This window comes from Phyllostomus discolor, chromosome 3 (assembly GCF_004126475.2).
Source record: "Phyllostomus discolor isolate MPI-MPIP mPhyDis1 chromosome 3, mPhyDis1.pri.v3, whole genome shotgun sequence".
Taxonomy (NCBI): domain Eukaryota; kingdom Metazoa; phylum Chordata; class Mammalia; order Chiroptera; family Phyllostomidae; genus Phyllostomus; species Phyllostomus discolor.
Genome location: NC_040905.2, coordinates 99,514,059 through 99,658,237, shown reverse-complemented (window position 1 = coordinate 99,658,237; position 144,179 = coordinate 99,514,059). Strand labels below are relative to the sequence as shown.

At 46.7% G+C, this 144,179-nt stretch overlaps 2 protein-coding genes across 5 annotated transcripts; both read right to left on the bottom strand.

Moving 5' to 3' along the window:
• Positions 1–36,762: 36,762 nt before the first annotated feature.
• CLEC19A (C-type lectin domain containing 19A) lies at positions 36,763–54,486 on the bottom strand. Its single transcript, XM_028508146.2, has 5 exons — positions 54,035–54,486; positions 44,371–44,536; positions 41,514–41,607; positions 38,523–38,655; positions 36,763–37,252 (listed from the first exon to the last, which is right to left on the bottom strand). The coding sequence occupies exons 1-5, from the start codon at positions 54,120–54,122 to the stop codon at positions 37,173–37,175; spliced, it is 561 nt and encodes a 186-aa protein (XP_028363947.1). The 5' UTR covers positions 54,123–54,486; the 3' UTR covers positions 36,763–37,172.
• Positions 54,487–61,566: 7,080 nt separating this feature from the next.
• On the bottom strand, positions 61,567–131,825 carry SYT17 (synaptotagmin 17). Of its 4 annotated transcripts, none has more exons than XM_028530526.1 (8): positions 131,391–131,825; positions 127,645–127,662; positions 126,839–126,987; positions 120,621–120,769; positions 118,593–119,212; positions 94,033–94,153; positions 90,969–91,124; positions 61,567–62,958 (listed from the first exon to the last, which is right to left on the bottom strand). In XM_028530526.1, exons 1-8 carry the CDS (start codon positions 131,403–131,405, stop codon positions 62,762–62,764), a joined length of 1,425 nt encoding a protein of 474 aa, XP_028386327.1. In that variant the 5' UTR covers positions 131,406–131,825; the 3' UTR covers positions 61,567–62,761. The 4 variants fall into 4 exon arrangements, with proteins under 4 accessions (XP_028386327.1, XP_035876776.1, XP_035876774.1 ...); XM_036020883.1 differs by having other exon boundaries at positions 127,645–127,667; positions 131,391–131,813; XM_036020881.1 differs by having other exon boundaries at positions 126,839–126,973; positions 131,391–131,465.
• Between the last annotated feature and the right edge of the window lie 12,354 nt (positions 131,826–144,179).

The window sequence follows — 144,179 nt, the reverse complement described above, 5'->3', positions numbered from 1 at the left end:
TGGTTGGACTAGGAGGAGGCCAGAGAGGGAGAGTCAGAAATCTTGCCGAGCTGGTTTTTGAGGACTGAAGAGTACTGGATGTTAATGGATGTTAGGGAGTGTTATGGGCTGATTTGTGTCTCCTCAGAACTCAGACATTGACATCCGTACCCCTAGCACCAGTATTTGGAGTCGGGCATTTAAAGAGGTAACTAGGGTAAATTGAGATCATTAGGGTGGGCCCTAATTCAATTTGTATATAGTATATATATCTCTACAATACTTAATATTTATATCATCTATAAATTACATGTTTACATAACATATAAATTATATACTTCTTATATTTATATAAATATAAACTACTCCTGAGCCTACGATAGCCACAAAGTTTCCACAGGAGCAGCCAGTGTTGGCTGTGTCACCAGAATCCCTGGAATAAACTGGGGATGAACAGCACAGGCAGGGTCAGGCTTGCTCATCTTCAGTGTCGCTGAGGGGTGGGAAATTATTCTCCAGGGGGTCCTGCCCACTGGTCTTCATTGGCTTCTGAGCGTCTTGTGCCTGGAGATTCATGCAAGTCGCTCAAGCCAACCCCCTCAAGTCCCCTAAAGAAGCAGCAGCCGGGAGGGTGGGAATTCTCAGGGGAAATCCCGGGAGCTCCCTCTCTGTTTTCTCTCTCTGCATCCTCATGTAAAAAGGTCCTCCCGCTTCTTGGAAACCCCAGTGTACTCTGAGTCTCTAAGTAGTATCACTCAACATAACTGTCAAACTGGGACTGGTTAAAACAGGATTTAAGACTCTGAAAAGACAGAGAAGATGGATGCATCCAGAACGAACAGAATAACCTAGGAGCTCCCATCATCTCTGTGGATTCAATGTATCTCATGTGAAAAAATGAATAAAGACACATGAGTTGTCCAGGGTCACTGAGCCACTCAGCCAAGGCTGGAGCTCAACCCCAGGGCAGCAGCTGAGGCTGCCGGAAACTTCTGCAGTACAATTTAGTCATCTGGAAATTCTCTTCCCTTAGCATGTATCTGCCAGGGCATTGACCACACTAGAAGGCAATGATTTGTTGACTTGTCTGTCTCTCCCATTAGACCTCGGGCTCATGTGACATATTTATTATCTATTTACTTATTGGTTTATTTCAGTCTATGCCCACTAGGATGTAAACTCTATAAGGGCAGGGATTTTTTTCTTTTCCTTTTAATTGATGTGAAATTCATATAACATAAAGTTAACTATTGCAAAGTGTTTATTAATTCAGTGGCATTAAGGGCATTTACAATGTTGTGCAGCCATCATCTCTATCTACTTCCAAAACATTCTCATGCCCTAAAGGAGACCCAGGATGATTCAGCACTCCCCACCTGCTCTGTGCCCCCTCCCTCCAGCCCCTGGCAACCACTCATCTACTTTCTCACTGGGCATTCTGTAAGTGAAGTCATACAATATGTGCCTGGCCTCTTTCACATAGCATGATGTTTCTGAGATTTACCATGATATAGTACGTATCAGTGTTTCATTTCCTTCTATGGCTGAATGATATTCCATTGTATGGACAGACCACATTTTGTTTATTTGTTACAGGCATTTCGGTGTTTCTATCTTTTAGTGACTGTGAACAAGGCAGGATTTTTGGGGGTCCACTCCCTTTCCCCAGTGCCTAGAACTGAGGAATGGAGAGTGTGTCAGGTGTTATTAATTTCTGTCCTTCCTGGTGCATAACAAGTATTACTAAAAGGCTTGTGGATCTGAGATAAAAAGAATAAATGATCACGCAGGCAATAACAGTAGAAACCACTTGGAGGGAGGAAGGGAGGGGCTTAACCAGGGAAAAAGCTTTCTATTTTCTCTCTTTTGAACTTGAAAAAGTAAATCATAATGGGAACAGACAGACGTATTTAAATGCCCAGTTCTGAGGAAGGAGGTTATCTATCATCAGACAGCAAAGGCAAAATGAATGATGCGTTAAGGTTTTGGGAGATTCACAGTAAATCAAAAGTAGGCGGAGGAGGCAGATCCTACCTGTGGGCGAGCTCAGAGGAGCAAAGTCATTGCAATCCAATTTGCTTCCCCACAAAAGCCTCCCCGCCCCCCCCCCCCGCCCCCTTTCCTACATTGCTGAAATCACCAAGGCGCCTAGTGAAAAAAAAAAAAAGACGAGGGAAGTAATTTCTTTTTAATTGTTGATGCAATTTGGAAGAAATTAAATTGCAGTTATGTTCGTTTACTTATGAGGGGAAAGAGTGTGAACACCCTGTGGGGACCCCTATCAGCCTTTTGAAAGTAAGACAGCTTTTTGTTGGGAATGGTTCCCTGTGGACCTCCAGGTCCTTAGCGGGTTTGGCTGCTTCGGCACGCCCTCTCGTGGCCATAGGTGGTATGTTCGGCAATTGCCCTTCATTCCCATCGCGGACAAAAACGGCAGTCAATTCCAGCCACACTGGGGTGGACCTACAAGTTCACACTAAAACTGGAAAGTACGTCTTAGTATTTGCCACTTGGGGGAACATGTAGGGCTATCTAGGTCAACAGACTTTAAAAAATGCAATTATAAAGTTAATTATGATTATAGGTATAATTTCAAGTACCTTTGAAGGTCAGAACATGAAAAGTCAGGTTCGTGGACCAGCTTTCCACATCTCAGATGGGATGGATCACTCGTGTATCTCAGAAAATCCAGGGTTTTCCTATGCATTTTCTCCTTTCTCTTCCTCTTCCTGCTCCCCTCCCTCCTTCTCCTTCTCAGTCACAGCAGTGCAGCAGTTAACTTCGTATCAGCACATATTCCTGGCAGCGGAAGGGGCACGTTCCTGCTGAGATGATCAATGATGACCCCCAAATGCTTCTCTCCCTCCCTCCCTTCTACTCACAAGCATTCACTGAGCACCTCCTAGTTGGTTGTTGGGCTGGGAACTGAGGCTACAGGAATCCATAAGTCTTGGCCCCCACCCTAAGGTGCGCACAGTGTATTTGGGCAGATGGACCCTTCAGCAAGTCAGCACCTGTAGTGTATGTAACATGGTCTATGTAAGAGGTAGAATAGAATGCACTGTGCGGACACAAAAGACATCTGTGCTCAAATCTGGGGGAAGTCAGGAAGGCTCCTCAGAGGGGGTGCGACCAGTCTTAGGTATCAGATATTTCTAAGATGGGAGGAGCTGGCCAAGAAGGTGTGGGGCCATACAAACCAGGGAGCTTGGCTCTCATCTTGTAGGACTCTGGAGACCAGCTATTTCAGAATCCCCTAGTGGAGAAAGACCTCTTTATTTAAAAATGGGGATTCCCAGGACTCGCTCAGATCTCCTGAAGCATATAGTCTCTGGAGACAGAGCCTTGGAATCTGCGGGTTTGTTTTTTTTTTTAAAGTGTATTCATTTATTTTTAGAGAGAGGGGAAGGGAGAGAGAAAAAGAGGGAGGTGCAACAGATACATCGATCAGTTGCCTCTCATGCACCCCCAACTGGGCACCTGGTCTGCAACCCAGGCATGTGCCCTGACTGAGAATCGAACCAGCGACCTTTCAGTTCACAAGCTGGCTCTAATTCACTGAGCTGCACCAGCCAGGGTGGCATCTGCATTTTGATTTTTAAATTTATTTTGTTTTTTATTTTAAATAGTTTTTTTATTGTTGTTCAAGTACAGTTGTCTTTATTTTCCTCCCACTACTGTCCCCCACCCCAGACATCCCCACATCCCACCCTTGACCCTAAACCCCCTTTGGTTTTGTCCTTGAATCCTTTATACAAGTTCCTTGACAACCCTTCCCCCCTTCCTCCCATTGCCCCCCCCCCCACCCCGGTTACTGTCAGTTTGTTCTTAATGTCAATGACTCTGGAATCTGCATTTCTAAATCAAGTTCCTTGGGCCATTTTTAGATACTCTAAACAGCCGGAAGACTCTGCTATTGGCAATTGTAAATGTATAATTGCCCATTCCCAGGTACCTTCGTTTATTTAGGTTCTGTGGACAAAGAAGGGGCCACATACTGACCCTGACAAGCTCAGGGGAGGTCTGCGTGGTGGGCCTTGCAAACTCAGAGATGAAAGTAACCCTACAGGACAGTCTGAACAGGAAACTTCCTAACTAAAATGCAGTCATGGTGGGCAGTCATGTCCTAGGCTGGTATCTTCCTTGACAACGGTCAGTCTTTACCTTCACTGAGCCTGTCTATTGTCTTTTTGCATCTATGACAACATGCCTTTGGGATGTCACAGTGACCTCAGGGCACATCTCCCACCAGAGCACGAGACCACGGACACCAGCCTTCATTGTTACCTTGTTGCCCACGTACCATCTCTAAGTGCCATAAACGCTCACTGTGAACTCTCCTGTACACACCAACGTACAGGAAGTATTGGTCTCTCCATTTTTCTAGTCTCAGAAATTTCCCTGCTTTGCTTTCTCCCACCTCCTTAATCTATCACCATTGAATTTCACGTAATCCTTCTTACATCTCCTCCTTTGACTCAAAGGTTTAAAATAAGTTACAAAACCGCATTCTCTGGAGCATTTTCTCAATCCATTGAGAGATCATTTCCTGACAATTATTGTCAGTTTGGGTCAAATAAACTCACAAAAATTCTCACAGGTTTGGATATTTATTGCATGGACGATTATCAGAGAGAAACAACCAGAAGCAAAAGCAAAACAAAACAAAAACTGGTTTGAAGAATATTGGAGGGACAAACTTTCTATGTCAGTCAGAAAAAGAATGAAATACATTAGATTGCTAAATTAGATAAAGGCTGGTTAATTTTCTGCAGCTGAAACTCAAAAACCATGTTTGGGGGTAAGTTTGCTCCTGGGTTCTGAGTTCACAACCTTATAGGACAGTGAAAGGACCGTGTTGGACCAATTGTGCATTGTTCATCAAAACCCTGTGACAAAAAGCTGTATTTTCCCCGAGTGTCAGCTGAGAGTCAAGCAGGCTAATGAGTAAATGCTCTCTCTCAGGGATCAGCAAGCGTTTTCCAAAAAGGGCCAGACAGTAAGTGATTTATACTTCACCAAAGCAGACATAGGTACCATGTAAGTAAGTGGACGTGGCTGTGTCCCAATAAAGCTTTATCTACAAAAACAGGTAAGAGGCCAGCTATGGCCCATGGCCCTAATGTGTTAACCCCTGCTAGGACTGAAGCTCCAGAGGCTGTGCCATTACCTGCTAGGTGCATTGCCCCTCTCCCTGGCCAGCCAGTCCTCTACTAAATCATGGACATTGGCCAGTGGTAGGTCCGGGACCTCCAGGGAGTGGTCAGGCCGAGAGGTTGTGCTGGGCTCAAATGCTCGGGATTGTTTTTTTCCCTCAGAGGAGCCCAAGTCGTCTTTAAACCCACCAGTGCCAGGGGCAGTCTTTCCACAGAGCAGCAGAGCCCAGGGCTTGAGTGCTTAGGCCTGTTAACTTGGCTACTGACCCTGGAGCAGCTGTGGAAATTCTGGGGAAGGGCTCCATTTTTAAGGGCTAACACCAAGCATCCATTGCCACTCGGGAGTGTCCTTTTCTCATTAGAAGATGCCAAACTTTGGGACCATGGAATAGTTTTGTTCTCTGTGTGTACCCCACGTAAGGGACTCAAATTACATGGGAATAAGTCTTGATTGATCAGGTTGCATTTCACAGAGCTACAGAAGTGGCAGAATCACCAGGTCACCTTGGGCCTCAGGTATTTTCATTTAAAACACCTGTGTGGATGACCGTTGTACCCACTGCAGTCCCAAACCCACCATGACTGGAGATTTTTTTCCTCCCACCATTTCAGGGACTAGGATGCAGGTGAATGAGTGTGACAAGCAAGGATGCTGGCTAACAGCCTAGTGCTTCAGGAGACTTGTCAGAGGTTGTCACATGCCAAGGGGAGTCAGGTGTCCAAGGAAGCTCACAGCAGGGCTGCGGACTGGAGGCCTCTCAGCTTCTTGCTGCAGGAGCATGTCCTTAGGGTTGTTTCAGGGTCCTCACCACGTGGGGCCGACGTTCGCCCAGTGAGGGGCTCAAGGCAGAGCAAGGAGAGAGCCACAGTGTCTTCACTGACCAAGACTTGGAAGCCACACACTGTTGCTCTCCCAATATCCTACAGGTCCCACCCCTGCTCAGTGTGGGGAAGGACTACAGGGGCATGAGCACCAGGAGGCGATGATCACCAGTAGCCGTCTTGGAGGCCGGCCACCACAGGAACCTCCTGGAGAAGCTGAGTCTGGTAGAAGCATAGCACAGCCAGGGACAGATGTGGCAGGAATCAGGGGAATGGGGGGCAGTTTGGGGCTGTGGTTGTGAGACCCACATATGCCAAGTGTAAGAATTTTAACTGGAACCCAACAAACATTATTAATACAGGGGTGAGACATGACCAGTTTTAGGGTATTCATTCTCCAGAGGACGGAGAGAGATGTGAGGGACTAGAGGTAGCAGGTCTGCCTGGGGATTGTTGTAGTCCAGTAAGTGGAGAGAGTGAGGTGGCTAGGAGACAGGTGGGGGGCTGCAGCAAAGAGGCCTGAGAAGAGGTGCTCGTTTCTCTCCTACCTAACAGTCCACGTTGGAAGCCTAGGGCTCGGATGGTGGGATCAAAGGGTTGGGGACACAGGCTCCTTCCAACTTCCTGTTTTGCACTCTTGGCACCCGGCCTTCACCGTATGATCCAAGAAAGCTGTCCCAGCGTCTGCCAGCATGTCTACCTTCCAGCCAGACAGCAGAGGGAAAGGGGACATGGGAGGTCATGCTCCCAGCCTGGAGGGGCACAACTTGGAAACTGCACACAGCCCTTCTTTCTCACATTTCATGGGTCGGGACTAAGTCACATGACCACATTAGCTGCAAAGGAGACTGGGGGATGTGATCTTTAATCTGAACGGACATGTGCCCAACTAAATTCAGGAAGGAAGGAGGTGAAGTCGGTTACCAAGGACGACCAGCCCTCCCTGTCTGGTGGTGACAACCGACCGGGAGTGAGATGAGACTTCGGAATCCAATGCGCTTTCTGAGGGAGATGTAACAGGATTTGGTGACTGAATGAACGAGGGTGGTGAGGGGGAAATCGTCTCGTTGACAGTGAGTTTCTGACTTACTGTTGAGAAGACACCTCTCCCAAGGTCTTGGACACGGACTCGCTGACACATGCTTCTCCCTCCCCAGAAAATACAGACCCCCTGACAAGCCTCGTCTTGTACCCAGCTCATTTGGGCTGCGCTCCACCCCCAAATGTACTGCCAGCTGCTGTTTACTTAGGAAGTCAAAGCTAATTTTAGTGTTAGCTTTAGCAAAACCCAATCTTGAGGCAAGTCGGCTGCTGCTGCCATACACGAGTACCAGGAGCTTCAGAGCCAAGTAGAAACTACCTCCGCCGTACTGGCGCTCTGGACTTAGCAAAGTCGCATCACAACCCCACCGTGCAGTTAAAAGTACTGCAACTAATACTCGAAAAAATACTGGCACTATTTCACCCCCGAATCTGAAAATACCATGTTCATTGTATTTGCTTGTTCCTCCATCTGGGATGCTCTTTCTTCAGGTCTCCACTCAAATGTCACCTTCCCAGGGACAGGTGGTGAGCACCCTGCCTCACCTAGCACCCCACTCACCCCAGCTTGACCCCGCTGGTGGTCCTCGTTCCCTTTACCATTTTAGGTGACTTCATAGTGCCAGTCACCACCTGACAAGTGACACATTTACTCGTCAAGTAGGTTGTTCTATCTCCTCACCCCTCCAGTAGATTAGGAGCCCCAGGAGGGCAGGGACTTGTATATTCTGATCACTGCTGTGTCCCCAGTGCCTTGAGCAGTGGGATTCCTTGACATCTGTTTACACAGTGGCCAGTGCTGGCAAAGCTGGAAGGTGCAGGAGATGGACTTCAAGCAGACTGCTGGTGGCCATGTTGTTCAGAATTAAGTTTCTGGAAAACAGCCTGACCTGACTGTCCATGCTTGTCCTAAGGAATAATCAGCATGCAGAACAGGCATCAGCAAACCTTTCTATAAAGAGCCAGATCATAAATACTTGAGGCTTTTCGGGACATATGGTCTCTCTTGCGATGACTAAGCTTGGCAGTGAGAGCAGTCACAGACAATATGTAAAAGAATGTGTGTGGCTGTGTTCCAATAAAACTTTATTTACAAACATAGGCCAAGGGGGTTTGGCCCACAAAACCATAGTTTGCTGATACATATTTAGGACAAGATGCCATTTATAATGCCAGAAATTGAGGTTATTCCAGCCCTGACTGGTGGCTCAGTGGGCTGGGTGTCCTCTCACAAACTGAAAGACCTCCGGTTTGGTTCCCAGGCAGGGCACCTGCCTGGGTTGTGGGTTTGGTCCACAGTTGAGGAACCTAAGAGAAGGCAACTGATTGATGTTTCTCTTTCTCACTTTCTCCCTCCCTTCCCCTTCTTTAAAAATAAATAAATACAATCTTTTAAAAAATGGTATTTTCAAGGAAATTGTAATGCACTAGGGATGTGTTTAGTGCATAATCGTGTGGATGAAAATCAGTTTAGCCATTAATTAAGAGCTTGAGCTCTGAAGTCAAACAAATCTAAGCTTGATCCCAAACTTGCTGGCTGTTTGACCTTGGGCAAATTGCTTAATTTTTGCTAAATTTTGGTTTCTTCATTTGAAAAAATGGAGACAAAATATTATCATGTAAGGTTGTTAACAGATAATGCATATAACATATTGCTCAGCATATAATGAGTACTTAACAAATAATTGTTCTAAAGTGAAGAAATGAAAAATGGATTTATTTTATAGTTTTGTGGATTGCCAAAGTCCCTAATCCTGGAGTTCACTTTGTTACCATGGCTCTGTGTTCAGGGGTGCTGAAGTCTGGCTGCTGTTCCAGTCCTTTGGGCCCTTCCATGCAAAGCGATGCTTCACAGTGGCTGGGGCTGAGCACCCTGGTGTGGTTTTCTAGTAGTACGGGGCTGTGATTTTGTTTGAAGACCTGATTTCTCCCCCCTTGTCTTTTCTCCCCTTCCTCTTTGTTCACATAAAACTCCATTCTCTGCCTTGTACTTTCTCTCTCTCTCTTTCTCTATTTACTTGTCTGTCTCTCTGAAAATGCTCTACAACTTTCTCCAGTTACAACTGCCCTCATACCATGATGATTTCCAACGGACATTTTCGCTTTGCTCAGATTTCTACTCTTAGTGCGTTTAAAATCAAATTCAACTTTCCAAGTTCCCTTTACACCTAACCCTTCCAAAACTAATTTACTGTGTCCACACCCATCTGTGTGTCAAAGGTTTTATTGGGTGTTGGCAGAAACACCCAATAAGACTCTGGGGCCCACCCTAGGCTTACGGACTCAAACCTCTGGGAGGGGAGTTTTTGGTAAAGGTTATTCTAACAATATTCTTACAAGGGACCTGATGAACAGCCAGGTTGGGGGATTACTTGTCACTGTTTAATTTATTACACTTGCAATTTTACATTGATTATATGTGGATGGATTTCTGCCTCCTGTGCAAGATCATGAACCTTATAGACATAAGACTGTGTCTAGCATACATGATGCGTTCAGTATGTTGAAAAAGTAAACGAATGTGTACAAGATGTGGTGGTGAGGTTCCCACAACTCACCAGCAGGTGGCGCAAAAGGCCAAGCTACAATTGAGAACGAAAATAATCTGATACCATTTTTCCTAAGATTTAGAATTTAGATCATGGGTGGGTTTATAGTTTTAAAAATGGTTCTTATGAACAAGTCCACAACTTTGTGAAATGATTTCTATTTATGGCACATTTAAAACTCTTGGGGACCCTCTTAAACTAATTAACATGGAAATGTCAAATGAATTTCCCTAGAAAAGGGATGATTTTTCTTTCCTCCAACACTCTCATTTATTAAGTATTTTCAGAGTGCTTGGTATGTGAAATGTGCATATTTTTAAATATGATTGGAAATAAATGTGGTACTACTTGCACTTTCTTGGGCCTCAGTTTATCTTTTTGCAAAATGGAGGTCAAAACGATGGTTTCCAAAGTCCCTCCCATGCATGAAGGGGTGGGCTGGTCCTGGATGGGGTGTGGTGGGGGGGGTTGAAAAATGCTCTTTCTTAATCTGGGTACTAGTTATACAGGTGTGCTCAGATTGTGAAAATTTATAAAGCTGTATGACTTTTCTTTGTGTACGTTGTACTTCGAAAAGGGTAAAAAAAAGTCAATAAAGGCCCAATATTAGTTTCCTATTACCACCGCCATAACGAATTATCACAAACTGAGTGGCTTGAACAGCACAAATGCATGGCCCAGCTGCTCTGTAAGACAGCACGTATGTTCCTCAAAAAAAGTAAATAGAAGTGCCATATGATCCTGCAATCCCACTTCTGGGTACGTATTCAAAATAATTGCAAACAAAATCTCAAAGACATATCTGCACACTTAGGTTCACTGCAGCATTATTCACAAAAGCCAAGAGGTGGAAGCAAACCTAAATGCCTATCAACCGATGAATGGATAACCAAATGTAGTACAGACGTGCAAAAGGTTTTTTGGCCTTAAAAGAAAAAAAAGTTATGTCACGTGCTACAACAGGGATGAACCTTGGGAACCTAATGATAAGTGAAGTGAACCAACCGTGGAAAGACAAATCCTGCTGCTCCCACTTGCACGAATAATCTAAAGGAGTCAAGTTCTTAGCAAAAGAAACTAGCATGGTGGGTGCCTGGGGCTGGGGGAGGGAAAAATGGAGAGGTGGTGTTCAGTGGGTATGAAGCTTTAGTTTTGCAAAATAAGAAAGTTTTAGGGATCTGTTGCACAACAATGTACATATAGTTATACTGCACAATTAAAGATGGATAAGATGGCACGTTTCGTGCTATGTGTTTTTGACACAATAATAAGAAAAAAAACACCCACAGATTTATTATCTTACAGATCTGCAGGCCAGACATCCAAAATGGGTCTAATGGGCTAAAACCAAAATGTTGGCAGGCTGCATTCCTTTCCGGAAGGTCTAGGGGAGATTTGGTCACCTGCTCATTTGAGTGGTTGGCAGGATTTGGTTCTTGTGACTATAGGGCCGCAGCCCAGTTTTCTTGCTGGTTGGTCGAGGGCTGTTCATTTCTCAAGACTGGTGCATCCTCAAAGCCAGCAGTGGTGAGTGGTGACATTCTCACGTTGAATCTCTCTGACCCCTTCATTTACCTCCCTCTTCCACCTTTGAGGACCCACGGGATTAGATCAGACCCTCCTGGATAATCCAGGATTGTCTCCCCATTTCAAGATCCATAACTGAAATATACAAAGTTCATCTTGCCATGTGAGGTAACCCATTTCCAAGTCCTGCAGAATGAGGAGGAGAGGGCCTCCTCTCTCATCTTCGGGGAGGCCATTGTCCCTCCCACTGCAGGCCCCTTCCAGTGCTCACCCGATCATCTTAATGTTCCCCACATGATGTCGGGAGAGAAGATAACACTATGAGAACAATATTGACTCTAATGTGAATATAAAAGCTCAGATTTATTGAGTGTTTGCGTGCCAAACACATTTGAAGCACATCACAAGCCTCATCTCATAAAATTCTTCTAGGGGGTAAATGTTATTTTACAGCCAAGAAAACTGAAGCTCATAGTGGTTAATTAATCTGTGTAATGTCACACTGACATTAATAATGGATTAGTAAACTTAGGGTTTTTATTCATAAAGTTTGCATGCTTAATCAGTTGGCTGCACTGCCTCTTTAATAATGTAATAATATTGATGACAAAATATTATTTAGATCACATTTGTACGTTTAGAAGAAATGTCAATAAGCAGTGAGCTCAAGAGAGTGGGAAGTTAGACGCAGCACCACACTTACTTTATGGTCAAAGACATTGGAGCTCAGAGGGAAGGCAGTTGCTTGTCCAAGGTCATGCAACCAGCTGAGGTCTTAGAATCTTAGTCTCTTCAGATTAGAAGGGTCTTGAAATGGCAATCTTTTTCATTTCTCTGCATTTGGGTAGGACATTATATATTCCAGTTTACAGAGAAAAATTTAATTTGGGGGTGTAAGTGGTAGTGATGAGATAATGATTATTAACTTGCTTTTCTAATTACATGTGAAAGAAAGTGTTCTTTCAAGTCTTGCTCGCATTCAAAAGGCCACACTGGGGAAGACCACATTTGCCTTCCTGCAGCCTGAGTCCCGATTTTTACCCTGTGTCCAGCCTCCCTAGATGACTCCAGAATAACTCCTGATTGGCTTAAGCCTCTCATGGTGGTGCCAGGCTTAGCAATGGGCACTTGGTCCTGATATGGCCAATGGGACATGAGGGGAGTCTGGTAGGAATTTATCCTACTGAAAAACTCCCCTAAGAATATAAAGATACATGTGCCAAAGATACATCTACTGATGTGTCTGTCATCAGTAGACTGACTGCTAATATTTGGTTCCCTTTCTTGTGGAAGGAGTGTGCTTTTTTGGCATTTTGACTTAGACAAGGCCATGTGACTTGTTTCAGTGAAAGAAAGAAAGGAAAGAAGGAGGGAGGGAAGAAGGAAGGAAGGAAGGAAGAAGGAAGGAAGGAAGGAAGGAGAAAGGAAGGAAAGAAGAAAGAAGGGAGGATGGAAGGAGGGAAAGAAACAGAGAGAGAAAGAAAAGAAAAAGAAAATGTGAGCAGGTCTCATGGGTCACTTCCTGGCAGAAACTTTAAGCCAGTGTGTCTGTCTGGTCACCTCTCTTTTCTGTACGTCACACTGTCCTACAGATGTCAGATAACAGCTGCTCCATCAGCCTGGGTCCTGGAGTGAGGATGACACAGGGCAGAGCCCCAGATGACCAACAGAGAAAAGGTATCAAAAGCAAAACATAAACCTCTCTTGTTTTCAGCTACTAAGACTTGAAAGACTCCTTACAGCAGCCTGACCTAACACATGCAGACTGATGGAGTTTGTAGCAGTGAAAACTGAAGGAATGCTAATATCTATCATAGGGGACTAAGTGAATACATTACAGAACATTTCAATAATAGTCTATTAGCGTAGCATTAACAACAACAAAAAAGTCCATCTCTATCACTGAGATGGAAAACTGTTCATATTGTTAAATAAAAAAAGGAAGAGTTTATTCAGTATGATCACAGTGTTGTAAAACAAAGGATTTATGAACATGTCGACTGTGCATGGGGAAAAAAACCACAGGAGTACTGTATAGAAAACTGCCAGTAGTGGCTCTCTCTGCATTTCAGATTTCTGTATTGTTTTCTGTTGTTACAAAATCTGAGTCAAGATTCTCTTCGCTCTGTGTGATCTGTTTCGTCTGTCAGTTGGCTGCTAGACTGGATGATGCAAACTGGCTTCCCCTTGGACAGATCTGATGGTGGACAAGGTTAAGTGTAGAGGCAAACTCCTGGATTTGTTAAGTGGGGACAGGCTAATAAATAAGGCAACCTGAGCAGCATTTCTGGAATTTTTTCTAAGCTATCAAAAGCACAGAATGTAATTAGTAGTCATCTCAACTCTCAGTGTAAACAATGATGATTACAAACTGATGGAGATTAGTTGGTTTCTGTGCCTCCATTTGTCACTGAAGACTCGGCGATAATTGTTTCCATAGAGGAGCTTTGCCCACAGTGAGGAAGAAGGCTGGAGGGGGGTGGTTTGTCTTATTCTTCTTTGAATCCTCAATACCTGGTTCTGGCCGGGCCTGGGGTAGGTATTCAATTAACGAGATTCAGAAAATGTCTGTTTTCAATAATAATTCTTATTTTAAAGAATATTTATTTCACTTTAAAGATGATCAGGCAGTAAAACCGACCTTCTCTGGGGGTGCAAATCTATGAATTTTAGCGCACGGGCAGATTCTATAACCACCACACAATCAGAGTAGAGCCCTTGCACCGGCCCAAGAAACCGCGCTGAGCTTTCCCTTTGTAATTCCGCACCCCGCTTCCGCCCCGACTCCTGGCAAACACTGATAGGCTCTGTGTCGCTGCAGCTCTATCTCCTCCAGAATGTCGTACAGATGCGATCACACATTAGATAATCTTTTGAGACTGGCTTCTGTCACCCGGTTTTTTATTGCTGAGTACTGGCAGACACTGTGCAGGGTATTGAAGGCAGAACAAAAGACGGGAAACTTCCGTCTCTGTTGGTTTGGAGCTCACAGACAGCTGCCCTGGATTCACAGAACACCAGTCCTAAGGGGCTCAGAGGTGATCTCACCCACAGCTACCTGAAGTGTGGTCTGCGGACCACCGGGTCATCAGCATCCCCTGAAAAGGTGTCAGAAATGCAGAATCTCAAGGCCCACGCCAGACCTACCGGTCGCTCTGCCCAGTCACAGGAATCCTAGGGCATTCCGATGCCCAGTCAACTTTGAGGAGTCTTCCCTTGTGCTCCACAGAGTGCAGGAATCCCTGCATCCCGGCCCAGTACCCGGCTGTCTTTGCCAGAAAGCCTCCAGTCATGGGGATCTTCTCTGTGCTTCAGCAGCCAGCCCCTTCTGTGATGAGCAGTTCGTTATTTGGCTTTTCTTGGTCTCAGTGAAAATCTGCTTTTGTATAAATTCCACACTGTGGGTCTAGTTCTGACTTTGGGTCAATCCAAAACACACAGATTCTTCTTTCACCTAATACCTCTTTGGTTATTTACAGACTTAGTGGCCTTTCCTACAGGCTGAACACCTCCAGATGCTTTAATCACTCTTTATATTCATTTATTCATCCACTTAGTATTTATTTATTGGTACTGACTACACCCAGTTGCTGAACTTGACCTATCTCAAAAATTTCAACAAAGTTGAAGTGGGTTAGCTAGATATTATAGTTCTGAGTATTTATTTTTTTACAACATAATGGGTTAATGTTTAATGTAATATTTCTCACCATGGGGGTGTTATTCAGTTAATTTAAAGGCTTTTTTAAACATTAAATCTCTTCTTTATTTCAATGCCAATACAAAGTATTTTTTTAACATTAAGTCTTTTCTCCATTTCAATGTAAAATACATTGAATGTATTTTAAACCTCCCCCCCCCAAAGGAATAAAAGCTTTAAGTTTTGACTGACTGTATTTGGTATCTAAGTACAATATTACCTCGGGAGATAAGACAAAAGCCTAATAAAAATGTGGAGGAAAGTCTCCTGAACGATGTGGGATGCAGCGATCACAGCTGAACAGTGTGGCTTCCTAGGGTTCTGGGCGGGAGCTCCCTTCTTCCAATGCCCTGGGCTTGGAGAATCCTGAGACTGTTGGATATTACTGATGCAAGTTTCCGACATCTGACTTCTTTGATCCTTTCTAACTAGCAAATACAAATTACAGACTGCAGTTTTCAGTGCATTATTTGCTGTGGAAAAAAAAATTCCCCGATTCAATATATATCAATTTATTCCCATTTATAGGGAAACTAAGAATGTAAAATTACCTTCTTTACTGTTTCTTGGAAACTTTCTGACACCAAGGCTCAGTATTTAACCTCCATAGCACAATGTTCTCAGGGCAAAGGGCAAAGTCTGTTGCAGGGGGGCCCTTCAGAGTCACCCCTGTCCGTTTCTCTCCCTGCACGCACTCCCAAACAGGCACTGGTGCCTGTCTGCTGAGAACCACACCGAACAGGACCGCGCCGGCTCTCCGGTGTCCACAGCTTCAGCAACAGGCCACACCACAAGCAGTGAAGCGAGGGCCAAGAGCAATCATGCTGAAACTGAGGTCATGATGTTGGGGCCTCGAGGTGGCTGGGTCTTGGGCGCTGGAAGTTTCAAAGGAGCGATGTGTGTATAATTCTACCTGACTCCCTGGATCTCGGAATGTGGAGGCTAAGAGGTTCCACATGACAGCACCTGCCAGGAAGCAGCCATTACAGGAATTTGGTTCTGAGTACTTTTAAAAAAGACTTTATTCATTTCTTTAGAGGGAGGGGAAAGGAGGGAGAAAGGGAGAGAAGCATCGATGTGAGAGAGAAGCACCAATCAGATTGCCTCTCTCACAACCAGACAATCAGACTGGGGGAGACTGCTTCTCACCCCAGCTGGGGATCAGGCCCACAACCCAGGCATGTGTCCTGACTGGGAATCAAACTGGTGACTTTCATTTTGTGGGACGATGCCCAACTGATTGAGCCACGCCTGCCAGGGCAGTTCTGAATATTTTTGATAAGACGTAAACGAAGGGCAGACAGCATTTAATGTGGATAGCTAGGACTGGAAGACATGAGCCCAAGTGTCAGCTCGGTAACCAAACTATATTACTTAGGGGGGGGTTAGAGGGGCGTGGCAGCTGCTGTTCAGCACCAGCCTCTCGTGGCCCTATGGGAAATGAGCTCCACTGCAGCATGGCCTTCTCATTTTTCAAGATAAGCCAGGAATGCAGACTTTGATGGGACTTTTCTGATTCTCAGATGTGTGCAGTTATCCCAGTCAGTGGTATCAACTGCTAACGGGACCGTCTGTGCTTGCCATAAGCAGGAAAAGGGTTTGTGGGAAAGGTATGTCAGGTAGCACAGACAGCAGAGAACTGATTCAGGAAATGGGCAAGAGCCACAAGAGGCCCAACAGCTGGGGACACAGCTGGGTCATGGCAAGGGAGCAGGCTGGTAAAAAGCCAACACTGGCTGGCTGTGCTGCCCTAGCCCATCAAGCCCGCCACCCTTGACAGCTTCCAGTTGCCCATGATGTTCACAATGCTGGATGTGCATTTCAACTGGTAGCATTTTGGTCACATGTCCCAGCACCTGGTTTTCAGGAAACTGAGAAAGGAAATATCTTCCCCTTTTGACTTTGAAGTGGGCAAGAAAACCTATTTTGGAATTCCTATTTTGTGTGTTTACCTATGGCAGGTTTAAAAAACAGTTGAACACAGCAACTGTATTAGGAATGCTTTCAGCTGCAAGTTGCTATGAACAGCTTAAAACACAAGGGCATGAGAAACCAGAGACTGGCAGTCAGAGAGCTGACACAGCAATTCCAGTGTCATCCAGGACCAGGCTCTTTCTCTTTGCACTGCCATCTTTCATATATTGGCATTTTTTGTCCTTAGCCTTATTGTCTCATGATCATAAGATGGCTACCACAGCTCCAGCATCACATCTGCATTCCAGTTTTAAAGAAGAGGGTGGATGGCAATCCTGAGTGCTCCTCAGGAGGCTCTCCCTTTTGTCTGAGTAAACAAAAGCCTGGCCAGGTCTTGTCTTATAGTTCATGGGCTAAACTTTGGTCACATGAACATTGTTAGCTTCAAGATAGGCTAGGACAGTGAGTATCTGACCTTTTTTTTCTTTCTCTTAAAAATTTTTTTCCTTTCTTTTATTATTTCTTGGTAACTTGATTTTGAAATAATTTCAGACTCATAGCAAAGTTGCAGGAATAATATAAAGTGCTTCCACATATCCTTCACCCACATTCCCCAATTAACTTTTTGCTGTATTTGCTTCGTAATTCCCTATTTTTAATATTTTTCCAAATTATTTAACAATGCTTTTTAGCTATATACATTTCAGAGGGCATTGCCCAAGGACTGGTTCATTCTTATATATAACCAAGGCAAAATAATCCAAATCAGGAAATGACACACTAATCCAAGTATCTGGCTTTTGTCGATCTCTGTAGTGGGCAGTCTCTATATGTGGGCAAGACAGAAGGGAGCTGGGAACAGCCATCAGGGTCACCAGCCACAGCAGCTAGTTTTTAAAAACTCCACCATTTAGAGCAAACAGGCCACGTCTATGGACCACATCCAGCCCGAAAGCCATCAATTTTCCTGAATGGCTTTAAACTTCTTGCTGAACTTTCTTTTGATTGAAATAGTGAGGATATTTGTACGGGATGCGTTTCCCCGTTTTGCATTGAAGTCATTCACTCTCTAAATGGTGTTAACAAGAATCTGTGGGAGAGAACAGGCAAGTCTGGGCACGGAATATTATTCCCCCCAAACTTCACTAAAGAGATAAAAGGGGACAGGATTTCTTTTTCTTCAGTTTCCTTTTAATGTCAATTTCCTAAAAACTTCCCTAAATAATATAATTATATTGCTTTAATTCTCACAATTTATAATGAAATCAGAGACTAGAAGAGGAATATTGAGAGTTCTTCCTCATCTCCTAGTGAAATTGAATTCAAATTGTGCCAGAGAGATAGGAGACAGTACAGGTGGAGCAATATTTTTATATTACCCTTTTAAATGAAATTGAGGATAGGAAGTGTTCTTTAAAAAGCAGGTGTATGGGGGCCTGGCTTCTGGCCTGTTTGGGGGTGGTTAGTATGACTGGCTAATGAGAGAGCCAGGGGTGGCTGTGGTCAAGGAGGGAGGGGAGGGTGTCAGTGAATTTCCCATTAGGAGAGAGAGAGAGAGAGAGAGAGAGAGATTTTTACCATATCCAACCCTTTGCTTACCTCAAATGGCACCCCTCCCCCACACCTTTCATAGATTCGCCGGAGGTACTGAGTTCCCAGCTTAAAGGTTTAAGCCCGTGCGAAAGATGGGATAGAATACAAATGACTTCTCCACCCTGACAGGGAGGGAGGTCTCATTAGGTGTGGCGTGGGTTTCAGGCACTGGACAGACTTGAGCAGGATCTTTGTCCACAGAGGGGTGGGCAACACAACCAGGTTCCCAGAGCACTGGACCAGAAAAACAGCATTAAGAACTGGGTTCAAGAAGTTATACGTGTCTGGAAAAAAATTCTTCTCCAAGTTGGAAGTCAGGAAGGTCCAGAATTTATCTGTTCTTAGTGACAGGCAAGCTGGGGCCAACAGTATGGGACCAAGACTGTGCAGGATGTGTGGAGGTCTAGGGTGAGTTGCAGGGTGTGGAGCTGGGGGTGGGGTGGGGAGGGCTGGAAGGTATAAAGGGCTTGTGAGAGGAGGGCTGGGCCCTTTAAAGAAACTGCCTCCCCGCAGCCCCCATTCCATTGCTTCTGCCTTCTGAGACTGTTCTTGTTTGCAGTGATATGAATAGAAATTTCAAGAGGAATATGGGATGAGTTCATCTCTAAATAAGTCAAGATGAGCATAGGTATTTGGGGCCAGATAATTAAAAAGGGGGGAAAATCTAAATTAGAGGTTAAAGGGCATGGGATGGAGGGCTCAGGAGGAACTGAGGTCTGTCCTGGCTCTGCCACTCACTAGCTGTGTGACCATAAATGAGGTCCTTAGCCTTTCTGTGCATCAGTCCTGCCTCATGGAATGGGGATAGTAGTAAAATTCACCTCACTGGGTTGCAGTGAGTAAAGGGCCTAGCACAGATCCTGGGGCATACAAGTCATCGATACACGGTGGCTTCTCTGTTTCTTTAGGGTGACTTTAGGGACATCATTTGATCTCTTGGGGCTTCTCGGGGTTGGTTGTGTAGAGAGACTGAAACAAAGGATGCAGAATTGCCTTGACAAGTTAAAAATGTACCTATAATTTTTAACATTCAAGAATACATAAATAAGTAAATGAAGGCTTTTGCTGGTTGAGTTGGAAGCCAGAGAGGATCTGGAGACCGCCAGAGGCAGTGGGCACCAGAGTGGACAGAAGCTAAGTTCTCATCCATGACCAGGCTGGAGCCCTCCCAGTAGTCGATTCCGGAAATTGTGTGTAGAATATCTGGCAGACACTCTTACTTGCTTACCTTGTAGTCGCTTTCCTTTTTTCCTTATCAGCCAAATTCTTCTTTTGTTCAGATATCTTGTGGTCGTGAGCTTTAAGGAATGCTGGCCTTCACCCCAGTCCCCACTGAATGGGGGGCGGGCAGTGAATCCTGAATATTTCAAGCCATACATGACAATTCTGGTTCCTTGGCCAGTGACTAGTTTGTAAATGGGCATGTGACACCCCCTGTGGCCAGTGAAGGACAGCCTGGCAGCGGGGGGGGGGGGGGGGGGGGGGGGGGGGGGGGGGGGGGAGCTCTGAAAGTCTCCTCATCTTAGAAGTGGACCCGAGACAGAAGCATGTCCTCTTCTCGCCTTGGCCTTCGGACATTGCTTTGCGGAGATGTGATGTTTGGGGCTGTCAGTCACCGTGCACCCATGAGGAGCAACACTGTTTCGGCACTGTGGAAAGCTTGGAAGAACCTAGGATTTCCGTGATATTGCCGAACCACTGAGACCGCTTTCCCTGTGGGCATCCTGTTATGTAATTATTTTCTATGTTGACCCTGTACCCTACAATCTTGTTAAACTCACTTATCAGTTCTGAATAGTTGTTCTTATATTCTTTAGGCTTTTCTAGTAAATAATCATGTCATCTGCAAAGAGTTTTACTTCCTCTTTTCTGATCTTTATGTTTTTATTGCTTTTTCTTGCCTCACTGCCATGACCAGAGCTGCCAGTACAATGCTGTATAAAAGTGGTGAGAATAACCATTTTTGTTTTGTTTATGATTTCATCTTGTTATATGAGATTACACATTTATCATTGCCTAAGCCAGCTGAATTGGGTTTTCTGCCAGCTCTAATGCTTCCAGCTAAAAGCACTATTATTAAAGGGAAGATTGGCCCCAGAAGACTTGGCTGTATACAGTTGGAGTTATCAGTGGTAACTGATGAAATAATATCTCCAGTTACTTCCAACTGCAGATCTGTTGGGTTCCATTTGAGAAAACAGCTTCTCGGCTCCTGAGGAGCACCACTATTCTCAGTGATGCTGAGAACTAGAGTCTGAAGGCCTGACCCGTGTCTCACGGAGAGACTGGAGCCTGGCTGTAATGCCCACAGAATCATGAAAGTACTTTTACTGCCACATATTTCTGAGACAGGCTCCTGTCTCCCAGGAGGCAGGCTGGAGTATATTGAGCTCACTGATGCCAATTATCCAAAGAGGATGTGATCTAGAAGCTAGAGAAGGATCAGCAGGACTCAGCTGGGATTTGGCCTTCTCCAAGTGGAAGGAAGAAAATCTTTGACTGGCTTTGAAAATAAAAACTAAACAATTCCAGACAATCACAGATACAGTTCTTTGCTATCTATAAGCACTTTTTTTAACTTAAACAAATGTTAAGATTTTCCTGTGTGGATCTCAGACTCCAGCTTTTACACTGAAATTTTTGGATTTACAACATCACATTCTAAACACCTGCCAACCATATATGCTCCACCGAGGGCTTTGGGGATGTCAGGTGGTGCCGGCGGGCGTGTTCCCTCCCACCTGCTACCACCCGAATGCCCGGACACACGGACCACCAGTACCTCTCTGAGCAGTCTCCCTGAGGCCTTGCCAAAACATACCGATGCCAATGAGATGAACAGAGGACACTGGCTTTTACCCTCTGTGGCCACCTTTCAAACATCTGAGGCTCTGGAGTTTTCAGTGCTAAAAGCCACACCGCAGCTCTGGACAGAAGTGGCAGTCTTCCAAAGCCTTCATTTCAGTCGTTTTGGATAACTGGGTTTTAAAATGCTGGAGCTTGTCATATCCTTTCCAGCCTGACATTTGGAGGAGTCAAACTTGATAAATTTATGGTGCATTGTGAGCCACGGAGAAATCATTTAAAAAATGGATGCGGGAGGCTTCTAAAGGGTCACTCCCATGGCTGCTGACACAGGGCATTGATGGCTCTTGGATGGGGGTTGTGACAGTCACACTCTTTTCGTTTGGCCATGGCTGAGCTCGGCCTGGCTGCATTTACTCACAGGTCCACCGTCAGTCAGTGACGCACAGTGATGCACAGGAATGCAGCCTAGGAAACCCTCCCTCCCAGCTGACAGCACAGTCCTGCTCGTTCAAGTAGCACTGTATGGCCAGCAGCATCCTTTGAATAAAATAATAATATGAAACCCACAGATCACTCAATGTCTGTCCAAAATAGTCCAGACTTTGTGACACTTCTAGGGTGGCCAAATGAATGGGTAGAATACTGTTTTTTTAATTGTGGTAAAATACACACAAGGTAAAACTTACCATTTCATACTAAGTGCTACTGAATCATCCCCAGTAGCCACTCTTATTACTAATCACTTTGTTGTAATAAGATTTGGTTTAAAAAAGTCCAGCCCTGACTGGTGCAGTGTCATTCCACAAAGTGAAGGTCGCTGGTTCAATTCCCAGTCAGGGCACATGCCTGGGTTTCAGGGTTGGTTCCACATCAGGGCACATGCAAGAGGCAACAGATTGATGTTTCTCTCTCATGTCAATGTTTCTCTCCCTCACTTTCCCCTTTCCTCCCCTCTCTCCAAAAATAAATAAATAAAACATCTTTTCAATAAAGTCCATCTGGCAGAATCTTAATATCCGTCTGCCAAAGCCAAGGTTTAGGTGGAAATGGGGCCTGCTACCTCTCTGCTATCACGATGTTAAAAATCATTATAGTATTAAATGTGTGCTGAAGTCCTAAAACTGTATCTGTTTTAACTAATTAAAATGTGGGTGTTATTAGCATCCCCACTATAAAGATGAGAACCCTGAGGTTCACTAACAAATCTGAAGGACTACACAGCTGTAAATCCAAGTGGGCTCTAGAATCTGTGTGCTTTACCACTGTCACTGCCTGAGGGCTGACTGTGTGCCCTTATCAGAGACATATGTATACGCTGATGCTGACAGCTCTGCAAGGTAGGCATTATCACTGCCCTTTCTTCAGGCAAGGAAACCAAGTTCAGAGAGGTAAGTGCCCAAGGCCATCATCAGTGGCAGAAGCAGGACTTGAATTTGACTCCTTTGCCCCGGCTCCTTCCATTAGCTCAGGCTGTCTCTGTTGAAGGAATTAGCGAGTGGAAAGTAGCATTGGCCTCGTAAAGGAAGCAGGAACATGGGCACCAGGAAGATGGCTCGGCTTGGTTTGAAACACACATCACTACCCACTGGGGGACCAATTCCAAACCAATTCCAGAGAGGGAAAGACGACAACAGACTTACTGGTCTTCCTCCTGTGGGTGCTATCATCAGGACTGGACCAAGATGCGTGGGCACCGGGACAGGCAAATGACACAGTGTCCTGCTGAATCAGTGGTGAGAGTTAAAAATCTGGCCCCATCACCTACCAGGTTTGTGACTCTGAGCAAGTTACTGGAGCTCTGTGCTTCCGTTTCTTCCTCTGTAATAGCAATAATAAATAGTCCCTACCTTGTAGGGTTGTGATGAGGATCAAATAGTCTGCATGCATAGTATACAAGAGCCCTGTAAGTCATTGTCAAAAATAATGACAGCTCTCTATCTGTTACATTTCCAGGGAAGTTTTTAGCACCAGCCCTGTGGGTTGGCACTTATTGTCCCATCCCTTAATCCAGTTCCGGGCTGCAGCCTGGACCCTCTCCAAGCCGCAGCCACTTTGCTAATCAGGACCTTGTCATATCTCAGTCTGGGTTCTCCCAGACCAGTCCGGGAGCCCCTGGGTCCTGGCGGCCTCCTGCCACCATCTGCGTGGCTCAGAGCCAGGGACACAGTAACCAAATCCTTCCCAAAGATGCAGGGAAATTAGTTTAGCGCCGTCTGCCAGTGTGCAGTGACTCAGAGGCTGCCAGACCGGCAGGACTCATGGGCTCTGGGGTTTGAACAAGATTGATGTTGTCGTGAATGCAAAACAGAGCGAGACAGCTGTGGAGCTGGGAGGCAGGGAGCAGCAGGGCCTTCTGCTGATTTCCTGCTCCCGTTCTAGGTGAGCTGAGGTTTTGAGCATTAGGGCTGCCCCAGCTTCTCACCATGATGGCAGAGAAGTCAGGGCTCTGAGGAGAGGCTGTGAGGTTCAGGAGAAAGCTAGAAGTTGGTTGGGCTAATGTGAGTGGGCATCCTGTATCAGTCAGTTTCTGTGTGACCTTGGATAAGTAGCTTAACCTCTCTGAGCCCCCAACTCCTTGTTAATCAAATGGGTATAATAATTGCAACTAGGGTTGCTGTGAGGATGGGTTGAGGGATGCAAAGTGCTTAGCCCAGCACAGCACACAGTAAGTACTCAGTAGTCAAGTGCAATTGATAACATTGGGATTTACAAGCTCCCTTCCCCCAAACATTCCCATTCCCTTAGACCTTTAAAACTATATTCTGAAAGCAAACACTCACCAAAAGGTTGCAGAGGAAAAGAATCAGAGGAAGTGTTTTGTGTGTGTGAGACAGAAAGAGGAAGACACACGCACGCATGCACACACACACAAGGAAAGATAGAGAGGAGAGGGAGAAAAGGAGAAGAGGACAGGAGAGGGGAAACAGGGTGAGGCAGAGAGTGGAGTCCTAACCCTGGCTCTGCCACTCACTAGCCTTAACTTGCTCATCTGTGTACTAGGGCAGCAATAGCTTCTCCTTCGCTGAGTTGATGTGAGGATTAAATGGGTACATTAAAATAGTTAGTGTAGTGTGTGATACATAGTAAGTGCCCAAGAAGTGGTGGCAGGCAGAATTCTAAGGTGGGCCCCCAAACTGGCAACCCCTGGTAGACACTCCTTGTACAATTCCCTTCCCTCAAGTGTGTGTGGGACCTGTGAATGTGATGGGACATCACTGCACTGACCAGGTTACATTATATGGTAAAGGTGAAAGAATTTTGTAGATGTAATTAAGGGCGCTAATTGGTCAACTTTCAGTTAATCAAAAGGTAAATTATCCTGAGTGAGCCTGACTTAATCACATGAACCCTTAGAATCTGGGTCTCAGGGTTAGACACAGAGGAAATCAAGAAATTAAAAGACTCAGTGATGTTCTCCAGTTGGCCCTGCAGAAGCAAACAGCCGTGTGTGGGCAGGGTCATGTGGCAAGGAGCAGTGGGTGGCTGCAGGAGCTGAGGGCCTCAGGCCCACGGCTAAAGTAACCTGAGCCCTGTCAACAACCAATAGATCTTGGAAGAGGCCCCAGCCTTAGGTGAGACCTCAGCCCCAGCTGACATCTTGATTTCAGACAGGTGAGACCCAGAGCCGTGCCTGGACTTCTGACCCACAGAAACTTTAAGATAATACATTTTTGTTGGTTTAAGCCACTTATATTTGTGGTAACTTGTCATGCAGCATAGAAAACAGTTACTCTGGTTTTTCAAATTGTGCTTATAAACACTAATAATAATGTGAAATTTAAAATGATATCAAAGATAGCATAGCTCTGGCTGATATGGCTCAGTGGATTGAGCATGGGCTTCAAACCAAAAGGTCGTGGTTCGATTCCCAGTCAGGACACATGCCTGGGTTGTGGGCCAGGTCCCCAGTAGGGGACGTTCCAGAGGCAGCCACACGTTGATGTCTCTCTCCCTCTCTTTCTCCTTCCCTTCCTCCTCTCTAAAAATAAATCAATGAAATCTTTAAAAAAAAGATAGCATAAAAGTCATTATCTATGGGCAAAACCAAAAATAAAACAAAACGCTCATTTATTATCTCACAATTCTGAAGGTCAGAGAAGTGTGGGCAGGCTTAGCTGGGTTCATTGCTTGGGGTCTCGCAAAAATGAAATCAGGATGTCAAGGCTGGTCTGGGTTTTTTTCTGATGGCCCTGGAGAAGAATCTGTTTCCAAGCTCACTCAAATTGTTGGCACAACTCAGTTCCTTGTGGTTGTAGGGCTGACATCTCAGTCTCCTATTGTCCTTCAGCTAGGGGATACTCTCACCTCCTAGCATCTCCTTCTTCTTTGAAGATATCAGATAGTTCTCACACTTAGAGTCTCTTTGATTTCCTCTTCTGCTACCAGCCAGAGAAGACGTTCTACTGTTAAAGGGTTCTGTGATTAGATTAGGCCCAACTGGATGATCTCCGTTTTTATGTCAACTGATTAGTAAACTTAATTACATCTGTAAAATCTATTTTGCTACATAACATAATATAAAAATGGGTGTGATACCTTATCATAATCACAGATTCCACCAAAAATTCAAGGGGAAGAGTTATATAAGGCCAAGGATCACTGGAGGCCATTCTGCAAGCTCTGCCTAGCACACTGAGCCTGCCCCTGTCCCTTTCAAGTCCTGGCTCTTCCATTTCCCTTCCTTGTTGTGAGGTATTCTCTATGTTTTACATATATTTTTGCTTCTTTGTTTAAACAATGTAGACATTGTTTGTTTCTGTTGCTTAAAGCCCTAAACCCTAACTAATTCACCTTCATTTTCCAAGATTTCCATCTACATTATTTCACTTTAATTTACTCCACTCTCCCAGTGGGGTATGTGTCATTATGCTTATGTTAGAAATAAAAAGGTTGAGATGAAATAATGTTACTCAAAGATCACACCTGGAGTTGTGGGGCTGCTCCCCTGTCAGCCTCTGTCGTGACAGCTGATGATAAGATCACACCTGGTATGGCTGCGGTGTGGCAAGGCCCTGAGTCTTATGATGTCATAAACTTTTTGGTTGGTTCAATGAACATGGCTGTGGTTGCTGAGATCAACGAGGAAAGTCAAGGTGTGGACTGGGCTAAGGGCTGTTCTCACACCCAGGTGGAGTTGGGGGTAGCCTCTGGCCCCCCATCTAGAAGACCAAACATGGTGCCACCTCCTTAGACTAGATTCAGGGCAATTGAGGAACTGCTGGAATGAGGAGCAGGAATTTATTTTCCCAGGGTGAGGTCCCAAGGAGGTTTCTGCACAAACTGAGTTTTCCTTATCCTCAGCTATTAACATAGCCTCCACAGGGAGAGGGAGCTGTAGTAACACCTTGCAGGAAGAATTAATGAGGTGATGACTGTAGGTGCTCTGCACAGTGCCTGGCCCTTAGCAGTTGCCAAAGGAAAGGGTCTGACCTCGCCCCACCAAGTCTGGTTTTCTGTCCCATCCCATGATGTCTCTGCAGCAATGTGGAAGGGACTCTGCTGTCTTGAAACCTTTCCGCAGAATGTCAGGAGACCAGGCTCCTCTCAGCCGCTTCCCAGAGAGAACTATATGAAAAGATCTATCTTGACTTGTCACAGCGATTTTCACCTGTTGTGCTGCAAGACCTTTGAAAACACACAACACCTGACTATCAGTCAGGGGCACGGACCCCTTTTCCCACAGACTCTCAAGGAAACAAATGACAGCAGCAAACACAATAGTCATCTGGTGTGAATAAATAAAAATTATAGATATTTTTTGTCAGATCAGCAAAGAATATATTTTTTGGTTGCCACAGAATTTTAGTAATTACGTTATGAGTGCCATGAGATGAAAAAGGTTAAAAATCGCTGACTTAATGAAGAGCATATCACATTCCTTTAAAATTTGCTCTTGGTGCAGAGTAGGCATGAAATGGTTTTGGGCAGGAGTTAAAAGGAGTGTCCCAGATACAGAAAAATCAGACCTCCCCCCAGCCCTGGTGTCTCTCTCTGGCCCACTCCCCTTTCTCTCTCCCCACCCCTGCGGGCCCTTGAAGCAATAGTCACGGAAACTTCTTAGGCTAAACAATAACAATACTCTTCAGCATCTGAGAGCATGCTCGAAATTTCAAATCCCTCCCACACATCTTATCACACTTTAACTTCATGCAGTTCAGCATTCAGCACAGGGCTGTCACATGGTAATACATGACAGAATAACATTTATGATCACTGACATAATTATATGATGATAATAATAGCTAATGATTGTTGCTCATTTACAAAATGCTTATTTTAAGTGCTTTCTTGTGTCTTAATCTGTACAAACACCATAAGAGGAACACTGTTGCCAATTTATAAATGAGGAAACTGAGGGGCAGACAGGTTAAGCAGCTTGCCCAAAGTTGCACAGCTAGTAAGCAGAGGAACCAGGAGTCTTAACCCAGGTGGGTAGGTTTTTCTCTATTTGTCTGCCAATATCCAATTGCTATCCTCCTCTGCTCTGCTTTGCCCTCCAGGAGGCTGACAGCCGCCAGATGATTTCCTTGGACTCTGGTTTTGTGTTGGGTTCGGCCAGTGGGAATATCTGGAGGGCAGGAGGAAAGAGTTCTAGCAGCTGCGCTGTGCGGTGGTCCCTCTCCTACCTGCCTCGTTCCCCTGGCTCTGGTGATACATCTCCTCCCCTTGTCCCATTCGGGGTGGGGCTGCTTCCTGCTTCTGCTAGTTCTGCATGCTGCCCCACCCCATCAGCAATTTCTTTTAATTTTTAAATTAAAAAAAGTATTTTATTTCGTCCTCATCCAAGAACATTTTTTATTGCTTTTAGAGACAGAAGGGGGAAAGAGGGAGGGAGGGAAGGAGGGAGGAAGGGAGGGGGAGGGAACACGAGAGAAACATCAACTGGTTGCCTTCTCTCGCACACTCTGACGGGGTATTGAGCCCGAAACCTAAGTGTGTGCCTTTTGGTCTGTGAGATGACACTCCAACCGAATGAGCCACATCAGCCAGGGCAGCAAATTCTTCTTAAATAAACAGTTTAGCCTGTGCCATATCTTTTCTGTTGAGACCCTGACTAAGACACCAACCACCTCCTTACATTGTCTGAACCCAGAGGAAGTGTGTGGATGTCCCTTGGAGAGGGCAGTGAGCCTGTATTCTAACCATCTGACTTCACAAATGAGAACACTTTAAGAGGTGCAGAGTTGGGGAAGGTCTTGTCTCTGATTGTAATAGACGCTGATGCTGCCCTGGCCATTTCCCTTGGGCCACATCCCCTGGGGCCCTGCGATTTTCTGCCTGAGGAGCTCTCTGGCCCCAGAAGCTGCTCAGTGGGCACTCAGGCCAGGCTGGAAATGGTTGAAAATATACACCCTTAAAGCAGCCTCAACCAGCGACAGACGCCCCAAGTCCCCTACCTCTTAGACAAGTTCTGTACAGCCTCCCAGAAGTGCCCATCTGGACTGGGTCCCAACTGGCCAAGCAGTAACTCTGTCATGAATGCACCTGGTCGTGGCTCCAGTCCCTTCCCTGCCTCACTTCTCCATCTCCTGCTAGTGCTCCTGGGATCACCTCCCAAATAACCTACTTGCACCAAATCCTCACTTTCAGGGTCTGCTTCTAGGGATGACAAACTCTCAGTCCATATGGCCTGGGGTGGAACAGCTCCCACTCTAGGCCTCCAGGGGTCAGAGGTCCCCTATATCATCCAGTCAGAGTACCCTGCCTTTCCGATCACAGTGACTGGTTTGGGGATGGGCATGTCGCTCAAGCCAGGCCAACAGAAATCAAGTGTCCTACTGTTGTTGGGAAGAGAGTTCCTCCTTCCATGGAGGCTACTAAACCCTGTGTGCAGTGGGATGTCAGCAGACCTCTGCCACCCCAGAGGGCAGCCTTGTCGGGGCGTGAAGCCAGCACCGCAGAAAGCAGGGCTTAGAGAGACTGCTTCCTGGTGGCACTGAGTCCCTTTTTAAACAGGCTTTATTATTAGTTAGGTGTGGCAGGGCCAACAGATAGGAGTTGACTGTCATTAAACAGATGGTACATTATACTCACAGATCCTAAGAGCTGGAAGTACATGTCACACGACAGGTGGGACACATGGGGAAGTGCCAGTGACAGTCACAGGTCAGAGGAAGGGGGATCTGTGGGTAAGAGGCTTCACTGTGGCTTCTGCAAGAAGGAAGGGTGAGGCGGGGCAAACAGGCCTGCCATTGGCTAGTTTGAATAATTCCAGTGAACTCTCGGGAACAGGGGCTGGCCCTGGGGTGATCAGGACAGGTGTGAACTGGCCCCTGTGTGAAAGCTCAGTAAGGGAGGTGGTCAGGGGTGTGGGCTCTGGACTGGTTGGTTTGTATTTGATGAAGTCCCTCCTGGGAGGAGGACTCCTCCCAAGGAGGGAGGGTGACAGGGGCCAATGAAGGTGATCAGGACTCAGGCAGATTTTCAGGTTATATAGATCAAAGTGTGTCCAAAACAGTCAGGGCAGATGGTAAAGCTTCAAGCTGACAGGAGCTGGAAGCATGGTGAGCATGGTCCCTGGATACAGCCTTACCTTGGTTTTGGACTCTGTCACTCACATGGGACGATTAAGTTCCTTGCTTTTTGCTGAAGTTAGTTTGTGTTGTCAGTTCCAAACAGAAAAGAACCACGCAGCAAGTTCAAGGCAGGTTCAGGACTTAGACACCAGATATCTTAATATCCAGGCTTGTGTTTCTTCCATGGCACTGCTGAAAGGGCTCTGCTATCTCCCAAACACATGCCACTTGTCCTCTGGCCAGCCAGAAACAGTGCGGATGGCACAATGCAGTGGAAATCACAGCGACATCTGGGTGATCAACCACAGCGTCCCATCACTGCTCGACAGGAGGACAAAAGACTGCTTGGCCAGGGCAACGAGCCCATCAACTGAGCATGGGCACCTGCTCCTTCCTTCTGTCCTCCCCAGGATGACAGATTAACATTCTAAAATCATGCACCTGCTCTGTATTCAGGGGATTGTTTTTGTGCATGAAGAGACCACTTGAGACTCTGTAACAAAGATAATGGAGCTGAGTCAAAGTCTGGGAATTTGATGAACGAAGGTCCTCAGATGGAGATGACTCGTGGGCATATACTAACATAGCAAATGCCGCACCACTGTAATGACATTGCAGTTAAAAAGCACTTCCCTGTTGTTCAGGGGTCTGCTAACAAAACAAAGCAGATACTCAGCACAAAGAATATACTCAACTTCTCCTGAGGGTATTCTCCAGAGACCAGCAGTTCTCTGAACACAGGAAAAAGAGGAAGAAATGGCATTGTGTTGGTTAGCACAAAGATGAGAGCCCCAGCCCTGACGATGGTCATTTCTGCCCCTACATCCTGAGCACGACTGTTTCTATTTCCTTCGCTCTGAGTGTGGAGTTCAAAGTCACAGAGCTCTGTATTCAAGCACTGGCTTCACTGTCACACTTGGATTACTGAGCACGGTGCATGACATGTGGGAAGAATTCCATAAATAGTTTAAACATCCATGACTACCTGCTGCTCAAAGTATGGTCCCTGGACCAGCAGCATCTGCATCTCCTGGGGGTTCATAAGACCCTCAGGCCCTGCTCTAGACCTGCTGAGCAGGATGTGCATTGTAACAAGACCTCCTGCTGCCCTGGCTGGGTGGCTCAGTTGTTTGGAGCATCATCCCATAAACCAAAAGGTTGTGGGTTCAATCCCCAGTCAGGGCATGTATAGAGGCAAGCAATCCATGTTTCTCTCTCACATGGATGTTTCTCTCTCTCTCCCTCTCTCTCTAAAAGCAATGAAAAAAAATGCCCATGGGTGAGGATAAAAGAAAAAAAAATCTCCTGCTGATTAATATGCACCTTACAATTTGAGAAACACTGGCCCAATTCATAGACTATTGGGAATTGTCCTGCCTGGTTTCAGAAGCTGTAAGCCCCCCGCCACCCCACCACCACCCCCAATGGCTGAGGCTGACTGAGCGAACTTCGGACCATAAGCCACTAAGGAGACAAAGCTTATCTCCCTGGCAGGGGTGCTGCCCCTGCTCCTTTTACTTCACCCTGCCTGGCCCCCAGTGTTTGATCGGTTAGCCAATGACGGAAAAGATTACTCAAGGGAGGGACGATCTAAGACAGGCATGATCACGGGGCCCCCAGGGAAGGACTTGGGGGCTACAGAAAAAGGGGGTGATGGACTCTCACCCCTCGGCTTTGATGTAGCCTGAGTCCTCATTCTGCCTGCAAGAAGTCTCCTAATCTCTTGGCTGCCTTACTTCCCCTGCCTGACTTAAGCCTGAAACAATGCCTGTGGTGGGTGCAGCCCTGTGGTGGAAAGGCGGGTTCCCTAGGGCAATCAGGCCTGAGAAAGAATGCATAAAATCCTATGAAACCTACTCTGCTAATACCCTCAATTTAAATAATAAGGGACCAAGCAGGAATTGAATTTGTTCCTCAAAATTTTATGGCCCTTTAGCTATCTGACCCTGACTCAAAACAGGCCCTCAGAGTTCTTTGAATGTTATCTATTGTTTAATCATTTCTGCCTGACAATGATTGATTAACTTTATTCCTGTGAAAATTGAACCCAATAAAAGCTTGTCGAGGCAAGGATCGATTGGGGCGCTCTCCCCTTGAGAGAGTGGCCCTGCCGTCCCTTTTCCTCCACAGGACTTGGTAGTCTATGTGAATGTCTTGTCTCATCCATAAAGCCACAGACACTGCAGGCTGGTGTCTGCGTCAATAGACCTGTTCTGACTTTTTACCTATTCCTGTGGTGATAACAAGTGGCCTTCTGAACCTTGAACTGTAGATCATAATAGATCCCCAAGTCTGCATTAGTTAATAATTTCTTTGTTCTAAGTGTTAAGAACAATCATCTGAAAGTTTGAAATAAAGAAAAAAGATAGCTGTACAACCTTTCAAAATGAAATCGGAACACTGCTTAAAGGTTATCTGTTTTTCTAGGGGATGTAAGTTTGACTTTGTTATTGATTAGACCCAGATTCTATAAAGTTAGATGTTAACTTGTAGAAAATTAAGTTTAATTGAGTTTTGTCCAGTAGAGGATACAATCTCCCAGATTGTGGGCATGTTAGTACCTACAGCAGGGGCCAGCACACTGTTTCTGAGAAGGGCCAGATGACAACTATTTCAGGCTCCACGGGCCATGCAGTCTTTGTTGCAGCTCTCTGATCCTGCCATCGTATTGTGGAAGCAGCCACAGACTGCTATGAATCTGCATGCCTGGGCTCCACTGAAACTTCATTTACGGCCCTGGCTGGCATGGTTTTGTTGAGCTTCCTCCTGTAAACCTGAAGGTCGTGGGTTCAGTTCCCAGTCAGGGAGTGTACGAGAGGCAATTGTTTAATATTTCTCTCTCACATCAATGTTTCTCTCTCTCCTTTCCCCTCTCTAAGCATGTCCTCAGTTGAGGATTAAAAAATAACTCATTCATGGACATTGAAATTTGAACTTCATGTCATTTTCACATGTTAGGAAATATTGGCTTCTTTTCCAACTGTTTAAAAAGGTAGAAAACCCCCGGCTGGCATAGCTCAGTGGATTGAGCGTGGGCCGCGAACCAAAGTGTCGCAGGTTCCATTCCCAGTCAGGGTACATGCCTGGGTTGCAGGCCATAACCCCCGCAACCGCACATTGATGTTTCTCTCTCTCTTTCTTCCTCCCTTCCCTCTCTAAAAAATGAATAAATAAAGTCTTTAAAATATATTTTTAAAAAAAGGTAGAAAACCTTGTTGGCTCATGGGCATACAAAAACAGTTGGGAGGTCTGGTTCGATTCACAGGTCACAACTTGCCAGTTCCTGGCCTATAGGTTTTATTGCCCTGCTGGTCATCAACTAGTTTTGTATTTAACTTGAACATTTACTCTAGCACTCTCTGTTCCCACTAAATGTTTATGGGTGTATATTTGTTTCTCCTAACCTTTGAAACAGTTTTTCTCATCCTGCTTGTTCCTTCACTGGTGAATTAAATAAATCTTTGACACATGATCACCACATATTTCCAACTCAGTTTGAATCTAGAGCAGTTTGGTCATCTCTTTTGTTACTTTGGTTCCCTTCCCCACCAAGTGTTTTACCACGATGTTGTCCTAATAAAGACAAGTCTGTCCCCATTGAAATCCTGATGCCTACAATTTCACCCCCGCCACTCTACTATTACCATGAGCCCCTTTTTGCAATAACACTCTTGTCTGTAAAGCCAGTGGTTGGGGCTGGCAATGGGCTGGCTTGCATGGATGAAAGGTAATGAGCTAATGACACTGATGATGCAAATGCACTATGGGGCTTGGCAAGGAGGTACCAGCGAATGTCAAGCTGCCAGGGCCCATGTAGAGGAGAGTAGGGCCTGTGGAGCCTCTGAAAGCTCCTGCTGTGCTTCTCCCTGCACCTGTGCTTGCCTCGCAGCTGGGGCCTCACCCCGTGGATACATGGTATCATTTACATGGACCAGTGCTCTCTAGAAGACTTGACTTTGATGGGCCCATGTTACCGTTGGAGTCTTTCTGTTGTGAGGCAAATAGCAATGACTCCAGAGGGTATGGGGGGAAAGCATGGGTTCCTGCAGAGGGGCAGTTCGCTGGGAGCCTGGTTTCTGTAAGAGTCACTGGGCTCTAGGAGGTGGGCGTTTCCCAGCCGACGGGTACTGGAAAAACTGGCAACCTTCCCGCCAATTCAAGATGGCCAAGAACATGACGAAAAATGCTCATCCTCAATGGTTATCAAAGTAATATTCATTAAAACCAGTACCAGCAAAGAATGTCACTATTCTTGTTATCTTGGCATAGATGAGAATGGAAACTAGTACTACCTTCTTGAAAGCGTTTCAGTAATAAATATATTAAACATGTCAGTGTTTGTGCCAGTCATTGGTCCTGGGACCAACAGTCCTAGGTCCTTGGCCAAGTCAAACCCAGCCCTGGATGTTATGAGACAGAATAGACTGACACTTACTTTAGAAGTAGCGATATGTTTTTAACTCCACAACGCTACATGAATATAGGACCACTGTAATACATGGCGGAGTAAGCTAAAGGGCTCCCTTCAGACTATTACTCCCATCTCCGAGATCCTTCATTTTACACTTTTGTGTGAATCCTTAAGACTTTTTACTCCATATTTACAGACATATGTGTCTATAGAAATGTAAGGTAAATTCTGTGGAGGACATTTGGATATGTAAGTGATATAATATTTTACACATTTTCCTGAAGCTGGCTTTTATCCATCCACAATACGGCCTAGGCATGTTCTGCACTGTGAGTAAAGACCTCATAGATTCCACTGAACAATGCGCCATAGTTTATCCAATCATCAGTTACTTCAGGGCGACGGTTCTCAACCTCGCTTGTCCTCCGTCTCCCACGTCATAGATGGCAGACGTTCACGTTCATGTCACAAGGTCAGCAGATCTCCTGTCCTGAGGCTGTTGGGAGAAAGAATGAGCTTCCATGGCTGAAGTCCCTGACACTGAGCACATGGTAGGAAGAGGTGCTGTGTGGCTCACCTGGTCTGGAAAAGAAAGCCCTGGAATCTTCTGTTAACATGCTGGTGTGTTAACATATTTGCGAGTATCAGGAGAGAGAATATAGGGCTTCCTCAAAAGAGCACCCTGGCTGGTCAGACTGTCTTTAAAAAGACAGATGTTTCAGGGCCTGTTGGCTCTGAAATTTGCTTCAAAATAAGAGGTCTGACTTCTCTGTTTCTTCAAAAAATTCTTCTTCTTCAAATTGGGCAAACCACTTAACTGTGCCCCATCTGTTTATTTTGACAGTTGACTTGTCTCCTGAGTCTTTTTTACAGCTCCACCGAGAGCTCCCTACTTACAAACTGAGCACAGGAGAAACATACTCCCTCTGAGGACCCTCCATGGGGGTGAGAGGCAGCCCAACCTTCCCTGAGAAGACTGCCCTGAGGCTGTGGTCAGCCTTCTGTGTTTTCAACCCTCCCCCCATTTTACATGTATTGAGTTGAAAGTTAAGGTTGAATCCTCACTACCTTCCTGTGAGTCTATCCATCCACCCGTCCACCCATCCATCCATGCATCTATGAATCTATGAGTCCACCCACCCATTTACCCATCCATCCACCCATCATTTATCATTGATCTCTCGCTCGCAATTTCTCTCTCATTAGTCCCTCCCACAGCATCTCAGCAGCAACAGCCTAGAAAGGTGGGGATTCTGTGAGCTGTCAGAGACAGGCACAATGACACCCAGATATGATGACAGGAGACAAAAATACCTGAAGTAGATGCAGCCCACTGAGTCATCAAATAAAGACAAATCCTCTTGGTGCCTTCTGTTTAAGAAAGCAGGGAAATGTATAAGACAGTTTAGAAAGATTCCCATCCAAAGTGGTAAGATAGAGACAGTTGTGATGCTTGAGGAATAAGTTTTAGTTTTCTGGAGAAGTCACCTGTGCAGACTTTTTATGTCCCAAACCTGCCTGATAATTCACAATAAAAGCTGGGAGATTTTACAAAGGAGGAGACTGAAATTCAAAGAGGTTCAACCACTTCCATGAGGTCATACAGTTTAAGTGGCAGTGGTGGGATTTGAATCCATGTCTTTTTAATTTCAGATGTGATAATATGTAGATGCACAACCCAGGTGCCCCTTCAAGGATGGGAACAGCAGGACCCTCAGCTCTCAGCCTTAGCTACAGAGAGTTGCCTTAATTGAAGCCACATCTTTTCCGGGGAAGCCCACATCAGCGACTTGAGTCGAGTCCGGGTCTGAAGGCCTGGCCATTTCAGCCCTGTGTGGTCCACTCTGATGGCCAATATTTGCCTCAGATCTCCATAGCAGGTTGGCTGATAATTTGTCAGGCCATGAGTCAGTCGCACTTCTTCTGCCTTCTCTTCACAAGCGTCGATCCCTAATAAACATCTACTCCAAACCCTGTCTCAGCAACCTCTTCCAGAGAACCCAATCTGGAATCACTGATACCAGGAGCATCTGAGGAAGCAGACAACCAGATGGGGCCTTGGAGCTGGACAGCTTTCCTCCAGCCTGGAGATCAGTGATGGCGTGCAGAACACAGGCAGCCTCTGGCACAAGGTGGTGTCCGATTGTCCAAACTTGCATGGAGTAAACTGGGAAGGTGTTCTGGGAGGGAGTGCACTAGCAGGAGTGACATGTCAGGTAGTTGATGAGCATAACTGGATTGGATGGCTGTTGGCTTCTACAGACACATGAGAAACAGCCGAGGACAAGTAGCAGGCACTTGCTCCAGGAGTGAAAGCCAAGAGCCTCTTTGGTTGCAGATGGAGAAGTTCTCATCTCCTGTGGCAGGAGGGGCAGACCAAGCCCAGGACTCAGTGTGACCAGACTTCAAAGCACTTAAGTCCCCAACCACTGCAGTCTGTCATACTACAGTCAGGGTACTTACTGGTCAGGACCTTGACAATGAAATGGGGCCATCTGGGTTGTACCCCCAAAAATGTTTCCACTCTTGGGGAGATTATGAATAATGTGGCTGTGACCATTCATGTTTGAATACTCCCTGTTTTCAATTCTCTGGTACATACCCCAGGCCCGGGATTGCTGGGTCATCCGGTAATTCTAATTAGCTTTTGAGACAGTATCAAACCATTTTCCATAACGGCTTTACCATTCCCCATTCCCACCAGCAATGTGTGAGTTTGGCAATATTTTCGCTTCCCCGTGGGAAACGACCCTCCCCTTTGGGCTCTTGTGGTTGGCGACACTGATTGGCTCCCGTCTCTGCCTCAGCGATGGGCATCCAAGCCAGTCCAAGCAGCACTGGCCAGAGCGAGTGCTGCCGCAGTGCGCACGCGCCCCAACCCAGGCCAATGAGAGTCGACTCTGAATCTAGATCGGCCCCCAGCCTTTTGTTCTTTGGATCAATAAATCCACCACTCTTTTTAATTTCTTAGGCCAGTTTGAATTGGGTTTCCTGTCACTTGTGACCAAGTAACCACTCTCTGTCAAGATTTGCTTGTTTAAAATCTCAGTCTAGGATATTTATCTCCTCTGTGTTTTACATTTATTGTCAGTTCTACACTAGGCACAGCTATAAGATGATGCTAGAGTTGGGCTCACTCGGAGAGCCAAGACTGGGTCAGTGAGTGGTCGGAGATGCAATCTTGCAGACAAAGGGGAACTTTCGGCTGCAGGTGTTATCATTCCATGACCTCAGAGCTGTGGCGAGAAGAAGCAGAGAACCTGGGTGAAGGCCCGTCCACCACAATAAAAGTACCCCACCACCCCAGTGGAATGAAAGCCCTCTCCAATAGGCCTCATGCCTGCACTGGCATCCCTTCCTTACTGATGCTTGATGAGGCTGCTGTCTGTCCAGCCTTACTCTCTCATAGGGCTAGTCTTCACTCGCCCCCATGGAGGGGCAGGACAAACTTCACCCAGAGGCTTGGCCCAGCTCTGGCTACCAGGCTCTGGAAGGGCTCCCAGGACAGCTAGTCTCTGTTCTATACCTCCCTGACTAATCAGGAAAGGAAAACGGACCAAGGAGGGACTAGCAGTTGAGTGCTTGGATCTGGACTTCTATAGATCTAGGTTTGAAACCCAGCTCTACTGCTTGCTTGCTGTGTGACCTCAACCAAATCACTTAATTTCTCTGAGCCTTGGTTTCCTCATCCACAAAAAGGAAGTATTAACCATTATTACTTCTCAAGATTGATGTGAGGAGTGATGATGTTTTTAATGATGATGGTGGTTGGTGATTGCTCATACTGCATGCTAACCATTGCAGCCTCTTTATGTACATTTTCCTGTTGTTTTTTTTCCACACCAACCCTGTGAGTTAAGTATCATTAACCCCATTTTGCAGGTGAAGATTCTAAGGTGCCAAGTGGTCACAGCACGTACCTTGGGCTGCACAATTAGTTAAGGGGTGGAGCTGGAGTTCAGACCAGGACATTCAACCTGGGTCCACACTCTCACCACCATGCTACATTGGCTGTACTTCCTTTAATCCTCAGAACAGCCCTGATGGTAGACACAATTATTAAACCCATTTTACCAAAGAGACCCATTTTATCTCAGAGAATATGAATAATTCCCTGTAAGGCCACAGAGCTGGAAAGCAACAAGGCTAGGGTTTGAACTCAGGGGTGTACTCTTCTCACTACTGACCCCTCATTGCCTCCCCGGGCCCACCTTTGTTCTAATAGTCAGGAGCAGGAGCACTAGTCTAGGGAGGGGCTCACACTGTGGTGGGCTGGTGAGCTGACACAGAAGCACTAGACCTCTGTCATGCTTCCACCTCTAATGTCTTTTCATACAAATCATAGGATGCATTTCAATGACGCACTGTTAAATACTATTTAAAATGTATCCACTATGGAGGAGGGCCATGCTCCTTATGTCCCAGAGACCTGACTCGCCAGTCTCCTGGCCATCTGTGGCACCTCCCCAACACCGTTGCAAGAGCCCTGGTCGCAGGGTCACCCACCGCTGGTGGGCCGGTACCACATCTGCACGCAGTCCTCCTCTCCTGGCCTGGCATGGACACCATCATCTGGCTGGCTCCCAGCCCAGTAGCTGTAGTCATAGGATGAGCCATGGGTCCATTCAAATTGCCCTTCCTGGGGGGTTCGTCCAGAGGCAAGGAGCAAGCCAAGGAGAGGAAGATGGAACATTTCAGCAAGTTCCCAATCAGGGACAACACTCTAAACTGCACATCTAACAGTGCAGAAGTCCTCACATTTAACCTGATGCACTGCTATTATTGCAGCCATTGCTAGCTGCCATTTGTTGAGGGCGTATTATATAGCATGCCAGGTGTTTTACTCATTTTACCCCCACCACCCTGCAAACCAGGTATTATTGCCTCCATTTTATAGATGGGAAAACTGGGGCTCAGACTGGTATACCCAAATTCACACAGTTAATAAAGCGTTATTGCCAGGATTTGAGCCCAGCTCTATCTGACTCCAGCTCCCAAGACCCTACTCCTTCCTTCCTTCCTTCCTTCCTTCCTTCCTTCCTTCCTTCCTTCCTTCCTTCCTTCCTCTCTTTCTCTTTTAATTACTACACTTTAAAATAAATTTATGAGTGGTTGGAAGTCACCCTTCATCCCTTTGCTTTTTGTCCAAATAAGTACATATTTTTCTTGCCTGATGTGAAATTACTCTGTCCAATTGCACAGAAAGTCCTGTTGGGAATTTGAATGGTGTTGCAATAAATGTGCAAACTGGAAAGAACTACATTTTTGCAATGTCCTGGAACAAAGGTCATTTCTTCATTTATTCAAGTGTTTAGAAAAGTCTCCCCAAAGCACTGATGATTATGGAGGCCACATCATTCAATGGGAATTAGCTTGCTGCTTCAGAGAGAGACAAAGCTTGAGATTCTAGCTTCACCCATTTCCTGGCTCTGCAATCTAGACATGATGTTTAACCTCCCTGAGCCTCAGTTTCCACACCTAGAAAATGGAGTTAATATCTCACTCAGAGACTTATTGTGAAGCTTGAAAGATTAAAGCTTGCAAAAGACTTAGCTAGTGCCTGCCTGGGTACATGGTGTCTAGCCCTGAAAAAGAAAAAACAAAAACAAAAAACAAGCCCTGCCCTGGACAAATAGCTCAGTTGGTTAGAGTGCTGTCCTGATATGCCACGGTTGCTGGTTTGATCCCCAGTCAGGGTACACACAAGAATCAACAAATAAAGGCATAACCAAATGGAACAACAATTTGAATTTCTCTCTCTCTCAAATCAATAAATTTAAAAACATTTAAAAAACAAACCCTTTTGCTGTGTTTATTATCATTATTTTAAAGATTTTATTTATGTATTTTTAGAGAGGGAATGGGAAGGAGAGAGGGAGAGAAACATCAATGTGTGGTTGCCTCTCATATACCCACAACTGGGGACTTGGCCCACAACCCAGGCATGTGCCATGACTGGGAATCAAACTGGCAACCTCTCAGTTCACAAGGTGGCACTTACTTCACTGAGCCACACCAGCCAGGGCCATTTATTTATGTATTTATTTATTTGTTATTATTACTACTACTAAGTCTTGTAATTCAAGTTCCTTAAACTCTAAAAAAGTGTATTCATAATCCAACTTTAAAGTTACTACTATAAATGGAAATTTTAGGTTTTTATTACAACTTTTATATGGGTTCTTACCACACGAGTTCTATTGATTAAAAAAACATATTCCTACTGAGTCTGGCCATTACTGTCACTTCTGCTACTTTGTAAGCACCTTGTACCCTCCTTAAGGAGCTCTTACCATATGCCAGGCTCAGCCCTTCACATACAGTAGCTCATTTACTTTTTATAAGGTGCTATTGTTATCACCCCCATTCTATAGCTGAGGAAACTGAAGCTCAGAGAGGTAAAAAAAAGGCCCAAAAGTCACCCACCAGCCAGTAAGTGGCAGACTAGAAGCTGAAACTGGAACCCTGTCGCTACAGTGCTCTGAGGCAGGGCTAGAGACACACATGCGAAGTGGAGACAGTATGCAGCTTGCCTAGGGAAAGTCTGGGGACAAAACCTCTGGGTGGAGTCTTCTGTGATATTGCCAGGTATGAGACCTGGCCCCAGCCATCCTCTTAGCTTTATTCCCCACCATTTCCCCACTCACCCCTGCCCCACCATGCATGCCAGACACACTGGTCTTCGATGTCCTTGAAAGTGCCATGATCCCTCCCAGCTCAGGACCTTTGCCCGTGCTGTTCCCTCTACCCATAATGGTCTTCCTCTGGCTGACTCCTACTGGTCTATTAAACAGTAGTCTAAATGTCTCTTCCCCAGGGAGGCTGTGGAACCATGGAGGGGCACAGCTTAGAGCTCCTTCAGGAGAACCAGCAGCAGGGAGCAGAGCTGACTGACAGCGTCAGCTCCCTGGCCTCTTTGGCTCTGCCATTGCCTTCCCAGAGAGACTATGCTTCCTGCAGGCTATGCTCAGTTGCTTGCCAGTTACTCCACATGTCAGAGGTATGAGCGCTGGCCCATTCCTGTCGTGGGCATCCTTTGACTGGGCACTCACCATGGGCTTCGCCAAGACCTTCTCACAACTGTGCTATGATCTGAGGCTGTTCCTGCCCAGTCTTTCCTTCCCCTCTCCTTTCACAGGTCTGAGACCCACATCACTGTCTGAAGACATTCCCTGCCTCCTATGCCCCTCCTTTTTTTTTCTTCATAGATGTTTCCCCACAAAAATCTCTTGGAAATCTAATCATGTTTTTGTGTCTGTGTTTTGGAGAACCCTAGACAAACAGAGGCCTTCCTTGACCATATTATATGTTCCCATCATATCCTCTGTCACAATGTTTATTGAATTCTAACTGGGGTATCTTGGTGTCTGAGTTCTCTCTGTCTGCTGAGCACAGAGCAGCAACCAGGTACATAAATTCCACATGAAAGGTTGGTTAAATGAAAGTGGAATCTTGGCTGGAGCTTCCAAGAGGGCCTGATGGCCATTGCTTCCTCACCTGTCTATGGTCATAAAGCCCTGTCCAGATGTCAGCTGGGATCCCAGGAACACAGCTGTTCACAAGGTCATACACAAAGACGTTCTCCTCCCAGCTGTGAAGGTAAGAAACACAGCAACATGTTACTTGTTGCCTCTGTTCACAGAAATCTGGAAGCAATCCCTGTTAACCTTCCTGGACCAAAGTAAATAGAGGATATGATGCAATTGTACTATTTTCTCCTTTTCTTTCTTAATTAGGTGACCAGATGTGGCTGTCATCTCATGGGCACCTCTGGATTTGATCCATGCCAGCTGAGATCAGGACTCAGTAATATTATTCACCCTAAAGATTTAAATCCACCTCAAAGACACTAGCAAACAAGGTGGGTTATATAAGAGATACCATAATGAGACAAAAAAAATAAAGAAGTGGTGTGATTTCTGGGGACAAAGTGTTGTTCAGTCCAACAGGTGTTTGACCTTGGGCCTACCCAGCAGGGTGAGCACTGGCATCCTCAAATGTCCCTCTCACATACTGTTCAGTGTCTCCAATAGCAACCACTGGACACACATGCAGGCAGTCACCTGTGGGGTGGCCGCCCGGTCAGGTTGGCACCATCACCACCTCTGTTCAACAGCTCCCACTTGGGAAACAATTTCACTATTTTATTGCATTTTCCCCATATCTGGTCAAAATAACTAGAAGAGAGAAAGGCCCAAGGTGTTATTGCAGGTAATTAGGAGCAGAGATTAAATGAACTTAATTCAATTGTTGCTTGAAACAAGGATGAAATTAGGTAAGATGAAAGTATAGAACTTCGAACTTCAATCGGATGCTCCACAGGCATAAGCTGATTGTGTGCTTAATTATGAAAGAACGGGGAAAATTTAAAAGCATGAAGAAAACACCAGAAATATAAAATTGAATTGTGTCTCAAAGACAAGATGCAATTGGGAATTTAATAGTAGTGTCCAATTTTATGGGAACAAAACCTTACTGATAACAAATTATTGTTCAAATTCAACTCTTGTTCATGTTTTCGGGAAAGTATTCTATGCCAAGTGGAAAACAACCTGTAAAAGAGAGGAACGGGGGAGAAAGTAGAAGAGAGGAAGAGAGGGGCATTAGGAGTTGGGAAGAGTGGAAGAAGTTAAGTTGAGGCAGAAAGAACAGGAGTTGGCCAGATATTGCTGGAAAAACCCTGAATGTGCCTAAAATCTTGCTGATGCTCAGTGAACCAAGGTTTAGTTCCCACATGCCAGGAGCCAGGCTGAGCTATCCTTCCCTAGGTCTGGCTAAAGGAAAATCTTCAGTTGGAGTTACTTTTAAATTTACTCTTTATTGCATGTATACCTTTCCTCCATAGGCTGGGGACTTTTGAGAACTTATTTTACCCACCGTCATATGCGCCAGTCCTGGTCTGCACTCTGTTGCAGGGGATTTGACCCTTGAAGGCCGCCTTTCCCTGTCATGTCAGCTGCCCTCCAAGGAAGGGGGGCACGGACGGAGGAGCAGGAGCGGAGGGAGATGGAGAGAGAGAGAGAGAGAGGGGCAAGTCAGGGTGTTTCTTTCCCTCTCTGCCTAGGGAGTCACTGGCTGGTGCTGCCTCATCTCAGTGGCTCCAGCGTCCACCGGACTGGCCTGCCCTTCGGCAAAGGCAGAAATGGCTTTCCTGTTGTCGCGAATCTCTAGGTTGCCTCACTCTCATCTCTTCAAGTTCTCAGAGTCCATCACTTATGTATGGATTAAATTCTCTCTGTTTTAGGAATCTGTAGTGGTTCCTGTTTTCTGGGTCTGACCCTGTATCCCCACCATGTTCTGCAGCACCACCGAGAATACAGTGGGCACTCAACGTATCTGTTGGATGAATACATGGGAAGACTTCTTTGAAAGCTAGAAGAGTGGGCCCATCTTGTTTTTAACAAAGCTCAGTCACTCTAAAGCATAAAGAATCAACTGTCTTTCTAACTTCAGTCTCTGAGATTCTTGAAAAACAGAGGCAAGATTGTGAGTTTGTAGTGTGGGTACCAACGGGACATACCACACCTGGCTTTGAGGAACCCGCAGATAAGCAAGGACGTCAGAGGTGAAACAGGTCATTGAACTGTGATGAAAGCGCTCTGGGAGAGGAGGGTGATGAGAGCAATTAGGCTGTCACGGACGCAGGGGGCACTGTGGGGAAGAGATGCTGTCAGAGCTGTGTCTTGAAGGTTGAGGAGGTATCTACAATACCTGGAGAAGATATGGACGGGAACTCCCAGCAGAGGAAACAGAATGTGCAAAGGTATGGAGGCATTAAAGGGCTGGACCAGACTGCAGAACTCGGAGATGGTCCATGTGGCTGGGGCTTAGGAGACAGAGGACCCCAAAGGATGCCTTGATGGGTTGGCTCACAGCCAAGCTTCATCAGGCTCACAGCCGAGCTTCATCACGTTATAGCTGTGTAACTTTGAGGAGGTACTTGCCTTTTTGCAGCCTCAGATTCCATATCTGTAAAATTGAGACACCTACCTAATTTGGTTTGAGGGAGGTTAATACAATGAAGTATCTAAACACTTAGCAAATAAACATCAGCTATTATTCTTTATATTATATTCTTTATATGTATATCATGTGAGTTGCAGCATAGGGCCAACCCCCTGCGATAAAGAGCGGGTTGCAGCACAGATCGACACTTACAAAGGTGGACCTTCCAGCACACTTTTTGTTCCTCTTACTAAATGCTTTGCCTTCTATTGCCAAGGACAGTTTCAATGGGAAATTGGGCTGGATAATCAAAAGTTAGTTTCAATTACTAAAGAGAAATGCCATTCTCCACTCCCCCTTCCAAAGGGGCTGCTGTGTTGGACTGTGGAGGGCCCAGGAGCCCACTCACCTGTGGATGGAGGCCAGTTTGGCGGACTTCCAGCTGATGGAGAATGCAGAACAGTAGAAGTCAGCCTCGGCCCAGGTCTTATTGAGAGGGAAAAATCGATAGCAGTGGCCTTTGAACTCCGTCCAGAACAGTGGGCACTGGGAAGCCTGAGGCAGCTCTGGCATGGCTGGGAGCAGAGAGGAAGCAGACTGGGAGGGAGGCTGGCAGTGCACTCACTGTTTCTACAGCTTATGGCATACTTTCATGAATGAAAGTAAAACGTGTTCCATTATGATTAATGCAATTCTACCCTTGAGGTCCAAGAAACATATGCATATCAACAGTTTACAAAATAAAGTAATTTATGCTGATTATAGAACACTTGGAAAATGTCACTACTTTGGTATATTTTTGTTCATGTCACGCTTGAATGCAGTAATTTTTAAAAAATAGAATTGTGATTACATGGTATTATTCACACCTGTCAGCATTCTGATTTCTAAAAATTAGAGTAGAAGCATTCCTCCATGTCATTGTAAGTTTTAGTAAACATTGTTTTAAATAGCTCTTGAATAGTCCACTGAGTGGCCCCTCTAGAGTTTATTTAATCATCCCCCTGTTTGTGGGTAATTAGATTGTTTCCCTTTTTAAAAAACAATTACACATTATGCTGAGATGAACAGCCTTGTGCACAAAGCCTTTTCAGCATTTCTCATGATTTTCTGAGGAGAGATTTTTAAGGTTTGATACAATTTGCTAAATTGCCTCCTAAAAGCACTTTATACTGAGAGTACCCGTCTCACCCTGCCCTTGCAGCACGAGTACTACCACTTTAATGGCAATCTTTGCAAACTTTACAAGCAAAAAGTGGTATCTTGTTTCCATTTGCAAGTCTGGGCTCTCTGGCAAGGGTGGACATTTCCCCCATGTGTTTATGGACAAATTACAGCCATTGAGCTACTGGATTTGTTCTTAATCCTGAAAAGGCATAAATGAAAAACCCACATTCAAGACAACAACTTCTCCCAAGCTGTAGTCCCTCTGGAAACCCCTTAGGAGATTTTATACACACACACACACACACGTATATGTATGTGGTATATATATGGTTTATATACATATGGTTTAAATATGTATATGATATATATATGGTATATACATATGTATATATGTATATATGCACATATACATATATACCATCCCGATGACTGGCTCGGGGGAGGAAGGCATGCTGAGAACTGTCCTTGGACTAGGTTGAGTGGCTAACCTGTGAGGACTGGCAGAGGCCAGTGGTGATGTTTGTTAGACTAAGATCAGGAGGCCTGAGTCTCAGGCACCAGCTCTGCACCTGATGTGCTGTGTGATGCTGGCACATCCCCTCCCTTCTCATCCGTCAAACTGGTTGATCTTCGGGGTACCTTTTGCTCAGGGATGTGGAACCTTTGCCTTTGAAACCTCTATAAGAACTGGCTGAGCAAGAATAGAAAGGTAGAAGACAATATTTTTTGAGCATTTATGATCATATTAGGGAAACTGGCTTAGACAAGTTGACTTGCCCAAGGTTATCCTGCTTGTAAGTGGCAGAGTAGGGATTGGAATCCAAGTCTTTGATCTTAAAGTCCACATGATGTTTCATCACAGGGAAGTCAACAGGGCTGAGAATGGTTCATCGTCTTTTAGCACCCACTTCATAAGTTTGCTCAGCCAAGTAATTGGGCCAAATGAATCTGGCCGAATGGATTTGGCGCAGTGGCATATATGGATTGCTCTGTAATAGTGTGAGTATTAATGAGTAGCTCAGGGCTTCATAATTGGGGTTGATGTACTTCAGGAGTCCAGTGAATCCTCTGAAATTAAATGCAAAGTTGAAGGGGTGTGTGTGTGTGTGTGTGTGTGTGTGCGCGCGTGCGCCTCTGTGCATTTTTCTGAAGAATGGGACAGTTGCATTAATCAGTAGAGCCATGCTTTGCAGGCAGGTTTAAGCCATGCTTCCTGTCAGAGCCGCTGGGCTTTTCCATTTGACCAGGACCAGCCCTTTCTCCACCCAGGCAGCTGGGCAGTCCTGGTTTTTCCCACCCCTCCTAGCTGGTCCCGGCCAACTGTCTTTCAATGAGCACCATTTTCTAAACAGATTCACAGTTGGCTCCTTTAATTCTCCTCTACGTGACAAAAGGAGAGAGCTGTGCACGAGGAGTGCAGTGGGCTCAGTATCCTCGGCCCGTCCCTGTCCCTCGGAGCTTGGTCTCCTCCTTTCTCCGCTCAGACCATTGGTCTAGGAGGATGTTGCCGTGATGCCTGCACGCGGTGTTGGCCAAGAGGACTGAAGGACCCCCTGGGACACTGGGTGTTACGGAGCTCTTTGTGGGGACTTTCAGGCACTGCCTTCTACACAGAGAGACTCAGCTACCTTGGAGCAGTTTCCCCCTTACCACGAATGAGAAGCAGCAAACTATTTTTATCTTCTTTCCAACCTATCACTTGTAACCAAGGACGCTCATTGATTTGTCTAGGAGTTGGCTAGACTAACTGGCAGAGTATGGTGTTTCTGGTGCTAAACCATTTTCCCCACTCCCACCCACTGTAACTATTTCTATTAGAAGTGGGAGTAGTGTGGTCAAACCATCCCAGATTCCCCAGGATGGTCCCAGTTTTAAAACTGAAAATCCCACATCTCAGGCCTCCTCAGTTGGTCACCCTGGAGCAGTGGTTTAGGGGCAGTTTTGACCCCCAGGGACATTAGACAATGCCTAGAGACATTTTTGGTCCTTGAAAATAGGGGGCATGCTATAGACATTCAATTGGTAGAGGCCAGGGATGCTGCTAAACATCCTACAAGGAATGGGACAGCCCCTCACCCAAAAAGAGTTTCCAACCCCAAATGTCAATAGAAACCCTGCCTTCGGTAGAAGACGGAACCCTCAAAATATAAAATAACCTCACAGTGCCCAACACAAAACATCACAGCATCTAGCCCTGGCTGGCGTAGCTCAGTGGATTGAGCACGGGCTGTGAACCAAAGTGTCACAGGTTCGATTCCCAGCCAGGGTACATGCCTGGGTTGCAGGCCATAACCCCCAGCAACCACACATTGATGTTTCTCTCTCTCTCTCTCTATCTCCCTCCCTTCCCTCTCTAAAAATAAATAAATAAAATCTTTAAAAAAACATCACAGCAATATCCACATTTCTCCGCTTATCTGTAGTTTCTTTAACAATAATTAAGCCACAGGCCTCACAACTGATTAAAAGCAGGGTTTGGGTTAGTTCTCTAATTTCAGGGTTAAGCATATTACTACTATAAACCCATGGCTGCTTAAAAGCCCTGGGGACATTGCTAGGACACTGTACTTAAATTTGATGTACAGACCTCACCAAAGAAGGCTGAAGAAGGGAGGTCTTGCTTTTTCCTCCCTGAGCTTGGGGTGAAGTGGACTTCCTTGTCTCCCTCTGGCAATGTGGAAGGGCTTTTTTTGTTTTTGTTTTTGTTTTTGTTTTCCTTCTGGAGTCCCTTTTCCATAAGATGAGACATAGTGGGTCCTTCTCTATGAGAGGGCCCCTGTCTCAATTCCTGGCTCCTTTCACATGTGAATGTGACTTCTTCAGGGCTGGTCCCCCACCCCTACTCAGGTCAACGTCTGTTGTAACTATCACTCTCCCCAATGCCTGGCACATACTAGGTACGCAATAACTAGTTTTGAATGACTAAATATGTGCTAAGAAATCACACAGTGTCTTTGGGGCAACTGCCCCCCTTTGGGGGCAGTGGTGAGAAGGGTGTGTGCACTATCCCTGTGTCCTGACTCTAGGATGGCGGCCTGGATTGTTCTCACTGAGCACTGAAGGCTGCTTGATGACCCTGGTTGTTCAGGTTATTTAGTGTGATAATAGCTGGGAAGGGCAGAATCAGCATCACCAGGGAGCTCATTAGCAATGTCGAATCTCAGCACCCTTGCCCCAAATCCCTCAGAGTCAGAATCTGCATATTTACAAGACTCCCAAGGACTCAGGTGCAGGAAAGTCTGGGAGAACTGGTCTACAGTGTGCCAGACCAATAGAGAGAACCTGGAGGATCAACGCTCATCCACTCACTCCCTGAGTCAGACTGGTCCAGGAAGACTGAACGATTATTTAAATTATTAGGGGAGCTGGGAAGGAAGGGAGGGGAGGATCTTAGCTCCTAGAAAAAGCTCTGAGGCTTCCCCAGGGCCCTAAAGCCTGACCGCTACTTTAAAAACAAGTTCCCCATGAGGAAAATGATCTCCCTGAAATTTGGCCCCACGTTGCTATTTACATCCCTTCCTCCTCACCCCGGATCCCTTTGATTTTTCTGCACTAAGCAAATCTTAGGTATGGATGCCTGGGGTGAAACATACCAGAAAATGGGGCTGTGACAGGTCACTGCTCAATTACTCCCCTTTTCACCTGGGCAGGTGAAATTTTAATTGGGAGGTTCCAGGAGGCCAAAAGGAGCCTCCCACTCACACTGGGATGGTAATGAGTTCCCCACTGCCCGGTACACCCTGCACCCACCCCCAACCCACTTTCCCTCTGGGATTTTAGAAACTGGAAGTAGAGGGATCCCAGGAACACCTTTCATCAACCTAACCCCGAAGTAGCCTTTGCTAATCTCTGCTTCCTTGTGAAGGTGTTTCTATAGTTGTATAGCTTGACAGGTAGTAATGGCAACAGAATAACCAGGGCCGACCCTACTGGGCTTTCACTTGAAGTAGGTGTTGTCAAGTGCTTGGTACTCATCAGTTTATTCAGTATTCACACATCCTATGATGTAGGTTACCCTGAGTTTACAGACAGAGAAACCATAAGCACAGAGAGGCTGAGTAACATGCCCAAGGTCACACAGTTCCTGAGTGGCAAAACTAAGTTATGAAGCCAAGTTATGATGTCTCAGTGTTGATTGGCTGGACCTTTTTCATTTCTTTATTCATTCACCAATTCCTATGTGTGCACTTACGTGGTCTCAGGCAGTGGGCTGCATACTGGAGATACTATGTGGCAAACCACACAGAGGTGGCTTCTAACCTCATGTCTATAGACACTGACATTAAGAAAAAGAAGCACAGACGTAAAGATGTCACTAATATGTAATTTGTGGATGCATTGCATGTAGGCAAAAACTTGAGGGAGCAGCCCCCAAGTTATTTTGGAAGCTAGTTATTTATTTGCCCCTTTTCTCTTCCTAGCTGAACTGGTGGTTGCCCTGCACCTGTCTTCAAGGAGCTCACAGGTGATTATAACAGGGCACCAGAGTCCCCTTCCCAGACGGAGGAAATACAGGGTGTTGTCACAGGACCACCTATGAGTGACACATGACCCCCATCTGGAGATCAGGGAGGCTTCCTGGAGGGGGGATGTCTCAACTGGGACCTGAAGAATCAGAGAATGAGTGTTCCAGGTAGCAGAGCAGTATGTGCAAAGGCCCAAAGGTATATGAGAGAATAAAGCATGTGGAGAATTGCAAATAAGATTCCAAGGGGTGGAGGGAGGGTGGGTGGGGGGTAGGGGTGGGGGCAGGCAAAAGAAGAGGCCCAGGAGGTGACAAAGACAAGGTAGGGAAAAGGAATGTACGAAGGAGCTTGTTGCTCTGGAAACCAGGCTGCCAAACTACAAGGTCTTTTACTTCAATTAACAGCACCAAAGGCCCCCAGCTTCTCCGGGCTGGGATGGGAGTCAAAGCCTTTGGAATCACTGAGCTTATTAAGGAAAGAACATACCAGTAGAGTTCAAGGCTCATTTTCTCTCTCTCCCTCTCACTCTGTCTTTCTCTCTTTAAAAGAATAAATTGTCACCTTCCCACTCAAACTGGCTGCTCGCTGGGCTGGCCCCAATCCAGCCACCCACAAACTCTCTACCCTGCTGCCTCCTGCCCAGATCAGCCTTGGGAGCCAGCCAGGAGAGGAGGAGGAAGAGGGGGCTCTGGGAGTCACATTTGTGTGGGTCTCCCCACCCCCACACTACTGGACCCCAGTAGTCCAGATGTCCCAGAGGGTCAGGGGAAAGTGTCTCCCAGTGTCCAGGGTGGTAGCCATTAGGAGAGTGCAGTCACTTTCATCACCTTTGGTTCCTGCTGCCTCCCTGGTCCAAATGTCCCACTGACAACCCATCCTCTTTCCCAGTGAGCCCTGGCTCTGATGAGCAGAACTGGTGGTCCTGTTAGTGTAGGTGGCTAAGTATTAATAAAGGAAGGGAGCAAAGGTAATCAAACAGTAGGAAGCCTAATCAACTGGGGAGCTGAAACGGACACAGCCTGCTTCACTAGGAAGTTACAGCATGCGTGGGCTTCCCAGGGGACTGCTGCATTGGGACCTAGCCCCAGAGCAGGCATGAAGGGGGAGTGAAAACAGGAGGGAAATTCCACTGCTGGGCACACGCACAGTAGGGGTCAAAATGGTGACCATAAGGGCAGGTCAGTCAAGTCTGCAAAAAGGATCAATTGGATTGGATAAGGGACACAGAATCCCTGAAGATCTAGGAAATTGAGTGGTGAGAGGGAGGACCCAAAACCAGCCCGCAAAAGATTGGGAAGTTGATTGGTTAGTTTGAAAGGGTGCCTGGTCCTTCCCACGCCTAAGATAATATAATCAGCCTAACAAAGGGGCGCTCACGATTGCTCTCTCGCGCTCTCTCTCTCTCTCTCTCTCTCTCTCTCCCCTCCCCCCACCTCAAGTGAACTTGCCCCATTCATTTGTGTGTTCTCTTTCCATAGCTGCCATATGGGCCTAGCAGCTGTGGCCTAGCCTCAGGGACTCCAAGTGTGGGCCTGGGCACAGGTCCAGCCACCAGCCACCTAAAGCACAGACAGGAGCAGACTAAGCTAGCGGATAGGGACAAATGCTGAACTGGACTGGGCTTTAACATGGACTGAACTAATGGCACAGAATCTCTGGACACTAGCCCTGTTCCTGGGCCTGATGAAGACAAGGCTGGACTTTTTCCACAGTGGCTTGGCTAAAGATGGGACATCAGGAGCCTGGAAGCAGCATTTATTTCAACCCAAATAAACCTTACCACCAAACCTCGTTCTCCCCTGTGGACCCTGGAAATGCTTTTCTTGCAACACTGCAAGGACTCCATTTCTGCAGTAGTTGTCCCATAGCTCTGGTGCCTGAGCTCTGCTTTTCCTTCTCTAGGTTGCTTTTGTAACCACATGATACAGGGGAAACGGCACCATATAATTCCTTATATTGCTAATAATGATGTTTTAAGTAAATTTATGATTTTGTGTTGGGCCACATTCACAGCCATCCTGGGCCGCATGAGGCCTGCAGGCTGAAGGTTGGACACCCCAGAATCTGCTCAGCCTCCAGCTGGGCTTTCTGCTGCTGGGCTGGGAGCCTGGGGAGCAGTAGAACTACTGCTTGGATGGATGATGACCTTGACTGGGTCATTTGGTCTCAATTTCCACAGTTGTAATATTAAAGGTTTGGGCTGCCCTGGATGGTGTAGCTTGGTGGATTGAGCACAGGCCTGCAAACCAAAGGTTTGATTCCCAGTCAGGGCACATGCCTGGGTTGCAGGCCAGGTCCCCAGTAGGGGGCATGCAAGAGGCAACCACACATTGATGTTTTTCTCTCTCCTTTGCCCTCGCTCTAAAAATAAATAAATAAATCTTTAAAAAATAAGAAGTTTGGGCTGAACAGATTTCCAGGATTCTTTTTTCCAACTTTTTCCAACTGCAGCTCTGAGATCTCTAAGTTTGCTAGGTTAGAAGTTATCTCAGCCCTACCTGAAAGGAGGGGGGGGTGAGGTGTGGGGATAGATGTCTGAAGTTCCTTTCTTGGAGGCTTTATGTTACAACAGAAAACTGTTGTCTGGCCAGTGTTATCACAACACCACCAATCACAGCGGCAGAAGTGGTCATAGTACTAACTCTCATTTTTCAAGAGCTTAGCACTGTTAAGTACTTTACTTGCATGATTTCATTGAAGGTCTCCAAAATGTTTAGTAGGAAACATTATTATCCCCATTTTCCAGGGCGGGGGGCACTTGAAGCTCAGGACGTCTCATGGGTACAAGCTAGTGTGAGAGAGAAGACTCCTAGCTGCTCCCACTCTTAAACTCAGCCCCAGCCCTTCCTACACATGCTGGGCAGAAAGGTAAGACCTCGGAATATACAAGGCAGCCTTCAAGGATATTTTGTCCAACTTCTCTCCTACTTGCCCATTGCACAGGTGAGGAAACTGAGCCACAAGAACAAGAATGCAAAAACACTGTTACGGGCTGAATGTCCATGTTGCTCCTAATTCATATGTGGAAGCATTAACCCCTGCCGCAATGTAATGGCATGTGGAGGTAGGGTCTTTGAAAGGTGTGCAGGGTTAGATGACTAGCTGGACCTGACTAATGCAGACACTCACAGTTTTTGACAGAACATAGGCCCCTGAAGCTTGCCCAAATGAACTGAAACCACCCCTCACCCCTCACCCCTCACCACTGGGGCTGCCAAATTAGGGGGAAAAGTATGCCTAGTTAAATTTGAATTGCAGATAAACAACAAATAATTTTTAGCACAAATAGATCCCATGCAATACTTGAGACATACTTATACTAAAAATGATTTATTATTTACCTGAAATTCAAATTTACCAGGGCATCAGTGTTTTATCTGGCAACCCTATCATCTTATTGTTTAAATTATGCCTATTTCATAACAGCCCAATAATGCAGCTTTATGGGTGTTTAATGGGGATAACAATAGTCTCTCTGCCATAGAGTTATTGTAAGGATTAAATAAATCCATTTATGGAAAATGTTTAAAACAGCACTAGAACATGATATGGGCTATATAAATCGTAATTGTTGTTATTGATATTATTATATCTTTTTTAAACAATGTTTGGAAAGAACCCTCCTGGTGGAGATGATAAGCAAGAGCCTCAGCAATGAGGAGATTGCAGGATTAGGGACTCTTCCTACCCAGACAGGGGTCCCCAAGTCAGCAACCCTGCCTTCCCATTGCAAAGAGGAAGAAATTGAGCCCATCTGAAGCCCTGTGTCCCCTAAATCCCTTCCTCAAAGAGGAAGAGAACAGACTTGGGGGGCCATATGCCGGAGGATGGTGGGTCCCAGTTCTTAGGAATGCTCCATACAATTTGCAGAGCTGAGCATTGCTGGGCCAGGCTCCAGGGACATGCTTGAGGGACAAGGGACGACTATGTCCTCCTCCATGCCCAGCCCCTGGTGGCCCAGCAGCAGTCCTGAAAGCTCCTGGGAACAGCAATCACAGCCCAGGTGGGGGTGGGGAGCCCAGATGCCAGATTCCTAACAAATTACCATTTTCAGACCTTCCTATGTTGCTGGCACTGCACTGTGTGCTTTCCCCACCTTACCATCCCTCTGGCACAGTAGCCCCAGAGGGTGTCATTGTGCACCGTGTTCCAAAGTAAGCTGAGGCTCAGCAAGGTTAGGAAACTTACACCACTGAGCTTTAAGATGAGGAGCCGGGATTTAAAATCAGGACTCTTTGGGTCTGGCCCAAGGACAATGCCCATGAACTGGAGGGAGGGGAGCTGGAGGGCTGTCAGGAGGCTGAGCCCAGGCCCTAACATTCCTCAGGTCAGGCAGGCCTGCATGCAGTCCAGGCAGCTGGACTCTCTGATAGAATGAATTTCAAGTACCTATGGGTGTTCTCCTCTCCACCTGCTCCCGGCCTTGGCCCCTGTGCTTACCTGGGCTGATACTGATGTCTGCTTGTGGAAAGGCCTGTGCAGAGAGGAGGGTCATGGTGGCCAAGGCCCACAGCTCCCACCTCTGCATCCTGGGCCCCAAGAAGTCCACCTCTTGGCCTGAGTGAAAGACCTTTGGTCTGGGTCCTACTGGCTCTCCTGGGTGCAGGCGGGGACTGCGAGGAGCTCAAGAGCAACTGGGTAGACCCCAGTCTCCTCCTCCTGCCCTCCCTTCTCTCCGCACCACTGGAGACAGCTCAGAATGACAGCCCGAGAGTTGTCCTGGGCCAGCCCCCTCAGGAAAGCCAAGAGAAATAGCAGTCCTGCTTCTGAGCCACCTTGTAGCCCTGGGTGTGCACCCACTTCTGAGACTCAGTTTCCTCTTCTGTAAGATGAGGTAATAACAGAGCTCACATCTCAGCCTGCTACAGGAGATAAAGCATCTCTGCCTTTCAGAGAAAATATAATCCAGGAGGTAAAAATAAAAGTTACCATAGAGTTCGAAGGTCTCTTTGGCTAAAGCCAGCTCACCCATGGATGTGAATTGTTTGGTCCATGTCATGTTTTAAAATTAAAAAAAAAATGTCAGGGTATAAAATCAAGAGATTTTAGGGATAAGTCCAGATTTCTGCCTTCTGTTGAAAATCTGAAGATCAGATATGACTTAGCTCTCATCTGCACTGAGCCATGGAAACAGCTGTGCAGAGGCGGGAAAGGGCACCCCCTTCAGGCGGGGCCTGTGGACCTTGGCTCAGCTGGACCCCGCCCTGTTGGCTTGGCCCCAGAGCATTGCAGAGCCTGCTGCGAAGGAAGCTCAGAGGAAGGGCAGGTGGGTTGGTTCCCTTTGGAGTCTCTTGGAGGTTAAAGAAGGCTCGGGTAGATGGTTCTTGGCACAGAATAAATGTCAACAAAAAGAAGCAAACGCTATGATTAATAGTTTTAGTGTGCAGTTTGCTCAGGCTTATACATCTTTAAATCCACTGGTGTTTCATTGGGATCTCATTGCACATATGGAGAATTCAAATAGCTAAAAACCAGTGTTTCCCCCACCCTGGCTGGTGTGGTTCAGTGGGTTGGAGCATCCTCCTGTACACAAAAAGGTCTTAGGTTTGCCTGGGTGTGGGTTCTGTCCCTGGTTGGTGTGCCTGTGAGAGGCAATGGATCGATGTTTCTCTTTCCCTTCCTTTCTCTCTAGAACACATACACACACACACAACATTAATCATTTAACACATATTTTAATGTCAGGTTTATATAAAGCATTGCCTTACATTAAGAAAAAAAAGATCAGTCTTTCCCTGAGTTCGTGTGTCCTCAGGCAAGTCCCTTTGGCTTCCTGAGCCTCAGTTTCCTCCTTTATAAAATAGAGCATAGTAACTATACCAACCTCACAAAGAGTAAATGAAATAATCTGTTTATAATACTTAGTATAGATGCTGGTGAGTAACGGATGTTCAATAAATGATAGCAGCTTTTGCTACGATTATCACTGATCCAGTGCAAGCCTTTTTCTGGCACCCCCTCGCACTGCCCACCCTGCACTGCCCTTTTCTTTTCCTGGAATGCACAGCCAGGTGCCTCAACACTTCATGCAGTGGGCATGCCCAGGGAGGACCTGAACATAGCCCAGCCACTCCTTTTCTCCCTGGAACTCTCGCTGGTGTGCCTGCAAGAAATAACGTGACCTCTGCCCGAGCAGGGTGCATTGTCCTGCTGGCGCTGCGGCTGGAAGCCAGCCTGCCCAGGCCTGACTCGAGCCATCAGCACAGCCCAAGGGCCCGTTTCAGCGGGCAGCACGCCTCGTGTCACCAGTTGCCTCAAAACTTCACACGGGTGCACATTTATTATTTATAAACAATAAACATTGATTCTGTAAGTGATGTGCGTGTGTTATCTACTGTACTAATATATCATGTCCGTTGTAAAACCCAAAATTGACATTTTTAAAAGTTGGTATGTGATACAGAGAAGAAAGTTTGGACTGTTCTTCCTCACTCTCCATCAGCGGCTGTGCTCTGCTTTGGGGGCCCTGCTGTCATGGAACTCACTCTCTGAGTGGGAACAAACTGGCGGGGAGAAAGGTAGTCAGACACAGGCCACTGCAAGTCCTTTTGAAACAAGAATCCTTTGATCTGGCAAATAAATCCCCTAAATGATCCATGTTGGTGTGTGATGGCTGAAGGCTTGGTGACTGGGTTCCTGCCCCCTCTCTGGATGCAAACACACAGTATTTGTTACAACCCCAAGTGCCTGCAGACCGGCAGTGTCAGCATCAATCAAGAGCAGGTTAAACACGCAGGCTCTCAGGTCCCAGACCAGACCTGCCTAGAATCTGCTATGTAACTAGGTCCCAGGGGGGTCACAGGTACATTAACATTTATGAAGCATTGCTCTAGACAGGAGTAGGCGAGGCAAGCTTTTAAAATAAGTTCTATTTTTTAATACTCACCGAAGGATATTTTTAAAAAGCTTTTATTTATTTCTTTTCAGAGAGGGGAAGGGAGGGAGAAAGAGAGGGAGAGAAACATCAATGTGTGGTTGCCTCTCACATGCCCCCTACCGGGGTTCTGGCCTGCAACCCAGGCATGCGCCCTGACTGGGGATTAAACCAGCGACCCTTTGGTTTGCAGACTGGAGCTCAATGCACTGAGCCACTCCAGCCAGAGCCCAAGGATATTTTTTATTATGAATTTTAAAGAGAGAGGAAGGTGTGGAAGAGAGAGACAGACAGACATCAATGTAAGAGAGAAACATCGATTGGTTGCCTCCTGTATGCTCCCTGATCAGGGATCAAACCCACAGCCTAGGTATGTGCTCTGACCGGGAATCAAATCCACAGTTTTTTGGTGTATAGGATGATGCTCCAACCAACGGATCCACCTGGCCAGAGCTAAATTCTATTTTTAATAAAATTGTATATATTTAAGGTGTACAACAGCATTTGATATACATACATATAATTAAGTGATACTACAGTCAAACCAATTAGCATGTCATCTCCTCATGTGGTTACCTTTCTTTTGTGATGAGAGCACCTGAAATCTACTGTCAGCAAACTGCCAGTATTCAGTACAGTGTTAGTAACACAGTCACCTGCTGTGCATTTGGTGTCTTATTCTTCATTAGATAGCTTATTCATCACATATAACTGCAACTGAAACTTCTGTAAAGAACCAGATAGTAAATATTGTAGGCTTTGCAAGCATTAGTCTCAGTCACAACTATTCAGCTTGGCCAGAGACCATAGGAATGGGCCTGGCTAAGTCCCAATAAAACTTGATTTATAAAAGTAAGCAGAGGGTAGGATTTGGCCCATGAGCCATAATTTGCTGACCCCTGCTTTAGAACTCAGATTTACTGGCCAGAAAGTAGACAATTTCTTCAGCATGTATTTTCTGGCTTCCTAAAGTTCTTTGTGATGGCATTACCTGCCCTCCCCCCTTCCACACACATGCGTGCATGAACACGCACACACACACACATTCAATCACTCATATCTGCACTGGGCTAATGGTGGCCTTGGGGTTCAGTGATGATCTGTTTCTATCTATCTATCTATCTATCTATCTATCTATCTATCTATCATCTCCTTTAATTTCCTAGCTTTTTAACAACATTTTTTACTTACCAGTAAAACAAAGTCCACCCTAACCACCATTATAAAAGGGACCATATAGGCTAGTTCATTCATGGCTTTCGATCTTGGCAGATCCATGCTCAAATTCCAGACCTGCTGCTGTGTGACCATACACTGGTAGTTTCATCCCTTTAAGCCTCAGTTTCCTTATCTGCAAAATGGGAACAAATCAATACTTTCCTCATACAAGTACTTAGAACAATCCCTGACACATGGTAAAGGCTCAGATCAGTATGAAACCTTAAAAAATACTGCATAGGAAGGTATGACATTGAGTAGCAAAACAACTTCCCAAAGGATACCTGGCCAACCTTTAGGCCACAGGTGGCAAACCCAAGGCCCGAGGGCCGAATCCGGCCCTCTACCTTGTTCTATCTGGCCTGGCACCTTCTTTCTACCCGACGGCAGTGCCAAGCTCTCGCTTAACTGTTAAGGAGTAGTTACATATATATAGTTCTAAAATTATATTTGGCCTTTGAAGGCAACCACAAGGCTGATGCAGCCCTCGGTGACAATGAGTTTGACACCCCTGCTTTAGGACAATGCCTTCCAGTCTTTTTTCTTAGGATACATTTTTAGTTTTTACACAGCGGTGATCATTCCTGAGTTACTTCCAACAGTATTTTTGAACATGAAAATGAGCAGGTATCCCATTGGCCATGGAAGACTGTCCACCCAGAAAGAAAAAGAATCTTTTCTCTGTGCCTTGCAGTGATTCCCAGCTGTCTGGGAGTGAAATATCCGTGCCCAAAAGAGCTATTCCTGGAGCCCTCGGACCCATCACATCTGAGCAGGGCTGGGCAGAGGTCAGAGCTTCTGTCAAGTACCAGGGGGTGGACTGGAATCCGGAGGGGCTCTGGAGTCCCAAGAGATGAGAGGACCCAGGGATTGGCCCTGGGAAAATAGACAAGGCTTTAAAACTTCACGCCACCACTCCTACCCTACCTCCTTTTGAACTGGGGTCCCGGCACCCCAAAGATGGTGTGTAGGTGGCCTGTGCATCTCCTTTCCCATCTCCTAGCTGAGGAGGAGGATGCTAATTAAAACGAGTAGGTAGCCCACAACAGGGCACCTTGGGCCCAGGTTTCTATAGAAACCAAGTCATTCCTTCACCTTTCAACACATTTCCCTGTCTCCTGACAGACTCTAGCCTTGGAGATGCGGATAGCTCTGACATCTGTCCTACCCATACCATTAGTCCTCCAGCACCACTGCCTGCTGTGTGCTGGGTAGGAGCAGCCTTCGAGTACCGTGCGTGAAAACTTGGCGGGCAATGTCGTGGCTAATCCTCCTGTCAACTGTCAACAGTATGGGGTAAGAATAGTTATCCACACCAGCTCTGGACTAGTGACCTAGGGCTGCCGCAACAAAAATAGCACAGACTAGGTGGCTGAAAAAACAGAAATTCCTTCTCTCAGTTCCAGAGGTCAGAACTCTGAAATCAAGGCATTAGCAGAGGAGGAGCTGTTCTAAGCCTTTCTCCTTGGCTTGTAGATGGCCATCTTCTCCCTGTGTCTCTTCTCATCACCTTCCCTGTGTGTGTCTGTCAGGAACTGTGTCCTGACTTCCCGTTTTTATGACACTGGTCATATTGGATTAGGGCTCACCCTAATGACCTCACTTGAACTTGATGACCTCTGTAAAGTCCCATCTCTAAATAAGGTCACATTTTGAAGTCCTGGGGGTTAGGACACAAACATACCTTTAAAAAATATATTTACTTATTTACTTGTTTTTAGTGAGAAGGGAAGAGACAGAAAGAAACATCAATGTGCAAGAAATACATCAATTGGTTGCCTCTCGCACACCCCCAGCCGGGGACCTGGCCTGCAACCCAGGCATGTGCCCAGACTGGGAATTGAACTGGTGACCCCGCAGTTTGCAGGTCAGCGCTTAATCCACTGAGCCATACCAGCCAGGGCAAACATACCTGTTTTTAGGGAACACAGTGCAGCCAAAAATAGGCTCTGGAGTCAGACGGGCCTGGGCTGGCATTCTATCTGTCACTTACTGGCCACTTGATCTTATTAAACCTTGGCTTCCTCCTTTGTTGAAAGAGGAATACCATCTCCCACAGGGGTTGCTGTGTGAGGACTAAAGGAGACATTGGGCACTCCATCTGCTGTTAGCTGGCCCTCTTGTCATTGTCAAGAGCAGAGGATGCTGGGCATGCCCCACCTCGTAGTACGCAGTCCACCTGAGTCCTCCTGTGGCTGTGGCGGACCTGGCCATGCACATACACACTTACCTGATTCAGCACGTGCACCTCATTCTCTGCCTGGGGATTTCTCGTTGCTGTGGGAGCTTGCTCAGTCCACACAGGACAGTCCCAAAGTGCCAAACATTCAGTGCCTCCAGGGGCAACCCTCAAGACCCGAGGGATAAGGTCAGTAGTTAAATATTCCAGCTTCCCCATAGTAATTCTCATGTGTTCTCCATGGGTCCCAGTAAGACTGAGCCGCCGCTGCCCACAGATGTAGTTAATGCAGCCTCTATCTACTTTCATCTTTCCCTGAATTAGCCTTCTGTGTCATGCTTCCTGAGGTCACCTCCCAAATAAACTCTCTGCACTCAAGTCTTTGCCTCAAGGGCTGCTTTTGAGGTACCATGACTAAGAGAATGAGGACGTAAGGATCACAGAAGTTAAGAGGCTTGTGCAAGGGCACACAGTAAGGGAGTGGTGGGCCTGAGATTTGAACCATGGCTTCTTTGACTCCAAAGCCCAGGGGTCCAATGACTAAATTACCTCAACTCCAGTCCTGATGCCTGTATGTACCTGTCTGTATCTGTCTTCCCTCATTCTGCTTGTTCTCTCATACTTTCATGCTCAGTAAGAGAGCAATTTTATAGAAAAGGAAAATTCCGTCTCTTTTTCTACCTTGAGAGATATAACCTATCCCAGGTCTCCTGCCTTTCCCCCTTTACCTCCATGCCACCTCCACTCCAGAGTGGGAGACACCAGGGGGCCACGAGAGGACCCTGCAATGCCCAATGTGGTCGGGAGGAGTGAAGTCATCTCAGCTAACTTCTCAGCCCAGGGGCATTTACTGGGGTCAAGCTTTGAGCTGGGCATGGTCAATAAAGCTACACAGCCATGGACCTGACCCTGAACAAATGGGCAGTTTTATAATAGAAAAGAGTCTGTGTCCTCATGTGGAAGGGATAATAAGAGCTCCTACGTCAAAAGGTTGTTGTGAAGATCGAGTGAGATTATACACATACTGGGTTAAGCACACACACAGTGAGTCCTCAATAAATGGTAGTTGTTATTATAAGAGTTAAACAGAAATATAAGGTTCTTGCTGTAGGGAGGACAGCAAGGAGCAATTATTTCTGTCTTGGAAATCAGAAAGTTACAATTTTAGCTGGATCCTGATGAGGAGTATGAGTTGGGACTCTTAGGCTGCTGGTAACCATGCTGTTCACTGAATGAGGAGAGCCTATCCAGGAGATAAGAGTGATAAACAAAGCCCAGATGATCTCCTGAAACCAGAACTTCTTTTGTCACTTAAACTAGTTTGTGTTAAATACTTGGCTTCTCTTTGTTTGGGTTCTCTTATCGGTTGTCAGATTAATATACTTTAATGTTTTCAACTATTGTTCCTTCTGAGACCACGTTCTAATGTTACCAACAATGTCTAGCATGGCTGGCAGTCTGGTTCTCCCCACTGTGGCCCTTGAGCTCCTAGGACCTAGGAGCTGAGGGCCTAGGTAGCCTGGAGCACAGGTGAGCCATCCCTGATGTGTCTGGTCTCAATTCTTGACCCACAGAATCCATGAGCACAATACATATAGGTGCTCTGAGTCATCGGGATGGTTGGTTCCACAGCAGTAGTAACCGAAACACCCTTCCAACCCTCTATGCCTGTGTTCCTGAAGAGAAAAGATAACTCAAATGCATGGCACAAATAAATAATCTTTAATTTCAACAAATAGCTCCCTAGTATACCAGACAATAGGCTGTGGGAAAAGATACAGAAGCATCCAATAGAGAGCTTTTCTAACTATGCTAATTCCTTAGCACAAGAGAAATTACTTTGGTTCACACAGAAATACAGAAAGCTCCTCAGAGTGTGACAAGGAGGGAGATCATCCTGGATGAGGGTGCGGTGGCCATTTGAATCCATGTCCCCATCCTGTGTAGGTCTTCTGTGAGTCACATCACCATGATTTGGTCGAAAAAATGTTGCTTTTGCTCTATCATATTCTAGTTTCTTGATAGACATCCACGCTACTGTTACTAAAGGTGGGGTCTTGCCACACAGGAGGACACTGGGGGAAGGTGCACTGATGCGAGAGGCAGAGAAGGGAAGGCTCAGGACTGGGGTCCTGGCCCACTGCCTTGCTCTCTGAAGGACACACAGGCACACACGCGTCCACCTGTGAGGGCACACGCACGAGAACATCCACATACGTGCCCACAGGGAGTGCCCAGGAATAGGCTAATACAAGGAAAAATTCGGTTAAGCCAGGAGAGGTCTCTTACACTGGAATGTTTTTTTGTTGCTGATTGGTTCTCCAAATAGTCTAAATCTATATTTATCATGTCCATGAAAGAGAAGACAAAGTACTTACACTTTGGAGGAAAGGTATCAGGTTCAAAGAACCCCAAGCAACAGCAGCCTGTTCCAAAGTCACCTGGTGGGTGTGCATTTTGGGTGTGGGGGTCAGGCCTCCCCCACATTGGCCAAACGCTTGGAAAGTTTCATCTCGATGGAGGCCGGCACCCTTTGGGACGCCCATCCTCTGGCTTGAAGGTTGAAAGTGCATTTGGGGTGCAGGGTGGGGGTGGGATATCAGCAACAGCAAGAACTGCCAGTAAGTCTCACAGCAATGCCAGCTCAGCTTGCGGCACAGGGATGGGGCTTCTGGAAAGTTCTCAGGCCTCACTCATTGAGGGTGGCCATTTGTGATCAACAGTCAGCTTCCTCTCAGTTCTGAGAGAATTTTGGGGGTGTGTGTGTGTGTGTGTGTGTGGTGAGTGTATATGCAGGTGTGGATGTAATAGGTAGATGACACCTTTTTTTGTCTTAAATTTTCTTCCTTTTTTTCATTTCTTTTAAAACAAACGACACCTGCCCTCCCTGCAGCCCTCAGGTCACCTCCAGCGAGGCAGGAGACACGCGGTCACACTCGGCCCGGGACCTGAGGCTGTGCCACTGCTCCACAGCTGTGCGGTGAGTACTGAGCATCCGCCGCCAGTGGTTGGATTCGGACGGGCCCGATGAATACTGGCCGATGACAATCCTTCCGATGAAGTCGTTGCTGCTCTTCATGTTGTGGCCGAACACTGGAGAGCCAAAGGGATGGGGGTGGGGCGGGGGGAGGTGAGGGGAAGGAGGGAAACAGAACAGGAGGCAGGAACAAGACAGAGGCCATTAGTCTACACATTCCTCTACTGCAGACACAGGGTCCTTGCTTTCAGGACACTGTGTTTCTTTCAATGGTGAGAATTCCCTGATTCTCTCAGCTTGTTCTCCCACAGGCTCCCTGTTCCAGTGGCACTGGGTCTCCTGCTGCCTCACACCATGCCAGGTGCATCCTACCTTCCAGCCTCTCTCCGCATGGGCTGTTTTTTCTTATGGAAAGCTACCCTTCCACCCCCGTCCCAGCAATGTGCAACATGAAACGTATGTCCGGTTGCCACCTGCCAACCGAGCTCGACAACTAGTTAGTTCTAGTGGAACAGTCAGTCATCACTGGAGTCCAGATGACTGGTTACACCAGGGTAGCCGCAACACTGCTGACCTGTGGGGCTTGCTCAGTCTTGGTTGTGGGGCCTGTTCTGCATCTCAGGCCTCTACCCACTAGATGTCAGTAGCACCCGCCCCAGCTGTCAGAACCCAAAATGTCTCCACGCATGGCCAACTATCCTTGGGGTGGGGTGGGGTCGAGTCCTTCCAGATGAGAACCCACTATCTTATGCTGTGGGCCAAGGGGCCACACATCCTACGTGAATCCTGGCTCTGTCATTTGACCAGCTCCGGGACCCTGAAGCAGGTGAAGGAACCCCCCTGAAACTCAGTTTCCTCCTTGGTTCAGAAGACGGGGGGCCGAGAGAGAGAGAGAAGCATGGATTTATTATTCCACTTATTTATACATTCATCAGTCATTTCTTGTCTGTGCCCTGACCAGGGCTCAAACCCGCAACCTTGGCATATTGGGAAGACGCTCTAAGCAACTGACACTCTACCCGCCCGTGGCAGCTCAATGCAGTCTTCACAGTGCTTTACGTCACAAGCTGGGGTGACGTTCTGACCAGTAAAACTTTCAGCACACAGTGCCTCCCTAGCACACCGTAAGCACTCATTTAATGCACTGCTATTTCGAGTCTATATTTCTATCTGTTGATCTTTTTAAAAAGAGACTTCGTATTTCCTCTGTTCTAGGCAACAGAGGCAGGTTTCCTGACAGAAACGGCTACAGCGATTTCTTCTGTCTCCTGTTGTGCTGTAGGTCTCTTTGGAAGGCTTTTCTGTTAATTCCAATGCAGGCTTAATTTGTGTCTTCCAAGCCTAATGAGATAGCTTGATTTATCTTCTCAGCCAAGTTCCGCCTAATTCTTTATCTGCGTGTGGGTAGTCCAGGCATGCCATCTAATTACCGGGAAGGCAGGCTGCGTCTGTGTTACAAATGAAGGACTACAGACCAGGGAATATCGCAGATTTACCCAGCGTGAGCCAAGCAAGGGCAGGCTGCATCCCAGGAGGGAAGCCATTATCAAATAAACTGGCTAAAATATGCACCCCCAAACAGAGCCTGAATGCTGACGAGCCTCTGCTCTCCCCCTGGGGTTCCCAACAAGAATTCCAAATGAGAAAAATGGGGAGTGGCGGGGGGCGGAAACAAGAACAAAAACCTCACCCATTGTCTAAAAACCACAAAGACTTAAAGGGAACTAGGCAGAGGGAACTGGGCTGAGGGAAATACCGTGTGTCTCCACCAAGGGTGTCCCGTACCTGTCGGCTCCAAGGACAAAAATTGGACCATGTATGTTTTTTGTACACTGGGTCAAACGTTCAGTATGCCCAGGTGGACCTTCTTTACATGAAAACTAGGATGGGCCCTGTCTGGCGTAGCTCAGTGGATTAAGCGCAGGCTGTGAACCAAAGTGTCGCAGGTGCGATTCCCAGTCAGGGTACATGCCTGGGTTGCAGGCCATGACCCCCAGCAACTGCACATTAATGTTTCTCTCTATCTCCCTCCCTCCCCTCTCTAAAAATAAATGAATAAAATATTTTAAAAAGAGATTAAAAAATACTAAGATTCAATTTAAAAAAAAACTACGATGGAATCTTCGTTTAATGAAGAAAATTGCTAAGGAACTTTCTGGTGTGTTTGAAAAAAGTTTTTTCAACTTTTAGGTAACACCCAGAACTGTTTGCAACTGCACCTGGTGGGCAGTTAAGGTTTGAGCTCACCGAACAAGAACAAGTTACCAGAGGCCCCTTCTCTGTGGACTCAAATCTAAAACAAGATACTATTGTTTATTTAGCAAGATATTATTATGAGACCATTTTAGACCCCATTTGGTTTCCTTCCCTGTGAGCAAGAGAGTCTCTTCCTCTGCCTCACCAAGGCTTCAGTGAAAACGCAGAAACGTCTTACTAAATAAGTACAGGTTCTGCTTCCCTGGGGAAGGGGTTTTAAGAAAGGAAATCTCAAAACACACCCATGCACTGTTGATGAAGAGGAAGTTGGTTCAACTTTGGGGGGCCTGCTCAGTATCTACTCAAAATAAAAACATTATAACTTGTGATCCAGCAATTCTACTTCTAGGGCTTTACCCCCTAAGAATTATCTGCACAGACAGACAAAGATAGACATAATTTCTGCAGCAAACCAGAGCCTCCAACCCGAATCTGGCCACCACCTGTTTCTTCTAAGTTCTCCTGGCGCCCAGTCAAACCCACTGGGACATCGTGTCCACGGCTGCCTTTGCACAAGAGCAGGACAGCCGGGAAGTTTCAACAGAAACCGTGTGGTCCAAAGCTGAAAATACTTACTACCTGGGTTTTTACAAAAACATTGGCTGATCTCTGCTCTGGAATATTGTTTACAAGGATGAGAGATGGGAACAACAAAAATGTCCATGAGGGAGTGTGGCTGGGCTGTGGTGCCTGCCCACTCCCCCAGCCCACCCTGCAGGCTCCCTGTGGCTTCCGTGGATAATGTCCTACCATGAGCACCCACCATTCTCTGCCTGGGCCACACTAGTCTCTGCTTATAGTGTGATTTATGGTGAGGACCTTACAGTGTGATTTATTGGGCTACTCAATATGAACTTGGCCTTGAAAGAGGTGGGAGACTAGGGTGAGCCACTTGGATGGTCAGCCAGGCCTCTGTGACTGAGCCCCCATCGATATTCTGGACACCACGGCTTGAGTGAGCTTCCCCAGCTGGCACCACTCCGAGTGTGCTGCCACACACTGCCACCAGGAGGGTTCCGTGCTGCCCACAGGACTCCCGTGGGAGAGGATGACTGGGAGCTTGTGCCTGGGCTGTCCCCGACTCTACCCTGCACACCCTTTCCTTCTGCTGGTGTCAATCTGTGTCCTTTTGCTGTAATAAATTGTAACTAGTATAACAACTTTTCTGAGTTCTGTGAATCCTTCGCAGCACTGAGCCTGACTTAGGACCTCCTGAGCTGCAGTTACTGCTCCTCAAACGTGCCTGAGTGGCCCGCCTCCCTGCCCTATTCCCTGACCGTTGCTTCTTGGGATCACCTTCCCAGCAGCCTGCCAGCACCCAAGTCATCGTGTCGGGATCAGATTTGGGAGGCACCCAAGACTTAGACTGGAGGGGACTAATTAGATCATTTCTGATGTAACAACAGCATGGAAACCAATGTCACTGTTAAAAATGAGACAGATCTATATATACAAACAGGGAAACCTCCAACACCTGATATTGCTAGGAGACAAAAGCAAGTTGCAAAAGTTTATATAAACACGTTCTCTTTTTTGAAAAATATATTAATTTATAGAATAGAAACAGTATCTGCAGGAATGGTCATCAAACTGTTCAAAGTGGTTCCTCCTAGGGAGGGGAAACAGAGGGAATGTTTTGCTTCTTATCTTATATTATCATGTACAGTTTAAACTTCTTACAAGTGCATATTATTTTGGAAAAAAATAAGTTGCCATTAGAGAGTCCACATCTAACTCAACAAGAAGAGGAAGAAGTCCAGAAGGGAGTCATAGCCTACGCTCCTTATCCCAATCTGCAAAGTTACTTGGCTTGATGAATCACTTGGCCCTTGAAAGCTGGGAGCTTCTGAGTGATTCAGCCTTTCTGACAGGAAGCAGTCGCTGCTGTGGCCATCTGAGTTAATTGGCAGGCTCTGGTACTTGCAAATTGCTTGGTAAAGTTATGGCAATCTTAACAGTCTTTCAAAAACCAAACATTTAAAATGCAAATTATAATAAGCTGAAGCTGCATAAAACTAACGACATCTATGACAAAAGCTGCCTGGAAGAACAAGATTTGCTGTCACCGTAAATTCTAGGGAGCGTGTGGTTGGAGAGGACAGGGAACGAAGACGGGGGCACTTGCAGAACACAGAAAGGGGCTCAGAAATAGTGAGCCGGAGATCCCTGCCCCCTGCACTTCCTGGGTAAGGAAACCAAGTCACCGAGCTAGCTGGGGATCAAACTCATAGTACTTGCAGCAAATGACCTGTAAAGGAAGCCAATTCCTCATAACTAGATCCTTCCAATCCTCTTCTTCAGAAGCAGTCACATCAAGAAATTTTACTGCAAGGTGCCCCAACTATCACCACTGGCTGTGACAGGGGACCCTTTTTACCACAGTCACTTGCATGTTACTGGCCACAGATGTACTCCAATGTACCCTAGTCATCTGGAAGCAACTTCCCAGCAGCCTGTGCAGTCTGGACAGCGGCAAAAGGCATCTGATGAGTCAGAACAGATGTCACATTGTCCGCACGCAAAGCCCAGGAAGAGGGCTCCCCACATTTTCTCTAAGAACCTATATCCTATTCATGGATTTAGACATACTTCGTGTGAACTTGGTCATCTGGTTCCCCATTTGCAGTAATTTAAATTAATTTAGTGGACTGTGACTATCAGACAGATACAAACAACTTAAAGTACAGCAGAATGGGGCCTTGTGGCAACGGGCAAACACCCTGTACTCCTTCACAGAGCCCAGGGACAGTCACTAAGTGACCAGGTTTTGACGAAGCGTGGAGAGTGACACTGCTTTCTTAGGCACCTACTGTGTATGGCCCAGGGCTAAGTGCAGTGTGTGGATTAACTTAGTCTTCACATCGACCCTCTAGAGTGAAGTTTCTCACCCTCAGTACTACTGACGCCTTGCAGATCACTTTGGGTTGTGAGGGGCTGTTCTGAGCCTCGTAGGATGTTTAGTAGCCCATCTGGCCTCTACCTACTAGATGCCACTAGCAGGCCTCTCCCCAGCTGTGACAACCAAAAGTTATCTCCAGACATGGCCCCCCAGGGAGCAGACCATTGGGGGCAGACAATGCCCCCAGGGAGCATAATCCACCCCGGTCCCCCTTCATGGAGAAATGCTGTTCTAAGGGAGCTGTTGCCACTGGCCCATTTTGCAGATGGGGAGAGCGAGGACCTGGGAGGTGCAGGGAGAGCACTCACTGCGCCAGTCACTATGCGGCTGCCCTGAGTAAGGAAGGGGCAAGTTTGGTCTTTCACATGCTGATATTTGGGTAAAAATGAGTTTGTTCCTCCCTCTTAGAGCTAAACTCCTTTGCTTGCTAATTTAGTTTGCCAAGATGATTCTGGAAGGGAGGCTGGATGAGTTGGAGTGTGGGTGTGATAAACACTGCAGATTAAAAGGAAAAAAAATCTTTACCAACAAGAGCAGACTCAACAGCTCTCCAGTTTGCATGTTTGGTTTACAAGGTGATGCCCCAAATGCAGCTCCGAGCCTGACAGCACAGTGTAGGGGTACCCCCAGATCCAGCTGTCCCCCGTAATCCACCTCTTAGGTGTTGGGTTGAGCTGCTCCCCATTTCTGAAAACAGGCACTAAGCCAGCAAACCCACCCCAGGCTGTTGCACCATGGGGGGATCCCTGCACTCTTCAGAATGTTCATCGGTTATCTCAACCCCTGGAGGAGCCCCAGAGCAGTCTACACATTCCTGCCCCCCGCCGGCCCCGTCCCCCCCATGGGCCAGCTCCGACCCAGCCCAGCAAAGGTGGTACCCATTCTTCTTCAACTTCTGCAAAACGTCCCCAGAACTCCCTCTTTTTTCTTCTCTCCAGAAGCTACTTTAGGTTTTTCTTCAAAATAACGTGGGCCATGTCCCTTCCCAGGGCCTCAGTTCCCTGTTTATACAACGGGGGAGTGTCTGTAGGTTTTAAGGCCCATTGGAGCCCTGCCGTTTCTTTGGTTCTAAGGAGCTTCAGCCACGACTTAAGGGTGAAGTGTCTTTAAGCTCTCTTGGCTCACTCTGTGAGTCACAGCAGCTGCTCAGAGAGAACTTTTTTCTCCATGTTTTTCCTTCCAACAGGCAAAATGACAATTTAGATAACAGTACTGTAATAATTAAAAATCAGCAATAGTGAATCCTGAGTTCTGTAAACCAGTCCCTAGGCAAAGTACTTTATGTAACATTTTTTTTTTACTTCATCCAAACCACAGTCCTATTAGAGAAAGTACTATTTACACCCCCATGTTGTTGATGGGGAGCTAGAGGCTCAGAGGGCTAAGAGGCCAAGGGCCCACGGTCACACAGCCGACACACGGCACAGCAGGAACTGAGGCTCAAAGCTCAGCATCATTTTTCCTTCTCCCGCCTAAGAGAGAAGTCTCTCCCCCTCTTCCACTGACCCTGACATGTGATGAAGGACAAGATTAGGAGGAGAAACACATTGTACCCGTGTGCATTTGAAAGGAGTTAGATCCTCAAGCCGGCATGTAAGGCAAGAGGTGTCAACAGTCAGAGTGGCCTCCAAAATCCTCCCAGAAGGTGCCGTGCTAGAGCCCTTCACACCCCTCCCTAGGGTCCAGGATGGTCAGGTTTGCCTCCAATATCTGAATGGATGGCTGCTTTTTAAAGCAAGCAGCAGACAAGAAAGTCGGCTTATGTTTAGGGACTGTTGATATGCATGAAATAATAATAACACCTAACACTTAGATAGCGCTTACACATGTTTAATCTACTCAATGACTCTATTTGTAAGTAAGTGCTATCATCTCCTTGGGCCTAGAGGACACACGCTGGCATGATGGCCAGCCTTCCTGAGCGTGGGCCTGGAGAGAGTCTCGAGGAGGCCTGGAAACCAGCGTAGGTCGTTCAGGCGGAAACTCTGGGATCCAGGGCTTGGAGCTGATCTAGAAAGGGACATACGGGCTCTGGTGGCCACGTCCACTTGACTCCTTGGACCCCTTGTTTTCAGACCCTCATCCCACTGAAAGCACAAGGCCCGGGGCAGAGGCCCCTGTCGCCCAGGTCTGTGGGCAACTTGCTCAGGGTGAACTGGATTCCTTTTGTGTAGTGGTTCCCAGCTACAGCCAGTTTTGCCCCCAATCTGGCAGTCAGGAGACATTTGTGTTGTTGCAATTGGGGGTGGTGGTGTTACCGGCATCTAGCAGACAGAGGATAGGGATGCTACTAAATATCTTATAATATACCAGACCAGCCCCCAAAATAAAAAATCATTTGGCCTAAAATGTCAACAAGTGCCCAGGTTGAGAAATCTTGCCTTAAGGGAAAGGCATGTGTGATAGGGTTTCCTTCCATTAACACCTAGTCCTCCTCCTCCACCAAAGGAAAGTCACTGAGAGCCGAAAGGCTATGCAGATCTACAAGGAAAAACAGCTGGGAGACTTGGGGATAGGGAAGGAGGGAAGTCACATCATTTAAGCTGACATAGATGAAATTCCAGAACAAATTCAGGCTGAGAGAAAATTAGGAAGTAGTGGAAGGACCATCTGAGATATGTTGCCATGGCTTATGAATTAAATCTCTTTCTCCCCCCTCAAGACATAGAAGTCAAGATTGAAAATTCTTTTGAAATTCCTTTGTACCTTCCTGCTGGACCACTTCTGCACACTGGTGTGTGGAAGCAGCCATGTACAACCTGTGTTTATGAAGCCAACATAGGGTTTGAAGAACCACTTTCAGATCTGTCTGTGAGCCACACTGTCTTGGAGGAAGCATTTAAACTGTGACTATAAAATAATGTGCTTGTTTTTTATATGAACAGCCAAAATGTATATATCTGAATGAGGATCGTCTTTGTAGATTTGTTTTAGTGATTCTGGCATTGCTTTGGGGGAAATGTTCACTAAAAAGTGTCTCCAGGACGAGTTACAACATACCTATTCAAGCTTTATGGGGATAATCAATCAAATCTTCCCCCTCCATCTTCTAAAATTATTGAGAATATAAAGCAACAATATCACGAGCATGAAAATCACCTGTGAGAGGGGTGACATGAGCAGAGCTGTGTGAAAACAGAGCCGAAGCAGCCAGCTCAGAGACACTGCCCTTCATGCCTTATTTTCCACACTGGACTAAACTGCCACCTTCTGAGAAGTCAGTAAGAATGAGAACATCCTGCTGGTGAGGACTGATGACATTGGACTTTGTGATGACCAAATCACTAACCAGTCAATGAAGTATAAATCTAGCCTTTTGCTGGTTGACTAAATCTCAAGCCAATGAACACTCCTAACCTTACCTCATCATTCACCAACGAACTCTTCTTTAAAACAACTTACCTCATTTTTTCCCCTTTTCTCATAAAAACCCAGGGCTCCACTCCCAGAGGAGGGGACACTACTTGGGCTTCTGCCTGAATCTCTACCTCCAGAATCGCAGTTCCTCTGATCCCAAATGAATGCTTTTCCTTCTATTTCACCGCCTAGATATTTTGCTTGACACCTGGAAGACTTTTAAGAAATACCAGTGCTGGGACCTTAACCCAAGAGATTCTGTTGATTGGTACGAGAGTGAGGGCCTGGATGTTATCAAATGCCCTCCAGACAATTCGCAGGTTAGATACACTGTGCTAGATGCAAATCAAAATATTAGTTGGATTGCAGAAAGGGGCCTGATCCTACTATGTGCTCTCCTCGAATTAAACTTCTCTGACCTGCAGGGTAAAGCCTGACCAGCAGGCTCACTAAAGGAGTCACAGAGAATGCTGCTTATTGTGGGCAGGTTCGTTCCAGAGGGAGAAGGGGTACCTTCGACACCTTAATCTTGTCCATCAGAGGACCATGGACCTGTAGATCCAAACTCACCTGTAGTTCCCACTCAGGTAAGTCAGTTCTCCCTGGAAAGACTGAATAAAGGATAGAAGAGAATAAATGGAATAATGAAAGAGAGCCCAGAGGTGTTGCTTTAGGGTGTGGGTAGGCAACCTTTTTCCATAAAGGGTCAAATAGTAAATACTATGGGCTGTCGTCTGGGTCACAACAATTCTGCCATAGTAGCAGAAAGCAGCCACAGATAATATGTGAGTGGCATGGCTATGTGACCAACGAAAATACGAGTATTTGGTCTCTGTCCTCACTTCCTGGCACAGAGCTCCAAAACCTTTGTAATTTCCTGAGTGACAAGGATAAGAGATGCATCTTTTGTTACTTTTGGTCTTAGTCCCTGGTTCACAACACAAGAGCTTGTAGGACCCTTGGATTCTTAAGACTGATAAGACTATATCTTCTGGCCCTGGCTGGGTGGCTCAGTTGGTTGGAACATTGTCCTGTACACTGAACAGTTTCAGGTTCAATTCCTGGTCAGGGCACATATCTAGGTTGTGGGTTTTGTCCCTGGTCAGAGCATGTATGGGAGACAACCAGTTGATGTTTCTCTCTCTTTCTCTCTCTCCCTCCCTCTCCTTCTCTCTGGAAAATCAATAAACATAGCATCTGGTGAGGATTTAAAAAAAAAAAGAGTATCTTTTGTATGCTAATGAGATGACTGGTGGTTGGGGTCTCCAGATACTTTCGGGACAGAGGCTGGTTGCCAGAAACACCAAGACATGATTAGGGGTTGAAACTTTCAGCCCCAACCCCAACCTCTGGAGAGAGGCGAGGGGCCAAGGCTTTCACCAACCACGCCTGTGTAATGGTCTTCTCCACGTGTGTATGTTACACTTCGACAACAAAGTCAACTTAAAAGAAAAACAAATGGGACTAACACCTGCAACTGACCTTGATAGGCAGGAAAAAAGTGAATTGAGAGATAGTGGGATGGATAGATGTGTGATAAAGAAAATGGCAAAATTTCATTGTAGAATCCAGGTGGTGGGAACAGAGGGGCTGACTAGACAATTCTTTCCGGTTTCTTTTTTAAGTTTCTTCAAAAAATGTTGGGATCTTAAAATCCCAACACACAAACAGCCAAATAGCTCAACTGTCCTACTTTTTTATAGCCTTTACTTGCTTCTTTGTGCCACGGAAATATCTGTTTCCGGGTCGGTGTGGCTACTCAGTTCACAGGCTGGTCCGGACCCTAGAGCAGGAAGGGGACTTGGTGAACCACTGGAGACATGGGAGGGAAGAAGACAGGACTCTCTGGAGAGGCTGCGAGAAGCTCCCAGTGGGTGCTGCTAGGTTATCCCAATGACCACAGTAACCGGAACCACATCCGGCCACACCACGGTCCTCGGTCTGAACTGAAAGGTCTTGCACCCTGATGTTTGGTCTACTCGCAACACCAAACAAGAGGTTCAAGTCCCCTTTGGACCAAGGAGCACCCCGGACCCTGCTCAGAGAGTGCCCCTGCCTCCTCCGACATAAAAGGTGCCCGCACCCCGAGTCACCAGAGAGATTAAAGAAAATTTCCCCTCAGTTTTGTTTTCCAAAGTATTATTTATATAGATTAAAATCCATCCACTTTAAGTATAAAACTGGATGAATTCTAACCATTATATACAAATGTGTAACCACCATCGCAACAAGATATTGATCTCTCCCTGAAAGAGTTCCCTGGGGCCCTTCGTCCTCCAGCCCTTCCCATCCAAGCGGCCCCACCCAGGCAGCCGTGGCCTGCTGCTTGCTGTCACTATCCTTTTTTGTCGTAACTAGAATTCCATAAAAATCGAATCTTACAGTATATTGTCATTTGCATAATGTTTTTAAGTTCATCCATGTGTATGTGTATTAATACTTCCTTCTTTGTTATTGCTGGATGGCAGTCTAAGGTACGGATGTGTTATAGTTTGTTTGGCCATTCACAAGTTGATGAACATTTGCATTGTTTCCACTTTTTGACTTATCACAAATAATGCTTCTGAAAACATCTGTGTACGTGATGTTTTGTAAACATATGTTTCTATTTCTCTTGGGTATTTACCTCAGAATGTAATTGTTGGTTTGAAAGGTAAATATATATTTAAATTTATAAGGCAATGGCAAACAGTTTTCCAAAGTGGTAACAGCATCTTGCATTCCCACTCATTTCATTACTTTTTCACTCATTTTATTAAAAAAAAATTCACACCCCAAGCTTTGGAAGCCAGCAGTCAATGTGGAGCTGCTTTGTCTATGCCAATTAAGAAATAAAAACTAAAATCAAATCTGAAGCAGATCTAGGTGTGGTGGGGGAGGTTCATTTCATGGTTGCTGCTGATTATTTTTCTGTACATTTCCATATGTTTGAATTATTATATAACACATAATTAAAATAAAAATATTTTAAAGGTAAAAAGAATGATTAAGAAACCGCCTCATAGTTGTTCAGCACCTAGTAATTTTCAAAGCTTGCTTATTTCATCCTTACAAGAATCCTTTTTGGGGATACCAGGAATTGGGGCCACCCTGGGTCATAAGGGGCCAAAACATTTGCCCAAGTCATCTGTTTCAATTGCATGCTTCTAGAGGATACAAAAGAGTAAACAATTATGCCACTTTTTGGAATTGCAAATTCTGACAATAGCTATCAAAACAGGCCAACACATATGCGTTAGCAGAGCAGTCCCACTGCTCAGGCTTTAGCTCGTGGTCCGCTTGGACCTCCTGAGCGGACACATGTGCGTGGGCGCTCTCTCCAGCAATGTTTGTAACTGCACGTAACAGGAGTCGACCTCAATACTACCAACCGGGGGCTGATTAAATAAACTCTTCTTCAGTTCACGGGCTTAATGGAATATCACGTGCCATTAAAAATTATTAGGGGGATCAACACTCCACGTCAGCCACGTCGATCTCCGTGCTGGTTCCTTCATGCAAGGGCCTTTGCACTTGCCATTCCTTTGGCTACAGCATCCACATGGCATATCCCTCGCCTCTCACCTCTTGGCTCAAATGTCACATTCTCTGTGAGACCTTCCCTGACCATCTTTTCAAGGAACCCCCACCTCATGCCTCACTATCCCCTTTCTCTGCTTGTTTTCTCCTTAGCATGTAACTGCATCTCTACATGGCCTAATTCAGTTATTCGCTTTATTTATCATCTGCCTTCCCACAGTCAAGCGTTAGCCCAATGAACTGGGAATTCTATCTGATTTGTTCGCTGCTGTGTCCGCAGTGCCTGGCTCATAAGAAGTTCTCAACAAATATTTGTAGAACAAACATATACATATGCTGACATACAAAAATGTGAAACATAGAGTAGGTGAAAAGAACAAGTTGTGGAAAAGTATAGATATTTTGGATGCTAACAACAGAGGGTAGAGAAAGATAGATACCTACACAGAGAAGCACACATACCATATATACCTATATACATGTGCACACACAGATACACATATATACACGAGTTCATATGTTCCCGGAAAGAAAGCCACAATAAATTGTTGAGAGTAGTTACCTTTAAGTAGGGGGAATTAGGGATTTTTACTCTTGAATTCTCCTCTCTCCTGTATGGTTATATGAGATATATATATATATATTTCAACATATATCTTTTATAGTAACAATATTAAAAGTCATCAGTCCTCTTTTTCCTGTGTAACCCCTTTTACATTACCACATGCACCCATAAACCACCTGCCCAGGCCACACCTTCTGGGAAATGGGGCTTATTTGCAGAGCAAGATGTTCCTGTCTACCCAAAGTTATTTTTAAAGGTTTTATTTATTTATTTAGAGATGAGGGAGGGAGGGAAGAAAGAGAGGGAGAGAAACACCAATGTATGAGTGAAACATAGATCAGTTGCCTCTCTCACATGCCTCAACTGGGGATCTGATCTGCAACCCAGGCATGTGCCCTGACTGGGAACTGAACCAGTAACCCTTCGCTTTGTGGGACTACATTCAACCAACTGATTCACACTGGTCAGGGCTGTCTGCCCAAATTTTTATGGGCAGAAACAGGGAAGTCATTTGAAAATTCTGCCCAGATGAGCAGGAATTCTCCCTATAGGTTCTGCCTCTGAATTCTGCATCCTCAGGCAGCTAAAGTGAAACCACTGGGAATGATGAGAGGTTAAATGCCATAAGAATAAACAAGCCTCAAATAGGAACATAACAAAAGCCACTGGCTCCAAGCCCAGGCCAACCTGCCTTTCACAGCTGCTGGCAGAGGTCACCACCAATAAAATCCAGGAGGCTCTCGCTTGGACTGTCTCAACCTCAGTACCACCGACGTTCCCTGTCGTGGGGCTGTCCTGTGCATTGTAGGATGTTTGGCAGCATCCCTGGCCTCTACCCACTGGATGCCAATGGCATCCTTTGAGTTGTGACAATCAAACTGCCTCCAGACAACTGCCAAACATCTGCTGGGAGACAAGATCAGCTCTGGCTGACAATCACTGGTATAACTGCTTTTCTATGTCGGCAGGTACCTGAGGCTTGCCAGCCAAAAGGTGTCTGGTGGATTTTCTGCAGGGACTTGCTCTTATTGGACTGCATTCCCCAAACCTGGAGTTTGGGGTGTGGCATCCCCGTTGTTGACACTGATCATGAGCTCAGAGGCAACAGGCCCTCAGGGAGGCAGCGAAGCAAACTAGTTCGGGGCTCACGCTGGCTCTTGGATTTGCGCCCGTGAGTACCTGTACCTGTGGCACCTGTGGCTGTGCAGTTGTCAAAACCTTCTCTTCATGGACAAGTGGCTGGACTACATTTCCCAGCCTTTCTGGCAGGGAATTGTAGCCAACAGAGCCAGAGTGAAGTGGAAGTGATGTGAATAACTTTCAGGTGTGGCCTATTAAAATTTCCCAAGCAATCCTCAACTCTCTCTCTTTCTCCCAGCCACTGGCTGGAAGTGAAACCCTCCAAGGCCTGAGATGGCAGAGCTGCAAGATGGAAGGGGTCTGGGTCCCAGAATCACCACACAGAAGTCCACTCATAAAAGGACCCACAAGGACCATGTGCAAGCAAGAAAGAGGCCTCTAGTGTGTAAAACCACAAAACCATGGGGGCTGATCTATCAGAGCAGTTAGCCTTACCTTAACTAAGACAGTGACTTTTAGCAAGTTACTCAAGCGCTCTGAGCTTTAGTTAACCCCTCTGTAAAATGGGCGTAATACCAGCAGCCCCCCTTTGGTTTTTGTGAGGGCCCACTGCGACAGTGCTTGGGACCGTGACTCTTATTATTCGTGGGAAGAAGAGCTACTGCAGAATTCCTGCTCTCCTCATTAATCCCTTTTCATTTCTTTTCCAAGTGACACTCAATAGCTTGGAAGAGAGTGATTTGCCCCATCCTCAAACGCTAGAGGGTCACACTGGGTTTTAAGGATAGTTCTTGAAGCAGAGAAACCTCATTTATCACATGGTTGTCCAGGCATCGCTGAAGTGTCCTGGTCCCTCCTCACCAAAGACGCCACCCAGAGGCCAAGGAGACCCTGAACGAGGATGGAAGGGGAGCCCACCTGACTCTCCTTCACTTCTCCAGCCCCAATAAAACTGAGTGGATAAAATCTAAAAGCAGACGCATAATGGGAACTTTGGCACCAAGCCAGCGGACACTATCCCTGGGCCTGCTCTGCAACTCAGGGTCCTACAGGGAGTGGCTGCCAGCCAGGCCTCCAAGACCCTCCCTCCCCTGGCCAGCGTGGGGCACCTCCCTCTAAAGACAGAGGGAAGGCTGAGCCCTTTCACTCACTCTGCTTATTCTTCACCCAACTGTTTGACTTACAAACAGGGAAAAAAACAAAAATGACTCCCCACCTCGGGGCATGTGCCAAGTGTCCTTGCACACAGGTCGGCTCATCCACCCTTCATGAAGGCAGCGGGCACATCTGTCCTGTTTGCTTCCGCTTCCCCAGTACCTAACAGCCTGTACAGTCAGTGCTCAATAAGTACTTACCATCTAAGCTCTTCACGACGGCCCCTTTTTACAGCCCTGATCTCACAGGCCTTCTTCCTCTTCTTTGAACGAAGGTAGCTCATCCTTGCCCCAGGTCTTAGCACTTGCCATTCCTCTGCCTAGAACGCTCCTCTCCCCTATCTTTGCACAGCTGGCCCTCTCTTGGCTTCTATTACCCAGTTTGAAGTAGCGCTCCAGGTCCTCTCTGTTGCCTTACTCTACCATTATTTAGGCGTTTGTTTCTTGTTTGTCTCACCCCAACTAGAATGCCAACATAACAGTTGATGACTTATTTCTGTCTTTCTGCTATTTCCCTGGCACCTAGCATAGCACCTCAACATAGCAGGGGCTTCATCAGTATTTGAGGCTGTGTAACCCAGAGACTGAGAGCAGATTCTGGATTCAGGCAACCTGAGTTTGAATTCTGCTCCAGGATCTCAGGCAAAACTACTTACCCTATTGCTGCCTCAGTTTCCTCATTCATACATGGTGACTCCTACATCACAGTGTTGCTATGAAAATTAAATGAGTGAATTCATGTGAGATACCTGGAGCAGGGCCTGGCACGTAGGAAGCACTGTACAGGTGTTGGCTATTATTATTGTTAAAAACTGAATGAACAACCCTGAGGTAGGCAGTTCATTTATTATATGCATTTGAAAGATGGAAAATGGGTCCTGCTCCAGATGACACAGCAACCGAGCTCTGGGAATCTGATTTTCTGATTCCTAAATCACAGTGGTTTTCATTACACTGAAGGGTTTCCTTTAGAATGTGTGGAGACTGGTGGCACTACCCCCTGTGTCCCGAGGGCCCAGGCATTTTGAAGGTTAGCCCTTCTCCCGCTCACGGGCAGCTCTGGGTTGGTGAAGGCAGGAGGAAGTGATGAAGAGAAAGGATACTCCTGGTTTCTGATTTTGTTCCATGCACAAGCCTTCATCTCACACCCACCCAGGTGCTGGTCTTGGCTTCTGGGCATGATTGCTTTTAGCCAGCACCGAGGCACAAGGCAAGGCTGGGCCTGGCCTCAGCTGGCTCCCTTTTCTACGCTATCTACCCCAGGCTCTTCGAGGACACGTGTGGTTGGATAAATGCCCAGGGCCCTATGTTCTGCCCCATGTGGGTTTGCTTGGAATAAGGCTCCATTCAAAGGCACCCAAATCATTAGACAGCCATGAAAATGGGACAGAAATCCCAGGAGTCCTAACAGCTGATCCAATCTTCAAAGCCTGTCATTGGGATCCAAAATGAATGTTTAAGATTTAGCCACGTGTTACCGCCTGGGTGGACTAGGGCAGCCTCAGGAAGCTCTCTGGAGAGAGAGGCTGAGGCAGGGGTGCCACTGTGGGCTCTGTGCTCCACCAGGAGAGCCCCCCAGGGTAACAGGTCTCTGCTTCCACCCCCTGATCCCTTGGCTGGAGTTCTGCCTCTCTCCACAGTTCTGCCGCTCAGGGGGTTGCGGCACATCCAGGTTCAGTGCCGCAACCCCCTGAGCCTCTGTGGCTGCCGGCACTGTGCTAGCACGTTACATGCATCATTTCCTTTTGTTCCCATAACACTCTGTGAGGTGGCAACTGAGGTCTCCAGACGAGGAAATCCTGGCTCAGAGGACTTAAGTCACTTGTCAAGTTAGGGAATGGTTCTTTTTTTTTTTAATAGGTATTCTTGTTATTATACCATTTGCTTTCTACTATTTGTTTTAAAGATTTTATTTATTTATTTTTAGAGAGGGAAGGGAGGGAGATAGAGAGAGAGAGAGAGAAACATCAATGTGCGGTTGCTGGGGGTCACGGCCTACAACCCAGGCATGTACCCTGACTGGGAATCAAACCTGCGACGCTTTGGTTCGCAGCCCGCACTCAATCCACTGAGCTACGCTAGCCAGGGCGGAATGGTTCTTTACAACTAATCCACCAGCATGTTCTGCTGACTCTTTCTCCAATACTATATCCCACTGAGTTGCTTCTCTGAAACCCTTCTGCCCCCTTCCTGGTCTAAACCACCATTTCCTCTCTCCTGGACCAGCATCATGGCCTCCCAGATGGTCACTGGCTCCCCGCCTTGCCCTTCTACAACCCATTCTCCACTCAACAGCTAAAACAATATCTTAAAACACCATCCAGATCATATCACTTCCCCGGCCAGAACTCTCCAAAGACCTCCCAATGTACTTAGAAAAAAAATACATACTTCTTATCCTACAGGCTCTCCTTGATCTGCCCTCGGCTACTTCTCCACACTCATCCTGCCTTCCCTGCTCTGGACATCCTGGGGTAGGGTAGAAGAACAGAGGAAGGGTCTTCTTGCTATTCAAACTGTGGTCCTCAGACCAGCATCAGAAATACAGAGCATCAGCCCAGCATCCCCTAGACTGACTTACTCAGAATCTGCATTTTAATAAGATGCCCAGGTGATCCATATGGTGGATGATCCATATGCCAGGTGATCCAGTCATAGTGGTTAAGAGTGAAGAAGGCTTTGAAACCAAATGGCTTGAGTGGAAGCTCAGCTCAGCCACTCACCTGCTAGATGACTTGGCACAAGGGATGAGTTACTTCCTGTACAGTGAAGAATTCCCCAACCCAAATTGAGGTCTGACCTTTGCTCCTGCCTCCAGGGAGGTGATCTCCAGGACTCTGGGATGTCCTGCAGAAGTGCCTTAGTTTGCCTGGGGTCTTTGGCCACTGTGGAATCCAACAATGTGATTTATGATGGCAGCTTCAGGGCCACGCCCTGTCAGTTCAGACCTCAGAGAAACTGATGACTAAAGGTGGGAGGCACTGGAGACTGAAGGTCAGCCGCTGGACAGTATGTGACTGAGCCCCAGTAAAAACTCTGGACACCAAAGGCTTGGTACTCTTCCTTGGCTGGCATACTCTGTGCACAGTATCACTTAGTGACCAGGAGGAGGTAATGCCGCCCCTGCCTCCTTGGGGAGATGACTGGAAGCTCCACATCTGGACTCCTGGCCCCGTGTATCTCTTCACTGGGCTGGTTTTAATTTGTACCCCTTCACTATCATAAAACTGTTGTCATAAGTAGTGCTGTCCTCAGTTCTATGAATCATCCTAGTGCATTACTGAACCCCAGGGTGGTCACAAGGACTCCATACTTGTAGGGAACTGTAAGGGTGGTTCTGAGGACCCCTGAATCTATAGCTGATGTCTGATGTGAGGCTAGTCTTGTGGGGACTGTTCCCTCAGGCTTTGCACTTGGCTCAATTCATTTTACTTCCTTTCTCTGAGCTTCAATTTCCCAACTGAAAAGTAGGCATAAAATACATCATGCCTTACGTGTTTGTTGAAAGATTAAATGAGATAATGAACACACGAGTACTACTGTCCAAATTGTTCAGACAAGGAAACTGAGGTGCAGAGAAGTAAAGCAATTTGCCCACTGTCACCAGAGTCTGAAGCCAGGCCTGGCTGACTTTGACCACAGTGCAATACTGCTTCCTCATGTCCTTGCCTTCTGGGAAGGGAAGGACAGTGGTGGCTCTCCTGAGCTGGGGGCCCAGCCACCTGCTAAGGAACTCAGGGGTCCTCTGAGAGGTGAGTCACCCACCCCCATCCCAATGCTCCCAACTGCTTCTCTTCTATCTTTCTGGGACCCACATGACATGAATATTGGACTTTTTGATATTACTCCATAGTTGTTTCTTTTTCCTTCTTTTCCTCTTTTTTAATCGTTTTACTCTCTGTTGCTTAGATGCATAATTTCCCTTGACCTGTCTTCAAGTTCACAAACGCTTTCCTCTGTCATCTCCATTCTGCTATTAGGCCCATCCAGTGAATATTTTATTTCATTTATTATCATTTTCCATCTAAAATTTTCATTTGGTTCTTTTTTTATATATCTCTATTTCTCTGTCAGCCTGCTGATATTCTCCAACTTACTATTCTTTTCAAGAGGGTTCACCCTTACTTCTTGGAGCATGGTTATTGTATCTGCTTTAAAGTCTTTGTCTAATAATTCCAACATCTCGGTCATCTTGTGTCTACTTATTATAGTTCCTCTAAGAATTTGCCAGATTCTTCTGGTTCTTCATATATCAAGTAATTTTGCCTTGTACTCAGGACATTTTAAATACCATGTTACAAGACTCTAGGTCTTATTTAAACACTATTTAATATGTTCATTTGTTAGTTGTAGCTGGCAATTGACCAGGTTAGGTTCAGACCAGAAGTTCTAACCAGCCTTCTGTGTGCTGTTATTCCAATGCCAATTCGGTTTTCAAAGCCTTGGCAGGCTGTTTTTTTATCAGTTCCTCAGAACCTGGGTGGTGGTCTACCCTGCAGTTCAGTTCTCAAGCCTCTGATGAGCTGTTGAAGGTCATATCCATTCACATGTAGCTCAGGAACAAGCCCGGCAGTTTATACATCAGTTTATGGGGTCTCTTCTTAAGCTGCCTCCTTTCTGCTATCTTGCCCACACTCTGGCTCTTAGGGGCCCATTTTCATGCCCCTTTCACTAGAAAGCAGAGGCTTCTGTGTCCCCACTCTGCCTCTCACTTCCCGTGACTGGATCTGGGCCTTGAGCCAAGTGCCTACTGCCAATTCCTTTTGCATGCTGCCCGCCCCAGGGCACTGCTGGGGGCACAAATTGGTCTTGTTCTGTGGCTAGTTGGCACAGCTTTAGTGTCAATCCCTGGCTGCTGGACATGGTACCAGCTGGCAGCTCTGGGGTGATGGTGATTAGGTGAGAAAGATGCTGGGGAGACAACCACCGGCAGCTGGGCTGAGCAATTAATCTCAAAAGTGCCAGCATTTCAACTCTCAGACACACTGCAATTATTAAAACAGCAGGTATGATTTTCCAAGTGACTACTTCTGGGATGGACGGGTCCATATGCTGATTAGCCTTTAATTCCCATATTAGGATTGATCTGCTACATTTTACACAAGAGAAAGTTGAGACTCAGAGAGGTGGAGCCATTTGCTTGAAGTCACACAGCTGGTTAACAGTGTGGCCCAAGAGGCAAACCCAAGTCTGTGCAATTCCAGGGTCTGCTCCTCTATAGCTGTGTCCATCAATATCAATATCATCATCTCCTCTACCTCCTCTTCTTCTTCTTATCACATCTGGTATTTACTGAGCATTAACTATGTGCAAGGCCCTGTCTAAAGCTTTTTATCTGAAGTATCCAGACTGGAAGTTATAACAGAGAAGGAAACTGAGGTTCAGAAAAGGGATATCACTCACCCAAGGTCATACACACTTGCTAAGTGGTAAAGGTGACATTCAAACTAAATTGTGTCTCACTCCCATCCATGCTTCAAACGGCTATTCAACGGTCTCTATAGGAGGCAGAGCTGGACCTGTCACCCAGTAAGTCAGGCTGGGAGGGGAGAAGCCAGAGGCTGCTGGGAGGCTGTGGAGAGGAGGTGTGGCATGGGTGGGCTCAGGCCAGATGCTGGGGAACATCTGTGCTCCAGAACAAATCCGCAGCATCTCTTGATCTCAAGGGAGTTTCTGGCTCTCGAAGAATGGCTATACCCTTCTCACACTGGCTTCCTGTGCTAGAAAACCTCAGCTTCTCCACTGTCCCACTTCTCAGACCTGAAACTTTTCAGCATGTCCTCTGATGCCCACTCAATCCAGGAGTTGGCCCAGGCAGGAGGGTGGCAGCACTGGGCCCAGACCTCCCATCTCATTCTCTGCCACACCTCCCTGGCCGGCTCATCTCCCCAGCAGATTCAATTAACCAATTTGATGCTACAGCTGCAGAAAGCCAAGCAATTATGGAAAACAGACCAGGTGCCTTGGAACTCACTCACAGAGAGGCCTGAGAGGCCTCCAAGCAGACAGCAGGGTGGGGTGGAGGCAGAACAGTATAGGCAAATGCTTGCCAACCCAGGCTGCACAAGAGAACCACCTGGGAGCTTTGAAAAGTACAGCCCCTCCCCCCAGTGCAGATGCCCTGGCTGATTCCATTGTTCAGGACTAGGATCTGGGCATCAGGATTTTTTTTAAGTCTCCACAGAACAATGCAAATGTACAGACATTCACACTATGTGGATTCAGATATGGAATGATGTGCAGAGGGACGGATCACTGCTGGGCAGTCTGATTCTAACAGGTGGAATGACTGCCACCCTGCTGCACTTCTTGGGTTGTCTATGTATTTGATTTCCCATGCATGGTCTGCATCAGCATCACTTGGGTGCTGTTAGAAATGCAGAATCCCAGGCCCCACCCCAACTAAGTCAGAATCTGCATCTTAGCACCCCCTGGGAGACACCTGTGCATGCTAAAGTTTCAGGCGCCATGTTCTTTGGTCCCAGCTAGAGACACTAAGAGTTGGCAGAAAGAAGGAGTGTCAGTCATTACCTGGTTGCCCTCCTTGGGTGCTCTGCAGCTGCCCAGCACTGGTTACTACTGATGGGCCCCCTTCTGAGCCTTGCCCAGTCAATTTCTGCAGCAGCCACCTTGAGAACTTGAATGGACAGATGGGCAGCAGGGCATGAGTCCTCTATCCTAACCCCTGGAAGCCTGTTAGCTTCTAGGTTGAAGCATGAAGTCAGCCTCAATTTCTCTTCCAAAACTCAGTTTCCCTTCTGGGCTGGAGCCCTGCCTGATTGCTCCTCAACTTCTGCAACCTCCAGCTCCCCGCTCACAGGTCACCCCACTCCCCAGATGAAGCTGGGCACCCAGCAACATGTCCTGCCTCTCTCCTGCATTACCCTAAGGCCAATTCACAGTGAAGTCATTATTGGTGTGGCATTTGATAATGTCTCTCTGTCCCTTGCTAGAATTAAGGTCAATGACAACATGCACCATGAATGTCTGGCTCCCTAATGAACATGTAGCACTAGTGTGGGGTTCCCAACCTCGGGGCCTGGGACAGTGCAGGTCAGGGCCTGTGAGGAACCGGGATGCACAGCAGGAGGTGAGCTTGACTGTAACGTGCTTCAGTCATCACAAAGCCTTCCCCCAAGCTCGGTCCGTGGAAAAATTGTCTTCCATGAAACCAGTCCCTGGTGCCAAAATGGTTGGGGATCACTGATCTCATGGACAGTGTCAGACACATAGTAGGTGCTCAAAACAATCCAGTCTGCAGGAACTGATGAGACCTGGTCGGCTCTTGCCGCAGGGGGGCCAGCCCTCACCCTGTCCCACCCCCACGTCAGAGGTTGCCTGTGGGCAGCACTATCGGCTCCTGCTTCCTCCAGGCACTGGGGACCTTTCTGAAGCAAAGTGCCTCTTGACCAAGGTCACCAGATGAGGAAGAGCTTTGAATGCTCTTCAGAAGGCCAGAGAGCCCAGGGTACTTAAGGGAAACCGAGGGAGGTTCAGGGCTAGAGAGGCATGACATATTCAGTTCTTCTAACCTCGCAATTTCCCCAAAACTTCACCTCCAAGAAGACACAGGGTCTTTGTCTGATGCTGAGTGGGGGGGGGGGGGGGCAGGAAGACAATATCCCACCCAATTAAGTCTGTAAAACAAGATTTTCCTTCCCTTTTGGGGTTTTCCACAGAATCTCAGACTCTAAGTTGACCAAGGGGGTAGAATATGTTATTTAGTTATGTATCTATGCCCCATCATCTTTCAGAAAAGCTTTAAAGTGACCTCTGGCTACACAAATTTGGACTCCTTCGGGTAATAATAATCACAGCTAATACTTACGGAGCACTTCTGAGCTAGCACCACTCCAAGCCTTTATATACATTAAGGCATTTTGGACTTGACAGAAATCTACAGAAGCAAGGCCCATTATCCCCACTTTATAGATGAGGCAGCTGAGGTGCTGAGTGGCCAAGGGAAGTGCCAAGGTCACACAGTGAACCCCAGGCATCTGGCTCAGGGGTCTGGCCCCTAACCTCTGTACTTACCCTGTCGGAGTGGCAGTGAAAGAACGGTGACTTATCTCAGGGAGAACAGTTTGCAGGGGTCCAGCCTCAGCATTCAGGTACTACCCTGAACTGCTCAGAGGAATTTTGGGTTCTGTGGACATCAAGATGCATTTCTTTCCCTTTCCAACCAACCTCCCTCCTTCCCTCCTTCCCTCCCTCCCTCCTTCTCTTTCTCTTTCTCCAAATTGCAGTAAGATGCACGTAACATAATATTGACAACTTTAATCATATTTTTAAGTAAACGATTCAGTGGCATAAGAACTCACACTGGTTATGCAACCATTACCACCACCCGCCTCCAGAATCTTTTCACCTTCCCAAACTAAAACTCTGTCCCCACTAAACAATAATTCCCAACCCTCCCACCTCCCCTCAGCCCCTAATAACCTCTATTCTACCATCGGTCTCTATCAATTTGACTACTGTTGGTACTTCATACAAATGGAGTTATACAGTATTTCTGTTTTCATATCTGCTTTATTTCTCTTAGCATAATACCCTCAAGGTTTATCCATGTTGGAACAGGTGAAGAATCTCATTCCTTTTGAGGCTGAATAACATTCCGCCTTATACCCATACGTGTAGACCACATTTTGATTATCCACCCATTGACGGACACTTAGGTTGCTCCCACCTCTTAGCTATTGTGGAAAATGCTGCTCTGAGCATGCGTGTGCAGATATCTGAGTTCTGCTCTCAGTTCTTTTGGGTGTATACGCGAATGCAAAATTGCAGAATCATATATGGTAATTATATTTTTTAAAGCTTGAACAGCCATCAGCAAGCTACATTTCTTTTCTTCTTCTTTTCTTTTCCCTCCTACTTCCAATCACAGCCCAGTACCTGCAGTGGCCAACCATTCCTGGACAGAGTGTTGCTATCTCAGGAGTGAGAGAGCAATTCCCCCCGTCTTTTCCTTAGAAAACTTCAGCTGCAGAAATCACCTGACTGAAAATTACAGAAGAACCCTCATCCCACACAGGAAAGGAACTATTCAGAAAGCCTAGCCCACCATCTAATTACAGGCTTTCATCAGGAGCCTTGGCAAATGCTTAAATTGCATATCAACCTTACTTTTGTTATGAAGTGTTTAGAAACAAGTTAATGAGCTGGGTTTCAGATCCTTAGCTTGGAGGTAACAGCTCTCTCCCCTAATTGTTAAGTAAAGCAAGTCAGAATGTTACGGATTTGTATTCAGAAGAACTTTGTCTAGATATGCATCAGCTGGATTCTCACTCTTTCTTTATTCCAGCCAGTGCCCTTTATGGAAAATGCTACCCCAGCTGTGATTTCCACTCAGAGCTGTGGTTCTGAACCCAGGCAGAGCATGAGAAATATCTGGGGTGCTTTAAAAATATACATATCTACGAAGAGCCCAGGACCCCAAATTAGTCCAACTGAACCAGACTTTCTGCGGGAGGGCACGGCCATTGGTAGCATTTTCAAGTTCCCAGCTGGTTCCGAAGTACAGGCCGGGTTGAGAATCCTCACTTAAGGAGAGAGGGAGGGCTGCAACCAATCTTTCCTTGTCTACATTTTTTAGTTTACAGACTCTTAGAGAGGAGGGAGAGAGAGAGAAACATCGATTTGTTGTTTCACTTATTTATTCATTTGTTGGTTGATTCTTGTATGTGCCCTGACCAGGGGTGGAACCTGTAACGTTGGCATATCAGGTCAGTGCTCTAACTGACTCACCTGGTTAGGGCCTAGAAAAAGCATTTTCATTGGGCTTTTAACTTGGAGAGGGAACCCTGAGCTGGGGGCCCCAAACCCCAATGTTTGAAAGAGAGAAGCATGTCTTCCGGGAAGGGAGAGCTTGGGCCTGTCTGACGGGTGCAGCTGACGGGTGCAGCTGACCACGGCCTCGCGGACGGTGGGTGGACCAAGAGGCGTGCGGGGGTAAGGGGCTGGGAGTGCCACTCCAGTCTGAGGCTCTGCCCTGTCGGGTTCACAGATGTGGTGCAAGGGTTTCAAGAACCCTCTGAACTATAGGCAAAATTTTCTGTCCCCCTGTGTATTCGTCTAAAGAGGGTCCTCCAGAAATCATATCACGTTCTCTGAAGCTCTGTCACACACCCCTCACTGCCCCCCCAGTGATGAATAACCTCTGCTTTTATCATGGTATTCCACATGGTGGTATTTTAATAATGCAGTTACTAAAAATAAAAAGTGAGATGTCTTCATATTTACATTCACCTGGAGGGACTGAATACATTCATTATTAATGACACAAAAGCAAGTTTCAGAGCGATGTCCACAGAACAAACAGTCTGGAAACACCCACAAGAGCAGGGATGGTCTGTTTAAATTTTTTTTAAGAGATAGGGGAAGGGTGGGGGAAAGAAAGGGATACATCAAAGTGAGAGAGAGACACCCATCAGTTGCCTCTCACACGCCCCAACCAGGGACCAAACCCGCAACCCAGGCATGTGCCCTGACTAGGAATTGAAGCAGCAACTTTCGCTTTGTGGGATGACGACACCCAACCAACTGAGCCACACCAGTCGGGACAGGGATAGTCTGCTTTGTTCACTGCGACATTCCACTACTTGGAAACTGTGTCCGGCACAGAGAAGGTGCTAAATACACACTTCTTGAATTAATGAATATCTTTTTGAAAAAGCTGAATCCACTATATGTGGATGATGTCTATGTGAAGAAGGACAAGTGTGTAGAATGACACACACTGGGACATGAAAGGTGCTGACTTCAGGGAGAAGGACCTGGAAGGGGGATGATGGAGACAGTAAAATTTCATTTTAATAACAGTGAACAGTTATGGAGTGCTAGCTAGGTGTGAGACACAGTGCTCAGCACTGATGGTGGATTCCCTTCCTTGGACCCATGTGGCAATCCCTGACAGTGATCCCCATCTTACGGATGAGAAAACCTAAGCACACAGGGTCTTGTGCAAGCCCACAAACCTAGGAGCCGGGTGCTGCCCCCCAGCCATGCTGACCCCTCGTCTGTACACATCTCTGGGCTGTGTCACATGTCACAACAACCATGTGCTACATTTTTCATGAAATATAACAGTGTCGGGGCTTTCCATGTGGGCTCTCATCCCCTCTCCCACCTCTGCAACCCTCCTAGTCTGCAGGTGTCACATTAAGTCCTTTATTCTCAGTAGGGACTTAGGAATCGATATTCCATGCTTGGATCCCAGTTTTGGTTCAATATAGAGTTGACCCTTGAACAAAGTGGGGGCTGGGTGCCCCACACAGTGGAGAATCTCCATGTAACAAGTCAGCCCTTCACGTCTGTGGATCCCTAACTGCGGATTGAAAATACAGTTGGCCCTTGATCAACACAGGTTTGAATGGCATAGGTTCACTTACATGCAATTTTTTCAATAAATACTAATTGAGTAAAGTATAAATAATAAATGCTTATTGAAATTAATAAGTATTTATTGAATAAATAAGGTTCAACTGTAGTTTCCACTGCCTGCCCTCCACCATTTACAGATGCAATGAAATCACTGTCTTCTATCTCCACATAAAATCTTGGGGAGAGCAGGGTCCACCTTGGACAGTAGCCACACAGGCTGCATCTGATAGAAGCATTGTATCTGCTTAGGGCAGGTGACCCCTAACTGGCTGCAGACTCTCAGGTGACAGGCCCGGAGAAAGCTCAGAACCAACCTGCCTGGAGGGGTCTCAGAGCACAGAACACTTGCAGTCTTAATGATGCGAAGCAGTAACCTCCTGCAGAGGAAGCTGTGCGTGCAAGGGTTTTTCAGTCATGGCCTGATTTCTTGGGAGACCCGAAGCCAATATTCTAGCCTAGATCTAAACAGATGAGAGCTTCCAATCGCCCTGGAGAAGGACTCCTCCAAGTATGACGTCAGATCCCCAAGGCCCACACCACCTTGGTGCTTGAAGAAATGCAGAGCCTTTGATCTTAAGAGCGAACAAAGCCAGAGATAATCCTTCTCTACCAGCTTGAGACGTTGAGTGGGTTGTTTAGGATTTAAGCTTCAGTCCCCAGCCCTATAAATTGATGAGGATAATACTGACTTGACAGGGTAGGTTCTAATGAATATTAGGAGTAATATCAGTGAAGCGCCTGCCGTGAACAGGACACAGGAGACAATAACCATTACTTCTATGAATTCTAACCATACTGCCGGGGGCAGCTTCTAAAATGACTCCCAATGAGCCCTTATCTCCCAGGATTCATGCCCTTGTATAATCCCCTCCCCTTGAGTGTGAGCTGGACCAAGTGAATTGCTTCTAATGAATAAAAGGGATAGGGTGTCATTTGTGAGATTAGCTTACAAAAAGTCTCTGGCTTCCTTCTTCCTCATCCTGTTTTGTTCTCTCACTTGCCCACCCTGATGGAAGTCACCTGCCACGTTGTGAGTTGCCTTACGGTGAAGCCTGTGTGGTGAAGAACTAAGGAAGGTCCACAGGCCAATACCCGGGAAGACACTCAGGCCCCCAATCTAACAGCCTGTAAGAAACTGAATTCTGCCAACAACTGTTGTGTGTGAGTTTGAAAACAGACCCTCCCCCATATGAGCCTCAGCCAAAACCTTGACAGCAGCCTGTCAGAGAACTTTGGCCAGAAGCACCCAGCAAAGGCATGCCTGGATTCCTGACTCATGGGAACTAAGAGATAAATATATGTTCACCGTTTCAAGTCACTAAATTTTAGGGTGATTTGTTATGCAGTAGTAGATAACTAACATACCCTGTAAACAGCAGATTAAATTCAAGTAGAACGGCACATGAAGCCTCTACTTAAACACTAAATCATCTCGGAAGCCTTTCAAAATCCTCCTCTCTGAGGAGGATTTCTCTGAGGCCCCTATTTTCTCATGCTTCCCTATTAGGCTGTAAACTACTTGACTAATATCATGAAAGCTTATACCACGAATACTTGTTATTATGCCAAAGTTGTAAGTCACTTAATCCTTACAACAAACCTAGAAAGTAAATACTATTATTACCCACATCTTATAGATGAGTAAAAAGACGCTCAGAGGGGCTACGTTGCTCAAGGCTTCAGTCATTATGAGAAAATGCCAGGAAATGTGCTTCCAAAGTTTACATTTGTAGTAATTACGCTATGTGACTCTAAGAGTCTTGCTCGAGTTCATAAACATTAAGTACATTCAAACCTAGGTAGCTGAACACCAGACATGAAGTTTTTAAACATTACCCTCTCCAGTGCCTTCTACCCCCAGGATAATAAGTTGAACATACCTCACCTAGGGGATCAGCAGGGTGTACCTACCTGTAAACACTAGGCTGGCATTTTCCAGTTCTTCTTGGGGAACTTTGAAGCTGAAGGATTCATTATAGAAAGGATCAATTGTGCCCCTTAAGAAGGATGTCTTCTTTGTTTTCACAAGCTTGAGTCCATGTACCAGCTGGATTTTCACAAAGGGGTCTGAGAATTGAATACAATGTCACAGAATATTACAGATCATGAAACTCATCCATCCATCCATCCATCCATCCATACATACATACATACATCTTCTCATCCATTCATTCTTTCACTCATTCATTCTTCCTTCCTTTCTATCCGTCCATCTTCCCAGCTATCTGACAGCCCAACTACCTACTCATCCTTTCATCTATCCCTCAATCCACCTATTCTCCCATCCACACCTCCTTTCATCATCCATTTTCCCATGTATCTACTTTTCATTCCTCCTTTCCCCTTCCTCTCTTCCTCCAGCCACCCTATATTTATTGAGCTCCTCCCATGTGTTAGGCATTTTACAGATAAAGAAACAGAAGACTCAAGATGAGAGATGATTTGCTTGAGATCTGGCTAGTGGAGAGAGAGCCAGACCCAGAGCCTGGCCTGGCTTTCTGTCCTGGAAAGCCATCATCATGTCATTGAGCCCAGAGCCCACACAGAGAGTAGAGGTGGCAGAGTTATAACTGCCATTTTTTCTATCACTTTAAAGCTTACAAAGAGATTCATGTACATTATCTAACTGAACATTGTTTAAACAGCCCAATGAGATGAACACTGTTATTATGTCAGTTTTTCAGATGAAGAAATTGAGGCTTTTAGAGGTTAAGTAACTTCCCCAAGGCACATTATTTGCAAGCAGTAGAGAATGGGACTTGGTTTGAGGCAGTTTGACTCTGAAACCCTTAAATCATTTTATCATACTGATTCTCCCACTGCGGTAAGTCTGAAACCTTCCAGCCTTAACACCATTCCTTCCAGTGGCCCCTTCGAAAGCTGTTTTTTGTAAAGTGGTTTTTGGGAATGCAAGCTGTCTAAATTCAGCTGTCACCTTATAGCACCAGTAATTTATTTTAGCCATTGCACTTAGAGAAGACAGTATTTCCACCAGTGAGCTGAAGAGAGCCCAGCGACCACGGCTGCTTTCACGATAATATCCTTGCCGTCTTGAGAGAAGCTACTTACAGATGGAATGTAATCTGTTCCAGTTCATTAAAAGTCGTGTTTGAATTTGGTTTGCTATAAAATAGATACTTTAAATATAACAGTCTTTTCAGAGCTGGGATTTATAAAGATTTATGGTACACTTGAAATGAGTGGGGGAAAAACCTTAGGGTGCATACACCACTCTCACAGATTAGGATTCATGGACAATGCACATTAATGCCTCCTGGAGGACAGTGTCTTTACTGCAGGCATAGCAACTGGAAAGGCAAGCCACTTCCTCTGGGCTGCGTGTGTACAAAGAGGATCTAGATTTCAGTAGTTATCACACCTGGTCTCAGTCAAATCCCCAGTTCAAATGGGGTTATGTCTGAGGTGGCATCATTTACCTGCCTCATTTTAAAAGATATCTGATTATTTATTGTTCCTCTTGAAAAAACATCTAGTTCTATAATGGGGTTCAGAGCGAGGGGTCCCCAAAGTCCTCACAACTCATGGCTGGGGGCTGGGGGAAAGAGATGATACAGCATTTAAGATACTTTGTATAACAAAGAGGCAAGCTAACAGCTGTGCTACAAAAGTTGTCTATGACTGAGAGCATTCAGGGACTTGTGACATAGCTGGGGGAGCTGAATTCCCTCCCCGGAAGCCCCTGTGTCACAGGAGCTCTTGCCCTGACTGAAAATGGTCGCTGAGAGAGGACAGAAAGGATACTGGCAAATGTAGCATACTGTGGGAGGAGCTGGATAGGAGGTCATGTAGGAAACTCCTGGTCAGGATTTAAACTAAGGGTGGGCAGAGAGAGTAAGGCTGGTCCACCAGAGAGCTGAGAGAGTAGGTAGCAGCTGTGCCAGTTCGTAGTAAAGAGGGCAGCCCTGTGAGAGAGATTCAGCCATGCTGCCTGTAGTGAGGGAGGAGCTGCATCTGTTCCTCTGAGGATTCAGACATGTGGCCCGGTGTAGGGAGGAAGCAGCAGCCAAGAAGGAGAGAATGACATGCTGCCACTGACTGTGCCTGCTCTAGCTGACTCCGAAGCCACCAAGGATTCTGCTTTGTAAGATGCTGACCTGCTGTTTCGCAGACCTGGGCTGTCTGGTCAGAACATATAGAAAGGCCACTCTCTTGGGACTTGTGCCTTCCTGGACTTTACCATGATCCAGTGCAACATGGCACATGCTTTCCTGGACTATTACACGGAGGCTGAGGACAATGTACCCCAGATTCTGAAGGGAAGAGCTGCTGCGAGAGGATAGAGACTTTGAAACCCACAAGTACATTCCAGAGGGGACAGAGACCTGTTTGCACAGTGGCTTATGCACAGATAAGGATAGGGGGAATTACTGGGCTTGGTTTTGGCTATAGCCTGGTGGGGAGCAAGGGATGTGCTGGGAGAACACTCATGGAAGAACAGGGCTCTGAGCAGGGGTGCTCCTAGCCCCTGAGGTCTCATTCCCATAAATAAAAACATGTTTCCTCCAACACTAACTGTTGGGTCATGCATCAAGGCGCCACGTGCACAGGCCCCACTTTGCTTGGTTATAGTTCTGGATACTATCTATCCTTTTAGGGTCTTATCTTTTTTTTTCTTAATCCTTATCTGAGGATATGTTTATTGATTTTAGAGAGAGAGAAAGGGAGAGAAAAAGAAACATCAATGTGAGAAACACTGACTGGTTGCCTCCCATGCACACCCCAACCAGATATTGAACCCACAACCTGGGATGTGCCCTGACAGGGAATGGAACCCAAAACCTTTTAGAGCACAGGACAACACTCCAACCCACTGAGCCACCTGGCCAGGGCAGGTCTTATCTTTTTAACAGTATCCAGGATGCAGAAAAAAAGAAAATTGGGTCCTTTGTGTGAAAAAGAAAAAACACATGCCCCGTTGAAGAAATGGGGAAGGAGGGAGGGAGTCACACCACACCTGAACCTTGGCTCACATCTGTCTGAAGAAGTTGCTTGGCTCGAATGACGTCAACATTTAGCCTCCCAGCACTTGGGAGATAATTCAGTGACAGGAGCAGCTCCCCCAGCTCCACTTCATTCTGCAGAGAAAGGGAATAGTTGAGAAGTTGCTTTTTTCCTTTTATTTTGCACCTACCATGCAGGAAACTGATCCTAGAAGCTCACAATTGGGCTTCTGTGGATGGATCAGTTGACAGAGGGCACCTCTTCCTTTGACTTCTTTTAGCCTCTGACCCAGATTTTTTTTCTCTCTCAGAAAGTTTTTCTGCACTTAGAACACTTAACAGCAGCAACAACATAGTGACGACAAAGGCTTCAATAATGACAATAAATAAACACCACAGGTCAATCAAGTATTATGCTAGACACTTTACATGTAATAACTGGTTCAATCTCTATAATGAGTCTGTGAGATATGAGTGTCATTCCCACTGAACAGATGAGGAAACAGGCTCAGAAGGGTTAAATACTTGTCCAGTGCCAGACAGCTGGAAAGTGGTAGTGCTGGCATTGGACACAGGGAGACTTAATTCCAGATATTCTGACCACTGTGGTTAATAATTTGGATTTTTAAAATTAGTGAGGATTCTCCTTACAAACAACATCACCCTCACTCATTTGCATTCTTGGTTTTGTGTGTTTGTTTGTTAGCTGGGAAAGACAATGCTGGCTTCCCCCTCAGGCAGAACCGATATGTGCTCTGGCCCCCTAGAAGCAGGGACCACCCCTCCACTTCAAATAAAAAAGAGAAATATTATTTTTTGCAAGAATGGGATATCTGGTATTTCAGAAATAATGCTGACATAATCATTATGGGAATGATAGACCATTGCTATGATTTACAATGGACAATTATTATCTTGATCAACATATGATGAGAAGCTCCATGATCTTCAGGGCTTTGGGTACCAAGGTCTTATCTTAACCCAGCCCTGGGGAAAGTGGAGGGTCCTCATTTTCTCTGCCCAGAATGCATGACACATATGAACATCAGCAACCACATGGCATCCAAAACTGCAGCTCTAAAGAACCAGGGGGCAAAACTGTTCCTGAAAGGTACCTGAAGCCAGTGTCTTCTCAGCCTCTCTACCCTAGAAGATGCTACATTTAAACGCTGACCAGCAGCCAACTGATAAGAAACTCAGGCTATGGGGAAAGCAGGACCAGCTGTTCCCCAATCTGACTCCTCCCGTGAAGGACCATGGAATTCATGGTGATCTTTGTAGACATTTATGAAGTATTGACATATTAAATTTACATCAACCTGGGGCAATTTTATCCCCCCACTCTCACTCCCCACCTCCAGGGACATTTGGCCATGTCAGGAGACATTTCTGATTGTCACAAGTGGGAGGGTTGTTTTTGACACTTAGTAAGTAGGTGGAGGCCAGGAATGCCACTAAGCATCTTGTAAAGTGCAGGCACCCCAGTTCCCAACACAGAATGGTCTGGCCCCAAACTTCAATAGTGCTGAGGCTGAAAAAATCTTAGTTAAACCTATCAATCTTGGGCTGGTTCAGACTCATATACGATTCTAGCCTGAACAAATGTTAAAAGCATCCAAGGGCTGAATTTTTCTCTAGGCCGGAAAAACTCAGAGCACCAGCTACAAGCCAAAGATCAAGCTTCGATTTCCATCCATCCACTTCCTCCTAGGGCTTCCTTTGCTGAGAACAGACACCCAGGCACCAGGCAAAACTTTTCCCAGGAAGCAGTAGGCTCAGCTGCCCCAAGGAGAACGGACTGCTCATTCTGAGAGGATCTCCAGCTCTTTGAACTCTCGCTTCCATCCAGATTTAGTGAGATAAGGTTGTCCTGTCAGACCTGGAATATTTGGTCCAAAGTTCTAGATTTAAAGAGGAAAACTGAACCAGGACATTCTCTCACTTCCCTGCTAACACCTCCATCACTCTTAGAATGAAATCCAAAATCCTTAGCCTAGTCTGCAATAATGCCATTTTGGGCTGAATCATTCTGTGTTGGGGGGTGTCATCTGTGCATGGTAGGATGTTTAACAGCACCCCTGGTCTCTACCCCCTAGATGCCAGAAGCCTACCATCCCCCAGTTGTGACAATCCAAAATGTCTTTAGACATCACCAAACGTCCCCTGAGGGAAAAATCACCCAGCTGAGAACCACGGGGCTACCAGTATGGACATAATTTGGCCCTGCCTATATCTCAGACCTCAACGAACGGCCACATCAGTCTTCTTTCTATTTCTCAAAATTAAAAAAAAAAGACATTCTGGCCTCAGGGCTGGCACCTGTGCTGTGCCCTCAGCTTGGGAACCTGAATGTCACCTCCTCGTGTATGGTTTCCATCAGCACCTAATGGAAAAAGAGTTCCCTGCCTCCATCGCTTTCCATCACATCACCTTGTTTCATTTCTTCCATGGTACTTTGTCCTTACTGGATATTTTTTCATTTTCTGTAAAGGCAAAGACCGTGTCCATCTCTCCACCACTACACTCACAGCACCTGGACAACTTCAGAGGATGACCATAGAACCAGCTGTGCAGCCCCAATACGGTGGCTCTGCTGCCACATCACGGTCCCTGAGGAGTCACGGGCATGACATCTGCCACCTGCCCTATCCAACCCCCCGAGACTGGAAGGAGAGGTGGGAGAAGGAACTGAGAGGTGGGAGAAGAGCTGATGAAGGAACTGGGTGCCACGTCTACTTTTTCCCCTGCTCAAGGCACTGTCACAAATAAACAGGCGTCGTTTCCTTTTACAAGATCTTGATGAGCTTAATTTGGTTGAACCACTCTGGGTAGCTTGGGAGAACTGAAATAGATTGTAAATTACTCAAATGAATCCAGAAGGCACCCTTCAAGCTCCTAGCAGCCGGCTTGTGCAAACGCTCCGCTCTCATCCCAGGCTAAAATGTTCCCTCCCTGTAGCCTTTGAACACAGCTAAGTTCTAATCAATAAAAAGGAAACCAAAGAAAACCATTGGGGACAAAAGGCACTTTCTGGGGAAAACAGCAGCCGGGCTCTCCCCCTGCCATACTTCCTTTGAAGTGCTTCTAAAGGGCTCTCCGGAGCAGAGGGTTTCAGGTGTGTGCGCACAACTGTTACCGGGCTGCAACACAGCTGCTCTGAGCTCCCCTGCCTTTGTTCCTAGGTTGGGAGAAACAGTGTGTCTCCATGTACCACACAAACAACATTAAAACAGGAGTGCATTTTTTAAAAACAAGATCCAGTCACCATCCCAGCACATCACACCTTCCATCACATGCTCTCTTGCCTCCAGCCCAGCCCACTCAGAGCTTTCCCAGTCCCTGTCCACAGTGGAACATAGCCACACTGACAACAGGGGCGAATTCTGATGTCTCCCCACCCCCTTTCAACTTACACAGACACGCACTTTCCGTGGTACTGCCTAGACACATGCAGTGTAATTTTAATATCTACATAGAATATTCCATTAGGCCGAAACTATAATTTACTTTAACCCTTTCCTATTGTTAGGTACTTAGGTTGTTTCTAATGACCTAAAATTGGGCACTTTGATATACAGTATAAATAAATATATATATATATACACACACACATAAGTATATATATATATATATATACTTAAGATTATATCATTTTAATAAAACCCCTGCGATCACTAGGTCAAAGAATATATCCAGATATATAAAAAGTACCCAGGTCTTTTTCCGCCACTCAATATGAACTGACAGAGCATTGGCCAAAGGGCTGGACTAACTTCACAGCCACTCACAGAGGGAAAGGACAGGGCCAGCACCGGGTATTAACATTCTGACAAATGGCCTCAATCAGTGTGGTTGTTAAAATATTTTTTGTTTGCATTTCTTTGAATATCTAGTCATGTATTGATTTAATCGCATTTCCTGTTTTGCATGGAAATGTTGACTTTCTGATTTCTGGTGTGAAGTCAATGCCCCTCATCGATGGACATGTATATGCTGTGGCTACAAGACACATCTGGCACTGGCTTGTGGCTGTCTGCTGCTGTCAGGCTGTGGAATGATTTCTGTCCGCTGGCTGCCTTATTGTGACTTCACTTGCATTTCTCTGAGTGCTTAAGAGGTTGAGCATCTTTTCATGCTTATCAGCTATTCTCTGCTTTAAAAATCCTGTTTGTTTCATATTGCCCATTTTTTCTATTGGGTATTTGCCTTTCTTTTATTAATTTATAAAACGGCTTTTAAATATTATGAATACCACTAAATTATTCACCAGTTACGTGTTGTTATGGGTTGAATTGTATCTCACCAAAATCCATGTGTTTAAGTCTCAACCCCCAACATCTTAGAATGTGACCTTATTTGAAAATAAGGTCCTTGCAGAGGTAGTTAAGATGAGCATGCTGGAGGAGGGTGTGTCTCTAATCCAGGGTGAGTGAGGTCTTTATAAAAGGGGGCAACTTGGACACAGCTGTGCACACAGGGAGAAGGCCGTGTGAAGACTGGAGTGATGCCGCTACAAGCCAAGGAACTACCAGAAGCAAAGAGAGAGGCTGGAACAGATCCTTCCAAGAACTTTCAGGGGGAGCGTGGCCCTGTTGACCCCTGGATCTCTGACTGCTAGACAGCAAATTTCTGTTTAAGCCAGTCAGTTTGTGGCCCTTTGTTACAAATAGCCCTAGCAAACTAATATGTATGTGTATAAACATAGTCTCCCAGTTTGTGGGCTGCCTTTTAACTGTTTTTTTTTTTCCACTGTATTTTCTGATGAGCAAAATGCACAGTTTTATTGCAGAATACATCCGTCCCTCCTTTCCCTCTATGGTCCACACTTTATGGCCTTTCTAGAAGTGCTTTGCTACATCAAAGTCATAAAGATAGCTTCATTTTTATCCTTCTAAAACTTAAAGTTTGGACTTGTAAATGTAAGTCCTTGGACTGCCTGGACTTGATTTTGGTGTATGATGTGAGATAAGGCTCTGTTTTCATTTTTGAGGTAGTGATCTTCATTTCTCCTGTCTTTCTGCCCCATGAGGCTGTATGCTCCTTGAGGATAATGATCTCACATTGCTTCTGTCTGTCTCCCCCAGTACAGAACACACCCCTGGGGAATGCTGGCCAACAGAAACATTTGTCCACACCCTTCCTAAGCAGCTACACCTTCCAGGGAAGATGCGAGAGAAGCCTGATCTTTTGATGTCTGAGAGTTTATGTCTAGGACTCGATGGCCATCCAAATTAGATCAACCTACTTCAGATCCACTCAAGCTTCTCAAAAGAGATATTGATTCCATCCTAAAGTGGGTTCCCAGTGTGGCAGAGATAGCTGTTTATCAGAGACTGCTCCAGAACATGCAATGTTTCAATACAAACTAAAATGATGGGCACAAAGCCTTGCCTCCAGCTACCCAGTGTTCATAATGAAAGACCAACAGCGGACAGATTACGTTAAGGTGAGTCCCCCACGAGTAGTAGCAGTGCCTGACAGAATGGACCAGGGCATTTATGAAGTAGCAGCTGGGAGAAGCTCTGCCAGCTAAGCGAGGGCCCTAGAGCCAGCAGGGGCCAGCCCCCAAACCCTTCTTTCACCCGCTCATTCCATTTCTGCATAGAGAGCCCCTTAGGTTTCTCCATGTCTCACCCAACCGCAGATGCAGCCCAACTACCCAGTCAAAAGATATTTCTAGACTACCTCCCACATGCCAGGCAGAGGGCTGGCACGCAACAGGTGGGCATTCGTGACCCACTGACTGGGTGATTGTACCGGGCACAAAGGGAAAGCAGAGGACGAGACAGGCAAGGTCCCTGTAACGCAGCTCCTAAGAGTAAACATTATTTAATTATTATGCATCCCTAATAATGAGGTGATTTAATCAGCACTGGGGTGGGTGCTATGGGATATGACCTTCCTAAGATTTCCCTGTAGAAGCAGAAGCAGGAGTCAGAGGGCCCAGGAGTGCAGCACACACCCTGAACACCTGAAAAGGCCAACGTGGACAAGTGAAGAAGGTGCAAGGGCAGGCGGGCTGGGGTGCAAAGCAGAGGCTGAGGAAAAGATAGGTCTGCTCATGCCTTCATGCCAGGTAAGGAGTTTGGACTTATCCTGGGGAATAGGGAGCCTCAGAAGGCTTTAGGCAGAGAGTCACATAATTAGACATGCATTTTAAAAAGATCCCTCTGGCTGCACCTCTTTCCTCTCCTGATGGTTCTAGCTGTCTCTCATTCTTTCATTCATGTTGTAATTATTCACTTCTCTGCAGCTCTGGTAGCAAACTCTTTCATGAGGCTATTTTACTTTTCATGCACTATAATTTCTGCGGGTATGGACTGCATCTTCTATGGTCCCACCCATCTCTCCTTTGTGCCCCAGTAACTGAAAGTGGAGAGGTTGGTGCAGGTTGAATTCTGTCTCCCAAAAAGACATGTTGAAGTACTAACCCCTGGTATCTATGGATGTGACCTTATTTGGAAGTAAGAATTTTGCAGATGTCATCAAGTTAAGAGGAGATCATACTGGAGTATGGCAGGCCCTAAACCCAATATGACCGGTGTCCTAATAAGAGAGACAGAGAGAGACACACAGAGAGGGAGTGGGAACACCATGTGCTCCCAGAGGCAGAGATCAAGGTGACACAGCTACAAGCCAAGGAATGCCAAGAAGGGCCACACCACCAGTGGTTAGGAGAAAGGCATGGAACAGAATCTCCCTCTGGGCCTCCAGGAGGAACCAGCCCTACTGATACCTGGATTCTGGACTTCCCGCCTCCAGAACCATGAGGGAATTTCCATTGTTTTAAACCACCCAGTCAGTGGTGATTTGTTATGGTAGCCCCAGGACATACAGTGGCGATCAGGCAAAAGGACTGAGTCACAGACCATGTGGAAGGCCTGGGAAAGAGTATTTTACACAAGTGCCCCAGAAACACTGATAACACAGGTGTTTCAAACTACAGACCCCCACCTCAATCTCACCTGCTCCTCCCACTCCACTGTCCAGCAACCCCAACAAGCAAACCCATCAATGTGGCAAACTAAGCAAGATCCTGGAAGCCTCTCTCGCCCTCTTCCCTCCTGTCACTTCCAACTCGTAAACACCCTCAACTCCAAGCCCTGACATGAGCCCTAGTGGACACCTTGCCTACCACAGTCAAAGGTCACCTGTCCTCACATACCTCTAAACCAGTGGTTCTCAACCAGGTGATTGTACCCCCAGGGGACACCTGCAGACATTCCCCCATGGCAACGTCTGCAGACATTTTTGGTGTCCTCACTGGGGGAGGGGGTGCTACTGGCACCTCGTAGGTAGGCCAGAGGTGCTATTGAACACCCTGCAATGCTCAGCACAGCCCCTCCCTGAAGAGAGTGATCTGGCCCAGGATGTCACCAGTGCGGAGGGTGGATCTAACTCATCTTGTCTAAATTCAACTCACACACTGCCCCAGAAGGAGCAACCTGAAATGCAAACCTGACCAGGTTTCTCCCCTTTTTATCTTTTAATGGTTCCTGCTCCCCCTGCCCCAATAAACACTGTCTATGAGGTTCTTCATCCCACAGCTTCAGTTCCCCTCATTCTCATGTTGTGACATTCCTTGTAGGGTCAAATTATGTACCTGGCAAATGGAACATACGAGATGACTCAACTTCCCTCCATCTCCTGTCCCACATCTATAAGTTGGGGACCAAGTGCCCCTCCCCTGTGCTCCCATAAGCCTCAGACTTACCTCTTAGAGAGAATACTACCAACAGGTCATTCATTTCACAGACAGAAGCTCTATTCTGAGCCAGGTACTTGCACAGCACTGGGTGTACAGCAGTGAATGAGATCTCCAGGACCCCCATCCCAGGGAGGTGTCAGCACAGGGCATGACTTAGGACTTTGGGTTCTAGCTGTTACTTTCTTTCTAAACTGTGAGTCCATGCTAGAGCTTATACATGAGAACCCTCCTAACATGTTCACTAAGTAAACAAATAACCACAGCAGGAAATATTGACTGAGTACTTCTGTACCACCCAAGGGGATGAGCATATGGCATGTGTCATTCTATTCAATTCTCAAGAATCCTTTGATATTGATGATGTCAATGATGGTGTTGATGATGGTTCTGCTGCTGCTGATGTGGATGGTATTGATAATAATTTTGATGATGGTGTTGATGATGCTGCTGATGTTAATAATGATTATGATGGTGATGATGATGATTGTGATGATGTTGATGATGATGATTACAATGGTGCTGCTGTTGCTGCTGGTGATAATGATGTTGATGATGATATTGATGATGATGTTGATCATGGTGTTAATGATTATGTTGATGAGATTATGATGATGTTGATGCTGCTGATGGTGTTAATGATGATGTTGATTTGATGATGATGTTGATAACGTTGAAGATGATGATGGTGATGACAGTGACATTAATGATGATGTGTTGATGATGATGTTGATATTGTTGATGATTTTGATGATGATGGTATTGATGATGATGAAGGTATTGAAGATGATGGTGTTGATGATGATGTTGATGATGTCACTGATAACAGTAATGATGCTGATGCTGGTGATGACAATGGCGATGATATTGTTGATGACAACCAACATTACTGAGAACACACTACCTGCTTAACACAGAGTTTTGAGTGCTTTCCTTCACATTTCCATTTAATCTTCACAATAACCCTCTGGGAGAGGGACTACTATTATCCTCATTGTACATATGAGGTTCATGCCTGACATCACACGACAAGCAGGTAGCACAGCCAGGAGATTGTACAATAATAACAGAACAACAATAAAAAATAAATAAAATTATTCTGAAAAAAAAAAATTTTTAAAGGTGTGTCCAGAAAGTATCCAGCCATATACTATGAAAAAAAAAAAGACATTCACTGAAGAAGATACAAGATACAAGAAACATTGTACATAGGACAATACAGCTTAGTCCCCTTCAAAGTAGGCACCTTGGGTCCTCACACAGTTCTCCCAATGGCCATCAGTTGCCCCATCATATTTTCCTGAATCTCATCCACGGTCTGAAATCTCTGCCCTTTCAAAGGTCATTTTAGTTTTGAGAAAAACGAAAAGTAACAGGGTGCCAAATCTGGGCTGTAGCAGGGCTGCATCACCTGGGTGATTTGATGTTTTGCCAAAACGCTCTGCAAAGACATGACACATGAGTGGGAGCATTGTCGTGATGAAGCTGCCAATCACCAGTTGCCTGTAGCTGCAGCCTTCTGAATCATCTGCATAGTTTCCACGGAGGAATGTTCAAGCTTAATGCAAAATGCAATGCAGATTCACTGCTCTACTTGCTCAGTCATTTTGAATGCGACAGCCACACAGTACACATGCTCACTCAACAGCATCTACCACCCCCACTGACTAGAACAGTGAAGTCATCATTGTTCATGCATGTGCATTCCAGTCCACTCTCCTTGGCTGCCAAGTTACATCATTGTCGCACAAACCGTTCTTGTTATATTAACAATGCTGGACTTTTCCAGACAGACCTCAGATATTTGCTCTTTGCCTTCAGTTCTGGGCACACAGCTCCTAAAATCTTTGGACTCTCTGGAGTGATAAGAGTGTCTTCTGTGTGCTAATGAGATTACTGATGGCTGGAGGTTTCTAGAGAGCTTCAGGATGGTGTCTGGTTACCAGAAAGACTAAGGCACGATTAGAGGGTTGGAACTCTCAGCCCTAACCCCCATCTTCCAGGGAGGGGAGAGGAGCTAGAGCCTCTCAGCTAGGGCTGAGTTCAGTCATCAATGGATAATGACACTTCCACAACAACTCCTAAATAACAGAGTTTAGAGAGCTTCTGAGTTGATGAACATAGAGGTGCTGGGACCAGAATGTGCTCAGAGAGAGAAAGGGAGCTCTGCACTCACCTCCCTGGATACCTTGCCCTATGCATCGCTTCCATTTGGCTGTTCCTGAGTTGTGTGCCTTATGACAAACTGATAGTAGTAAGTAAAGTGTCATTCTAGCAAGTTATAGAACCTGAGGAAGAGGTCACAAGAACCCAATTTGGGTGACAACCTAGAATTTGTGATTGCCATTTGAACTGGAGGCAGCCTTCTGGGCCTAGGCCCTTTCCCTGTTGTTCTGAGATAACTCCAGGCAGTTAGTGTTAGAGTTGAATTGAACTGCAGGACACCCAGGAGTGACTGAGAAATGGAGAATTCATGGGTGTGGAGAAAAAACCCCATACATTTGGTGTCAGAAGTGTTATGGGTAAAGGCAGTTTACGGGGTATGAGCCCAAGGAGGCTGATTCCAGTTTGTGTGCTCTTGACAGCTACGCTATTGGGCTTTTACCCTCACTGTGCCCCAGTGAAAACTGAGACTTGGGGAAGTCAGCTAACTTACCGAAGGTCACACAGTACGTGTCCCCTGTGGTAATTCCACTGCCCTGCCTAGGTGCTCAGTAAGTATTTATTGAATGGATGAAGGTGTAAATGGTTGAGATTCGAACTGGTCGATCCAACTTCAGAGCCCACCCTCTCACCTAATCCAGGGACTGGCATGAGGTAAGAGTCTAATATAACAACTGATCGATTTAAAGCGAAAGAAAGAAAAGCACAAGCCATCCCTTGTAGCTACTTACCTTTCTTATATCTGTTGTCCTTAGAAGCCTTCCCTGTCCCTGAAAAACTGCACTTTCCATCTATTCAGAATCCCTGCCCTTTTCTTCTGGAACCTCTTCAGGATGGTTTGGGTGGGACTAACTCTGTGCATTTGACCCCCCTACCCCCGGCAAAGTACCCCCTCCTCTCCCTGGCCAGGTGATTGGCTCACAAATGGCCATGTGATCAAACCAGCCAATTAGAGTCCTCACCCATGAGGGGTGTAGGAGGCCAAATTCTAATATGACCCCCAAGACTGGAGCCCTCTGGTTCTCACATTGAATAACTGCCCAAGGTCACACCACTGGAAGTAATTGGGCTGGCTGTGGCTTGAGGATCATGGAACTGCAGGGCCATGCTCTTGGCCTCCATAGGCACCACTGTATACACATGCCAGGTTCTGTGCTTTGAGGCTCCCGTGAACTAGCCTTCTGACGGCCCAGGCAAACCCTCTACAGTAAGTACTACTGTGATCAGTGGTGAGCTGCTAAGTGTTTAACTCTCCAGGGGGGAAAGGCTCTGATTTATAGCATTTGCCAATTTCATACACAGTGGCTGATTTCAAGCTAGCAACATGAACTCAGCAACATGAAAAATACCTGAAAATTTAACAGTGGGCTCTATGAGCCAGTATGAGCTGGCTTTAACACACAATCCTCATTTTATAGAGGAAGAAACTGAACCTTAGGGATGGTAAGGTAACTCTCCTGGGTGCACACCTGTAGAGGGTGGCAAAGCTGGGACTTGAACCAAGTCTGTATGACTCCAGGGCCTGTGCTCTTAGCCATAAGAGATCCCTTCCCTTGGCAGGTAAAGTTGTGTGGCACAGTGGCAAGACCTCCATCCGGCCTGGAAGTTGGGCAACCTAACTCTAGTCTCACTTCTGTCACTGAAAGCTGTGTGACCTTGCACAAGACAGTGAACTTCTCTGTGCTACCAGTTTCTCCTCTATAAAATAGGGCTGGTCCAAATCACCTCTGGCTCCCCTTCTAGTTCACATTATAACTAGAAATCTGAAGCTCATGTTGAGGACTGAAATGTAAACTCTGTTTCTATTTCAGGAGAAGGAAAACAAGAAGGACCACATTTAAAAAAAAAAAACCTTCTAGATTACGCTGCCTTTTAAGGTTCTGGCCGGAGCCCAGCCCTGACTGCACAAGGCTGGCCCAGACTCTGCTCTTCACCAAAACCTGGGTGGCAAACCTTTCAGCACACACACAGAGGCCAGGACTCTGCCAAGAGGGTCAGGGCTGACAGCAGCTCAGGGCAAGTGAAAGAGAGATTCTCATTTACAAAAACTGATGTCTGCCTTGTCACGGGCCTTGCCTGTTATGGTATCAGGTGGTGAATGATCTCAAAATGCAAAATGCAGCCAGGAAAGGCCACAGGCATGAGTCACTCCAGGCAGTTTCCAGGTACTGGGTCCAATCAGCACATAACTCTGGGCGCTTAGAATCATCCATAATTTTTCCTTTTAAAACAATGTCCTAAATTCCTTCTATCTTCATCTGGGGCATGGTTAAGACCAAAAGTAGCCTATATTGAAAGGCAAGTAGGATTCTAGGGTCAATTCCTCAATCTCAATTGCTCCCAACCTCGCCTTCCTCTGTTTGATGTCCTCCCTCCTCAGATCCCTCCCCCAACCTCCAGGAGCCTCAGCTCCCAGTCAACACTCTGCATTCGTACACACCCGGGGCTCTGCCTGCCCAATCTTGGTTTATCAGGAGTTGATGCAGTGGTGCAGAGTGGGTAAAGGCCTGGGCTCTGGAGCTGGACAGCCTGGATTCAAATCCCAGGTGCAGCCTTGCATATGTTCCTTAATGCATGCCTCAGTTTCCCCATATATAAAATGGGATGATGATTAAAATTGGATGATTTAAATGAGATGATGATGCCCTTGGCCAGGTGGCTTGGCGGGTTAGAGTGTCATTCCAAACACCAAAGGGCTGCAGGTTCAATCCTGGTCGGGGTGCTTCCGGGAGGAAACCAATCAATGTTTCTGTCTCCCTCCCTCCCTCATGTCTCCCTTCCCTTCCTTCCCTCCCTCCCTCCCTCCCTCCCTCTCTAAAAATCAATAAACCTATCCTCGGGTAAGGATTTTTCTAAAAATCTATAAAATGGGACGATGATTGCTAGTAGAACACCATCATCCCAACCGTCGTGCCGGGCACACAGTGAGTGCTGTGGAAGAGACTCAGCTGTCAGCACTGCCATCTTCGCACGCTCCCCACCTCCCCGTGCCGTGCGCATTATTATCCCTAATTTACAGGTGAGGGGCTGCACCTGAGTTTGAGCAGCTGGCAAATGGTGAAGCGGGACCTTAACCAGATCAGTGTCACTCAGAAACTAGCACTTTTTACATAATGATATTTATTCAATTCAAAACCCATCTACCAAGTTCTTTGCCAAAGATACAGAGAATAAACAACAAAAAAGCCGATGTTATGGAGGCTCTGGCCAAGCCTTCAGCTGTGTGTTGACAGGATGTTTTCCAGCTGACCCCAACACTGGCTGCCTGGGCCCAAAGCTGGGGACGAGGGAGAGGTGCCAAGGAACAAGCAACAACTAAGGCGGCCCTCTGGAATTCTTTAAGGGACAGAGTCCGGGTCCTGTGGTACTCACACCATCCTCGCTCCCTGCCTTCATAAGCAGAGGGAGAGGCACTGGCTGAGTGGGGAGAACTGGGGATTGTCCTGGCCTATCCAGCAAAAGCTGACAGTGGCTGCTGGGTCACTCACAAAGAGCGGATGCTCCTACAGAAAGGGGAGACTGGTGCATTTCTCTATGGGCATCTGCTTAGCCAGGGGCCTTGCTCATGGCTCATCACCTTCCCAACCAGAGGAAAGGAAAATGGAGAGGTGGCCAGCAGGGAGAAGGGGGAGCATGGAAGACCTGCACTTGGAGCCCTGGAGGTGGCAAGAGTAAGCATGGCGATGCTGAAGGTGCCACCTGAGCCCCAGCCCTGACCACATCACTGCAGAGACTGTCCAGCTCCCCACTGCCAGCCCTGCATCTCTTGCCCTGAGGAGTCTCTTTGGCCACTGGAGGAGTCCTTTCCTCTGGTTTCCATGAGGCAGGCTGGGGGGGGGGGGGGGGTGCCTGTGGAATTAAAGGCTCCTGTGCCTGCTGAGAGGTGGTGGATAAACACCCCCGTGCTCTCATCCCTCAGGCAGGCCACACGGAGTACCCAGGAAGATGGATCACTACCCAGCTGCTCAGAGTGGTAACTTATCTGCTAATGTGGCTTTTACTACTTCTCATTCCCCACCCCTTCCCTTCTGGTTTTTCTTGGCATCGCCCCCTACTCCCAAATAAAAAAAAACTCACACTCAAATCTTGGCTTCAGGGTCCATTTCTAGGGGGGCCCATCCTAGGATAGTGGATGACTTTCCCATGGGTCAGTGAGTCCCAGAGGAGGTAGCTGGGCTTGGGCCATCTGACCAGGGCCCATCCTCGACAGCAGCTCCCCTAGTGATGGGACCACAACAGTAAGAGGCCATGGGACCCACTCCCAGCACCAGGGAAAACCCCATCCACTGCCAGGACCTTCCAAATAGTTGACATTTGCCAGCTTGTGAACCCGTCTGCCAAGGTTCTTCAGTGGGGACACTTGCCAGAGAAGCGGCAACAATAACACAGAGAACTACAACAGGGCTGCTAAATTAGGAGACACTGGCCCTTTTTTCCCCTTAAACCACACTCCGTCCAGCTTCAAGGCCCCCCTGGTGATGACCAGCTGGACCATGGATATAGTGCAGAGCCGCCTTCCACCATGTGGATGAGGGTGGGACTGGAAGGAGAGCAGGTCCATGAGATTCCTCCCTGCACTCTGGGACTTTCGGAAGAGAGGATCTCTCTTCTACCTGTGTGGCCCAGCTGGTAGGAGGGAAGCCTGGGACAACTGGTGGCCACTTTTGCTTCCCCTTGGGAAGTGCCTTCCTGAGAAGAAAGGCAATGGAGGAAGGCGGAGCTGGGAAACCCTGGGCTGAGGACTCCCAGGACACAGCCGGAACCCCCCACCCAGCAGTGCCTAGAGCCCACACCAGCACACACCTTCTTCCTCTTCGGCCAAAGGGAGTTGGAGAGGGGTTCTGCCCGTTTTAACCAAGATTGCTCATAAAAACAGACATACTGTAGGGGATGTAAAGTATAGCACAGGGAATATAGTCAATAATATTGCAATTACTGTGTATGGTGCCAGTTGGTTACTGGAAATACCGGGGGGAACACTATAAAGTATATATGATTGTCTAATCACTAAGCTGTATACCAGAAATTAATACAGAACAATACTGAATATAAACTGTAATTAAAAATTAAAATTTAAATAAAAAATAGATATTTTGGCAACCACCCAAGAAAGTAAATCTCTTTACTTCAAAATCATACAGTTCTTTTTCTTAAGGCATCACTTCCCTTCAACTACCCAATTGATAGTTGAAGCTTTTTTTTTAAAGATGTTTTTAATTTTTATTTTTAGAGAGGGGGAACAGAGGGAAAAAGAGAGGGAAAGAAACGTCCATGTGCAAGAGAAGCATCTATCGGCTGCCTCTTGCATGCGCCCCAGCAAGGGACCCTGCCGTAACCCAGGCATTTGCCCTGACTGGGAATGGGACCAGCGACCTTTTGCTTTTCGAGACGTGCCCAACCCACTGAGCCACACCCGTTAGGGCAGAATCGTACAATTCATTTTTCCATTCCTCAGTGAAAACAGCTGCTCCCACACTGACAACTGTCTTAACTGCCAAATCAGACTGTCCTTTGGCCATTTCCAAAAACCCAACCAATGTGGAGCTCCCAAGAAAAGCCGCGAGAACACCCCTCAGGCTCTGAAGGTTTTCCTTCCTGAAAGACAGGCTCCGAGCAAAGGCAGGATTCTCCCTAAGGGGACAACACCAAAACTGGTGGAAGGGGAAAATATGCATGTTAATATTAAAATGTGAATATAGTTATGAACAATATAGCCCTATCACACCCAAGTTACATGGGGCAGATCAATTTACAAAGTCCTCGGGCAGAACTTTCCCTAAACAGGTTATTTTATTTCTTCTCTTTCCTCTCCTTTCTTTCCCTCCCCTTCTCTCCCCTCCCCTCCCTTCACTTTCCTTTCCTTCCTTCCTTCCTTTTTAAAAACCCTCACCCAAGGGCACTTTTTCATTGCTTTGAGAGAGGGAGAGAGAAAGAGGAAGGGAGAGAGGAAAGGAGAGGAACATCAATGTGAGAGAGAAACATTGACTGGTTGCCTCCCATACAGACACCTGGACAGAGGATCGAACCCACAACCCGAGAATCAAACCTGCAACCTTTCAGTTACAGGTCGACGCTCCAACAAAGACACAGCTGCCAGGGCCCTAAGCAGATTATTTCTATTATTATTATCCTCACCTGAAGCCATTTTTTTCATTGCTTTTAGAGAGAGAAGAAGGTGGAGATAGAGACAGAGAGATAAACATTTATGTGAAAGAGAAACACTGACTAGTTGCCTTCTTATATGCACGTGACTGTGAATCGAACCTGCAACCTGGGTATATGCCCTGATTGGGAATTGAACCCATGACCCTTCACTCTTTGGGATGACGCTTCAACCAACTAAGCCACACAGGCCAGGGCCTAAACAGATTATTTCATAGCAGTTATAAGTATGGACTTGGAGTCAGTCTCAGGTTCAAGTCCCCATTCCAGCTATGCAGCCTGCATAAGTTCCTTACCCTTTCTAAGCCTTGGGGTCCCAATTTATAGAATGCAGGTGCCATAACTATCTATCTGGTAGGGTAATGTGAGTATTGCACCTAGGCAATGTGTTCTGGAACATGGTGAGTACCAGAACACATTTATTGCTACCATCTCTGAATCCTGGCAAAAGCAGTGTGCACAGGCTCCAATTCCTAAACCACAAGGCCCTGAATTCTAAGCATCCAAGGTCTAAAAGGTGTTCCTTTGGACTGAACAACTCTCAGGTTAAAGCAATTTTTCAAAACATAAATATCCAGCATTCCAATGTGCAAATATCACTTTTGACTAAATACATTTTCTTCTTCTGGGCTCAAACCAAACATTCCTCCTCTGTGAAAAATCTGGCTTGGTAATAAAAGATATTATACCCCACATGACTCAAAACTATCCCCAAAGGACTTCTAAGGGCCCTTAACCTGAGTCTGCTCCTTCCCCAAATGGCTTCATCAAACATAATCCTAACAGCAGTCTGTACTGGGCACTCAGGCAGCCACAGGGGTTCACTCAACCATCATGACAGCCCACAGTGAATGGAAGAGTCATGTTTCACACCCACCTGTCCTGCTGCAACAGCCAAGCCCTTTCTGCCTTCCACCAGCCACCTGGTGTTTCTCAGAATGAGGTCCACAGTTCACCTGCATTCGAATCTCCCAGCACATTCATTAAAGTGCAGGTTCACCAAAGATGTAGGAAATTGGAATCTGCGAGGCTGGGGCCTGGGATGCCCCATGGTCACAGCTCCCAGGTCACCCTGTGCTTGGGAAAGAGAACAGCAGAATGACAGGCGCCCCAGTCTGTCCAACAGCCTGTGTTACGATGCTGCCGAAGCTTGAGCTCAATGTCTTACAGCTGGTCCTGGGCATCAGAGGCTCTGCCTTCACCCTGTGTCCCAAGCCAGCCCCCTGTCCTGTCCCTGACACCAGGTCCAGGCCATCGCCACCTCCCCCTAGAAGATGGCAGCAAATGGCTCCTAACTGGTGCCTCTGCTTCTTTCCCTATTTTGCTCTCAACATTTTTATTTTGAACATTGTCAAATACAGGACAGCTGAAAGAACTGCACAGGGACCCCCTTTACATACATCACCAAGATCTACAAGGACAATTAATATTAAGAGTCCTAAAATATTTTTAAAATATTTTAAAAGCTGTATTTGCTTTAACACCTATCTAATTATCTTTTTTAAATTTTGAATGCATTTTAAAGTAACTTGCAAACATAGTACACTTCCCCCTAAACACTTCAGTGGGCATATCATTAACCAGAATTTACTATTTGTTTATGGCTCTTTTTTCAGATAAAATCTTTATACAGTGAAATGCATGGACCTGAAGTATACTAGATGAGTCTGACAAGTGCATACACCTGTGTATCCTGAAGCTCTACCAGAATGTGGAACAGCCCTGTTAGTCCAGAAACGCCCCTCTTGCCCCTTTCCAGCCAGTCCCCTGCCCCACTCCCCCACGTCACAACCACTGTTAAGATTTTTTCACTGTAGGTTAGTTTGGTCAATTCTCAAACTTCATATAAATGCAATCATATATATGTGCTCTCTTGGGCCTGGCTCCTACTTGGCACAATGTTCGTGACATTCATCCATGCTATTGTCTGTGTCAACACTTTGTTCCTTCTTACTGCTGAATAATGTTTCACTTTATGAATAAACCATAATTTGCTACCCTTTATTCTCTCGATGGGCACCTGGCAATTTCTAGTTTGGGGCTATTATGTGTAAAGCTGCTGTGAATATTCATGTACAAGTTTTTGTGAAGATGTAACATTTTCATTTCTCTTAGATTAACACCTAGGGTTGGCATTGTTAGATATTGTTTAGTTTTACAAGAAACTACCAGAACTTCTTCCTAAGTGGTAACACATCGTATCCTCATGGCACTGTGAGTTCCAGTTGCTCCACATCCTCACCAACATTTGGTATTGTCAGTCTTTGTAATTTTAGACATTCTGGATATTGGGTGTGTAGCGGTATCTCACTCTGGTTATAATCTTCATTTCCCTAATGGCTAATGATGCTGAGCACCTTTCCACAATCTGTATGTGTCTTCATTTGTGAAGCATCAGTTCAAAACTGTTGCCCATTTTTAAACTGGGTGTGTCTTTTATTTTTCAGTTGTTGGAGTTCTTTCTATATTTTAGATATAAGTGCCTTATCTCTGAGTGTGTCCTCAATGATTTCTCTCCAGGGCACCCCTCCTCAAAACTTTCTAAGGCTTCTCCTTACATTTAGGAATAAAATCCAAGTCTTTACCTCAGCCGACAAGATCGATGGGAAGCAACATTTTATGCCAATTCAACCTCATCTCCTACTGCTTTCCCCCTCACTCACTCTACTCAACAGTCAACATGCCACACCAGCTCCTGCCTCAGGGCCTTTGCACCTCCTATACTCACTGTGTGGAATGCTCTTCTCCTAGACGTGTCCTAGGCTTACCCCACATTCCATCCAGCTCTCTATTTAAACGTCATCTCCTCACCCATCTAAAGAGCTTCCCCATTCTCACCACCCTGCCATCCCTCTCTAGTCCCTTATCCTGCTTTATTTTCCCTCTTGGCATAGGCAATGCCAGGACAGCATTATTAATGCATGTGCTGCCGTGTGTCACGCTGTACTAGAGTGTAAGCTTCATGAGGGCAGAGGGCTCTGTTTGCTTGCTGTAGATAACCAGTCTAATGTCTTGGTTATGCAACATCATTTTTTAAGCCAAAGAGCCCCAGTAATACCTCTTAGTAGCATGAACAAGTTATTTAACTTCTCTCTGTCCAGTTGCCCCCTTTGTAAAGGGTCCTGGCAAGGATGAATGAGTTAACATGAGCATATCATTTAGAACACCGCTTGGCTCATAGAAGACACTAACATAAAGCTATATCAGTAGCCCCAGCCTTTGGGCCACTAAGGACAAGCACCTAACAAATATTTATTGACTACATAAATATTTTATATGTACAATATTTTATTGCATACAATTGCACACATTGTATTGCATACAATATATTTATATTGTCCTCAATTTGAGGTACTTTTATTCCCAAAAGCTACTTTCTCCGGAGAAGATTTTATATCTCAACTGATGCACTGCAAGGAGGGAGGGCAGTAGGTAGCTATGTCTCCACCTGACATGAGCAAACCAAGGCCCACGAGCTTCCGTGACTGCAGTCACAGCTGAACTGGTGGAAGGGCTGGAACAGGCACTCTTGTTCTTCTAAAGCTCCAGGAGGTTCCCGCATGTCCACGGGGCATCTAATGTCTCTAGTTTCCTTGCCCTTCTTCCCAAAGCCACGATCTCAACAGAAAATTAGCTGCCTGTATCCTGGATATTTCTCTGGCTCCAAACAGAGTTGACTGAGGGAATATCTATACACCCATGTTCATTGCAGCATTATTCATAAGAACCAAAAGTGTGCATCAGTGGATGGATGGACAAACAAAATGTGATCCGTACATACAATGGAATATTATTCAGCCTTCAAAATGAAGGCAGTCCTGCCACATGCTGCAATATGGATGAACCCCAAGGATGTTACACTAAGTGAAATAAGCCAGTAACAAAAGACAAATATTGTATGATTTCACTCATATGAGGTACCTAGAGGAGTCATATTCATAGAGACACAAAGCAGAAGGGCGTTTGCCTGGGGCTGGGGGAGTGGGGAGTTGGTGTTCATGGGGACAGTTTCGATTTTGCGAGATGAAAGAGTTCTGGAGATGGGGGGTGGGGATGGCTGCCCCATGGTGTCAATGTACTTAATGCCACTGAACCATACACACTTAAAATTGGTGGGACGGTAAATGTTATGTGTATTTTACTGCAATTACTAGCAATATTTTTTTAAAAAAGAGTTGCACCTACATGGATTTCACGTCCAATGGCCAAAGCATCAACTCACTCCAGTGTGCGTGGCTGAGCAGACTCTCTCAGTGAGCAGTGCAACCAGACACCTATGTCGATCACCCCGCACACTTCATACTTCTGTCTTTATTTCCATGATCTGTTAAGCAAACCTTATCAACAAGACCAAAAAATGTGCAGTAGCTCCATTAGCTACTAATTTCTGGAATGCCAAGGTCAAAGACACACTGGTCAAAGGCACACGACATCAGGGACATTCTACCGTGCGCCAGAGGACGCCTGCGCGCGGGCCCTACCAGCCACCCAAGCACGGTTCTCCAAGGCAGAGAATTAGAGCTAGACACTCACAGTCAAGTTACTCTGACCCCAGGCACCAGGAAGTCGGCATGGATGCAAGAAACTGCAGTGCTGCCTCCCGCCCCACCACACAACGGCCTCTACCCGCCCCCCACCCCGCCCTTCAGCTGACCCCACGTGTGTGTCCATGAAGGTGGACCCTGGCCTCCAATGACAACCAGCAATGACATCCATTCTGACGGCCTCAGCGCATCGTGTGAGGGTTCTGTTTTCCGTCTCCCGGGATGGCCAGTTTGCTTGAGGTGGCCTTTATGGCCTTTTCCAGTATGGAACAGTTCAGAACCAGTATGGCCTTTTCCACACACGGAATGAAAAGCCAAGCTGTTATCTGGATATCTGCTCCTCGCGCCCTCCATCCTCGGCTCTCCCCACAGCAACGGTCTCTCACCAAAAACCGGTCCACGCCCTTCAGGGACCATGTCGCCCATCACGGCAGATCCTCCTGCTGTCCCACAACCTCCATTCTCCCCTTCTTCCACAGCAGGATTCCTCACGCTTTCTCAGAACCGTTAAAAATTTTGGGTCGGGTCGCTCTGGGTTGCGGGGCCTGTCGTGTGCACTGCAGGACACTGCAGTGTAGCGGCACCCAGGTCTCTGCCCGCCAGACGCCAGTAGCACCTCCCTCCACCGGACCCAAAACGTCTCCCCGCACTGCCAAGTGTCCTGAGGGTGAAAGTGCCCCTGGTTCAGAACCACCGTTTGGAGTGCAGGAGCTTTAGGTAGGCCCATGGTTGCCTGGCTGAAAATCCGATCTCCTCACCTGCTTCAGAGCCAATGACTGACTCCTTGCCTGAGGAGGGACGACAGTGCAGTACACCCTGGCCCAGAGTCTTGCCCCAGCCCAGCTCCAGCCAAGGCCAGGCCTTACTCGTCATGGTGCCCTCACCTGGCTATCACCCTTTACCTAGACTGCTTCACTCCCTCTCCCCTGCAGGTTTTCTCTTGCATCTTGTTTCAGGTTGAATCGAGTCACCACTCCTCCCCACCACCCCCCCCCCCCGCCAAAACAAAAAGATATATTGATATTCTAACCCCCAGTACCTCAGAATATGACCTTAGTTGGAAACAGGGTCATTGAAGATGTGATTACACTGGAGCTGAGGTCATACTGGAGCAGGGTGGGCCCTTAATCCAATACGCCTGGTGTCCTTATAGAACGAGAAGAGACACAGACACACAGAGAGGGAACAAACACCATGTGACGCAGAGGCAGAGATGGGACTGACAAGCTCCAAGCCAAGGAATAGGAGGGACCGCCAGCAACACAAGAAGCCGGAGAGAGGCAGGAAGGACTCCCTACAGGTTTCCCAGGGAGCATGGCCCTGCCAACACCCTGAGCTTAGACTTCTAGCTCCCAGACTGTGAGACGATAAATTTCTGAGTTTTAAGCCACTCAATCTGTGGTGCTTTGCCACAGCAGCCCTAGGAAAGGAACCCACACTCAAATTCCTATCTCAAGTTCTGCTTTGAGGAAACCCAGGCACAGACACCTGGCCATTCCACTCAAAGAGCATGAACAGAAGAGCAAGAGGCAGGAAACAGGAGTCCCTACCCCCCTCAGTTCCTGTGAGCCTTTCTTTGTGTGAGAAGGAAGGAAAGGAAGAAGGAAGGGAGGAAGGAAGGAAAAGGGGGAGAAAGGAAGTGACAGAGGGAGGCGAAGGGTTGAGACAGGGAAGGAGAGAAAAAAAGAAATTCACTTTGGGGAATCCTTTCTTCTGTCCATCCTGCATCCATCCAACAAATAGCACGGAGCACTACCATATGCCAGTCACTGCTCTAGGTGCAGGGGAAGAGAGATGAACAAAATAGACAATATCTCTGCCCTCATGGGGCTTACCTACGAGCATGGAGGACGGACCCTGAAGTGTATGGTCTGGGGGATGATAACAAGTGCCATGGAGAAAAGTAAAACAAGGGAAGGGCGTGTGGATTATCAGAGGTGGAGGCAGCCACCTAAACAGGGTGGTGCGGGGGACACAGTCAGCTACAGATGCTCCCGCAGTCCTGCCTGATATGGTCTCAGCTCAGGCAGAGAGCAGCACACCTGGCCCTGGCCTCTTTCTCTTTTCTGCCCCAGCCCTTCCATGAGGTTTGGGGTGCCCACCTGGCCAGTGTGCAAGGGCAGAGTCCATGCTCCAGCAGACTGAAAGTTCACCCCCACCCTGCTCCAGAACGGAGACTTCAAGAACAACCACTGACTACCAACGTTTCTTCCTTCCTGTGTCCTTTTCAGCCCTCGCTCCTACTTCCTGGGATCACCTCCCAAATAAACCTGCGCCCAGGTCCTTGCCTTGGCCACAGCATTCAGGAGAACCAAACTAGGGCAGATGTGCCAGGAAGGCTTTGCTGAAAAGGGGTATTTCAACCAAGACCTAAAGAAGGCAAGATGTGGTGGTGTCCAGATTCTCTGCATCTCCAGGACCTTCCCTGACGTGAAGAATGAAGCCTGGCCATAAAGAAATTATTTTATTAAGTGGGCCTCTCTCTATCAACTGTAATTCTCTTGACAGTTGAAAACCCAGTGATATCAAGTATTGAGGAGGATACACGGAAAGCTCCCAGGACATCCTGACCATGTGATGGGAGGGAGGATTTGGGATTGGAGCAGACACAGGCAACACCTTGCCCACTGTCTCCCGGCCATGACCACTTCAGGACACCTGGGCCTGTGTCTCGCTGCCAGCAGGTGTGCTTTTTCACATTTGCAGATGTCAAAGTCTCTCTATCTGACAGTGTAACAGGCCAGAAATGCCCAGAACAAGCTTCCTGGTCCCCAGCTGCCCTCATTCAATGGCTGAGAGTAGTTGGTGTATAAAAACCCCAGCTCCCTTGCCCCTCCAGTGGAAAGACTCTTAACACATGTCTGACCTGCCCCCCAATTTTCCCTGCAGGTTTCAACTCCAGTCACCCACGCTGGTACAAGCCCCCTAATGCATCCTTCTTGTGCCTTTCCCACTTCCTTCTGGTGTTTCCTCCAGTGTCACAGCCCTAGTAAATTACTTCCCTTGCCTCAGGATCTTTTTCTTTGGGAATCCAAACTAAGAGATGGACAAATCTCCCATATTTAAGGATGTGCACAGACACATACACTCTGATGGAGAGTGTGGGCAGGCCCTCTGGTCCTCATGTTTAAAATCTGTACCCCAAATGTGGTGCTGGATCATTAAATCCCTGGCCAGCAGAGTTCAACTTTAAGAAGCACATGGGTGTGATTGATGCAAAATAATCCTACCTACACCATAAAGGACTTTTGTCTGCAACATAGATGGGCTAGACCGGCCTCCACTGGCTGGGCCTTTTCCTTCCCTTGGGTTCCCACAACATTTTGCACCCAGAGTGAATGCACTGCTGTCCTTCAGTCCACAGAGTGCCCAAGGCAGGGACTCTAACAGCCACTGGGGACAGAGCCTAGTCCATGGCTGGTGCCTCAAGCAGCTCTGCGTGTCCCTGAGCGGGAATCTCATGATTTACCTGAAAAACATTTACCTATCATCCTGTTCTTCAGTCCTCATTTTATTTTTCCCAAATCAATTTCTGGGAGTCAAAATGACTGATAGCTTCATACCCAGGACAATCACTCTCCTTATTTAATAACCCAGCATCGATGACCCAAGAGCTCCCAGAGTGGTGGTGGTTACATGAATCTATACATGTGAAACGATGCCATAGAAGCGCGCGCACACGCACACACACACACACACACACACACACAGCGGCGCACGCAGAAACTGGTGAAAAGCGAATGAGGTCTGTAGCTTAGCTGCCAACATCAATTTCCCAGTGCTGCTAATCACTCTGGCTGTGTGAGATTTATCATGGGGCTGCTAGGTGAAGGGTGCATGGCGACTCTCTGTTCTGTGTTTGCAACTTCTTGTAAGCAGAAAATTGTTTCAAAATAAGAAGTTTTAAAAATGCAAAATTTAAAAAAATATAAAATGAAACCCCTTGTTTAAAAACATAAAAAGAGCTCTCCGAAGAAGACACCATAAAGCCACCCCTTACCTGGGAGCTGGGAATCAGCGCCTTCCACCAGTGCCCGCCTTTCACCAGGTCGACCTCGCACAGAGGCACCGACACCTTCCCAATGACACAGTGGCGTGAGAACTTATCGAAATCCACCACGGTGAGGAGCAGGGTCCTCCGCTGTGCTTCTAGGAAGGGGATCTCGAAGGTATAGCGCTCCTCAAACACGGGCTTCTGGGTCTTGCGCTTGACGCCCGTCTGCTTAGAGTTCTTCTGGTCTGGCAGGAGGCAGATCTTGACATAGGGGTTTGAGTGTGCCATGTCCTGGCGCGAGCCGTCGTGGGAGATGGGGGGTGGCAGGTCCCGGGCCTCGATCACCCGCACCGTCAGGTGGTTGTGCAGCAGGTCGTACTGGGTGCTGAAGTGCAGCATACCCAGCTGGTACTTGGACAAGATCTCCTCGTCCGTCAGGAAGTCCACATCGTCATTGTTGGAATCGAGGGAGTACAGCTGGGGCTCGAACTTTCTGAAATAGTCATCTGGGGTATAGGTCCGTCTGAGCACCGAGGGCTGGATGGGCTCCTTCTTGGCGCCGAGGACGCCAAACTCAATGGGTTTAATATCGATGAGTGGGGAGCTGGGTCGTCTGGACTCGAGACCTAAATAGCAGCCAGAAATAACAATTAACATCAGCATGCAGGGGGCGGGACCTGGGCCACTTTGGGAGATGGGCAACATTTCCCAGATTCTCACATCGTCCACTCCGCTTCATAACGCTCTTGGCCACCTGCTCTCCGCACCTTGAAAGCCTCTCATTTACTCTCTGAGAGGGAGCATGGCGGCAGCATCAGCTCCGTCACCACCATCACCGCAGCTAAGCACCAGGCATGGTTAAATGCATCGCATGTATCAAGTCGTCTATTCTTCACAAGGTTATTAGCTAATGACCATTCTGCAGCCCATCCCCCCATAGCCATTTTACAGATGAGGAAACAGAAACACGAAATAACTCGCCCAAGGTCACACAACTAGTAAGAGGAGAAACCAAGGGTCAAGCCTGGCCGGTGTGGCCCCCGACCCTTGACTCTAACCTTTACTGTTTACTGCCTCTACTTTCAGAATGGGACTCTGGGGCTGGAGTGCTTGGTCAAATTCCAACCCAGCCACTTACTAGTGAGCCATGTGACTTGGGACACATTTTTAAAACTCTCTGGGACTCAGTTCCCCTATCTGTGAAATGGGGCTGGTAATGGCTTCTACCTCAAAGTACCTATTGTGCTTCTTCAAGGATCCTATTCAGGGAGTTCTTGGGTTTTATCCTCCTTCCTCCTCCCCACCCAAATCATGCCATTTAGTCAAATACATCAGAGGAGATGGCCTGTGGGCCAAATTCAACCCATAGAGACATTTTGTTCATGTTTAAAAGTGAGAGATTACGAGAACCCAGATTGCCAGTTTCTCTTTAGAAAACTCAGGCAGTACTGGGCTCACAGTCCCACAGGGCTGCAGCTGAGGACCCGCTTCCCAGCTGTGCACACCCGCCCCAGTGCCTCTCAAGGTTGGTCACCGTTCGGCACTGCCGTAGGATGACATTCATCTCTACCCCACCCTCTGCACTCAGTTACTGACACAACCCACCTGGACCCTGGACTCACTAGGATTTGCAAGCCCTGCTGTGCAACATGGTAACGCTCGCCTTTTGGGGTCTGAGGCAATACAGGTTGACAATGTCAATCAGTCGAGCCAATTCAATGAAAAGCAATCAGTAAAAACAAAAATCAGTCAAAACGATCGCTCTGACTGAACTCGGCAGAAGTCAGGTGCAATGCACTTCTGTCACGTTGTCACATCCCTGTCACCTGTCTCCTGGACTGTCATCCTATTCTGCCCCTCCCCTTGCCCTTCACGTGTTTCCTTGGGGGGGCCGCTGAGTGGCTGGGAAAGCCAGCTCTCCTCTCCTGTCCTGGGAACCCAGCTAACAGGATTTTGACCTGTGGACTCCGAGGGAAGGCTGAGCAGGATAGGATTGCTCAGGCCAGGCTCCCCAGACACCACAGAGACACTTACTTGAAATCCGCCGGGTCAGGCTGTACGTTGACTTGGATGTGTCCGAAGATGAACATCTTCGATCTGGGGAGCTGGTACGTGGAGTCAGCGGGACATCACTGGCTGTGTGGACAGAATCCCCGTCCTTGTCACTGCTCCTGCTGGCCATCCTATGGGAGGGAGAGGTCTCAATGGTTGTCAAAGAATCCCCAGGGACTGGTATCTCTGTGCTTTGGAGAAGAGACCCATGAGAAAATAGCTCTCAGGCCCAGGTAATACAACTTGGAATAATGCAAATTTGAAATAATGTGGTAGCTCTAAACTCTCCCTAGTGTTTTGCTTTTTGTACAAAACGTGAAGTGATATGAATAAATATTTCCCAATTTAGAACAATCAGTCAAACCTGGGGCTGTGGGGAGGGATATGGAGACTTTTTTTAAGAAAACTCTTTTTTTAAAGATATTATTTATTTTTAGAGAGAGGGGAAGGGAGGGAGAAAGGGGGGGGAGAGAAACATCAACGTGTGGTTGCCTCTTGCACACCCCGAACTGGGGACCTGGCCCACAACCCAGGCACGTGCTCTACTTGTGTATTGAATCAGTGACCCTTTGGTTTGCAGGCCGGCATGCAATCCACTGAGCCACACCAGCCAGGGCAGGACATGGAAACCTATTCAGGATATGGCCACGGTGGTGTTGGGGGTGGGAGTGGGGCGCCATTTTGACTAAGTCAAGAGAAGCCTGTCAATCTTCAGTCTGGAAGGAACCATGTGGCTATTTATGTGCATCTCAACTTTTGCAAGTGGCTCTTAGTGAGAAATGCCCTGCTATTTCAACAGTCACTGTGTCTATAATTTAACATCTTTTAGAAATATCCTAGAACAATGTCACTCAAGGGTTCTTTAGTGGCAGGGCTATAGCTACAAAACAGCTCTGAAAATCGATGATGGAAGAACAATAGTTTGATGTAAAGAAACAGCTATGAATTAACAGCAGGCATGATTCAACGTGCTCCCAGTGGAAACATGGAAAGCCCTGGTCGGAGGGGAGGTAAATACAAAGCAGTAATTAAGGAGCACAACCTCTTGGTTTCAACACTGGCTGGGGGACCTTGAGCAAATCCCTTCCTGTCTCTGTGCCTCCATCTCCCCATCTGTAAAATGGGAATAATAATAGTGTCCACCTTGCATGGTTGCTATGAATACTGAATGAGTTCACACATATAAAATGTTTACAATGGTGCTTGGTATTTCGTAGGTAGGTGCCAAATATATTTCAGCTAGTATTATTAACAGGGGTGACTTCAAGATTCCCCCAACAGTCATAATGCTACTAGGTTAGGATGCTGCAGCAGGAGGAGGGAAGGAGGGCACAAAAGCTGGCAAGTGGCCGTGAGATGGATGCTGCGAACAACATGCCCCAAGCCATCACAGCTGCGGATTGATGTGTTCTGAGACTGCATCCCCCCAGGTTGACATTTAAGTCTGCAGGGGAACTAGTCCTGAAAAATGCAAGTTTCTAATTCTCTGAGGATTTCCGATACATCCTGTGCATGAAATGAGATGGATCTGATGTTCTTCCAAAGTGGTAATAAGGGTCACAGCGAGGACGAGACTGTCCTCGGTGTTACAAGAGGAGGAAGAGCACAGTCCTTGTCTGCCTCCTGCTCCTGGTCTCTGGAAGGTGAACCAGGCAGATGAAATGTGGGGCATGGAAAGCAGGGGAGGGCACAGAAATGGGATCACCTTGTACCGATCGTTCTTCTTGCTCTCCCTTAAACAAAAGCTGTTGCGTCTTCCAAGGAAGGCAGCACCAAACATTATGGCCACTGAGGCATCTCTACCTGCATGGCCTGCTTCCCGGCTGTCACACCTCTGCAGCAGTCACTTCCACCTGGAAGTCCCATCTAGCCTTCAAGGATCAGCTTAAACACCACTGGCCCCTGAGTCTGTAGCTGAGTCCTCTCAGACATAGTACCAGTGTGTGCCTGAACCACCCCATCTCCTCCACCACCTGGCAACCACCAAGCCTCTCAGCCCTTCCTCCAATACACTGAGCCATACCGTTGCCTCCGCCTGGAATGCTTTTCCAGTCCCCATCACCTCTTTGGTTCCTTGTCATCACTCAGGTCTCAGCTTTAATAGCATCTCCTCTGGGAGGCCCCACCCTGTCCCCATCACTCCTCCCACTTCCATCAGCCTTATCAGTGCACCTGCTTTTTCCCCTCTTTGACACTGCACATAACCCCTCTTTAGTTGTGGTTTGCCTGCTTTTCTTCTGCATCTAACACCAAGTGGTAGCTCCACAGGGGTATCGACGGTATCTGTCTCAGTCACCACGGCCAACCTTGCCCTAGTACCTGGCACATCTGGGGTGTCCCACGTTTATTGTTTCAATGAGTGAATGAATACACCCTTCCTGTGGTTCTTATCCCATTTCTCTTGTGTCACCGTGATCTGAGTGCATGTTTTGTCACCCCTCCTATACCAGGGCACACCTCTTAATGGTGAGATATGCACTTGTTGTGATCAAAGGTACAGGTGTTGGGTGCCTGCTGGGTGCCAGACACTGGGCTAACTGCTCTGTATGAACCATCTCATTTCACCCATAAAGTAATCTGGGAATTAGTTGTTATTAATAACCCTGCCCCTTTTATTGGTGAGGGAATGGAAGCCCCAGGGTGAGGGGTGGATGATTAATCGGCACCAATGTTAATGGTAGAACCCCGACTGAGTCAAGCGACAACAGACTCCCAGTCACAGCTCCACACTTCTGAGCTGGGCAGTAGGCACCCCACACACGTTTGTTGGACAAACTAATCACTTGACTTTAATTCACTCTTCAGTGAGGGTCTTTCTGGCATTGCCCCAAAAGGAGCCAGCTGGATCATACAGTTTTTCTGCCCCTCACCAGGCCAGCCCAGCCCAGGAAAGCTTGTGACCCATGTGACAGAAGCACATGTGACAATAATGATGTGTCCCCCACCCAAAGGGCCAGCTCATCTGCCACCCCTGTGGTTCTGGACTCAAATATCACAGCAGGAACAGCATTGCAAAGCCTGAGCACTTGACATTTTTACTTCCCGCCTGTTTGATGACATGCAACTGCCCACTTGGTAAATAAATCTGGGGAAAACACAAGTTGTAAATTCATTTTCTGAAGGAGTTAACCTGCTTCCACTTTACAGATTTCTCTTAACATTTTGCATTGTGTTGAGAGCCAAAAGTGCACTAAGTGATACCCAGGATTCAAGGAAGACCTGGGTCATCCTGGGCAGCATGAAGGTCATGTGCAGCTGTGCCGGCTATAGGCTGCACAACTCCAGGTGGTGCCATTCCCAACAACCACCCAGTGAAGGGAGCCTCCTGAAGTCATGTGGTGCGTCAGCTCTGCTAGGAAGTTTCCAACCCACTTCTCTGCTTGTGGCAAAATAAAAAACCTGTCTCCCCAGAGGGTCCTACCCCTTGCCCCCTAAAAAGAGCCCTCTGCTTGCCCAAAGGGTCAGCAGCCTGTCAAACACAACTGTCATCCAAGTCAGCAGATGTGCATCTGTAACACTCCATCTGGGTGCCTGGAGGCAAACTTCTACCCGACTGTGATTTTCAGCGTCCATCACTTCAAAAGAAAAATCCAAATTCCTTAATCTGGCATTCAAGACCCTACACAATCTGAGTTTACAGAATCATTTTCTACAATCCCTGCAACAATTCCAAGACATAATATCTGGTGTTTTCTGCCCTGGGTCCAGTTATAGCACACAAATTGTCTATTACAGAGGTCAGCAAACTACGAGACCAAATCAACTTCCTGATTTTGTAAATGAAGTGTTACTGGAACACAGCCATTCCCATTCATTGCTGTATTGACTATTACTTCTGCACTGGAATGACAGAATTGACTAGTTGTAACAGAAACAAAGCCCATGAGGCTGAAATATTTACTATCTGGCCCTTTACAGGTGAAGTGTGACAACCTCTGTTCTACTAGCCTAGTTCATGTGTTTCAAGTGGGAATGACCCTTTTCCCAGTTTCAGGTTGGTCAAGCAACCCAGTCAAGGTCCTAGCACCATTTTCTCCATGCAAAAGTGACTGGGTCACGTGCCTGGTACATTTATACCAAGCCAGGGTAGCAAGAGCCTTTCCTGGTGTTTTTGCTGCTTCTAAGAATGAAGCAGAGAAGGAAGAAGCTTAAGAATGAGGCCTATGGAAGAGAAACAGAAAGAAAATGAGAGAGTACATGCACGCACACACAACCATGATTTCATGTAAGCCCCTGGATCTGGCAACACCTGAAGCCATTACGCCTGGATTTTTTCCATTAAAAAACTCTATGCAGGACTGTCATATGGGTGTGCAGGGAGTGAATGTACAGCCCTACGGGGTGATTGGACTTGTGTCCCTGCCTTACCTGCTGTACTAGCTTTTAAGTCCCCCGAGCCAGAAATGGGACTCTTTCAAGCCTGTGTGTCCCACAGAGCCTGCAGGATGCACTCAAGAAATAAGTACCGAAGAAACTACAATTAACTTCTCAATTGGATGACTGGCACTTTCAAGATTCACTTTCTGCCTGTAGGTTAGTCAGTTGGTCAACAATCATGTGTTGGAGTAAGACAGATGAAGACCCTGCCCTCACAGAGCCAGCATTCTTCTGAGCGTGGCCTTAATGAAAAGACACCAGATGGGCTGAGCCAACCTCCGCCCCATGGGGCACTGGAAAATGGGACTGAGCTCTTGATCAATGAGTTGATTTCACCAAACATTTCAACTCTGCTCACACCTGCAGGATTCAGGCTACAACCTGTGAATAACGGAAGAGCACCTTACCATCGCCTTTAATCAGTTTAAAGGATCCCTATCAATACCTACCAAGGATGGAAATGAGTCCTTACTACTGCAAATAAGCATGGTATGTGCATACATCATTACTCTTAATAACAGCCCTACAAAGTCCTGTGACTGTTCCCACTTTACAGATGAGGAAACCGAGACAAAAACAGGGTAAAAAGACTCTCATTTAGGATTGCCAACCAGGTGTCAAGCATTCCTGAGTCCTTCTCCATATACCAATTCCTGCCAGCACCTACGAGATAAAAACAACCCTATGAGATAAAAACTGTTATTTTCATCATTACCACTTCACACCTGGGAAAGTCAAGGCACAGAGGGCTCATGCAACTTGCTCAAGACCCCAGAACCAGGAAAAAGTAGAAGAAATAAGATATCAACTCACAGAGCCTGACACAGAACCATTTTGTTACAGAAATATTCAACACTTGCTTCTAAAGAAGAGAAAACAAGAGGAAGGACTGAGGCATGACTCCCTGACATGGAGGAAAAGATGGGGCACCACAGTCCTCTAGAATCTCAGCCCAAGGATTTAGCGGATTCAGCACTGGGTCCCCACTGTGGCTCCAGCCATGGGCCCTTGCACTGTCTCGTTCCTCTCTGGGCCTCCCCCTCTGTCTCATGAGAAGTTGCACTCGATTATTCCCAGACCCTCAGGGCTCAACCCACACTCTCTGTCCACATTCCTCTCCCAGCCAAGAGAAGTGGACCAGACACATGGCTGAAAAGCTTCAAAACTGTGTTCCCAAAATATCTGAGTGACTGGCAGATGGAGATGTTAGATGCAGGCGCGGGAGGAGAACGAATTGGAAATAAAATGAAAGATGCCAAAAAGAACATAAACAGCGTTGGAGGACAGGATGGAGCCTGGAGGTGCTTTTCGGCTTCTCTATTTCTGAAGCTCGTGGCCAGACCAGCTAAGATGCACTTGTTTGTTCATTCCATCTACCCAGCCATGCAACACTTACTCAGCATTTACTATGCGCCAAGCACTAGGCCGGGTGCTAGGCCAATCTGTCACGCTGACTTGGAGGGACACCTTTGGAGTCTGGAGATCCTGTGAAGACTATCGACATTCACAGATCTCTTTTTGCTCTTGGAAGGACACTCAATGTGATTACAAGTGCCCACATGTTTAGCATCACACAGTTCACATCTCAGAAAATGTGAAACTAGCTGAACAAAAGTCCCACCACCAGCTGGTCTCACCAGCTTGCCAAATGAATTGAGAGGCACAGAGCATGTCCCCGTCAACAGCAAAGAAGTCCATGGGCACTCTGCCTTTCCCGCCTTCATACCCTGATCCTCCTTCACTTGGCCCGACCCCCTCTCAGCAACTGAGAAAAGAAAGGTCTCGAGATTGCTCTCCGGGAAGTTCAGAGCAGTGTTACTTACAGCCAGGGAGGAGTCTGGGCAGGAAAAGGTCCCAGAATTTCAACTTCATCCTCACTCGACTGGCAACAGCTGGACTCATAGCACTTCTGACAGCAGTGCCGGCAAGTCCATCTGCACAGCAGCAGATCGGAAATTCTAGAAAGAAATCCCTGAGGCCATTGGGGGAGGCGGGTGGGGGAGGGGGTTAGAGGGGACACGGGAAGGGTGGAGAGGAGGAAAAGGAAAAACACCCGAATTACAAGCAGCCCGTCCCTGGTGAGAAACAATATTCAGGAGGTCTGTCTCTGCTGTCAACACTTGGAACAAAATGTTTTCCATTTCTATTTACCAACTGCAGGCATGAAGATGGCAAACACCAACTCACCGGAGCCATTAATAGCGAGCAAAACATTTGCAGGTAGTTTCTTTTGTAGTTTATGGAAACGTCTTTCTTGACATGTGGGCGGTAGACCCAACATGGTGAGGGCTATACAACATGTTCCCGAAACACAATGAATATTAGTCTGTCTTCTTGAAAGCAAAGCAAAAATAGTTGTTTTTTTTTTAAAAAAAGATAATTGCAGTGATGTGAAAGGAAACAGATATAATCAAATGAAATAAGTAGGGGTGGGGAGGGAACCTATCTCGTGGACTAGTGTCTTTTCCCTGGGATCTCCCTGCCGTAGAAATTCATCAAAACCGTGCCCTTATCAACATCCGGTTACTGTTTAATATTCAATATTCCCCAGAGCCTCACAAAAGACTCCACAAAAAGCAAGCATTTCTTGATTAGAAGCCAGACCAAATGAATCATTGAATTAACCCACCTCATTTAAAGGTTCCAACTGCCCTTTTAGAGATCCAAGATGAAGCCACGGGGTAGAGGGGGTGGGGGTGACAAAAAGAGAGAGACAAAACCAGTTTAGCAATATTCCAGCAACTCGGAAAAGAAAAAAGAAAAAAAAATGCCCTGGATCTTTCCACTTACCATCCTGGGAAGGGAGCTGACTTCCTAACAAGGTGTTGCTATCCCCAGAGCTGCTGGTAGCCTCCTGGCTAACCAATACCGAATAAATGGGAAACTTTAGCATTTCGGTTTGATTTGCACCGTATGCTGTTATGAATCAGAGCGGGTGGATAGATAGTCATGCTATCCAATGCAGCCACACTTTAGAACAGCAAACCTTCCTATACAGAAATAGCCCTGAAGCCAACCCAAAAGGACATGATCAGCTAACATGCAGGCAGGCACAGAGTGGATGTGACTTGGCTCCCCCGCCCTTCTGGAGGCACTACCTTCCAAGTCTGCTCCAATGGAGACAGTGGGAGCTTCATATGACCACCCACAAACAGAGAGAGCCAAAAAGGAAGGCATAATCTGGTCCTTGGAGGAGGGACAGGCTGCCTCCGTTCTTTGGCCCCACCCCGCATCTCATTTTCTCACAGGTTCCCAAGACACAGGATCCTTCCCCTTTTCCAGGGAAGAGTCTTGATGGCTTTCCAAATGGGCCAAGTAAACCAGGTAGGTTAGGAGGAGTCCCGTATCCCAGCCTGGGACATATCCCAGAGATGAACTCAGGTGGGACTTGAACTCAGAACTCTGAGGGAGGAAGTTAATTGTCTTTTTCAATTCTCTTGCAAGGAAGAGAAAGACTCAATTTGGTACCATTCTATGTTAATATGTTTCTCATAAGTGCAAATCTCCCCACCCCTGCCCCCTCAGAGAGAAGACTCCCAGCTCAGAGCCGGGCAGAAAGCCCTTTACAGCTAGAATCTAAGAATGTGGCATTACTCTTCTTGTGTTTCTTTTTTCAGTTGAACTTCTGTTTATAACAAGTGATCCTCATTTTCTAATATGGTATTGACATAAAGTTTCCCTTTCATATGAGTTTTTAAAGTAAAAAAGTGGGGGGGGGGTCATTTATAGAAAAATTAAGTAAAAAACCATACAGGTGGTACATAGCTCATGAAAAATTCACAGTCCCTGAAGTGGTGAGGATATAACTGCACCTTGGGAAACAGGTCTTGGGCACTAGCCACAAACTCTTCCAAAAGCAAAACTCAAACCAGAACAAGACCTGCTTGTGGGGTAGGGTGGTGGCGGGGAGGGTATAGGAAGAGCTGAGTAGAGAAGTGCCAGTCCTGGCCTCACCACTAGCCGATCATGTGACTTGGACAAGTCGTGGGGCCACTCTGAGCTTCAGTTACCTCTTTTCTTTCATGGAAACACTAAACTAGGGCACCGACTATGAAAATGCTTGGGCGCTGCCCAGCTGCAAAATATCTGCCCCCTTTCTGTGGCTTGTGAGAACAAGGTGGTTTGTCAAGACCAATTGGAACCTACCGGGCACCAGGGACTGTCCTGGCCAACAGAGCAGTGACCAAAGCATCAACAAGCTACATCCTCGTGGGGCTTACAAGATCAAGTACTTTTAAATGCTTCCAATAAAGTGCAAGGATAAAGTGATGCTTTTTCCCAATTCTTGCCCATGATCTTCATTTAGGGAAGCATTTTCTCAGTATGTGGTGATCAAAAGAGAACCATTTACAAAGCCAGGATGAGCAGAGATAAAGCCACCTCAGGGTCTCTATAAGGAACAACCATCTAGCCTCCTCCAGACCCAGGTGCAAGACAAGTGTGTCGGGGAGCAAAGAGAAACCAAGGAAGATGAAGACAGAGGAAAGGGAAGATGCGCTGATGCTACCAGGCATGTTTGATGAGCCTTTCCTCACACTGGTTCCACTGGGTTCATATGTTTGACCCAATGGTGGACAACTGATTCAAGCCAGAAAGAAACAGGATGAGAGAAAGCCCAGAATTCTGCAACAAGGTCGACGAACCTGGCCTGCAGCCTGTTTTTGTACAGCACTCAGCTAGAAATGGTCTGTACACTTTTAAGTGTTTGAAAAAAAGTCAAAAGAAGATGAATACTTCTTAATTCGTGCAAAGTACATGAAATTCACATTTCAGCGTCCACAAATAAAGTTTTATTGGAACACAACCATGCCCATTCATTTATTTTCATGTACCATATTATCATGTATCATGTTCAGCACCATAGTTAGAGTAGGAGAGTTGAGACACAGATCATGCAACCCGCAAAGAAAAAAAATATTTACTCTCTGGCCCTTTACAGAAAAAGTTTAACAACTTGTTGTAGAAGTAAAGCCAACATCACCAGGCCTTCCTCATACTCGATGCTTAACAAATGTCCCACTGATCCCCACAATCCTGCCTTTTAGATCTCACCTCGACCCCCTGAAGCAGCTGTGTGGCCTTGCACAAATCATTTGATTTCCCTGTGCTAAAGGTGATCATTAAGAACTGTAAAAGCCTATTCAAGTGTCCTTCGTGTCCCACTAGGTCGTGCACTCTGAGAGGCATGGCCTGTGCTGTTTTCACAGCTGTGCTCCCAGGGCCCACACATCGTAAGTGCCTACGCAGCTGTTTGTTGAGTGACTGACTACTGAATAGTCCCCCTAACAACATCCAGGACACAGTGTCTGTAGATGTGACCTTCAATGAACTTGAAGAGACAGATGACCTGGGGATTTCATGAAAAGGAAGCCAGTGGAGCTAATCTAAGTCAGGAGAGGGATGAGAAGGCTAGCCAGGTGGCAGAGCGCAGAGTTTCTGGCAGACTAAAAAGTCTAAGGACAAAATGGGGGAACTGTGAGCCAGAGGGAAACTAGGGGACCAGCAGCCCCTCCAACTGTGGCTGAGGAGATGAGAACTAAGCCCAGGTGCACCTCGAATGTAGGAGCCTGTAGGCTTCTCTGCGAGGCTCAAAGGAGCCAATCTCAGAAGCAAGCAGCTCAAAGGGTCTGACTGCATGACCTTGGCGCTGACCTGTCACCACTTCCAGCCTTGTATTAAGGAAAGGTCTCTTAGTCAAGCAGATCTCCCGCCCACAAAAAGAAATCCATGCTTGGAAATTATTTCAGCCCAAGGACTATTGGGGGAGTTTCCCCAAAATGATGGGGGTCCACAACTCCCAACCCCAATGCAATGGCTTAAAGTAATCGACTGCCCTACCACTACCGCCAGCATCACCACCAGCACGCCTCTGGTGTGTCCCCCACCCCTCAGCACCCAGTGCCCGGGAGATACGACGTCCTGGTCCCTCCTGGCCAGAACAGCTGCCTTAGGCTCCCCGGGCCAGCCAAGCAGTCCCAGCCGTCACCAAGGCAACCGCAGCTGGCCGGGCGGGCCGCGCCGCTGGCGTGGCCCGGGCCGCCCTCGCCGCTGCCCCTCCCCTGGGGTGGGGTGCAAAAGGAGAGGGAAGGGGAGGCGGAGGGGGGGAGAAAAGTCCACCTAGCCCCCTCATTCCCTCGCAAGGAGGCAAAGGCGCGAGTGCAGAGTCCGCAAGGGACCCTTCATTCCTGGGGTGTGGGGGGTTCCCCAGCCTCTTCTCCTGGGGCGCACAGGTTGCTGAGCTCGGGCACCCTTGCACCCTCCGGGGCAAGTTTGTGGGAGCCTCGCCGCGTTCCCTCCTTTACGCGTGCTCACAGTCGAAAAGGGCACGGCCCCTCCACCCACACCGCGGACCTGGCCCCCCAGCCTCAGCCCTACCTGGATATACGCCATTTTCACCCGTGCGACTCACTCCGGCCCGGGCATGGCGCCGCCACGACCACTTTGCCCTCGCCAAAGGGAGACGGGGGAGAAAGCAAAGGGGGAAAGGAAGAAAAGGCGGCCGGTGGCCCCAGACGTGACTGGCGTGGTTGATGAGCGGCGCCCGCCCCTCCGCCGGCCGCCCCGTCCTTGCCTTTCCCTGCGTTTCGGCTCCGGGAGTCGGGGCCACCTCCAGGTTGCGGGAGCTGAGGTGCCCAGGTCCCCCTCCTTGGCCTCCCTCGCTGTCCCGTGCTCCCCCCGGAGTCGCTCCCCAGGCTGGAATGAAGCCAGGGCGCCTGAGGAGGGAGCTGGGGGCAGCGGCGGGGATTGCAACGACCCCAGCGCAGGCGGGGCCGAAGACGCAGGGGCCCGTGCGCGCGAGAGGCGGGGGAGGGGATGGGGATGGAGAAGCGGGTGGGAGAGGGCGGTGCACGGGTCAGCCCATCCAGTCGGCGCCAGGGCTGGCACCTACGGAGAGCAGAGCCTCTGGGGTGGCTGTGAAAACGAGGGAGATACAATACAGCCTGCCATAGAGCCTGGAGCTGGGAAGGTCCTCCCCAATCTAGCCCTCTCTCAAACCAGCTTGGAAAAACTTTATTCCCGCCCCATCCGACGCGCCTAGAACTGTTGCAGTGCGGAACGCAGAGGCCAGAAGAATGGGAGCCCCAGGTTAAGGTGGGGCATGGGGCACCCCAAGGGAGATGCGACATGGGACGCAGGGGGCTAGCGGAAAGAGCGAAGCACCCCTTTGCCCTAACCTGGTCGAGTAGCGCCCTTGGCGCAACAGGTTTGGCGTGGGGCGGCCGGGCAGCGCCACCAAGCGTCGTGCCCGGAGTCGTGAGCGCCTCTGCCCGCTCGAAGCTCCGCGCCACCTAGCGCGCGCCCCAGGGCGTGTCCACCTGGCAGCTTCCCCGCCAGGCTGGTACGCCCTGGGCCCGGAAGCCTCCCCCAAGACCGTCCTCCCACTCCAAGGCCGCAGAGCTGGAGGCTGGCTCTCCACTGAGGGATCTGAGGTGGAACATTGCCCTCCGCCGACTTTCTTTTTAAATGCCCAGCCATCTGCAGTTGCCAGTCACGAGTTTATCAACCTTTTAACCTCCTAGCGCCTCTGTCTTTTCATGGGTAAAAAATAGCATAAAATCTCTGTCCTGCTTATCCTTCAGGGCCATTTTGTGGGAATAAATGAGGAAATGAGTGTGGAAGTAATAAACGATGTGCTACACATGTTTATATATTTTGTGTAAAAATCCAGTGTACATACAGATTGTGATATATCTTATTTGGAGCACATGGCATGTAACACATGCTGAGCTCTTATAATTCGGCAACACCCACAAGCATTATTTCGTTTCATCCTTCTTTCTCACCCCTATGCATCTAGCATAGTCCCTGTAAGGCAGCAGATAGAAAGGAGGAAACTCCGAAGATGCCCCAGGGCTAAAATAAAGGACTTCCATACTGGACAGAAACCGAATTCTAAGACCTGTTGTTCCAGCTTTCTGGAAAAGCGCTGAATCATGGTGAATCATAAATGCACCTGTGCCGAAGATGCTACATGACCCATGCTTCATTATAATAGCATTATAATAAATTAACATTGTGGAACCCCCCTCCCCAGTGGCCAATCAAGGAAAATCATGGGAGACCACATGTGCAGTCGTTCTAAAGTAATATAACTACTTGTACCTGCACAACAAAACCCTGCCAAAACTAGCCAGGAAATATCCACCCTATAAGAAGAGAATCCCTCCAGCCCTGGAGGTCAGTCTCTGCTTGGAGTTGGCCCGCTCCCATGTTCCGTGGAGTGTACTATTACTTAATAAATCTGTGCTCTCTCTTTCTGCTATAAACTCTCTGTGCATTCGGCTCTTTGTCTGCGATCACCAAGAACCTGATTACCTGTGCCCACATGTGACACCTGAACAGAAGAGGCACTCATTCAATGTTTTTGTTGCTGCTGTTGACTTGACTCTTAACTTTATGAAGAAAGTGCTGCAATAATCCTCAATTTACAGATGAGGAAACTGAGGTACAGAGAGGGAAACCAAGGCATGGCAGCGGGCAGCTGGTGCACTGGCGTTTGAACCCACATTGTCCAACTCCTAACAAGTTTGTGGTATTTATCCAATGTTTCTTCTGCACTGATGAGAAGGGGTAATTTGATTGGTAGGAAGTGGGCTTCACGGAGAAGGGTGCCTGCTAGGATGGGTGCCTCTTGAGGGGACTTGTCAGAGATGGAAGAATTTGCCAGGGGTTTCCATAAAGAATAGCTAACGTTTTTTGAGACTGTGTGTCTGAAGGACTGTTTTATGGCTTTTACACAAATTCAATCTTTTAATTCTCTGATAATCATGAAGTGGACACTATTACTATCCCACTCCTTAGATGAGAAAAGGAGGCATAAAAAGGTGAAATAACTTGCCCAGGGGTATGCAGCATCAATGAGTTGGGGTTCAAAGGCAGATTAAGCTGAAACCTTCCACAAGCCCCTGCACCTGGCTACTTCACAATGTAGAATCTTGAAGGGAAATGGTGTGTATGAAATCTTAAGGGTTAGTTTGGGACCTCAGTCCCTAAAGACTTAAAGTTGTCTGAGAATACCAAGCACCCCTACTCCAAAGGAGGGCGCTATTTTTTAAATGGGGATGATAGTAACTGCCTCTGGAGGTATCAAATGCTTTCATGTATATAAAGCACCTGGCATGCAGTAGGTGCTTAATAAAGTCTTGCTGAAAGAATGAAAGCATGGTAAGAATACTTCTAACTGGAGTTATTAGGACTGAGGACTGAGCACTGTGCATACATTCTTGTTAAAACCTCACTGGAGTCCTACAAGGTAGGTGCTGTTATTGTCTCATCCATTTTACAGGTAAGAAAGCTGAAGCTCTGAGGGGAAGTGAGTCACTCAAGGTAAACAAGGAAAAGTGACAGGGACAGGGTGAAAGTACAGATCTGTTTAGCTCTAAAAGCCCAGCTCTTCACAGCTGCGCCATCTGCCTCAGATGTATGAATGAAAGAGGAGTCAGTCCGAAGCCATTCATCAGGGGAATGTCAGTTGTCACTCCAACATTTGGAGTTTGGGGTCCCCAGCTTGGTGAGCTTCTCGCTGCCCTTTTCAGGGTCCTGCAGTCTGGCTTTGAGCTGTGAGGTGGACAAGGCAGCTGGCAAGTTCACAGGTCTTGGAGGAGATGCCCACAGTCCATGAGACTGACAAATCTCATGGACTGTGGGGATCGCGTGTGGCCTGTGGTGTGGCAAAGTGGGGCAAGCAATCTGTGGGGTTACAGAAGAGGAGACCCAACCTAGTGTGTTCAGGGTCATAGGAGGTTTTCTACAAGGGGTGACATTAAGCCAAATCCTAAAGAACAAAAAGTGGGGAGATGATTCTAGAGCCCGATGGTGCTTGACTTGGCCAGGGTAGGGTGGCGGGGAGGAAGAGGAGTTCATGGATAGGATTCTGGAGAGTCCGTGAACTTAGAAAAGAAAAAAGTTGCATCTCTGTTGTCACTAATCTCTAACTAAGATTCATTATCTCCTTTCATTGTGGATGCAGGGCGCAATATTAGTACTTACCTGGGACTTTGTCACCAGTAGAAATTTATATATTCATATCACATTACAGTTGTCGCAAATAACTTGAAATTTCTTTTATACTCTTTACTGCTTGAAAATTATAACCATTATTAGACCCACCACTGGCTCTTTCTATGTAATGCATTCATGGAGAAGCACATATATTACCGTGTAAATTAATCTCAATATTTTGATGAGTAGATATCAATATAACTATAATTTCATTATAAGCTTGCATATTCTACTCTATGATTAAAAAAAAACATTATTTTGAAATAGGGTCTATAGGCTTCCACAGGCTAGCAAGGGTCCTTGGCACAGGAAGGATTAAGAACCCTTGAAAGTAGCATGTGTGTTAGCTTAGAGGTGAGCGCGAGAACTGCAAGCAGTTCTCCTGCTGGAGCCCAGAGAGGGCAATGCCAGGTAAGGTCTAACAGGTAGGAGGGGCCAGATGCCAGGCAGCCTCATAAATTCCCCCATACAAGAGCAAGAAGGATCAGGTTCAGAAAGAAAGATGTTGGCAGGGGGATCTGTTTGCGTGCATGGAACAGGCAAGCCTAGAGATAGGAAGCCATTGCCACAACCCAGGTAAGAAGTGATGTGCATCTGAACTATTCATGGTGGTGAATAATGGCTGCAACTGAATAAGCAGTAATGAAACTGTGGAAGGCAAGGGGAACTAGAGGAAAGCAGTTTGCTAGAAGAGGAGTCAGGGTTTTGTGTTTGGATATGTTGAATCTCGGATGTATATTATCTAGGGTTCCTGAAAGAAACCCAGGTCAACCCAGCATGAGCAAAGAAGAGCTCACCAGCTCATTAACTGGGAGTCCAGGGGCAAATCCTGCTGCTGTGGCCAGACTTAGGGATGCTGTTGGTGTCCTGAGGAGCCATGCTCGCTCCCTCTCACTCTGTGTCTCACCTTCCCACAGCTTCTCTCTGAACACTAGCTTTTCCCCTAGAGTAAGTTTGCTTCACATGGCAGAAAAAATGGCCACTAGTGGCCTTGAACTTGTATTTTAATAGCTTATACTCCGAATAGGAAGAGAGTCTTTATGAAACCTTAAGGAAAAACTCTAATTGGTCCTGTTTGGGTCATGTGCGTCTACCTCTGGACCAAGTGCTGAGGACTCAGCACTCTGCTTGAGTCTGCCTGGACCAGGTGACCTAAGAGGCATGGGTACCATGAGCCATGACCTACAAGGACCACATAGAGATGGAGAGGTGCAGGTTCTCTAAAAAAAACAAAGAGATTCTGGGAGACAAAAACAGCACAGACACAATGATATGGCTGTGGAACATCCAGGCAGAGATATTCAATGGACAGATGAGAGGGTTCTGGAGTTCAGCCCCTCCTAAACACAGAATGACAGAGTTGATGACCAGGAAGTGAAGCTTCAGTCACATTCTGGTGGCATTTCTGGGCTTATCTCAGTCTATAATTCCTACAACGTCAATACAGAACCTGGCCTCTCACCTTCACCCCTCCAAGTCCCTGCTCTGGATGGGAGACACAGACACATAATAATAGTTTTCTCTGTAGGTCACTTAAGGTGGCAACGCAAACCACAGACCTCAGGATAGCTATTATAATTAAAAAGCGCCAGACTGGCAAAAAGCAGTCACTGACATCCATACAGGCAACACACATCTGGCTGAGTGACTTTCTATTTCTGCCAGACAGGCAGACAGCATTTGTCTCCCAAGTCAGTTTTAGGTACACAGCTTCCCAAACACGCTGTGTAGATCCTGTTTTAGCTGTGCCCCAAAATTGGGCAGTGTTTCCAAACACCTGGGAAGTAAGGAGTCTCTGGGCTAATTACACAGCTGGCCGGGAAATAGGAAGAGCGGCCACCTGTTAAGTATAATCCTCAGGGCTTAATCCACAGGACATAAATAGTCCAGTGTCAGACCCCTTTCATCTCCATCCTCACCAGGGGCCACGTGATTCAATAGCAAGAGATCCCGCTTCTAGTCCAGTCTTGCCTACTAATAGCTGTGTGGCCTCTGGCAATCCACTTAATCCCTAGGAGCCTCAGTTTTCCTCACCTGCAGAATGGGTTTAATGCTTCTTCCCAAGCCTGGTGTAAGATGAAGCAAATGTGAATGATGCATGTGAAGTACTAGTACAGAGTTTTAAATTTGTGGTTTCTCCCCACCTCCACCCCCTCTGCATATATTTAATCTGTAGCCACGGTGCGCCTCTTATCCTGCTTCATAGTTGGAAGTGAAGTGTGTCAGGGAGGAGGAAGGGATAATGTGAAGGTTAAAATCCTGGCCTCCAGGGTCAGCCAGGCTTGGATCTAAGTGGTGTCGCCTGCCACTCATCAACTGTGTGACATCAGACATGTCTTTGTGCAACTCAGCTCCCTCCACAGTGAGTGGGAGATTAACAGTCACCTTCCATGGAGGTGAGAAGTCCACAAGCCAATCTATATTCATCCCTTAGCACAGTACCTGCCACCCAGGAAGTACTCAAGAAATGGTCACTACTATTATGTTTTAAAAAATTTTTATCCTCACTTGAGTACAATTTTTTCATTACTTTGAGAGAGAGAGAGAGAAACATTGATTGCTTGCTTTTCATATGCACCTGGAATGGGGATCATCTGACCCACAACCTTTCATTGTACAGGACGATGCTCCAACTGACCAAGCCACACTGGCCAGGGCACTAGTTTTTATTTTCAAAATGTACACACACCACACAGGCAAGTCACTATTATTACTAGCAGCTTTACTAGGTGCTTTATTTACCCTGAACAGTTTTCTTCTCTATTGGTGGCCAATATGAAGAGGAGATAGAGCCATGTCATACACCAGGACAGTTCTCAAACTTGATTGTGCATATATGCAGGGTAGGGGAGGTGGGGGTAGGGGATGTCTTGTCAAACTCCACATTCTTAGATTCCTCACCCCAAGATTATGATGCAGTAGGTTTAGGAGTGGGGTCTCAGGATCTGCTTCCTAACAAGCCTCCCAAAAGATGCTGATACTGGTAATTCAAAGTTTGACCTTGACCTTGGCATATTAGGACATCATCTTTGTGACATTCAGACACTTCCTACCTACAAGGTTGGTCACCATCAGCCAGCTTGCCCCATGAGTGCCATGCCATTGATTAGAATGGGTCAGGGTGGGAGACTTCCCGAGGTAGGGGTGGGCCTGATGGTGCCCACAATCCCTAAAGGTGTTTGATTCACCCGTGGTGTTTGACCATCAGCTGATTCCTGCATCCCACCAGACACCTCCTTATTACGCATGCTGTCCACCCTCGTCACTCCTAAGGATCTTGCTTAGATGAAGGAATCTAACCATTAAAGCCCACACCACATCTTCCAGCCCCCACACTGGTTCAAGAATTTCCACCACATATGATCCTGTCAGAGGCTGATAGCTACAGTCAGCCAAAACCTCTCCATCCCATAGTTCAGAAAAGGGTAGCTAATTATTTAGTCTTCAAGAAGGAAAAATCTGAGGGCGATTTAATAATGGGCTGCAAACATATGAAGAGGTATCAGCAGGGAGCTAGTGACCACCTGTTCCCACTCTCTGCATGGCTAGGAGAAACGGAGAAGGGATTTAACTGCAGAAAGAGAAGAGAGCACCAAGGCAGGCATGAGCAGGAGGGCACTGATGTGGTTTCCAGGAGCAGCATGTGAAATCCACCTTCCTAGGATTTATGAGAAGGAATGAGCTTTGGCTCTGATATGTTGTCTTTCCCCAGAGGCTGGGAGAAAGGCTTGATATTGTGAGTAACTTCAGGACAGGGGTTTTGTCTTACTCAGCCTGAGCCCTGGCACTGGGCACACTGTGGACCAGTGGTTCTCAAATCATGGCCCCTGGACCAGCAGCAGTAGGCTTGCCTGGGACCTTCTTAGAAATGCACCTACTGAATCAGAAGCTCAGAGTGAGCATAGGGAGACCAGAAAGCTGTGTTTCAACAAACCTCCAGGTGATTCTGATGTCACTGAGGTTCCAACTTCACTGTGCATTGCACTTACCTGGGGAGTCTTGTTAAATGCAGATTAGATTCTGATTTAGTAGGCCTGGGGCGAGGCCTGAGAGGCTGCCTTTCTACCAGGCTTTAAGCAATGGCAATGCTTCTGGTCCACAGACCACAGTTTGAGTGTCCGGGATCTAGAATGATGTCAGCTCATGTCATTCCTCTGCTTTAAACCCTCCAGTGATTCCCATCTCATTTAAAGTAAAAGTCAAAAAGGTCACATAACCTGGCCCCCATGACCTACCCCTCTGTCCCCATCTCTACTCCCCTACCCCTTGCCCAGTCCACCCCAGCCACACTGGCCTCCTCACTATTCCTTGAACACCCAGGCAAGTCTGCCAGAGTCCAGCTGCAGCAGGTCCAGGGATTCCCAATGGATGGACGGCGTCCAAGAAAGAATGACACAAGAGGTGCAGTTTCAAGCTCAACGGACAGGCATCGCTGCTTGGGCTTTTGAGTTTTTTATTTTTATACAGTTGGGTGTGTACATGTGGCATATGTGAAAGCAATAAAAAAATGAGGTTTTTAAGGCATATGTGCTTTATCATTATTCTGCGGAAAATAGGAAGCAGCTGTCTATTGCATATTATTGTGCAAGCTTTTAGCTCCTAATCTTTGCAATTAATCAGTAACACATTTTACCACATTATATAACACCTTAATTTCTTAAAGCTTAACTTAATTTTAATCTATATATTCTAAAGTTGCAAGCTGGGCACATAGCTGGGCACAGGACTGTTGTAGCTCACTGGCAAAGGCCATGCAGAAGGCTTTCGTGGCCAATGTGTTTAGTATCTGTGTCTCACTTCTCACTTCAGCACCAGAACCCTGTCATCTTGTGCAAGTAATAATCTTTGTTTTGCTCAGTCCATTCGGCTGCCTGCCATCTACCTTGGTGTTGATGTATTTTTATTATTTGTTTCCATCTTTGATGTCTGACTTTTTAGGCAATAAACACCATGGGGGTCCTGATCACGTAAGCATTTCATAGAAGGGGAGTGTATAGTAATCTTTCAGTATCCATTTATATTTATCTTATCCATCATGTCCCTTTATGATAGATTCTGGTATAGAGTAAAGGGGGATCAGTAGGCCTAGGAGTTAGAGGGGGAACAGACCATGGATACTGGTACTATGCTGACCAAATGTGTTTTTTGAATCTATGTCTAGCTCCCAGGGCCCTGGTTTTAAAGAACTGTGTAATAAGGAGGACACTCTGGTGGGGAGTCACTCTCCAATGAGCTGTCGTTTTCTTGCTTACTTCCAAAGAACTGTATTTCTTCTGTGGAATTGCCATTTGTCCCAGTCCCATGGTAAATCACATAGACCCTAAGCACAGGTAGTAATACAATGATTAAGCAGAGGAGTGCCAAGTACTCTCCCCTGCCGTGTCTGCTGTGCGGACGTGCGGCTCCCTCTGTGACTGTGTCAGACAGCAGGGCTGGGTTGGCTCTCAGCACAAGTCCCCACCCCAGGCCTCTGCACTCATTCCTTCTGCCTCTTATACTCCTCCCCTTGAGCTCCCCCATGGCTCACCTCTTCTCCTCTATGACGGGCAGTTTCTCAATGACTCATAATGATCCTGCCCACTGGTAATGACACTCTTGAAAAAGTCTCCTCTCACTGAGTATGGACAGGACCTAGCCCAGGTGATGGGATGTCACTTTTGTGATTAACTTACACAAGGCGATAATTTCTGTGTTGGTAGCAGACTCTTTTGTGTATATGTGTCCTCGCTGGCTTCAATGACACAAGTTGCCATGTTGAAGAGACCCATATGGCAAAAAACAATGAGGGAGCCTAGCTAGGACTGAGACCCTCAATCCAACAGCCCTCAAGGAACTAAAGTTCTCATAACCATGTGAGCTCGAAAGCAGATCCTTTCCCAGTTGAGCCTTTGGCTAAGACCTCCACACAGGCCACACCTTGATTAAAGACTTGTGAGAGACCCTAAAGCAGAGCATCCAGCCAAGCCACGTCCAGACTCCTGACCGAGGTAAGCTGTGAGAGAATAAATGTGTGTTGTTTTAAGGAGCTAGGCCTGTGGTAATTTGTTGGATAGCATTAGGTAATACAGGTTCATTAAAGTTTTGCTGAAACATCACCTCCTCACTCTGATCATCCTCTACTTTCCCCTTTAAAATGGCAACCTCTACAATCTCCCAGGACTCCCTACTTGCCTCCCCTGCTTGGTTTTTCTCTATGATGCATATCAGCATGTGACATATCTTATGTTTTCATGGTCTGTCTCCCCAATTAGGAATAAGCTCTAGTGGGTTTTGTTTATTTGGCTGTTTGTTTGTTTGTTTGTTTTTTGCCCATTTCTTCCACACTGTTTCTAGGTATATTTTGAATACCTAGAACAGTGCCTAGCACCTAGAAGTCACTCAATACTATTATTGAATGAATTCTGCTGACAGTCTCCCTGCCATAGTGAACAAGTGGTACTAATGAGTGCCACCTTTACATTTTCTCAGCATAGCAACCCCAATGAGAAAGGAGATTTTCCCAGACATCCATATACACCAGTCAAGGGAAGGACAAATTGGCCCATTTGGGTCTCGTCCTGCCTTGTTAAGGGAAATATGGGAAAATCCCTCACATAGGGACTGAGACCTTCCGACACCCTCTATAACAGTTTTGGCTTCTTAAGAGTGTAGCAAATGAATTTTATCACCTTATCCATTATTCTCAAGCAAGGTTCACAAAGGTCCTTCCAAGGAACAGCTTGCCTCTCTGTGGTGAGGAAGAAGAATCCAGCATTATCTAAAGAGCCATCGCTCTACACGAGGTCTTATATGTGAGCATCCAGAGTTGCATTATTCACAATTGCCTCCAAGTGGGAACAACCCAAATGTTCATGGTGGGTGAATGGGCAAACAAAATGTGGTGTAGGCATACAGTGGGGTGCTTGACAGCAATAAACAGAAACGAACTCTAAGCTTACTCATACAGACAGCTACAACATAGATGAACCTTGAAAACATGTTACTAAATGAAAGAAGCCAGACCAAAAAAAAAAAAAGGCTACGTGTCACATGACTCCATTTACAAAAGATATCCAGAAAAGGCAAATCTGTAGAGATAGAAAGTATATTAGTGGTTGCCAGGGGCAGGGGGTGGGCAGGGGGGATGCATGTAAATAGGCACAAGAGATGTGAGGGAGGGAGAGGAAACGTTCCAAACGGTGTTGTGGTGATGGTTGCACGACTCGTAAAGTGCTAGAAATCATTGAATGGCACACTTAAAAAACAAGTGACTTTTAAGGCATGTCATTTATTGGCCAACAAAGCTGTTTTTTAAAATAAAATAAAATGAAAAGCCCTTGCTAACAGTTTACTTTGGTTCGATGTCTAAAGGATCTCCTCTTAAATTCTCTTTGAGAATTGAGCTCCCTCACTTTTTCGCTGTCTGTTTCTGTGGAAGAGCAAAGAGAAGCACACACTGGTGTTCTGAACAGTGTACATGAAGGTCGTGACAAGCTAAATGAACAACAAAACAAGCAAACAAATAGGCTTCAGTTCTTCCCTAAGGCAATAAAAGGGTGATATTCGAGCCCGTTGGAGTGGTTTTCTGGTCATGTTTGCAGGTCTGCTGTTGTCTGACCCTCACTGAGAGAGCTGTACCAGCTCCAGGAACCTGTGCCCATCAGAGCAGTTGATGATCCCCCATTCATGCAGGCAGCAGGAACAGTGGCTTTGTGATCACAGGGAATTACGGAAGAGTGAAATACTCTGATTAATCTGTCTTTCAATGACCTGCAATTTCCATCTCAATGCAATCAGAGGATGTAGATGTAGTAGTTTTAACTTTGGGAACCCCTAAGCTGCCACCCTGGAACTATGGTAGATGCGAGGGGGGTGTAGCACTCTGATTGGCCCAGCGTGGGTCACGTGTCCACCACGGGCCAAGGACAGTGCACCATGAATGGCAGCCCCATTGAAAACACGTGGAAAAGAAAAGGGCACTTCCCACAAAGAAAGCAAGGATGCTGAGAAGGCAGCAACAGTAGATAGCCATTATATTATTCCCATGTGCAGAAAAATCGTAACAGGGCAAAACGTCCTACAGGCGAGGGCGGCCAACGCAGACTTCAGACAGCATAAAGCTGCCACAGGTGACCGCCGAACAGCCATAGGGAAATGCCTTCCTGGTTATATTCAGATCCACTTTTATCAAGGGCAGCAAGATTTTCCATTCTTAAAGCCACCCCACACATGTCCAAACCCTCTTTCCACTCAAGGGGATTTTAAAGCGTTGATTCTGGGGTAGCACATGGTTCAAAGGTGATGGTTGCTGAACAATCCACAAGGGCAGGCAGTGCAAGGTGCGCTGACTCCCTTCCACTCTTCACCCTTACACTCATGCAGGATAGGCTACACCCGATTTTTAGAACTCAGCGCAAAATGAAAATTTAGGGCCCTTCACTAAAACTGTTAATAATTTCAAGATGACAGCAGAACCGCAAACCATGCACAGGCTTTTTCTGAGGAGGGGGACTGTGTCACTGACTGCTCCTACATCTGCCTTGTCTTCATGACTTAAATTTCTTTTTCCTTGTCCCACCTGGGGGTCTCCAGTACCTCCCCTCTGTCTCGGATTCACTTCTGCACCCTCTTCCTTCACCCCCAGCCCCACTCTTATCCAGCATTAGAAACCAAAAACAAAACAAAAAATTGAAAAACTGCCTCCCCCTGCAAGCTGAAACCAAAATATCTCTGAGGCTAGAAACTCTGGGAAGAGGAAGAAATTCACAATTTAAGAGTTATATCTTTAAAATACATCTGGTAACATTTATCTTTCTTTGCCCAGAAACAGGTCCAGTACTTTTTGTGGACCTTGGGTTGAAGATGATGAACAGAGCCCCAATCACCAGGGCTGCCATCACTTGATGATGTTTAATAATAACTATTGCCACTTACTGAGCACTTACTATGTGTCCAAGTGCTGCCCTAAACACTAATACATGTATTTCATTCCATCCTCACATCAAGTCTGTAAGCCAGGCATAGAGACAGTGCCCACTTTTCAAGAAAAAAGTGAGGCTAAAAGATATTGTCCAAAGTCAGACAGCTTGTAAACAGCAGCCACTGGGCTGTGAATCCAGGTGTGACAGTGATCAGAGTTCCTGTTCTTTCTGCCACACCAAACAAGCTTTGGTCATTCCATGT

Excerpts from the sequence above, each read along its gene's own strand:
- CLEC19A (XM_028508146.2), bottom strand. The coding sequence starts at position 54,122 with ATGCAGAGGTGGGAGCTGTGGGCCTTGGCCACCATGACCCTCCTCTCT. Across the intron at positions 41,608-44,370 it reads AAACTGGCCTCCATCCACAG|CTGGGAGGAGAACGTCTTTG; the intron begins GTGAGTGGGCTC and ends TTACCTTCACAG. Across the intron at positions 37,253-38,522 it reads GTGGTACCGGCCCACCAGCG|CTCTGAGGTCATGGAATGAT; the intron begins GTGGGTGACCCT and ends TTCTCGCCACAG.
- SYT17 (XM_028530526.1), bottom strand. Across the intron at positions 119,213-120,620 it reads CCTGACCCGGCGGATTTCAA|GTCTCGAGTCCAGACGACCC; the intron begins GTAAGTGTCTCT and ends GCTGCTATTTAG. Across the intron at positions 94,154-118,592 it reads CGCTGATTCCCAGCTCCCAG|AATGAAGTGGAGCTGGGGGA; the intron begins GTAAGGGGTGGC and ends CTTTCTCTGCAG.